The sequence below is a fragment of the Daphnia pulicaria genome, chromosome 8, assembly GCF_021234035.1.
Source record: "Daphnia pulicaria isolate SC F1-1A chromosome 8, SC_F0-13Bv2, whole genome shotgun sequence".
Lineage (NCBI taxonomy): Eukaryota > Metazoa > Arthropoda > Branchiopoda > Diplostraca > Daphniidae > Daphnia > Daphnia pulicaria.
In genome coordinates, this window is record NC_060920.1 from 3,526,107 (window position 1) to 3,661,788 (window position 135,682).

At 38.0% G+C, this 135,682-nt stretch overlaps 20 protein-coding genes and 2 long non-coding RNA genes across 40 annotated transcripts; 5 read left to right on the forward strand and 17 right to left on the reverse strand.

The window, feature by feature from the left end:
- Positions 1–2,793: 2,793 nt before the first annotated feature.
- Positions 2,794–5,210, forward strand: LOC124312386 (maternal protein exuperantia-like). Of its 5 annotated transcripts, none has more exons than XM_046776893.1 (5): positions 2,794–2,854; positions 3,388–3,939; positions 3,998–4,081; positions 4,147–4,506; positions 4,567–5,210. In XM_046776893.1, exons 2-5 carry the CDS (start codon positions 3,403–3,405, stop codon positions 4,858–4,860), a joined length of 1,275 nt encoding a protein of 424 aa, XP_046632849.1. In that variant the 5' UTR covers positions 2,794–2,854; positions 3,388–3,402; the 3' UTR covers positions 4,861–5,210. The 5 variants fall into 5 exon arrangements, with proteins under 5 accessions (XP_046632849.1, XP_046632847.1, XP_046632848.1 ...); XM_046776891.1 differs by lacking the exon at positions 2,794–2,854 and adding an exon at positions 2,873–3,031; XM_046776892.1 differs by lacking the exon at positions 2,794–2,854 and adding an exon at positions 2,881–3,031 and having other exon boundaries at positions 3,373–3,939.
- LOC124312475 (cytosolic iron-sulfur assembly component 2A-like) lies at positions 4,931–6,158 on the reverse strand. The gene is made up of 3 exons (XM_046777002.1): positions 5,741–6,158; positions 5,419–5,679; positions 4,931–5,344 (listed from the first exon to the last, which is right to left on the reverse strand). The coding sequence occupies exons 1-3, from the start codon at positions 5,949–5,951 to the stop codon at positions 5,247–5,249; spliced, it is 570 nt and encodes a 189-aa protein (XP_046632958.1). The 5' UTR covers positions 5,952–6,158; the 3' UTR covers positions 4,931–5,246.
- Positions 6,159–9,574: 3,416 nt separating this feature from the next.
- On the reverse strand, positions 9,575–16,829 carry LOC124312395 (adenylate cyclase type 2-like). Of its 5 annotated transcripts, none has more exons than XR_006910489.1 (21): positions 16,142–16,829; positions 15,998–16,070; positions 15,259–15,885; positions 14,725–15,189; positions 14,504–14,609; positions 14,003–14,438; positions 13,782–13,925; positions 13,585–13,721; positions 13,340–13,480; positions 12,722–13,125; positions 12,508–12,630; positions 12,294–12,436; positions 12,035–12,211; positions 11,687–11,970; positions 11,522–11,614; positions 11,098–11,217; positions 10,910–11,033; positions 10,663–10,835; positions 10,225–10,599; positions 9,871–10,157; positions 9,575–9,805 (listed from the first exon to the last, which is right to left on the reverse strand). XR_006910489.1 is itself a non-coding variant. In XM_046776901.1 (20 exons), the coding sequence occupies exons 14-20, from the start codon at positions 11,843–11,845 to the stop codon at positions 9,978–9,980; spliced, it is 1,224 nt and encodes a 407-aa protein (XP_046632857.1). In that variant the 5' UTR covers positions 11,846–11,970; positions 12,035–12,211; positions 12,294–12,436; positions 12,508–12,630; positions 12,722–13,125; positions 13,340–13,480; positions 13,585–13,721; positions 13,782–13,925; positions 14,003–14,438; positions 14,504–14,609; positions 14,725–15,189; positions 15,259–15,885; positions 15,998–16,070; positions 16,133–16,829; the 3' UTR covers positions 9,822–9,977. The 5 variants fall into 5 exon arrangements, 1 of the variants encoding a protein (XP_046632857.1); XR_006910487.1 differs by having other exon boundaries at positions 14,003–14,424; positions 16,133–16,829; XR_006910490.1 differs by having other exon boundaries at positions 12,035–12,214; positions 16,133–16,829.
- On the reverse strand, positions 13,366–15,295 carry LOC124311864 (adenylate cyclase type 2-like). Its single transcript, XM_046776234.1, has 8 exons — positions 15,259–15,295; positions 15,101–15,189; positions 14,725–14,861; positions 14,504–14,609; positions 14,080–14,424; positions 13,782–13,925; positions 13,585–13,721; positions 13,366–13,480 (listed from the first exon to the last, which is right to left on the reverse strand). Exons 1-8 carry the CDS (start codon positions 15,293–15,295, stop codon positions 13,366–13,368), a joined length of 1,110 nt encoding a protein of 369 aa, XP_046632190.1.
- A 476-nt stretch (positions 16,830–17,305) lies between the features above and the next one.
- Positions 17,306–17,562, forward strand: LOC124312589. The gene is made up of 2 exons (XR_006910583.1): positions 17,306–17,370; positions 17,438–17,562. It is a non-coding gene; the product is annotated as an uncharacterized LOC124312589 (long non-coding RNA).
- A 317-nt stretch (positions 17,563–17,879) lies between these two features.
- Positions 17,880–19,736, forward strand: LOC124311865 (importin-4-like). The gene is made up of 6 exons (XM_046776235.1): positions 17,880–18,011; positions 18,071–18,148; positions 18,518–18,691; positions 18,763–18,973; positions 19,028–19,480; positions 19,549–19,736. Exons 1-6 carry the CDS (start codon positions 17,880–17,882, stop codon positions 19,626–19,628), a joined length of 1,128 nt encoding a protein of 375 aa, XP_046632191.1. The 3' UTR covers positions 19,629–19,736.
- Positions 19,737–19,818: 82 nt separating this feature from the next.
- On the forward strand, positions 19,819–21,450 carry LOC124312404 (zinc finger X-linked protein ZXDB-like). The gene is made up of 6 exons (XM_046776911.1): positions 19,819–20,182; positions 20,242–20,384; positions 20,445–20,669; positions 20,729–20,912; positions 20,971–21,311; positions 21,373–21,450. The coding sequence occupies exons 1-6, from the start codon at positions 20,038–20,040 to the stop codon at positions 21,448–21,450; spliced, it is 1,116 nt and encodes a 371-aa protein (XP_046632867.1). The 5' UTR covers positions 19,819–20,037.
- On the reverse strand, positions 21,441–24,750 carry LOC124312342. Of its 3 annotated transcripts, none has more exons than XM_046776831.1 (10): positions 24,457–24,750; positions 24,343–24,400; positions 24,154–24,257; positions 23,864–24,086; positions 23,533–23,779; positions 23,339–23,477; positions 23,091–23,278; positions 22,553–23,026; positions 22,326–22,331; positions 21,441–21,642 (listed from the first exon to the last, which is right to left on the reverse strand). In XM_046776831.1, exons 1-10 carry the CDS (start codon positions 24,499–24,501, stop codon positions 21,561–21,563), a joined length of 1,566 nt encoding a protein of 521 aa, XP_046632787.1. In that variant the 5' UTR covers positions 24,502–24,750; the 3' UTR covers positions 21,441–21,560. The 3 variants fall into 3 exon arrangements, with proteins under 3 accessions (XP_046632787.1, XP_046632785.1, XP_046632786.1); XM_046776829.1 differs by lacking the exon at positions 21,441–21,642 and adding an exon at positions 22,176–22,213 and having other exon boundaries at positions 22,277–22,345; positions 22,415–23,026; XM_046776830.1 differs by lacking the exon at positions 21,441–21,642 and adding an exon at positions 22,176–22,213 and having other exon boundaries at positions 22,277–22,342; positions 22,415–23,026; positions 24,457–24,749.
- Positions 24,751–25,059: 309 nt separating this feature from the next.
- Positions 25,060–28,019, reverse strand: LOC124312343. 2 transcript variants are annotated; one of them, XM_046776832.1, is made up of 10 exons: positions 27,728–28,019; positions 27,614–27,671; positions 27,425–27,528; positions 27,135–27,357; positions 26,804–27,050; positions 26,610–26,748; positions 26,363–26,549; positions 25,686–26,298; positions 25,548–25,616; positions 25,060–25,484 (listed from the first exon to the last, which is right to left on the reverse strand). In XM_046776832.1, exons 1-9 carry the CDS (start codon positions 27,770–27,772, stop codon positions 25,568–25,570), a joined length of 1,665 nt encoding a protein of 554 aa, XP_046632788.1. In that variant the 5' UTR covers positions 27,773–28,019; the 3' UTR covers positions 25,060–25,484; positions 25,548–25,567. The 2 variants fall into 2 exon arrangements, with proteins under 2 accessions (XP_046632788.1, XP_046632789.1); XM_046776833.1 differs by having other exon boundaries at positions 25,548–25,613; positions 27,728–28,018.
- Positions 28,020–28,330: 311 nt separating this feature from the next.
- On the reverse strand, positions 28,331–31,290 carry LOC124312344. 2 transcript variants are annotated; one of them, XM_046776834.1, is made up of 10 exons: positions 30,999–31,290; positions 30,885–30,942; positions 30,696–30,799; positions 30,406–30,628; positions 30,075–30,321; positions 29,881–30,019; positions 29,634–29,820; positions 28,957–29,569; positions 28,819–28,887; positions 28,331–28,755 (listed from the first exon to the last, which is right to left on the reverse strand). In XM_046776834.1, exons 1-9 carry the CDS (start codon positions 31,041–31,043, stop codon positions 28,839–28,841), a joined length of 1,665 nt encoding a protein of 554 aa, XP_046632790.1. In that variant the 5' UTR covers positions 31,044–31,290; the 3' UTR covers positions 28,331–28,755; positions 28,819–28,838. The 2 variants fall into 2 exon arrangements, with proteins under 2 accessions (XP_046632790.1, XP_046632791.1); XM_046776835.1 differs by having other exon boundaries at positions 28,819–28,884; positions 30,999–31,289.
- Positions 31,291–31,601: 311 nt separating this feature from the next.
- On the reverse strand, positions 31,602–34,561 carry LOC124312345. Of its 2 annotated transcripts, none has more exons than XM_046776836.1 (10): positions 34,270–34,561; positions 34,156–34,213; positions 33,967–34,070; positions 33,677–33,899; positions 33,346–33,592; positions 33,152–33,290; positions 32,905–33,091; positions 32,228–32,840; positions 32,090–32,158; positions 31,602–32,026 (listed from the first exon to the last, which is right to left on the reverse strand). In XM_046776836.1, the coding sequence occupies exons 1-9, from the start codon at positions 34,312–34,314 to the stop codon at positions 32,110–32,112; spliced, it is 1,665 nt and encodes a 554-aa protein (XP_046632792.1). In that variant the 5' UTR covers positions 34,315–34,561; the 3' UTR covers positions 31,602–32,026; positions 32,090–32,109. The 2 variants fall into 2 exon arrangements, with proteins under 2 accessions (XP_046632792.1, XP_046632793.1); XM_046776837.1 differs by having other exon boundaries at positions 32,090–32,155; positions 34,270–34,560.
- Positions 34,562–34,872: 311 nt separating this feature from the next.
- On the reverse strand, positions 34,873–37,832 carry LOC124312347. 2 transcript variants are annotated; one of them, XM_046776838.1, is made up of 10 exons: positions 37,541–37,832; positions 37,427–37,484; positions 37,238–37,341; positions 36,948–37,170; positions 36,617–36,863; positions 36,423–36,561; positions 36,176–36,362; positions 35,499–36,111; positions 35,361–35,429; positions 34,873–35,297 (listed from the first exon to the last, which is right to left on the reverse strand). In XM_046776838.1, exons 1-9 carry the CDS (start codon positions 37,583–37,585, stop codon positions 35,381–35,383), a joined length of 1,665 nt encoding a protein of 554 aa, XP_046632794.1. In that variant the 5' UTR covers positions 37,586–37,832; the 3' UTR covers positions 34,873–35,297; positions 35,361–35,380. The 2 variants fall into 2 exon arrangements, with proteins under 2 accessions (XP_046632794.1, XP_046632795.1); XM_046776839.1 differs by having other exon boundaries at positions 35,361–35,426; positions 37,541–37,831.
- Positions 37,833–38,622: 790 nt separating this feature from the next.
- Positions 38,623–41,096, reverse strand: LOC124312352. Of its 2 annotated transcripts, none has more exons than XM_046776846.1 (9): positions 40,804–41,096; positions 40,690–40,747; positions 40,501–40,604; positions 40,211–40,433; positions 39,880–40,126; positions 39,686–39,824; positions 39,439–39,625; positions 38,762–39,374; positions 38,623–38,692 (listed from the first exon to the last, which is right to left on the reverse strand). In XM_046776846.1, exons 1-9 carry the CDS (start codon positions 40,846–40,848, stop codon positions 38,644–38,646), a joined length of 1,665 nt encoding a protein of 554 aa, XP_046632802.1. In that variant the 5' UTR covers positions 40,849–41,096; the 3' UTR covers positions 38,623–38,643. The 2 variants fall into 2 exon arrangements, with proteins under 2 accessions (XP_046632802.1, XP_046632803.1); XM_046776847.1 differs by having other exon boundaries at positions 38,623–38,689; positions 40,804–41,094.
- A 697-nt stretch (positions 41,097–41,793) lies between these two features.
- On the reverse strand, positions 41,794–44,366 carry LOC124312349. 2 transcript variants are annotated; one of them, XM_046776842.1, is made up of 10 exons: positions 44,075–44,366; positions 43,961–44,018; positions 43,772–43,875; positions 43,482–43,704; positions 43,151–43,397; positions 42,957–43,095; positions 42,710–42,896; positions 42,033–42,645; positions 41,895–41,963; positions 41,794–41,831 (listed from the first exon to the last, which is right to left on the reverse strand). In XM_046776842.1, the coding sequence occupies exons 1-9, from the start codon at positions 44,117–44,119 to the stop codon at positions 41,915–41,917; spliced, it is 1,665 nt and encodes a 554-aa protein (XP_046632798.1). In that variant the 5' UTR covers positions 44,120–44,366; the 3' UTR covers positions 41,794–41,831; positions 41,895–41,914. The 2 variants fall into 2 exon arrangements, with proteins under 2 accessions (XP_046632798.1, XP_046632799.1); XM_046776843.1 differs by having other exon boundaries at positions 41,895–41,960; positions 44,075–44,365.
- A 311-nt stretch (positions 44,367–44,677) lies between these two features.
- On the reverse strand, positions 44,678–47,637 carry LOC124312348. 2 transcript variants are annotated; one of them, XM_046776840.1, is made up of 10 exons: positions 47,346–47,637; positions 47,232–47,289; positions 47,043–47,146; positions 46,753–46,975; positions 46,422–46,668; positions 46,228–46,366; positions 45,981–46,167; positions 45,304–45,916; positions 45,166–45,234; positions 44,678–45,102 (listed from the first exon to the last, which is right to left on the reverse strand). In XM_046776840.1, the coding sequence occupies exons 1-9, from the start codon at positions 47,388–47,390 to the stop codon at positions 45,186–45,188; spliced, it is 1,665 nt and encodes a 554-aa protein (XP_046632796.1). In that variant the 5' UTR covers positions 47,391–47,637; the 3' UTR covers positions 44,678–45,102; positions 45,166–45,185. The 2 variants fall into 2 exon arrangements, with proteins under 2 accessions (XP_046632796.1, XP_046632797.1); XM_046776841.1 differs by having other exon boundaries at positions 45,166–45,231; positions 47,346–47,636.
- Positions 47,638–48,335: 698 nt separating this feature from the next.
- Positions 48,336–50,905, reverse strand: LOC124312350. Of its 2 annotated transcripts, none has more exons than XM_046776844.1 (10): positions 50,617–50,905; positions 50,503–50,560; positions 50,314–50,417; positions 50,024–50,246; positions 49,693–49,939; positions 49,499–49,637; positions 49,252–49,438; positions 48,575–49,187; positions 48,437–48,505; positions 48,336–48,373 (listed from the first exon to the last, which is right to left on the reverse strand). In XM_046776844.1, exons 1-9 carry the CDS (start codon positions 50,659–50,661, stop codon positions 48,457–48,459), a joined length of 1,665 nt encoding a protein of 554 aa, XP_046632800.1. In that variant the 5' UTR covers positions 50,662–50,905; the 3' UTR covers positions 48,336–48,373; positions 48,437–48,456. The 2 variants fall into 2 exon arrangements, with proteins under 2 accessions (XP_046632800.1, XP_046632801.1); XM_046776845.1 differs by having other exon boundaries at positions 48,437–48,502; positions 50,617–50,904.
- A 6,104-nt stretch (positions 50,906–57,009) lies between these two features.
- LOC124311866 lies at positions 57,010–59,534 on the reverse strand. The gene is made up of 10 exons (XM_046776237.1): positions 59,483–59,534; positions 59,050–59,403; positions 58,878–58,988; positions 58,567–58,805; positions 58,297–58,505; positions 58,139–58,235; positions 57,682–58,032; positions 57,499–57,616; positions 57,321–57,412; positions 57,010–57,261 (listed from the first exon to the last, which is right to left on the reverse strand). Exons 1-10 carry the CDS (start codon positions 59,532–59,534, stop codon positions 57,010–57,012), a joined length of 1,875 nt encoding a protein of 624 aa, XP_046632193.1.
- A 3,020-nt stretch (positions 59,535–62,554) lies between these two features.
- LOC124312538 lies at positions 62,555–63,198 on the reverse strand. Its single transcript, XR_006910529.1, has 4 exons — positions 63,186–63,198; positions 63,053–63,120; positions 62,853–62,991; positions 62,555–62,785 (listed from the first exon to the last, which is right to left on the reverse strand). It is a non-coding gene; the product is annotated as an uncharacterized LOC124312538 (long non-coding RNA).
- Positions 63,199–63,673: 475 nt separating this feature from the next.
- LOC124311867 lies at positions 63,674–64,467 on the forward strand. The gene is made up of 3 exons (XM_046776238.1): positions 63,674–63,948; positions 64,013–64,337; positions 64,391–64,467. Exons 1-3 carry the CDS (start codon positions 63,760–63,762, stop codon positions 64,465–64,467), a joined length of 591 nt encoding a protein of 196 aa, XP_046632194.1. The 5' UTR covers positions 63,674–63,759.
- A 13,739-nt stretch (positions 64,468–78,206) lies between these two features.
- LOC124311868 (ankyrin-1-like) lies at positions 78,207–79,455 on the reverse strand. Its single transcript, XM_046776239.1, has 2 exons — positions 78,303–79,455; positions 78,207–78,253 (listed from the first exon to the last, which is right to left on the reverse strand). Exons 1-2 carry the CDS (start codon positions 79,453–79,455, stop codon positions 78,207–78,209), a joined length of 1,200 nt encoding a protein of 399 aa, XP_046632195.1.
- Positions 79,456–90,269: 10,814 nt separating this feature from the next.
- On the reverse strand, positions 90,270–90,794 carry LOC124311869 (ATP-dependent DNA helicase pif1-like). Its single transcript, XM_046776240.1, has one exon. It carries the CDS (start codon positions 90,792–90,794, stop codon positions 90,270–90,272), a length of 525 nt encoding a protein of 174 aa, XP_046632196.1.
- Positions 90,795–91,491: 697 nt separating this feature from the next.
- Positions 91,492–94,089, reverse strand: LOC124311870. The gene has a single exon (XM_046776241.1). The coding sequence runs from the start codon at positions 94,087–94,089 to the stop codon at positions 91,492–91,494; it is 2,598 nt and encodes an 865-aa protein (XP_046632197.1).
- Positions 94,090–135,682: the final 41,593 nt, after the last annotated feature.

A 135,682-nucleotide genomic window follows, 5' to 3' on the forward strand; every position in this document is an offset into this window, starting at 1 on the left:
TCCGCCCAAACTCCCCACACCCAGTTCCAACTATATCCCGCACCTCTCCCATTTTAGATATATAGTGTGTGTGTCTAATACACACACACACACACATTCGGCGAATATATAAAGAAGAAGAAGCCGTTTGCGCTCGAGCTCCTGGAAAAAACAACAAAAACAACAACAAGGCAACGTCTATTTTCTTTTATCCCGAACGAAGAAAGAAGAAACCCCCAAAAAGCGCAGTGGGCCAACAGCAGCTACTACGTAAAAAAAAACCACAGAGCACCGCAACGTGTGCACAGTATAGACGCTGTCATCTATTTTCATTTAGCCGCTCCCGCCACCCACTTTCTATATAACCACCTCCCCCCACCCCACCCCACCCCCTTTTTTGGGATGTTTTTTCTTAAAGATTACACCTATAAAGTTAATTTTGATTTTTGTTTTTGTTTTATCGAATAAATTTGATTGCGATGAATTTGAAAACGCGTTGAAAAGGTGAGCGCGGCCAGACGGCTGAGACCTGGAAGGGTGGGGCTGTCGTCGTACTGTTAGTATATTGCGCATCAATAATTCAACGAGGAATCGCATTACGATTTAACATTTTGGGGGGTTGGCTGGGGGGAGCGGGAGGAGGTGAAACCCTTCACGGGTGTATTATATGACTCTTTTTTCTTTTCTTCCTTATATTTGAAAGTCAAACAAGACACGTCAGGAGAGCGGCCCCGTGCTCCTCCCATTCTACACACCCCCGGTGACATGTTGCAGGTGTGTGTGAGGATGGAATATCTCTCTCTCTGTTCTATTTATTCCGGCGGGAGTTGATAGTGGCGCACTGGATGCGTGTTGTACTGTATGTATATAGATGTGGACCGGTTTTTATTTTATTTTCCTTTTTCTTTTCTTTTTCACGATCGACTGATCTGCTGCTGCCCACCCACTGGGTTTCCTTTTGGCTGGTGGGTGAAAGGGGGGGGGGGGAGAAAGAAACGACACGGTTAGCCCATTAGAAAAAAAGGTGATACTTCATTGATACTTCATCGCTTCTTCTTCTTTCTTCTTCTATCTTGGATGTGTACAACAAGAGAAACATCTGCCAAAGGGAAGAATCAAATAACAAAAAAGGGCCTTTTTCTATTCTTCATGCCAGATTCTCCATCTCAAATAAAATAAAATAAAAGGAAAAAACCTTTTTATATTTGGGTGGGTGGGTGACGGCTCCACCCGTGGGGGTTACACTATTCCCCCCCACCCCCCTTTCAGCTTTTCGCTCTATCCGGCCCACTCATCGTTGATGATGATTAATGAATTCAAAGCGGGAGGAAAACTCAGCACAAAATCTCCCTCTCTTTCTCGTATATTCCACCTTTTATTCCATGCACTTTTATCGATTTGCATCGGCGGGGGCTACACAACACACACACACACCGGGCAGATATACAACCATGAGGTGTGTCTACGCAAATAATATCGTTCGACTTGCTGGCGATGGTTAACTCTATTTATAACACAACATTGCTGTTGTCTGGCCACTCTGGCAGATGAAGTCGCCAGCGCATCATTTTAAGCCTTTTTGATTAAACGGGAAAAAGAAAAAAAGACTTTCTAGTTCCCCCTTTACTTATTTTGATATCGGGATAGAGATAACAAAAAAGGCCGGAGAAGATTGTCCGAGAGGTGGGTGGGTGGGGTGACAGACTATATAGGCTAGTAAAAAGAGTTCATGAATGGGACACGTGTGCACACACATTCAACACACCTTCACTTTTATTTTTTTTAAGACCCTTTTAGCTCGATTTTGATGGGTTTTCCATCCATCCCTTTTTCTTTCATACCTGCCAATCCGACCGACCAACACACGCCCTTTTTTTATATCGCCCTCCAACTTAACTAGTTTCAACTTTCGATTCTTTTTTTTACTTATTTTGCGTTGCGTCATCGTTGGGGTTTTGGTTGTCTAAACTTGGGAATTTATCGGTTATTAATCTTGGAGAGTTTTAGGGGGGGGGGGGGTGTTCTATCGATTCGTTCAATTTGGTCATGAATCACAGGGGTTCATTTAATGCGTTCATTTAGTAAAGAATTTCGGCGTAGATTTATTTCGAATTCAGAGTGGAGAAAAATGGTGGTGATTGGAAAGCTACTTTAGAAAGTTGTCTAAATTGCTTTTGATAATCGAGCAGAATTGCGAAATTTAATTTTACCGCAAAATTAGCCTGTGCTGTTGTGATTCACGCCGCTAGATGGCGTCTAATTCAATTACATAATGAAAACAAACCTGTCAATCGATTAATAAAATGTTAACATCTTATTAACTAAACTGATTAAAATCGAAATAAATAATGATCCAGTTGTTCAACCTTAATTATCATGGCTAAAATACTGCTAATGATGACGTGAAAACACTACTAACGTGATTATGTCGTAGCAGTCGAAACTCGAAAACTTTCCACGTTGAAATCTTGTCATTTTTAATTGCATTTAAAGTGCAATCGTACGAAAAAGGATGATTGAAAAAGTTAGTGTGAGTCAATAAATAAATATATTATATTTACTACGACATTTTTAACAGTTTGAAAATTTGAATTCAGAGAAAGACTTGATTTGACAAATATTCAAACAAAATCTATGTAATCAGCAAAATTTATAAAAATGACGAAAAATTTAGAGAATATTTATTTCGACAATTAACCTTGATTGATTTAATCAAACGAGTTTTTCTCATTAATTGCATTGTTCTAGATCTTTTTTCTTTCTTTTTTTTCTCACCCTGCCCCAGACAGATTACGCCATCGGCTGAAAGAGCAGACGAACCTCCATTCCTCCCGTGAAAATTCCAATCATTTCATCCTGAAAGACACAGCCACAGGTAATATTTCGCCTTCGTTCAATACCTTTTATTCGTCTCATTGTTAGGCACCGTAGACATATTATACAACAGGCGCGAATGAAAGAAAAGAGGTAGGGTTGGGAATCGTTTAACTCGAGGTTGGAGAAAGTCTAGAACGGTTACTTATTCACCGGCCGCGTCCGAGACAAGAGCTCGGTAAGATTCCACACAAACCTCTTTCCTCTCTCAGTACACATGTGCTTCGTCGCCATTGAGAGCTCGCCTCAGATCTAAGCAATTTATTCGGCAATGTTCAAGAACATTTTCCCCTTCTTTAATAAGGTCTAGCACATGTTTTGCCAATTGATTCTCTCTTTGCTCTCTTTGCATTTGTTTCCATCTGTTGAGTCAGTAGCCCAGTACGATTTTTTGTTCAATACCACATTGGTTAAAGAAAAGGGGGAACTGTTCTTGAAGACTGCCTTCGTATTCTCTTTGCTCAAATTTTGTTTTAAACCATCTACACTGTTTTTGAATGCTTTTTGATTGATCGATAGTGTTTTGTGTTGCAGAATAAAATTACAGAAATGACCAACAACAGTGAAGAACAGCAGACCTCATCTTCCACCGAGGAGACCATCATAGAGGTGGTGATTCAGCCACCAACTCCAGAGGCCAAGGTGGAATGTGATGCTCTCCCCGCTGTGATCACCACTCAGCCAGCACAGCCAATGCCTGAACACGATGACAGCATTGCTGTGGTTATGTGGGAAGCCACCGTTACTGGTCGACGCCTCATCGACGAGATGGTCAACCTGGGATCGTTCTACATGGCACAGGAAGAGAAAGCAGAAGGGCATGATTTCAACGAGTACGTCATGCCGTATGGCAAGCTACCGCTGAACGTAATTCGCAACTACAATCTTCGCATCGTTGACACGGGTCGCTACCGCATGCTCAAGGAGATCCGCAACAACAGAATGCTCAAGTCCAAGAGCGAGGTGGCCGCCTGCAACGATTTCGCCTCGTGGCTCATCAAGCTCCAAAAAGATACTTTCCCCGACAAGAAAATTGTCCTAGTCTTCTTTGAACCACGTCACTCCAAGATCCTTCAGCTATTCCAGGTATGTCGCCATTTAGTTTATATTATCAGACTCGTTTCTAACTTTCACTCTGTTTTAGGCTTTGGAACGTTACCGTCTTCTTGATGATGTCAACAAGATTTTGCTTGGATGTGTCAATGGCTGGGATCTGCTCCGTCAACAGGTAACAACTGAAATATTTTTCAGACGTGAATCGGTTAGATATTCTTATCTTGCAATCGAAAACAGGTGCATGATTTGAAGGACGAACATCGCATGGTCCTTAAAGCTTTGGCTGATCACCACCTTGGAGTCGACACACCTTTGGAGAGCGCTGTTCAACGTGCTCAAGCACTTCACAAGATTCTTCGCAAGGTGCATGGCGGCCGCATCAACACTGGGGTACTTAAGGAGAACCTCATCAGTTGCGATCATTTGCTCGAACAAGTCAAGAAAATCAAAGAAGAATTGACCAAGGAGGCTCAATGGAGACCGGTATTCGCTGACATGTTTCGCCAAGGTATCAAGCCTCGTCGGCGAGCTGGATTCCTCCGCCATATGCTCGTCGAGTCGGGCATCACCTATGCAGGCCTTACGGAAACATTCAAGGTGAGTTTGTCTTCTTTTCAATTCTTAACCGGAAGAATCTAATTGAAATTTCTTTTGCAGGACAAGAAAGATGACGGTGTGGTCGAGGTCATCAAAGAGAACATCAAAGGCAAGAATGAAGCCGACGTGGAGGAAGTCATCAAGCTGCTGAATCAACACCTTGCGCAGCCAGACAAGCCCGTCCGACGCGGTAGCGGTCGTCGAGCACCCCGCACTCGTTCCCTATGCACCGCCACGGACTTGGAGAAGCAGCAGCCTGCGTCCAAGATCGAGCCCGAGGAAAACAACAACGACCCTGTCAAAGTGATTATGGATGTTATTCCCAGCACTCCTGCGGTCCTGTCCGAAGTTTAAAAAGTCCCTCGACTCGCCTGAAATTACTTACTGCCTCCCAACCCCACTTCCCTTTTGTTTTTCACTTAACTTGTCTCGTTTTTGAGAAATTTTGATCTTTTTTTAAGTTTACAAGTCTTTCACGAAACAAACTTGCTTGTCGCTTTTGGTTATGCTTTTCTTCTTACCAGAGATAACACTTGCAAAATTTATATATATACCAGGGAGCTTTTTGGTAATTGTTCTAGTCTTCTACTAAAATCAATCCAGGGTGTATATGTGCGATGAAATTGTCTCTGCAGTGCCTTTGCAGTGCCTTTCATACTTGTGAGTTGATCTCATGGAATGGAATACAAAATACTCTGAGGAAATTTATTGTCTTTTATTTTTTTTTCTTAACAAAATTCTTATTCTTCATCTCTTATGCAACTATCGACCATTTCTTTTAAGTTGGGATTCTCTAAGGCGGCGGCGACTCTTTCCTTGTCGTTGATTTGTTTATTGACTGAATGGGAATAAAGTAAAAGAATATTTTAATGAAAGCTTTTTAGAACATTTAAATATGGAATTAGGACTTACTCTCTTCTTCTGTGCTGTGTTTACCCTCTGCAATTACTATGTCCAATTTAATCCTTTCCACCACATTTTTCTGAATCTTGCCTCTCAGGCAGAGGCCAATAAGGCTGGCAAGTGAACAATGAGGAACTGTAGGATTGAAATCTATTCTGACCAAGTAACCATTTTCCTCAAATGGCTGTACTTGAACAGATTCATCTGTAATAACCAACAGGTCTTCTAACGTGTTGGGCTTTTCAGGGTCTCTAATTGTCCTCAGCAAGTCTAAAATAAAAATCAATAAATGTTTTACCCTGTGGTGAAATATGATAAAGACGAAACAGACCAGTGATGATTTCTTTGATTTCTTGACATTGATTCTGAACATTTGGTTCCTGTCTGCACGATGATGTCCAAATTGATCTGTCCTTCCAACTTGGCAAGTTCACTGGTGAACTTACGGTTACAGCCTTCTCTAATATCACATTATTAACTGTTTCGGGAGGCGGTTTGCTCTCACTGCTACTTATCTTTTTCAGAAAAGACGTGAGGAACATTTCGACACTTTGATTAAGTACAGCAACCAATTAAATCTTTATAGGACATGCAAGTTTACGCTATGCAAATGGTGGTTTGAATTATCTTTCTACAATTCCAATTAAGTACAAGAGTGAAAAAGACAAACCAAAATAGTGAAAGAAGCAGATGAACGAGTTAACTACTGCACTTTTTTTTAATCAGACGTCACTTTGTTTACATGAAAAGAGCCATCTAGTGAACTGAAGTACAACAATATAGGTAAACCTTTTGGCGGGATTTTGACTGGTGCGAGTGCAGATCATTCAAGATTTCCGGATTTTTTAACTGGACTCTTTGAGTTCGCATTTGTTACTTGAAATGAAACAAAGTAGAAATCTGTACTTTTCATGTGTGCACTAAACGAATTTATATTTTACAAAAATATAATAATCATCTGGTACACAAAAAGATTGGCATGAACTGAATAATAAAGAAATTGCGAAAATTCAGAAGTCAGCGCTTAAGCGCGCTGTGCCGAAGGATGAATGAATGCACTCTAGGCGGAAGTTGATTTCCAAGTGGAATTTTGTGTTGACGAAGGGACTGAGCGCAGTAACAAGACAGGGGCAAGACGGTATTGATCAGAGAGTTCAGATAAGAATTAAAATAATAGTCGTGAAGGGAATGCTTCTTTCGCTGAATTTCCAAAAAATCGATCACTGTATGGCCTTCTGGTGTGGCTTGGTCGAGATGACCACCTGCTTCCACTAGTGATTGAAAAACATTTGACAGAGACTCGGAAGGAAAGTCGGCCGAGTCCAAGTAAGTCGAGAATCGAGTCCAGTTCCATTTCTCGGCTAAAATATGAAGCGGAGTTTTTCCTTTTCTATCCGTGGCATTCGGATCGACCCCCATTTTCAAGAACAGTTGAATCAAACGTTGGGTATTGCTTTCGTATAACCACACGGACCGATTAATTCCAGCATGTAAAAGACTGTGCGATCCACGGTGAACGTCTAGGGGAATAAATTGAGAAAGGCATTCCTCAAGTTGCTTGTGTTTTTCCTGGTTTAACCGGGGGAAACTCTTGAACAGCAGCGAAACAAAATCGTAGGCGCATATGTTCACTCTGTGAAGTCTATTGTGATCCTTATCATTCATTAGTGGAACTGGTAGTAGATTGGCTATGACGGTGCAGCATCCAATAGCTTTCAGAAGATTAACGGGAGTCAATTCCCGTCGTTCTGGGCTCTCCGCGGTCTCTTCTCGCATCCGTTCGAAACACTTTGACATAAGATCGAGTGTTTCGACGAAAATGTGAATACATTTGGGTGAAGATGCCGTCGAGCTGAAGGATTTCGCCTGGTCGATAATGAGCAAGCAAATGTTGAACGCACGACTGGGTTCTTTTCGGTACGAGTTGCAGTCCCAGCCATACCGAATCAAATTAATTAGATGGAAGTAATAGGGCCCATTATTCACTTGGCTGACGACTCTTTGGTTCACTAAAAGAGCCTGAACTCGAAGATAACATTTCCAATGAGAACTGGCGAGTCCCCAAGCTGGCGGACAGCCGTAAATGGACGATTCTTGCTCCATTAGTTCCAGTTCTTCTAAGGTTAGCACTTCGGAATTATCGGCAAATGCCTTAGCAGCCTCATCGGTGAAAACGTTAGGTGTTTTGGGGATGGCCCGTTCGCCTGTGGAGTAACGCAGTGCCATGGCATCCTTCCAGCACTGCAGTCCGTGATGCGGTGCCCACATTACCTTGGATTGACTTTTCACTTGGATAAAGATAAAGGCGGCACCGATTAATTCCAAGGCATCGATTTTGTCTTGTCGAGGGATCGAGCTGGACTTGATACAATTCCAAAGAAATTCCAACCAAAGGGGTTCGTCCCTACGTGGTTCCAGCAGCCAAGGATCAATCAAACACTCCATAACGTCGACGATGGAAATTTGGTCGGTTTGAATTTGACAAAAGGTAGAAAGGCACAGAGATCTACACTCTTTGTCACTGACACATTCTCTCAATATTCTAACCAAAAAGTCAATCACGTTAAAACGTTTTGTCTTGATGGCCGAAATTAAAAGAGTTTCACCTTGTCCGCTACTGGGTGTCGGTGTCCATATCTTTGTCATTACTTCCAACTTGCTGCAATTTTTGAATATTTCGCTTAGTTGAGTCGTGGAGTCGTTTTCGATCGCTTGCACAATGAGATCTTGAACACTTTGCAAATAAGCCATGCTCAACACTATTTTGGAGACAAATTTAACAGCACTGAATTGTTGGAATTTTGGAGCGAATTCAAAAGAGAACGTGAGGACAACGACGATAGCTCACAACTATAGATGGACTGGATGGAGATTCTCTATAGCTTCTCTCGAATGCAATGAAGTTTCTAGAAATGAGTCGCATATATTTATAGGGTAAAATCCGGTAAAATCTTGTCTGAAAAGATAAGAAAAATTCAAGGACCTCCGCCATAAGTAGGATCTATAGTCCATCTGATTCTGTCCAAGGTGAGTTTTTTAAAAGTTGACCCTGATTTTATACACAGCTGACGCTGACCTACATTAAGCGCATGACTATATATATTTTTTTCGAATAATTCCCATGTGATATTGGGCCTAAGGATTATAGAGTTCTTTGACTTTCACATTTTTTTTTGTAAAAGGGCGAAGGTTGCGGAGGGTAACCTCATGATCTATATTTCAAAAAATTAATACCAATAATGGCATATTTAATTTGAAATTTTGTTAGAGAAAATTTTACCTGCGTATACATGCAATACTTGACCTTGACGTAGCCTTGGTCGAAAAACACAAGGTATCGTTCTTGATTTAAAAACTTCCGTTAAAAACTTGGCTTCTTCACGGGCTTCTTCAGCGACTATACCAGCGTAATACGATAAAGGTTCCAGAAATTCATTATCGTCTCCGACATACTGGGCGATCCCACGAGCTCCCACAACGAACTGCACAGGACTTGGCTCAGCGCCAAGTATTTCAAAGGGAATTTACGCGGTTGTTTATCAGCAGTATTTTCGAGACAGACTGAGTAATTTCTTAGTATCTTATTTGATCTGGCGATAATAAATTAAACATTTGAGACAAGCAAGCAATTTGTCTAGCAATTATTATAAAATGTTAGTTTTACAAGTGAGGCTTTTTTTTTTAAACTTGAAAACTTCAAATCATGTGACACAATTTTAAAAAATGTCACAAATTCAAATCGAAGGAAAAAAGCGTCTGCTAAAAAATAAACGAGACCATAAATATTGCCATCTAGTGTTAAAAAAATTGGTTTTCTAATTTTTTTTAAAGGAAAATTTATCGTCCCCAACCTGTCCCCAGCCTAGACGAAAACAAAATGACCCTTGTTATCCCACTCTCACTTGTTTGTTCTCTATGATCTCTACCATTTTGGTTTATTTTCAAATTTAGAAACAACCGGTTTCTCTCTCATCTGGGCTTAAAAATACGACCTAAGATCGTTTGCCTTTGATTGTGCCTACATAGCAAGATCGACGATCTTACTATGTAGGTGGTATTCATTTGGATTTTCCCTCACCTATATATTGGTCTCAGCCGTCAGTTATCATTCATTCAATTTTTAATTTATGTACACTTGACAGTATAATATGTCACTATAAAGAAGTTGAGTGCCTTAGAACTTTACCGGTGAGGCAGTTGAGTTAAAAAAAAGAATTAAAAAAGGGGAATTTTTTTTAGAGGTGCGTCATTTAATCTTCATCATAAATATCTAAATTAACGTCTTCATTCGACAGTGACACAATATCGACATCTTCTTACAACTCGAATTTCATGAGAAGAGGTGATGTAAGAGCTGGATTAGATTAGCTCCCACTCTAGAACAAGACGACAAAAGCTAGACATTTATCAAATATACAGAACGGTTAGAGTGATTACAGGAATATCAAGTCAATTATCTACCTTTTTGACTGGAACGTTCTCCTTTGTCTTCTTCAATCAGAACGGACAGCCGATTGGTTTGCGGCTTAGTGAACTGCGAGCCGAAGTTGATGTCAATAACATGTCGCTCAAACCGATGAGGAAGCTCTTAATCGCGCCGAGGAATTTTGAAGAGAATCGTAGGAATCTAACTCCTCCGGACGCACCCAGTACGTCATAACGAGGCCTTTGCCTTTCAAGAACGTTTCGCCTCGCTTCTCACAGTGGATGCCAACAGCTTCCAGTAATTTGGCCGTCTTTTCTGTAACCTAATCCAATCAGGTTACGGTGTAATTTTATTATATTGAAAGTATTTTAAACATCTTATTCGTTTACTTGAATTTCACCCAATTGACTAGTGTACTCCAACCGGGATGCCATGTTGACCGTATCGCCCCAAATGTCGTAAAGCGGCTTTTGCGCTCCGACAACTCCTGCAATAACCGGTCCGTATTCAATTCCGATCCGCAGTTGGAAGTTGGGCGCTTGTTGGAAGTTGTGCGCTTGCTTTCGATTCAGCTGGTCGAGTACCGTGCACATTGCCAAAGCAAACCTAATCATGGTGATCAGTGCGATAACGCGCGATTCGCTTTCCGCAACCGTCTCAGCAGTCGATCCATTGAGGACAGCCGTGAGACCTGATGCTGCCATGTAGGTGCTGCCCACAATTTTGATTTTCTCAATGCGGCAGAACGATTCCTCGAATGACAACTATTCACAATTGCCAATATTAATTACATTTTTATAATCTAAAGCTAAATGATTGAATTATACCGCATCAAACGCGCTGATGATCGAGTTAAGGACTCCTAAGCAACGATCGTCGATGTCATTTTCTGCGAAATAGTCCATAAAATTTGGAATAGAGGCAAACATGACGGCCACTCGTTTGTGTTCTTCGTGATACAGTTGTTCACTGCAGCGGGATGTATCTAGATAAACATCAGCTGGAAAAAATAATGATGTAGAAGGTGTTGTTCACACTTTTTAGAGATGGGATTCGATTAAAAATTTGCTTTACCAACGTGATGGGGCAAGATGTTTAGAAGCAACATCTTGTTGACGATTCTGGTGGTTTTATCTTCCTCCTGTTCATTGGCCAGCTGACGCTGCCACACGTAATCTAGCCGGTTGATGAATTCAATCTGTAAATCCAATATTAATAATCAAGTTAAATTTTACTATTTTTCGATAGGTTATTGTGAAAACCTGACGGTCGGCCACGTGCAAAATCATGAGGATAGTCAACAGACATAAAGCATGACTGAGTTCCGGCTGAACAGATGGACTAGCTTGGCATAAGAGGCATTCTTCTCGACCATCATATAGCTGGAGAAAGAAAAACAATCAATGATTTTTAATGGTAAAGATTGGTTATTAAGATTAGGAAAGATTAAGGTTAAGTGTCGTTTACCGGACATATTTCTATGTAGATGTTCACTGTTATTACTGTGTATATGGCTATGAAGTTGCATATAAGCTAAATTTCAATGCGAAATGGATGCGGTAGAAGCTGAAGACTACGGACTTCGTCAAGGCGCATACGTATGTAAAGTACTACCAGAAACTCGACCAGAAAATCAGATAAATGTTTAGGGAATGACGAGCAGCCCAGTAAGTGATCGGTTATTACCCAGAGGTAAATGCGAGAATCTTGGAAGTTGCACTGGCCGGTCGCATTCTCTGTCATTGCTTTTGATGTATTATTTGATTCTTTGACATGGTCCTACAGTAAACAAATACAGAAATAAATTTTAAAAAATGATTAATTATTTAAACTCAGATTAAATAAACATACCAGATCAACTAGACCACAAGCACCAACGGCCACCGTAACCACGAGAAAGATAAGGGTCCGGGTCGTTAGGGATGAACAAAAAGAATCCAGCTTGAAAAACGCTGCTGAGACGGTCGAGCTGGATCGGCTCGGGAGAAACAGAGAGGCTTTCAAATACATTTTCCGGGTCGTCGTTAATAGAGTTCCTACTGTAGTACCAAATCTGGGGCACCCACAAGCACATGCCAACTAACACCACAATAATCAAGGCTATCCCAAAGGCCAACCAGAATGTCCGGGGGCCACTAGACACAAAAAAAGATAAACCAAATGGCCAGTAGCAAGTACGTATTTCCCTTTTTTTATTACCTACTATAGAGAGTGAGCTGAATGGTCATGATCCCAATCAGAACTGGAATGGCACCCAAGACGTAAAGGTTGAACAAAGGATCCGGACGCTGCAAAAAAGGAAGTTCCCAGGATCGGTTGGAGAAGAAAAGAAAAAGGTTGACGTGCGATTCCTGGTCCGGAGTCGCCCTGGATCGTCTTCTTATAAGTATTGATATGATTATGACAACCAAGCTCCTAATCCTCCTATAAAAATACAAAGTAATCTTTTGAAACTAACCTGACTTTTGATAATAACATGGATTCGATGGATTTTTCCATCTTAGAATCGGCTTGGTCCATCATCCGCCGGAAACTGACTAAAGTGTTGTCCATCAAAACTGCACCCCGTCGTGAGGTGTTTTCACCAGTCGTCGATCGCCTCTGTTGTATATTCAACCAAAGGTAAACTATAAGTTCAACTACTAAATTTCAATTCGCTAAAGATGGCAAACCCTGGCAAAGAGTCGTCTTCCAGTTCCGCTAGCCACACTAGATTTCCTGGGATTTTTCACTAGCCGGATGTAAATTTCCTCAGAATGTTCGTCACCTGTCGCTAGTGATGACTGTCGCATTTTCTGTCAGCCAAACCGAAATGGAAAGATTTTATTAGTAATAAAGAAAAAAAAAAAAATACTTTCAAGCAAGTCGTCTAAATGCTTCGTCTACCGCATAGATGTGACGTAATGATGACGATGGCGGAATACGGTAAGCAACCGCTACTGGAAGGCTTGGCGGGAGTCAATCGTAGAGACTGTCAAGCGATGAGTTTTCAATTTTCAGCATCGTTATTGAGTTAATTGTTTGTTTCACAGTCAACCCAATGATTTTTTGTGGAAGCTACTTCATAACTCATAAGTCATAGCAACAACAGCGTTCATACGGGGAAGCGATGCGAAAGGATCGGCTTTAACTTTGATCCTTTAGACTCCAGATTCCTTCGATTGATTGGCGTTGGTTGAAACGACTAGAAAGGTCTCAATTCCCAGTTTTGCCAGGTAAGTATCACGTTTCATTCCGTTCCCGGGATTAAATTGATTAGAATCCCCCAGCAGATTCTTGGTTGCACACATCTAACAAAGAAAAAAGACAGGAAGGGAATTTAATGAGACGTGTGATAACTAACCGAATGAGGTGAGAAATAAGCAATGTCAATTGACTATAACAACTATCTCTAGAAAAATTTCACATCAAGAACTTTATACAATGATAAAACACATACACATCTCACTCTAAAATATAACATAAGCGAAGGAGTCGATGGAACATTTTATACCCAGCTATTACCGATTGTTTGATGTGATTGGCGATGATCACGTCACGGGTCCAGATATCAAACTGCCACTTGCGAAGGCAGACCACTGATAACGCTGCTCGCTGCTACTATGAATGCCGATCCGTATGTCCACATCCACTTGGCGATCCTCTCTAATCATATCGAGAATTAGTTTGTTTGTTGCTTTTCCAAAACACACAGTAGTTCTCAATAACTAATTCCGCCGTTTCTTGTTCAGTATCCCGGGTATTATTACCTAATTTGGCGATAGATTTCAATCATCTTGAATCCCATTCCGACAAAATTCTTAGCATGGGTGGTGGTCGAGTCCGGTATTCTAGACACGCAGCAATAACAGTCACCGAGGATTTTAATTCTTAAACAATCGATTTCCTATTTTAAAAATTTTTTAATTGAAGGGAAGACAAAATAATCAAATGAAAATTTGTTTACTTTGGCAGCCTCGTTGAATTTGCCAAAAAATTCGTTGAGCATGGAGATGAGGCTGGACGCCGAGAGGGCTGCAGTCAACAGAGTAAAGTTGACGATATCGGCGTAAAGAACACTGACTTCCGGATCATCTCGACGTGTAACTGTCTGGTATGAGAAACAAAATAAGCGATTGGATGATTATTCACAGAAAGGCAAAAAGTGTATCATCGCGTTCCACTCACTCGAACGGTTTCCTGGACGACGGCGACATTTTGGATCTCGTCATCAACTAGACTTCCTCCCTGATGTCGGTGCCCACGTCGTGGGCGATGTGTTTGGGCAAGATGGACAGCATCAGCTGTTCTTCTTGACTCTTCTCGTAGTCCAATTTGATGGTGGACTCGATGCACCAGCGACGGTCGAGAAAGGCCCATCTCAGCGTAGTCTCGTTCAGGCAATTGGTGAAAATGCCGACAACGTTGGCTGTCAGATAAAATCCGACATCAGCCATGATCAGAGAAATGTCAACTTCGTTGTTGACCGATTTTCTCGTCTGAAAGAGTAACGCGTTCGCTGTCAAGTGAACGATAGCGACGAAAAAGCCGATTAACATTGTCGGTAGCAAATTGTAGGCGGCCAGGATCATGTAGAGAGAAGCAGGAACCTGAAAAATGAAGACTGTAGTAGAAATATCTAAACGATGATTAACATTGATAAAAATAAACAATTCTCTTTGATTTCACCTTCGTCTGGAGTTGTGATAGGCGAACCAGAGGTCCTGCCCGAGATCCACCGCGACGAGAACGAATGTTAGGACGGCGGACCGCGACGGCGGCCAGAAGTGACAACCTAAGAAGATGTTGACATAGTTCAGAATTAAGTATCCTCAAAATCATCAGTACAGTTATGGTGGTAATAATGATACATGCAAGAAATAAAATTACAGGATGAGAATCAAACTTACAGCTGAACAAGTTTTCGTCGAACGGAAGAAAACCACAATGGCGGCCGGTTGCTATGAATAGCGACCAATGCTGCAGATGCGGACAATGGCGGCCGGTTGAGTATTTCCGATGGTAGCCAGAGCCTGTCACAGCAGGACTAACATGGAACCGGAAGATTGAGGCAACAAGCGAATGAGGCAATCAATGATGGTGGCGCTGATTTCTGGCGACACGACTCAGCTGGGCGGCTGATTTCAACGCATTCTTGAGTTTCCTCTCTTCGGTCTTTCCCAATAAGCAGAGGCCAAATATGAGCGATTCAACAGCATGGGCAGCGTCTTGGCTTTAATCGGGCGCTGAGGACGAAAAAGAATATTGTTTGCTAGATATAACTACAAGTTGAACAAGTAGCTGAACTGCTTTTGCTGCATCAGATTGGTCACAAGTGTAGCAACACTGATTCCAAATCAAGTGTAACTTTGTATCTAAAATCATGGCATAAAATAATGGGTGAAAATGTTAACAAGGTATTTTGATTTTTAAAACAGAATTACCGGCCTTGAGGAAAAAACAGTTCGAGGCTTCAGCCATGGCTAGGGTAACTAGAACGTCCAGTGTCCTTCTAATCTATGCAATTCGAGATTAGGTTGATCAAGCAGTAGGCCAAAGAGTCCATCCACGTTAGAAGTAGTCCACAGATGGGCAACTTTGACAGACAAAATTTAAGTTGGACAAAACTTGAATCGAACAAGATATTCAAGAAGCAGGAGTAGCTATTGCGGGAATTCGACTAGAGTTTCACTAGTCATCAGAGTTAGTGTGTGAAGTGTTACACAGACGAAATTTTGGGGCTGGGTAGCTGGGTGCACAAACGTCGAACTATGGCGGCCGTGTAAGCATCATGGTGCATGTACTGCAAGATGGGGATGAGCTTGAGCTTGAGCTTGGTATTTACAGGTGTGGCCAGATCCTAAATCATTTCGGCAATTTTACTGCGCATGTGGACGGAAAAGGTTCGAGACTGTGTGGCAAACTTGGATGCGGCGTAGATGGCTGCCTCTAACTCGACAGGGGAGCATTGTGTGTTGTCCAAACTGTTGTGAATGCTGTAATGCACTGATTTCTGATCAGAATTGCCATAGGCTACTCCCCAAAGTTCTCAATGCCAGAGATCTTGCAATCTAACCATAAAACAGAATTAATATTTAATTGTTAAAAAACAATGATAACTTGCAAAAGTACTGGATCATTGGAATGAATAACTGTGAATATTCTTTTGAAAAATTCACTCACATTGAGGATCTTGTCTATATGCTTTTCACTTTGCTGGCAGACTCTGAGAACACACAGTCTGAGGAAATTTCCCCTAAGAAATATAAATGGGTTAAAAATTGGAAATGGTAAACATTAATTCTCAATAATTGGTACCCCTCCTACTTAGTAACCCCTAGGCTTTATTTTGGTTGCCAGTTGCCACCGTTACGGACTTTTTATCTGCTGCGTAACGACTAACGATAGCAACCAGGGTCGTATCAAGTAACTAAGATCTCAGCTTGGATCACTGATATACAGGGAGTTTTTACTGCCAAGCAGACGAAGTCAATATAAAAGCGGAAATATGAAATGCTGCAAAATTTAAATTGTTTTCAAATAAATACATGAAATGCAAATGCAACTATAAATATAAAAGTATAAATAAAGAAGAAGTTACATTTTTTTAGAAGCATTTCATTACGGAGAATGGAAAAAATAATATATACATTGTAAGAATTTGCTTAGCTATCGATATAGTCTTCAATCCCAGTGAATTGACTTGTACCATCTCGCCCTGAATTTAAAATGTCTTGTTAAGCAATAAGAGGTTGGCTGAACTCGTGACAAATAACATCACATTCATCAGTATTCTGTTGTATCACTTCACTTATGACCGTAGCAATTGTCAATATGCGTGGCTGTTGAGAAATCGCCATGTTTCAAAAACAAAAAGAGCGTCACTATAAAAGCTGGCTGCAAGACGATATATGTATCGATTTAAATCACTGAGCAGACGAGAGAAAATGTATCAAGTTGTGATCCAAGCTGAGTTGCGCTGAGATCTTAGCTACTTGATACGACCCAGCGAAAGCCCAAATTTTCACATACTTCGCTACTCTTCCGCCTCTGGTTGCAGAAAAAGGAACGAATCCTTCCCCTGAGGCAGATATCATCATCGCCTCAAAAATTTTCCCGACTAGCTCCTCCTCCATTCCTCCTTCATGATCAAACTAAAAAAAACCTCGAAAACACAGGTTCAACTTCAACGTTCGTCTCGTCAGTTTGAAAACTTCAGTCTTTTCGCTTTTCAGTTTGTCTGTTCCGTTTTATTCTAAGGATTTTTATTGGTGAAGCAAAGTTAATTTTAATAATGGCAATCTGGGAAGAATTGTTAGTAGTTTAGAAGCTACAGCACAATGTAGATGAAGAAATTTTGAAACGGAAGGTCCACCTAAGAAAAACCAGGAATACACCATACAATGAAAGAGCGTCCTATGGATTAACCAAATATGTCAGAGAATTGATGAAGACTTTGTGGGATCCCAATTTTCTGCGAAACCACAAAATGTCATCATCTGGACCTTCATCACATAGGAAAGCAATTCCTGAAACACACAAAAACGAACTCATCAGTAAATTACAAGTTTAGTTTCCTACAATTCAAGAATAAATACTAAACTTGTAAACACGAATGAATAGGCACGGTAATGAAGGCGTGGGACGATATTTTCAAGATTAACTGGCCCAACTGCACCCCAGATGATTTGAGGAAGCAAACTAAAAAGAGCATTGGCCAAGAATTCAATAACCACCGTTAAATAATAGCATCCCAAAATGGCTTCCTCTTCTCTGACCGTCTTCTTTGTCAATGACCGAACGCTTTACTTGGCAATACGGACAATACAAAATGGAATACGGGTAGCTCTAAATTCGAAGCCTCTTCTAACTATATGTTGAAAATAAAAGAAATCTTAAAATGATCGATGTCAAAGGCAAAGCTTTTGACTTATTAAATTTTTATTAACTGTTGTTAAACATCGAAAATGAGTTCTGTTGAAACCATCAGGTGTTTTGTCAAAATCCAACAATTGAATTTAACAACCTGAGTAGAATTAACTTTAAAATTAAAAATGCAATTGAAATGTGGAACAATGAATCAACGTTTATTTATGACGATGAGAAATTAGATTACATTTTAAAACAAGCTGCTTTTGGCAAGAAAATAACAAATGATTATGCAAAATGGGCCCAACAGATACAATTAGCAGAAAATGTAAGTAATATAAACTAAAAATCACGTTAAAATACTAATAACTAAAATTTAAATTCTAGCTGGAGATTGTCGTGTTACTTGATGTCATTAAAAAAGCAAGTGATGCAAACAAGATATTCAAGGAAATTGAAGACAACGTTTATGAGTGTTCCAAAATAATTGACACCATAAAATCCAGAAATAACCAAGAGACCGGACGAAACTGACAACTGACTGTGACGACTGTCCAACACCAACTGCCGAATGCAATATCTGGAAAAGAGGGAGGGGCTTTGTTTTTTAGCTTTAAAAATGTTAAATAGATGGCGCTTCAGAAATACAATCTAATAAAATTAAGAAAAGTAAAAATTTATAGTTTATAGTTTTATAAGTTTAGTAACTACTAAAAAGTAAATATTAGTATAAGTAAATATAAGTTAAGTAAATATAAGTTAAGTAACTCTACTGATAAGTAATCGATTAGTGAAAAAAGCTAGTTCTGTTAAGTAATCGATTAGTAAAAAAAGCTAGTTCAGTTGAGGGGTCGGATCTGCAGTCGATCCGAAGTTTCTACATTAGCCCCTAATTTGAAAGCAGTCACTGAACTATGCTTGAAAATTGCTTCCAAAAAAGAGTTGCACGATGCTATTCGAACAAAAGCTTTGATTCGTATTGCCACTCTCGCGCGACTCAACGAGCAGGTAGAATTTTTCACTATTACACCTTAATTCACCTTACTGCTACTCAGTAATAAACGAGTTTTAATTTTCAGTCAATGATTGAGGATGAACTGGATGTTCCAATTCTCCAAACCATTTTCCTGGTAATGACTGAGGTGGACGGTGAAGAGGATGAATATGATCAGGTGAAATCGGACAAGCCCTGCATTGTTGCTGCCCAAACATTGCATAAGTTGGCGTTACACTTGCCGCCTGACAAGGTCATCACACCTTTGCTTCAGTGGGCTGATCTCGTCTTTAAAGGTAAATATTTTTCGATATAACCAAATAACTTGATCTTATTTGAGCTCTGTTTAGACTCTGATACTCGTGCTCAGCAAGCAGGATACACTGCCTTAGCAGTTGTGGTGGAAGGCTGTGCAGAGCATATTCGTACCGAGTACATGGCAACGTTTGTTCAGGTCATCTGCAGTGGCGTCAAACATCCGCAAGCGCACGTTCGTAATGCCGCTCTCTACGCAATCGAAAAATTTGCCCAGTATCTCCAACCCGATATTGACAAATACGCAAATGACATCTTGCCCATTCTCTTGGAATACTTGTTGGCGACAAGCAATAGCTTGGCCAATGGTAAGAAAGTGCCACGCAGTGTGGAACGCGTTTTCGACACCCTGGAGATGTTTTGTGATACTATGGGAGCGAAGCTCAATCCCTTCGTACCCGCTCTGATGGAGCATCTCTTCATCGCACTTAACCCGACCTACCCGTTTCTTATCAAAGAGTTGGCTCTTAATGCCATTGGAGCAACTGGTAACCATATATTATTTTTGCCATTTTGTTATTTCCAATTTTTTAATATTTTCATTATATTGCAATAGGGTCATTCCGCCGAGTTTCGAATTTTTTCGTCGCAAAAAAAATCGATTTGCTTCATTTTTTTATCGCGTGTTCTTCATAACATTAAGAAACATTTGACCAAAGGATTTTTTTTTATCGTGAATGGGAAGCCTTCAATTAAATGTTAAAGTTTTGCGCTTTTTCACAAATTTTATGCGCGTTTTTTCATTTAAATCACTGCGCAGGTCATTTAAGTTAATTTTGAAATTTTGAAAAAATAACGATAAAAAAGAGAATTTTTTTCTCTTTCTGATGATGTATTTGGAACTTTAAAAATTTTTTGTCTTCATTGAGCAATCTCAGTTCATAGATTTTTTTTTAATTGTCGGCTGATCAAGTCTGGTCTTTCGGATCAAACCCAAATTTGAACCAGTTATAGGTGGTAGTATGAAGAACATCTGGTAAAAGAATGAAACTTGTTCCGCAATCCGTTCAAGAGTTATGAATTTTTTAATTTCGTTTTTTTCCCTATGCCTTTAGTACGCGCGCACCCTTTGCTATGTGATTTATATATTTGCCTTTCTAGTGTGATGCTGAAGGTTGCTCTTGGTCATTCTTCCAGAATACAAGTTGAAACGTCACAAAGAATGTCATCAAGGGAAAAAAGACTTTGCTGTAATAGCTGAAGGTTTGCACAATCAATTGATAATGATTTTATTTCTCTATAATTTCAGTGTACTGTTTGCCGAAGGAAGTTGACTACGACAACTTAAATTCACACAAAAAGCTTCACGATCGACCAAATATATACTCTTGTTCAATTGAGCAGTGCAGTTCAGAATTTCAAACTCAGAGAGAGTTAGATAACCATTTAAAGGTAAAACAAACTAAAAAATACTGCTTATGTAACACAAACACAGTCTTTCTTCGAATACAGGAGCAACATCGAGAAGTTGAAGCACTGTATGCTTGTCATCACTGTAATTGCGGAAAACGATTCCATTCTTTAAACGCCCTGACCACTCACCTTCGTAGTCATACGCGTGTGGGTCCATTAATGTGCCAGTGGGAAGGTTGTTCCCGATGTTTTGACAGGCCATCTCATCTGGAATCACATATTAGAACCCATACGGGAGATCGTCCTTTTGTATGTCATTTTGAGGTGAGTTAAGAATTTGGTGATCAAAGGTTAGGAAGGATTCATTGTTTATTTCATCACAGGGCTGTGGATGGGCTTTCCGAACGCCAAGCAAGCTTAGCCGACATCAGCGGACTCATAAGAATGAACGACCATTCAAATGCCCACACCATGAACGTCATAAAGCTTACTTGAGATCAGAACATCTGAAGCAGCATCTTCTTAGTCAACACCGCGGAATGAAAATGTTTCGTTGTCCTGTTGAAAGTAAGTTCATTTTATTTTTATGATATGAAATAGCTCTATTAACATTGCGTACTTGTAGATTGTGGTGCGGAATTTACAGCGAGGAGTACCTTATATGTCCATGCCAAAAGACATAATGTTGATACTGCCAATCTTACCTTCCCTTGCGAGCACCCCGGTTGCAATAAACAGTATTCCGGCAAATCCAATCTGAGGAAACACATGGTTCGATGCTGCGGTAACCGTTCTACTCCATGCACCGCTACCGTTTCTCCAACGGAACCTCCGGAACTGATTAAAGTAATTGATCAGCCGATTCAAAATGACTACATTGCATTGCTATTGGGAGACGACGAGGAACAGATGTCTGCAGACCGCTCGGTCGTCACTTTCCTCGCTTTTCCGACAGACAGTTTACAGGTAGAAATAAAAATGTTTCTTGTTGTGAGATATGGTAATGATTATGATTAAAATTTATTAGTATGCTGGACCGGGATCAAATGGAGATTCAAATGTCTGCGTCTTACTACGATTATTTACCTACCTAGTACCTACATGACATTTGGAGTTGAAACTTGATCCGTAAAGACAAAGAAAATTAAAATAAACACAGGCAAACGTAACTTTCGACAATGACTCATGATTGAGTTGAGAAGTCAATTTATAACATCATTCGCCATCTAGTGTCTCAATGGACAATCCTTTTAATTTTGTACCGGAACAACACCGGAAAATTATCTTAGCACCTAAACTAAACTATCGAGCTGGGATAAGCAACTATGACGTAGTAGCTATCTACTCATCTGCCTTGATGGTGCTAAAAACTCTCGAGTGCGTTCGCAACTTTTATCTCGTTTCGTTGCTAATAAGTCACGAGAAATAAAATTTAAAAAAAAAAAACCTACTACGGGAATATTATTAATAAAAAAAAGTAAAATATGGGGATTACAAAACTGTTGTTCAACAATTTTATCATTTTGTTCAAATAGACAATTTTATCATATTCAATAAATCTTTAAGCCGAAATGAGATGAGTAGATATCAAATGAGAAATATACGGAGATGAAATTAATTTACGACGCAGTCAACTGTACAAAGAGTTGTTCGAAACGTAACAGTCTTACTAATGGGCAGTATGGAATTTAACTTGAATGGATGAGTTCTCCACTAATTATAAGAAGGAAGGAGTAATTTAGAACCGGAAATCTACTGGAACGCTAGAAGTGGTAGCTGATTCTACGAGAAGGAAAGCGTAGAGGAGACGATGAATTAAAACTCATTTTTGGGTTTTTTCGATGGCCCTTGGATGAGTGGATGAGCTCCTATATACAAAAAAATAATGATTAAATGGTGTCTGTTCTCTTAAGATTTAATTTTGAAAGTACCATCGATGGACATTCCCGTTTTAACTCTTTTGCCAACTTTCTTCAAAACATTCTCCTTTCCTTCGGCTACTTATTCAGAAGAGAAAAGCCATTAGTGTTTGAAAATTACACGACACAATTAATCAGATAAAAACTAACCAGGTTTTGGCGTGTTGGTGTTTTTTACGACGCTGATTTTTCCTCCTTTTGGACCTTGGCGCTGTTTTCACGACAATCAATTCTTCGATGGGCTTCTTCAGATTCGCAGTAGTAGCTCGTCGAATTTTAGCGCAAGACTTGTTTTCCGTTTTCTTTTTGATGGCTTTTGATTTTAAAAGCAGATTACTAAACTGCAGAGCTAACTGCTTCGTATCATCTGTGCTGGCTCTCCCAGAAATTGTTTGATCACCACTCACTTCCATTCGAGTTGGTTCGGAGAACAACGCAAAAGGCGGCAAGATTGGTAATGGAATTGACGTTATCAGGGCATTAATCTTCGAATCAAAATTCATCTTCACGTCGGGAAACACTGACAAACGATGCATGCTGACGACCGATTGAAATGAGGAGCATTCCGGAAGATTTATAACGCTAACTACGAAAGGGTGGTCTTGAGACTCCAAAATCAGACATACAGTAGCCATATCAGAAAGAAATTCTCCGTAACCAGATGGAAGAGGAGACGGAAATTTGGAAAAACGGAAAAATGGCCACCACCCCTTTCTGTCATGATGCCAAGCTTTAATGACAGCTTCCAGACAAACATCGGTTCTTGTAAATTGAAACAATATCGTAATATAGAAATAGGCAAAATATTAGGACATTCAACTTCAAACCTTGCAAACAAATCTTGTTCATCAGATTTGCCATTACATTCCATCCTTCTTTGACAACGTCAGACGGTGTGCGATAGGCATACGCATCTAGAAAATCAAACATGAGCTTGAGGCACTTCTTAAGACGGTCCTGACTGATGTCTCTTTCGAATTCGGACTGCAAATAAAGTTTACACAAATCCAAGACCTAAATATAAAAGGATTACATTTAGGCATTATCTTACAAGTGTAGGGAAAAATTTGAAACCTTAGGATTTGCTTGGTCGATCTCCGCTATCTTCTCAAGAAAGTGAATGTTTAATCCTTTAGTGCCGTTGGGAATATACACTTTCATTATTTCCAGAGCAAGAATAGCGCTTGCAATTCCGCCATCATTTGCAACGTATCTATAAGAATACAGATTAGAAAACGAACGTATCGGGAAAACAGAAATGAAATTACCCCCGTAAGAACAATTCAATTTCATCGTGAGCATTCAACTTAATAAGAATGGAGGTATAAGCTTCCAGAAAAGTAGGAATCATCCAGGGATGTTTAGCAAACATCAATGCCAATGTTATCTTCATCTCCTTAAGTACTTGTATGTTTTCTTCAAAACTTGGGAAATCAAGAGTTGTTTTATAGCCGGCAAGTAAGGCAGACGCAGCTGCAGCTTGAGACTCGTAACCACTAGCTCGGGGTTCATTGACTAAGAATCAGGGACACAAATGAAATTAACAATTAATTCTTTTTAACTCTGCTTAAAGTTAAAACAAAAACAAAAACAAAACACCTGTGAATTTTTGTGATTCAGCAAGAGCTGGGCCATACTTTTTCTCCTGAAGCAATAATAATACAGTGTTCACTAAAAACAACTCATTCACTGTTTGTGACTGAAGAAGAAGATCCTTCAGTTTTTGGAACAACAGATAAAAACATAGACTATCCTTATGTTTAGTGAGCAGGGTGGGTAACATGTTCCAGGTAAACTGCCGGCTTACTTGATTATTTTCCATCTGGGAAAGCGACATCCATCTGGGAATTAACATGTGCTATATAAATACAAAATGTTTATTTACATACCAAGTATTTTAAGCTCTTCAAACTTAGACCATCATTCCTCTCTTGTTGGGATGTTCTCAGACCAGCGAACAAATGTGTGGGCATATTCAATGTGGCTTCACACTCTGAACACAAAAGACATTTGATATTAGGAAATGCAACATATTGATAACTATATTCAGTTCATTCAACTGCCAATTAACTTATTACCATCTTTGTTTGAATTGTAACTGAACTTCCCCTCAGTGAACTCCTTTAAAAATGTTTTCTGAGACAAAAGATTTTTAGATAATGGGTGATTTGGAATGAAAATAACAAACTTACTATTAATTCTACGAAAGTATCTTCTTCAGTTCTATTTGTTGCCATTATTATGACCCATAAACTTCCCAAAATATAATCACAGAACACTAGAAATTAGTCAAATTCAGAATTTAAATGCGCCACAAAAAGTTCTCGATACTCCAAAGGCTGATACCGAACTGAAAGTCTGATATATGTTGCACTGTTGCGCAATAGACTACATTATTTTGTGGGGCGTCTACTAGCGGCATCTGGAAACTGGAATGGATCCATTGTCAGGTTAAATTCCTTAAAAGTAATTAAGAAAATGGAAGGATCCTTTACGCTCATTTTTTAATCTACTACACTTGCATTGATTTTTTTTTACTCATAAAATGTAAACCGGAGCGAAAAAAAAACGAACAATAATATCATCTCAAGAGAAAAATCGATTTGTTCAACCTGGCAACGCTATTTAGTTTGTCATTCCTACAATTTTTTTTTTTTTTCGTGGCGAAGTTGAAATTTCTGTCTAAATTTGTTGTTGAATTTTCATTATTTCTTATTTGATCGATGCGCATAGTTTGAAAATGGAAAGGTGGTTTAAAACAGAATAAGTCACGAGAAATAAAATTTAAAAAAAAAAAACCTACTACGGGAATATTATTAATAAAAAAAAGTAAAATATGGGGATTACAAAACTGTTGTTCAACAATTTTATCATATTGTTCAAATAGACAATTTTATCATATTCAATAAATCTTTAAGCCGAAATGAGATGAGTAGATATCAAATGAGAAATATACGGAGATGAAATTAATTTACGACGCAGTCAACTGTACAAAGAGTTGTTCGAAACGTAACAGTCTTACTAATGGGCAGTATGGAATTTAACTTGAATGGATGAGTTCTCCACTAATTATAAGAAGGAAGGAGTAATTTAGAACCGGAAATCTACTGGAACGCTAGAAGTGGTAGCTGATTCTACGAGAAGGAAAGCGTAGAGGAGACGATGAATTAAAACTCATTTTTGGGTTTTTTCGATGGCCCTTGGATGAGTGGATGAGCTCCTATATACAAAAAAATAATGATTAAATGGTGTCTGTTCTCTTAAGATTTAATTTTGAAAGTACCATCGATGGACATTCCCGTTTTAACTCTTTTGCCAACTTTCTTCAAAACATTCTCCTTTCCTTCGGCTACTTATTCAGAAGAGAAAAGCCATTAGTGTTTGAAAATTACACGACACAATTAATCAGATAAAAACTAACCAGGTTTTGGCGTGTTGGTGTTTTTTACGACGCTGATTTTTCCTCCTTTTGGACCTTGGCGCTGTTTTCACGACAATCAATTCTTCGATGGGCTTCTTCAGATTCGCAGTAGTAGCTCGTCGAATTTTAGCGCAAGACTTGTTTTCCGTTTTCTTTTTGATGGCTTTTGATTTTAAAAGCAGATTACTAAACTGCAGAGCTAACTGCTTCGTATCATCTGTGCTGGCTCTCCCAGAAATTGTTTGATCACCACTCACTTCCATTCGAGTTGGTTCGGAGAACAACGCAAAAGGCGGCAAGATTGGTAATGGAATTGACGTTATCAGGGCATTAATCTTCGAATCAAAATTCATCTTCACGTCGGGAAACACTGACAAACGATGCATGCTGACGACCGATTGAAATGAGGAGCATTCCGGAAGATTTATAACGCTAACTACGAAAGGGTGGTCTTGAGACTCCAAAATCAGACATACAGTAGCCATATCAGAAAGAAATTCTCCGTAACCAGATGGAAGAGGAGACGGAAATTTGGAAAAACGGAAAAATGGCCACCACCCCTTTCTGTCATGATGCCAAGCTTTAATGACAGCTTCCAGACAAACATCGGTTCCTGTAAATTGAAACAATATCGTAATATAGAAATAGGCAAAATATTAGGACATTCAACTTCAAACCTTGCAAACAAATCTTGTTCATCAGATTTGCCATTACATTCCATCCTTCTTTGACAACGTCAGACGGTGTGCGATAGGCATACGCATCTAGAAAATCAAACATGAGCTTGAGGCACTTCTTAAGACGGTCCTGACTGATGTCTCTTTCGAATTCGGACTGCAAATAAAGTTTACACAAATCCAAGACCTAAATATAAAAGGATTACATTTAGGCATTATCTTACAAGTGTAGGGAAAAATTTGAAACCTTAGGATTTGCTTGGTCGATCTCCGCTATCTTCTCAAGAAAGTGAATGTTTAATCCTTTAGTGCCGTTGGGAATATACACTTTCATTATTTCCAGAGCAAGAATAGCGCTTGCAATTCCGCCATCATTTGCAACGTATCTATAAGAATACAGATTAGAAAACGAACGTATCGGGAAAACAGAAATGAAATTACCCCCGTAAGAACAATTCAATTTCATCGTGAGCATTCAACTTAATAAGAATGGAGGTATAAGCTTCCAGAAAAGTAGGAATCATCCAGGGATGTTTAGCAAACATCAATGCCAATGTTATCTTCATCTCCTTAAGTACTTGTATGTTTTCTTCAAAACTTGGGAAATCAAGAGTTGTTTTATAGCCGGCAAGTAAGGCAGACGCAGCTGCAGCTTGAGACTCGTAACCACTAGCTCGGGGTTCATTGACTAAGAATCAGGGACACAAATGAAATTAACAATTAATTCTTTTTAACTCTGCTTAAAGTTAAAACAAAAACAAAAACAAAACACCTGTGAATTTTTGTGATTCAGCAAGAGCTGGGCCATACTTTTTCTCCTGAAGCAATAATAATACAGTGTTCACTAAAAACAACTCATTCACTGTTTGTGACTGAAGAAGAAGATCCTTCAGTTTTTGGAACAACAGATAAAAACATAGACTATCCTTATGTTTAGTGAGCAGGGTGGGTAACATGTTCCAGGTAAACTGCCGGCTTACTTGATTATTTTCCATCTGGGAAAGCGACATCCATCTGGGAATTAACATGTGCTATATAAATACAAAATGTTTATTTACATACCAAGTATTTTAAGCTCTTCAAACTTAGACCATCATTCCTCTCTTGTTGGGATGTTCTCAGACCAGCGAACAAATGTGTGGGCATATTCAATGTGGCTTCACACTCTGAACACAAAAGACATTTGATATTAGGAAATGCAACATATTGATAACTATATTCAGTTCATTCAACTGCCAATTAACTTATTACCATCTTTGTTTGAATTGTAACTGAACTTCCCCTCAGTGAACTCCTTTAAAAATGTTTTCTGAGACAAAAGATTTTTAGATAATGGGTGATTTGGAATGAAAATAACAAACTTACTATTAATTCTACGAAAGTATCTTCTTCAGTTCTATTTGTTGCCATTATTATGACCCATAAACTTCCCAAAATATAATCACAGAACACTAGAAATTAGTCAAATTCAGAATTTAAATGCGCCACAAAAAGTTCTCGATACTCCAAAGGCTGATACCGAACTGAAAGTCTGATATATGTTGCACTGTTGCGCAATAGACTACATTATTTTGTGGGGCGTCTACTAGCGGCATCTGGAAACTGGAATGGATCCATTGTCAGGTTAAATTCCTTAAAAGTAATTAAGAAAATGGAAGGATCCTTTACGCTCATTTTTTAATCTACTACACTTGCATTGATTTTTTTTTACTCATAAAATGTAAACCGGAGCGAAAAAAAAACGAACAATAATATCATCTCAAGAGAAAAATCGATTTGTTCAACCTGGCAACGCTATTTAGTTTGTCATTCCTACAATTTTTTTTTTTTTTCGTGGCGAAGTTGAAATTTCTGTCTAAATTTGTTGTTGAATTTTCATTATTTCTTATTTGATCGATGCGCATAGTTTGAAAATGGAAAGGTGGTTTAAAACAGAATAAGTCACGAGAAATAAAATTTAAAAAAAAAAAACCTACTACGGGAATATTATTAATAAAAAAAAGTAAAATATGGGGATTACAAAACTGTTGTTCAACAATTTTATCATATTGTTCAAATAGACAATTTTATCATATTCAATAAATCTTTAAGCCGAAATGAGATGAGTAGATATCAAATGAGAAATATACGGAGATGAAATTAATTTACGACGCAGTCAACTGTACAAAGAGTTGTTCGAAACGTAACAGTCTTACTAATGGGCAGTATGGAATTTAACTTGAATGGATGAGTTCTCCACTAATTATAAGAAGGAAGGAGTAATTTAGAACCGGAAATCTACTGGAACGCTAGAAGTGGTAGCTGATTCTACGAGAAGGAAAGCGTAGAGGAGACGATGAATTAAAACTCATTTTTGGGTTTTTTCGATGGCCCTTGGATGAGTGGATGAGCTCCTATATACAAAAAAATAATGATTAAATGGTGTCTGTTCTCTTAAGATTTAATTTTGAAAGTACCATCGATGGACATTCCCGTTTTAACTCTTTTGCCAACTTTCTTCAAAACATTCTCCTTTCCTTCGGCTACTTATTCAGAAGAGAAAAGCCATTAGTGTTTGAAAATTACACGACACAATTAATCAGATAAAAACTAACCAGGTTTTGGCGTGTTGGTGTTTTTTACGACGCTGATTTTTCCTCCTTTTGGACCTTGGCGCTGTTTTCACGACAATCAATTCTTCGATGGGCTTCTTCAGATTCGCAGTAGTAGCTCGTCGAATTTTAGCGCAAGACTTGTTTTCCGTTTTCTTTTTGATGGCTTTTGATTTTAAAAGCAGATTACTAAACTGCAGAGCTAACTGCTTCGTATCATCTGTGCTGGCTCTCCCAGAAATTGTTTGATCACCACTCACTTCCATTCGAGTTGGTTCGGAGAACAACGCAAAAGGCGGCAAGATTGGTAATGGAATTGACGTTATCAGGGCATTAATCTTCGAATCAAAATTCATCTTCACGTCGGGAAACACTGACAAACGATGCATGCTGACGACCGATTGAAATGAGGAGCATTCCGGAAGATTTATAACGCTAACTACGAAAGGGTGGTCTTGAGACTCCAAAATCAGACATACAGTAGCCATATCAGAAAGAAATTCTCCGTAACCAGATGGAAGAGGAGACGGAAATTTGGAAAAACGGAAAAATGGCCACCACCCCTTTCTGTCATGATGCCAAGCTTTAATGACAGCTTCCAGACAAACATCGGTTCCTGTAAATTGAAACAATATCGTAATATAGAAATAGGCAAAATATTAGGACATTCAACTTCAAACCTTGCAAACAAATCTTGTTCATCAGATTTGCCATTACATTCCATCCTTCTTTGACAACGTCAGACGGTGTGCGATAGGCATACGCATCTAGAAAATCAAACATGAGCTTGAGGCACTTCTTAAGACGGTCCTGACTGATGTCTCTTTCGAATTCGGACTGCAAATAAAGTTTACACAAATCCAAGACCTAAATATAAAAGGATTACATTTAGGCATTATCTTACAAGTGTAGGGAAAAATTTGAAACCTTAGGATTTGCTTGGTCGATCTCCGCTATCTTCTCAAGAAAGTGAATGTTTAATCCTTTAGTGCCGTTGGGAATATACACTTTCATTATTTCCAGAGCAAGAATAGCGCTTGCAATTCCGCCATCATTTGCAACGTATCTATAAGAATACAGATTAGAAAACGAACGTATCGGGAAAACAGAAATGAAATTACCCCCGTAAGAACAATTCAATTTCATCGTGAGCATTCAACTTAATAAGAATGGAGGTATAAGCTTCCAGAAAAGTAGGAATCATCCAGGGATGTTTAGCAAACATCAATGCCAATGTTATCTTCATCTCCTTAAGTACTTGTATGTTTTCTTCAAAACTTGGGAAATCAAGAGTTGTTTTATAGCCGGCAAGTAAGGCAGACGCAGCTGCAGCTTGAGACTCGTAACCACTAGCTCGGGGTTCATTGACTAAGAATCAGGGACACAAATGAAATTAACAATTAATTCTTTTTAACTCTGCTTAAAGTTAAAACAAAAACAAAAACAAAACACCTGTGAATTTTTGTGATTCAGCAAGAGCTGGGCCATACTTTTTCTCCTGAAGCAATAATAATACAGTGTTCACTAAAAACAACTCATTCACTGTTTGTGACTGAAGAAGAAGATCCTTCAGTTTTTGGAACAACAGATAAAAACATAGACTATCCTTATGTTTAGTGAGCAGGGTGGGTAACATGTTCCAGGTAAACTGCCGGCTTACTTGATTATTTTCCATCTGGGAAAGCGACATCCATCTGGGAATTAACATGTGCTATATAAATACAAAATGTTTATTTACATACCAAGTATTTTAAGCTCTTCAAACTTAGACCATCATTCCTCTCTTGTTGGGATGTTCTCAGACCAGCGAACAAATGTGTGGGCATATTCAATGTGGCTTCACACTCTGAACACAAAAGACATTTGATATTAGGAAATGCAACATATTGATAACTATATTCAGTTCATTCAACTGCCAATTAACTTATTACCATCTTTGTTTGAATTGTAACTGAACTTCCCCTCAGTGAACTCCTTTAAAAATGTTTTCTGAGACAAAAGATTTTTAGATAATGGGTGATTTGGAATGAAAATAACAAACTTACTATTAATTCTACGAAAGTATCTTCTTCAGTTCTATTTGTTGCCATTATTATGACCCATAAACTTCCCAAAATATAATCACAGAACACTAGAAATTAGTCAAATTCAGAATTTAAATGCGCCACAAAAAGTTCTCGATACTCCAAAGGCTGATACCGAACTGAAAGTCTGATATATGTTGCACTGTTGCGCAATAGACTACATTATTTTGTGGGGCGTCTACTAGCGGCATCTGGAAACTGGAATGGATCCATTGTCAGGTTAAATTCCTTAAAAGTAATTAAGAAAATGGAAGGATCCTTTACGCTCATTTTTTAATCTACTACACTTGCATTGATTTTTTTTTACTCATAAAATGTAAACCGGAGCGAAAAAAAAACGAACAATAATATCATCTCAAGAGAAAAATCGATTTGTTCAACCTGGCAACGCTATTTAGTTTGTCATTCCTACAATTTTTTTTTTTTTTCGTGGCGAAGTTGAAATTTCTGTCTAAATTTGTTGTTGAATTTTCATTATTTCTTATTTGATCGATGCGCATAGTTTGAAAATGGAAAGGTGGTTTAAAACAGAATAAGTCACGAGAAATAAAATTTAAAAAAAAAAAACCTACTACGGGAATATTATTAATAAAAAAAAGTAAAATATGGGGATTACAAAACTGTTGTTCAACAATTTTATCATATTGTTCAAATAGACAATTTTATCATATTCAATAAATCTTTAAGCCGAAATGAGATGAGTAGATATCAAATGAGAAATATACGGAGATGAAATTAATTTACGACGCAGTCAACTGTACAAAGAGTTGTTCGAAACGTAACAGTCTTACTAATGGGCAGTATGGAATTTAACTTGAATGGATGAGTTCTCCACTAATTATAAGAAGGAAGGAGTAATTTAGAACCGGAAATCTACTGGAACGCTAGAAGTGGTAGCTGATTCTACGAGAAGGAAAGCGTAGAGGAGACGATGAATTAAAACTCATTTTTGGGTTTTTTCGATGGCCCTTGGATGAGTGGATGAGCTCCTATATACAAAAAAATAATGATTAAATGGTGTCTGTTCTCTTAAGATTTAATTTTGAAAGTACCATCGATGGACATTCCCGTTTTAACTCTTTTGCCAACTTTCTTCAAAACATTCTCCTTTCCTTCGGCTACTTATTCAGAAGAGAAAAGCCATTAGTGTTTGAAAATTACACGACACAATTAATCAGATAAAAACTAACCAGGTTTTGGCGTGTTGGTGTTTTTTACGACGCTGATTTTTCCTCCTTTTGGACCTTGGCGCTGTTTTCACGACAATCAATTCTTCGATGGGCTTCTTCAGATTCGCAGTAGTAGCTCGTCGAATTTTAGCGCAAGACTTGTTTTCCGTTTTCTTTTTGATGGCTTTTGATTTTAAAAGCAGATTACTAAACTGCAGAGCTAACTGCTTCGTATCATCTGTGCTGGCTCTCCCAGAAATTGTTTGATCACCACTCACTTCCATTCGAGTTGGTTCGGAGAACAACGCAAAAGGCGGCAAGATTGGTAATGGAATTGACGTTATCAGGGCATTAATCTTCGAATCAAAATTCATCTTCACGTCGGGAAACACTGACAAACGATGCATGCTGACGACCGATTGAAATGAGGAGCATTCCGGAAGATTTATAACGCTAACTACGAAAGGGTGGTCTTGAGACTCCAAAATCAGACATACAGTAGCCATATCAGAAAGAAATTCTCCGTAACCAGATGGAAGAGGAGACGGAAATTTGGAAAAACGGAAAAATGGCCACCACCCCTTTCTGTCATGATGCCAAGCTTTAATGACAGCTTCCAGACAAACATCGGTTCCTGTAAATTGAAACAATATCGTAATATAGAAATAGGCAAAATATTAGGACATTCAACTTCAAACCTTGCAAACAAATCTTGTTCATCAGATTTGCCATTACATTCCATCCTTCTTTGACAACGTCAGACGGTGTGCGATAGGCATACGCATCTAGAAAATCAAACATGAGCTTGAGGCACTTCTTAAGACGGTCCTGACTGATGTCTCTTTCGAATTCGGACTGCAAATAAAGTTTACACAAATCCAAGACCTAAATATAAAAGGATTACATTTAGGCATTATCTTACAAGTGTAGGGAAAAATTTGAAACCTTAGGATTTGCTTGGTCGATCTCCGCTATCTTCTCAAGAAAGTGAATGTTTAATCCTTTAGTGCCGTTGGGAATATACACTTTCATTATTTCCAGAGCAAGAATAGCGCTTGCAATTCCGCCATCATTTGCAACGTATCTATAAGAATACAGATTAGAAAACGAACGTATCGGGAAAACAGAAATGAAATTACCCCCGTAAGAACAATTCAATTTCATCGTGAGCATTCAACTTAATAAGAATGGAGGTATAAGCTTCCAGAAAAGTAGGAATCATCCAGGGATGTTTAGCAAACATCAATGCCAATGTTATCTTCATCTCCTTAAGTACTTGTATGTTTTCTTCAAAACTTGGGAAATCAAGAGTTGTTTTATAGCCGGCAAGTAAGGCAGACGCAGCTGCAGCTTGAGACTCGTAACCACTAGCTCGGGGTTCATTGACTAAGAATCAGGGACACAAATGAAATTAACAATTAATTCTTTTTAACTCTGCTTAAAGTTAAAACAAAAACAAAAACAAAACACCTGTGAATTTTTGTGATTCAGCAAGAGCTGGGCCATACTTTTTCTCCTGAAGCAATAATAATACAGTGTTCACTAAAAACAACTCATTCACTGTTTGTGACTGAAGAAGAAGATCCTTCAGTTTTTGGAACAACAGATAAAAACATAGACTATCCTTATGTTTAGTGAGCAGGGTGGGTAACATGTTCCAGGTAAACTGCCGGCTTACTTGATTATTTTCCATCTGGGAAAGCGACATCCATCTGGGAATTAACATGTGCTATATAAATACAAAATGTTTATTTACATACCAAGTATTTTAAGCTCTTCAAACTTAGACCATCATTCCTCTCTTGTTGGGATGTTCTCAGACCAGCGAACAAATGTGTGGGCATATTCAATGTGGCTTCACACTCTGAACACAAAAGACATTTGATATTAGGAAATGCAACATATTGATAACTATATTCAGTTCATTCAACTGCCAATTAACTTATTACCATCTTTGTTTGAATTGTAACTGAACTTCCCCTCAGTGAACTCCTTTAAAAATGTTTTCTGAGACAAAAGATTTTTAGATAATGGGTGATTTGGAATGAAAATAACAAACTTACTATTAATTCTACGAAAGTATCTTCTTCAGTTCTATTTGTTGCCATTATTATGACCCATAAACTTCCCAAAATATAATCACAGAACACTAGAAATTAGTCAAATTCAGAATTTAAATGCGCCACAAAAAGTTCTCGATACTCCAAAGGCTGATACCGAACTGAAAGTCTGATATATGTTGCACTGTTGCGCAATAGACTACATTATTTTGTGGGGCGTCTACTAGCGGCATCTGGAAACTGGAATGGATCCATTGTCAGGTTAAATTCCTTAAAAGTAATTAAGAAAATGGAAGGATCCTTTACGCTCATTTTTTAATCTACTACACTTGCATTGATTTTTTTTTACTCATAAAATGTAAACCGGAGCGAAAAAAAAACGAACAATAATATCATCTCAAGAGAAAAATCGATTTGTTCAACCTGGCAACGCTATTTAGTTTGTCATTCCTACAATTTTTTTTTTTTTTCGTGGCGAAGTTGAAATTTCTGTCTAAATTTGTTGTTGAATTTTCATTATTTCTTATTTGATCGATGCGCATAGTTTGAAAATGGAAAGGTGGTTTAAAACAGAATAAGTCACGAGAAATAAAATTTAAAAAAAAAAAACCTACTACGGGAATATTATTAATAAAAAAAAGTAAAATATGGGGATTACAAAACTGTTGTTCAACAATTTTATCATATTGTTCAAATAGACAATTTTATCATATTCAATAAATCTTTAAGCCGAAATGAGATGAGTAGATATCAAATGAGAAATATACGGAGATGAAATTAATTTACGACGCAGTCAACTGTACAAAGAGTTGTTCGAAACGTAACAGTCTTACTAATGGGCAGTATGGAATTTAACTTGAATGGATGAGTTCTCCACTAATTATAAGAAGGAAGGAGTAATTTAGAACCGGAAATCTACTGGAACGCTAGAAGTGGTAGCTGATTCTACGAGAAGGAAAGCGTAGAGGAGACGATGAATTAAAACTCATTTTTGGGTTTTTTCGATGGCCCTTGGATGAGTGGATGAGCTCCTATATACAAAAAAATAATGATTAAATGGTGTCTGTTCTCTTAAGATTTAATTTTGAAAGTACCATCGATGGACATTCCCGTTTTAACTCTTTTGCCAACTTTCTTCAAAACATTCTCCTTTCCTTCGGCTACTTATTCAGAAGAGAAAAGCCATTAGTGTTTGAAAATTACACGACACAATTAATCAGATAAAAACTAACCAGGTTTTGGCGTGTTGGTGTTTTTTACGACGCTGATTTTTCCTCCTTTTGGACCTTGGCGCTGTTTTCACGACAATCAATTCTTCGATGGGCTTCTTCAGATTCGCAGTAGTAGCTCGTCGAATTTTAGCGCAAGACTTGTTTTCCGTTTTCTTTTTGATGGCTTTTGATTTTAAAAGCAGATTACTAAACTGCAGAGCTAACTGCTTCGTATCATCTGTGCTGGCTCTCCCAGAAATTGTTTGATCACCACTCACTTCCATTCGAGTTGGTTCGGAGAACAACGCAAAAGGCGGCAAGATTGGTAATGGAATTGACGTTATCAGGGCATTAATCTTCGAATCAAAATTCATCTTCACGTCGGGAAACACTGACAAACGATGCATGCTGACGACCGATTGAAATGAGGAGCATTCCGGAAGATTTATAACGCTAACTACGAAAGGGTGGTCTTGAGACTCCAAAATCAGACATACAGTAGCCATATCAGAAAGAAATTCTCCGTAACCAGATGGAAGAGGAGACGGAAATTTGGAAAAACGGAAAAATGGCCACCACCCCTTTCTGTCATGATGCCAAGCTTTAATGACAGCTTCCAGACAAACATCGGTTCCTGTAAATTGAAACAATATCGTAATATAGAAATAGGCAAAATATTAGGACATTCAACTTCAAACCTTGCAAACAAATCTTGTTCATCAGATTTGCCATTACATTCCATCCTTCTTTGACAACGTCAGACGGTGTGCGATAGGCATACGCATCTAGAAAATCAAACATGAGCTTGAGGCACTTCTTAAGACGGTCCTGACTGATGTCTCTTTCGAATTCGGACTGCAAATAAAGTTTACACAAATCCAAGACCTAAATATAAAAGGATTACATTTAGGCATTATCTTACAAGTGTAGGGAAAAATTTGAAACCTTAGGATTTGCTTGGTCGATCTCCGCTATCTTCTCAAGAAAGTGAATGTTTAATCCTTTAGTGCCGTTGGGAATATACACTTTCATTATTTCCAGAGCAAGAATAGCGCTTGCAATTCCGCCATCATTTGCAACGTATCTATAAGAATACAGATTAGAAAACGAACGTATCGGGAAAACAGAAATGAAATTACCCCCGTAAGAACAATTCAATTTCATCGTGAGCATTCAACTTAATAAGAATGGAGGTATAAGCTTCCAGAAAAGTAGGAATCATCCAGGGATGTTTAGCAAACATCAATGCCAATGTTATCTTCATCTCCTTAAGTACTTGTATGTTTTCTTCAAAACTTGGGAAATCAAGAGTTGTTTTATAGCCGGCAAGTAAGGCAGACGCAGCTGCAGCTTGAGACTCGTAACCACTAGCTCGGGGTTCATTGACTAAGAATCAGGGACACAAATGAAATTAACAATTAATTCTTTTTAACTCTGCTTAAAGTTAAAACAAAAACAAAAACAAAACACCTGTGAATTTTTGTGATTCAGCAAGAGCTGGGCCATACTTTTTCTCCTGAAGCAATAATAATACAGTGTTCACTAAAAACAACTCATTCACTGTTTGTGACTGAAGAAGAAGATCCTTCAGTTTTTGGAACAACAGATAAAAACATAGACTATCCTTATGTTTAGTGAGCAGGGTGGGTAACATGTTCCAGGTAAACTGCCGGCTTACTTGATTATTTTCCATCTGGGAAAGCGACATCCATCTGGGAATTAACATGTGCTATATAAATACAAAATGTTTATTTACATACCAAGTATTTTAAGCTCTTCAAACTTAGACCATCATTCCTCTCTTGTTGGGATGTTCTCAGACCAGCGAACAAATGTGTGGGCATATTCAATGTGGCTTCACACTCTGAACACAAAAGACATTTGATATTAGGAAATGCAACATATTGATAACTATATTCAGTTCATTCAACTGCCAATTAACTTATTACCATCTTTGTTTGAATTGTAACTGAACTTCCCCTCAGTGAACTCCTTTAAAAATGTTTTCTGAGACAAAAGATTTTTAGATAATGGGTGATTTGGAATGAAAATAACAAACTTACTATTAATTCTACGAAAGTATCTTCTTCAGTTCTATTTGTTGCCATTATTATGACCCATAAACTTCCCAAAATATAATCACAGAACACTAGAAATTAGTCAAATTCAGAATTTAAATGCGCCACAAAAAGTTCTCGATACTCCAAAGGCTGATACCGAACTGAAAGTCTGATATATGTTGCACTGTTGCGCAATAGACTACATTATTTTGTGGGGCGTCTACTAGCGGCATCTGGAAACTGGAATGGATCCATTGTCAGGTTAAATTCCTTAAAAGTAATTAAGAAAATGGAAGGATCCTTTACGCTCATTTTTTAATCTACTACACTTGCATTGATTTTTTTTTACTCATAAAATGTAAACCGGAGCGAAAAAAAAACGAACAATAATATCATCTCAAGAGAAAAATCGATTTGTTCAACCTGGCAACGCTATTTAGTTTGTCATTCCTACAATTTTTTTTTTTTTTCGTGGCGAAGTTGAAATTTCTGTCTAAATTTGTTGTTGAATTTTCATTATTTCTTATTTGATCGATGCGCATAGTTTGAAAATGGAAAGGTGGTTTAAAACAGAATAAGTCACGAGAAATAAAATTTAAAAAAAAAAAACCTACTACGGGAATATTATTAATAAAAAAAAGTAAAATATGGGGATTACAAAACTGTTGTTCAACAATTTTATCATATTGTTCAAATAGACAATTTTATCATATTCAATAAATCTTTAAGCCGAAATGAGATGAGTAGATATCAAATGAGAAATATACGGAGATGAAATTAATTTACGACGCAGTCAACTGTACAAAGAGTTGTTCGAAACGTAACAGTCTTACTAATGGGCAGTATGGAATTTAACTTGAATGGATGAGTTCTCCACTAATTATAAGAAGGAAGGAGTAATTTAGAACCGGAAATCTACTGGAACGCTAGAAGTGGTAGCTGATTCTACGAGAAGGAAAGCGTAGAGGAGACGATGAATTAAAACTCATTTTTGGGTTTTTTCGATGGCCCTTGGATGAGTTCCTATATACAAAAAAATAATGATTAAATGGTGTCTGTTCTCTTAAGATTTAATTTTGAAAGTACCATCGATGGACATTCCCGTTTTAACTCTTTTGCCAACTTTCTTCAAAACATTCTCCTTTCCTTCGGCTACTTATTCAGAAGAGAAAAGCCATTAGTGTTTGAAAATTACACGACACAATTAATCAGATAAAAACTAACCAGGTTTTGGCGTGTTGGTGTTTTTTACGACGCTGATTTTTCCTCCTTTTGGACCTTGGCGCTGTTTTCACGACAATCAATTCTTCGATGGGCTTCTTCAGATTCGCAGTAGTAGCTCGTCGAATTTTAGCGCAAGACTTGTTTTCCGTTTTCTTTTTGATGGCTTTTGATTTTAAAAGCAGATTACTAAACTGCAGAGCTAACTGCTTCGTATCATCTGTGCTGGCTCTCCCAGAAATTGTTTGATCACCACTCACTTCCATTCGAGTTGGTTCGGAGAACAACGCAAAAGGCGGCAAGATTGGTAATGGAATTGACGTTATCAGGGCATTAATCTTCGAATCAAAATTCATCTTCACGTCGGGAAACACTGACAAACGATGCATGCTGACGACCGATTGAAATGAGGAGCATTCCGGAAGATTTATAACGCTAACTACGAAAGGGTGGTCTTGAGACTCCAAAATCAGACATACAGTAGCCATATCAGAAAGAAATTCTCCGTAACCAGATGGAAGAGGAGACGGAAATTTGGAAAAACGGAAAAATGGCCACCACCCCTTTCTGTCATGATGCCAAGCTTTAATGACAGCTTCCAGACAAACATCGGTTCCTGTAAATTGAAACAATATCGTAATATAGAAATAGGCAAAATATTAGGACATTCAACTTCAAACCTTGCAAACAAATCTTGTTCATCAGATTTGCCATTACATTCCATCCTTCTTTGACAACGTCAGACGGTGTGCGATAGGCATACGCATCTAGAAAATCAAACATGAGCTTGAGGCACTTCTTAAGACGGTCCTGACTGATGTCTCTTTCGAATTCGGACTGCAAATAAAGTTTACACAAATCCAAGACCTAAATATAAAAGGATTACATTTAGGCATTATCTTACAAGTGTAGGGAAAAATTTGAAACCTTAGGATTTGCTTGGTCGATCTCCGCTATCTTCTCAAGAAAGTGAATGTTTAATCCTTTAGTGCCGTTGGGAATATACACTTTCATTATTTCCAGAGCAAGAATAGCGCTTGCAATTCCGCCATCATTTGCAACGTATCTATAAGAATACAGATTAGAAAACGAACGTATCGGGAAAACAGAAATGAAATTACCCCCGTAAGAACAATTCAATTTCATCGTGAGCATTCAACTTAATAAGAATGGAGGTATAAGCTTCCAGAAAAGTAGGAATCATCCAGGGATGTTTAGCAAACATCAATGCCAATGTTATCTTCATCTCCTTAAGTACTTGTATGTTTTCTTCAAAACTTGGGAAATCAAGAGTTGTTTTATAGCCGGCAAGTAAGGCAGACGCAGCTGCAGCTTGAGACTCGTAACCACTAGCTCGGGGTTCATTGACTAAGAATCAGGGACACAAATGAAATTAACAATTAATTCTTTTTAACTCTGCTTAAAGTTAAAACAAAAACAAAAACAAAACACCTGTGAATTTTTGTGATTCAGCAAGAGCTGGGCCATACTTTTTCTCCTGAAGCAATAATAATACAGTGTTCACTAAAAACAACTCATTCACTGTTTGTGACTGAAGAAGAAGATCCTTCAGTTTTTGGAACAACAGATAAAAACATAGACTATCCTTATGTTTAGTGAGCAGGGTGGGTAACATGTTCCAGGTAAACTGCCGGCTTACTTGATTATTTTCCATCTGGGAAAGCGACATCCATCTGGGAATTAACATGTGCTATATAAATACAAAATGTTTATTTACATACCAAGTATTTTAAGCTCTTCAAACTTAGACCATCATTCCTCTCTTGTTGGGATGTTCTCAGACCAGCGAACAAATGTGTGGGCATATTCAATGTGGCTTCACACTCTGAACACAAAAGACATTTGATATTAGGAAATGCAACATATTGATAACTATATTCAGTTCATTCAACTGCCAATTAACTTATTACCATCTTTGTTTGAATTGTAACTGAACTTCCCCTCAGTGAACTCCTTTAAAAATGTTTTCTGAGACAAAAGATTTTTAGATAATGGGTGATTTGGAATGAAAATAACAAACTTACTATTAATTCTACGAAAGTATCTTCTTCAGTTCTATTTGTTGCCATTATTATGACCCATAAACTTCCCAAAATATAATCACAGAACACTAGAAATTAGTCAAATTCAGAATTTAAATGCGCCACAAAAAGTTCTCGATACTCCAAAGGCTGATACCGAACTGAAAGTCTGATATATGTTGCACTGTTGCGCAATAGACTACATTATTTTGTGGGGCGTCTACTAGCGGCATCTGGAAACTGGAATGGATCCATTGTCAGGTTAAATTCCTTAAAAGTAATTAAGAAAATGGAAGGATCCTTTACGCTCATTTTTTAATCTACTACACTTGCATTGATTTTTTTTTACTCATAAAATGTAAACCGGAGCGAAAAAAAAACGAACAATAATATCATCTCAAGAGAAAAATCGATTTGTTCAACCTGGCAACGCTATTTAGTTTGTCATTCCTACAATTTTTTTTTTTTTTCGTGGCGAAGTTGAAATTTCTGTCTAAATTTGTTGTTGAATTTTCATTATTTCTTATTTGATCGATGCGCATAGTTTGAAAATGGAAAGGTGGTTTAAAACAGAATAAGTCACGAGAAATAAAATTTAAAAAAAAAAAACCTACTACGGGAATATTATTAATAAAAAAAAGTAAAATATGGGGATTACAAAACTGTTGTTCAACAATTTTATCATTTTGTTCAAATAGACAATTTTATCATATTCAATAAATCTTTAAGCCGAAATGAGATGAGTAGATATCAAATGAGAAATATACGGAGATGAAATTAATTTACGACGCAGTCAACTGTACAAAGAGTTGTTCGAAACGTAACAGTCTTACTAATGGGCAGTATGGAATTTAACTTGAATGGATGAGTTCTCCACTAATTATAAGAAGGAAGGAGTAATTTAGAACCGGAAATCTACTGGAACGCTAGAAGTGGTAGCTGATTCTACGAGAAGGAAAGCGTAGAGGAGACGATGAATTAAAACTCATTTTTGGGTTTTTTCGATGGCCCTTGGATGAGTGGATGAGCTCCTATATACAAAAAAATAATGATTAAATGGTGTCTGTTCTCTTAAGATTTAATTTTGAAAGTACCATCGATGGACATTCCCGTTTTAACTCTTTTGCCAACTTTCTTCAAAACATTCTCCTTTCCTTCGGCTACTTATTCAGAAGAGAAAAGCCATTAGTGTTTGAAAATTACACGACACAATTAATCAGATAAAAACTAACCAGGTTTTGGCGTGTTGGTGTTTTTTACGACGCTGATTTTTCCTCCTTTTGGACCTTGGCGCTGTTTTCACGACAATCAATTCTTCGATGGGCTTCTTCAGATTCGCAGTAGTAGCTCGTCGAATTTTAGCGCAAGACTTGTTTTCCGTTTTCTTTTTGATGGCTTTTGATTTTAAAAGCAGATTACTAAACTGCAGAGCTAACTGCTTCGTATCATCTGTGCTGGCTCTCCCAGAAATTGTTTGATCACCACTCACTTCCATTCGAGTTGGTTCGGAGAACAACGCAAAAGGCGGCAAGATTGGTAATGGAATTGACGTTATCAGGGCATTAATCTTCGAATCAAAATTCATCTTCACGTCGGGAAACACTGACAAACGATGCATGCTGACGACCGATTGAAATGAGGAGCATTCCGGAAGATTTATAACGCTAACTACGAAAGGGTGGTCTTGAGACTCCAAAATCAGACATACAGTAGCCATATCAGAAAGAAATTCTCCGTAACCAGATGGAAGAGGAGACGGAAATTTGGAAAAACGGAAAAATGGCCACCACCCCTTTCTGTCATGATGCCAAGCTTTAATGACAGCTTCCAGACAAACATCGGTTCCTGTAAATTGAAACAATATCGTAATATAGAAATAGGCAAAATATTAGGACATTCAACTTCAAACCTTGCAAACAAATCTTGTTCATCAGATTTGCCATTACATTCCATCCTTCTTTGACAACGTCAGACGGTGTGCGATAGGCATACGCATCTAGAAAATCAAACATGAGCTTGAGGCACTTCTTAAGACGGTCCTGACTGATGTCTCTTTCGAATTCGGACTGCAAATAAAGTTTACACAAATCCAAGACCTAAATATAAAAGGATTACATTTAGGCATTATCTTACAAGTGTAGGGAAAAATTTGAAACCTTAGGATTTGCTTGGTCGATCTCCGCTATCTTCTCAAGAAAGTGAATGTTTAATCCTTTAGTGCCGTTGGGAATATACACTTTCATTATTTCCAGAGCAAGAATAGCGCTTGCAATTCCGCCATCATTTGCAACGTATCTATAAGAATACAGATTAGAAAACGAACGTATCGGGAAAACAGAAATGAAATTACCCCCGTAAGAACAATTCAATTTCATCGTGAGCATTCAACTTAATAAGAATGGAGGTATAAGCTTCCAGAAAAGTAGGAATCATCCAGGGATGTTTAGCAAACATCAATGCCAATGTTATCTTCATCTCCTTAAGTACTTGTATGTTTTCTTCAAAACTTGGGAAATCAAGAGTTGTTTTATAGCCGGCAAGTAAGGCAGACGCAGCTGCAGCTTGAGACTCGTAACCACTAGCTCGGGGTTCATTGACTAAGAATCAGGGACACAAATGAAATTAACAATTAATTCTTTTTAACTCTGCTTAAAGTTAAAACAAAAACAAAAACAAAACACCTGTGAATTTTTGTGATTCAGCAAGAGCTGGGCCATACTTTTTCTCCTGAAGCAATAATAATACAGTGTTCACTAAAAACAACTCATTCACTGTTTGTGACTGAAGAAGAAGATCCTTCAGTTTTTGGAACAACAGATAAAAACATAGACTATCCTTATGTTTAGTGAGCAGGGTGGGTAACATGTTCCAGGTAAACTGCCGGCTTACTTGATTATTTTCCATCTGGGAAAGCGACATCCATCTGGGAATTAACATGTGCTATATAAATACAAAATGTTTATTTACATACCAAGTATTTTAAGCTCTTCAAACTTAGACCATCATTCCTCTCTTGTTGGGATGTTCTCAGACCAGCGAACAAATGTGTGGGCATATTCAATGTGGCTTCACACTCTGAACACAAAAGACATTTGATATTAGGAAATGCAACATATTGATAACTATATTCAGTTCATTCAACTGCCAATTAACTTATTACCATCTTTGTTTGAATTGTAACTGAACTTCCCCTCAGTGAACTCCTTTAAAAATGTTTTCTGAGACAAAAGATTTTTAGATAATGGGTGATTTGGAATGAAAATAACAAACTTACTATTAATTCTACGAAAGTATCTTCTTCAGTTCTATTTGTTGCCATTATTATGACCCATAAACTTCCCAAAATATAATCACAGAACACTAGAAATTAGTCAAATTCAGAATTTAAATGCGCCACAAAAAGTTCTCGATACTCCAAAGGCTGATACCGAACTGAAAGTCTGATATATGTTGCACTGTTGCGCAATAGACTACATTATTTTGTGGGGCGTCTACTAGCGGCATCTGGAAACTGGAATGGATCCATTGTCAGGTTAAATTCCTTAAAAGTAATTAAGAAAATGGAAGGATCCTTTACGCTCATTTTTTAATCTACTACACTTGCATTGATTTTTTTTTACTCATAAAATGTAAACCGGAGCGAAAAAAAAACGAACAATAATATCATCTCAAGAGAAAAATCGATTTGTTCAACCTGGCAACGCTATTTAGTTTGTCATTCCTACAATTTTTTTTTTTTTCGTGGCGAAGTTGAAATTTCTGTCTAAATTTGTTGTTGAATTTTCATTATTTCTTATTTGATCGATGCGCATAGTTTGAAAATGGAAAGGTGGTTTAAAACAGAATAAGTCACGAGAAATAAAATTTTAAAAAAAAAAAACCTACTACGGGAATATTATTAATAAAAAAAAGTAAAATATGGGGATTACAAAACTGTTGTTCAACAATTTTATCATATTGTTCAAATAGACAATTTTATCATATTCAATAAATCTTTAAGCCGAAATGAGATGAGTAGATATCAAATGAGAAATATACGGAGATGAAATTAATTTACGACGCAGTCAACTGTACAAAGAGTTGTTCGAAACGTAACAGTCTTACTAATGGGCAGTATGGAATTTAACTTGAATGGATGAGTTCTCCACTAATTATAAGAAGGAAGGAGTAATTTAGAACCGGAAATCTACTGGAACGCTAGAAGTGGTAGCTGATTCTACGAGAAGGAAAGCGTAGAGGAGACGATGAATTAAAACTCATTTTTGGGTTTTTTCGATGGCCCTTGGATGAGTGGATGAGCTCCTATATACAAAAAAATAATGATTAAATGGTGTCTGTTCTCTTAAGATTTAATTTTGAAAGTACCATCGATGGACATTCCCGTTTTAACTCTTTTGCCAACTTTCTTCAAAACATTCTCCTTTCCTTCGGCTACTTATTCAGAAGAGAAAAGCCATTAGTGTTTGAAAATTACACGACACAATTAATCAGATAAAAACTAACCAGGTTTTGGCGTGTTGGTGTTTTTTACGACGCTGATTTTTCCTCCTTTTGGACCTTGGCGCTGTTTTCACGACAATCAATTCTTCGATGGGCTTCTTCAGATTCGCAGTAGTAGCTCGTCGAATTTTAGCGCAAGACTTGTTTTCCGTTTTCTTTTTGATGGCTTTTGATTTTAAAAGCAGATTACTAAACTGCAGAGCTAACTGCTTCGTATCATCTGTGCTGGCTCTCCCAGAAATTGTTTGATCACCACTCACTTCCATTCGAGTTGGTTCGGAGAACAACGCAAAAGGCGGCAAGATTGGTAATGGAATTGACGTTATCAGGGCATTAATCTTCGAATCAAAATTCATCTTCACGTCGGGAAACACTGACAAACGATGCATGCTGACGACCGATTGAAATGAGGAGCATTCCGGAAGATTTATAACGCTAACTACGAAAGGGTGGTCTTGAGACTCCAAAATCAGACATACAGTAGCCATATCAGAAAGAAATTCTCCGTAACCAGATGGAAGAGGAGACGGAAATTTGGAAAAACGGAAAAATGGCCACCACCCCTTTCTGTCATGATGCCAAGCTTTAATGACAGCTTCCAGACAAACATCGGTTCCTGTAAATTGAAACAATATCGTAATATAGAAATAGGCAAAATATTAGGACATTCAACTTCAAACCTTGCAAACAAATCTTGTTCATCAGATTTGCCATTACATTCCATCCTTCTTTGACAACGTCAGACGGTGTGCGATAGGCATACGCATCTAGAAAATCAAACATGAGCTTGAGGCACTTCTTAAGACGGTCCTGACTGATGTCTCTTTCGAATTCGGACTGCAAATAAAGTTTACACAAATCCAAGACCTAAATATAAAAGGATTACATTTAGGCATTATCTTACAAGTGTAGGGAAAAATTTGAAACCTTAGGATTTGCTTGGTCGATCTCCGCTATCTTCTCAAGAAAGTGAATGTTTAATCCTTTAGTGCCGTTGGGAATATACACTTTCATTATTTCCAGAGCAAGAATAGCGCTTGCAATTCCGCCATCATTTGCAACGTATCTATAAGAATACAGATTAGAAAACGAACGTATCGGGAAAACAGAAATGAAATTACCCCCGTAAGAACAATTCAATTTCATCGTGAGCATTCAACTTAATAAGAATGGAGGTATAAGCTTCCAGAAAAGTAGGAATCATCCAGGGATGTTTAGCAAACATCAATGCCAATGTTATCTTCATCTCCTTAAGTACTTGTATGTTTTCTTCAAAACTTGGGAAATCAAGAGTTGTTTTATAGCCGGCAAGTAAGGCAGACGCAGCTGCAGCTTGAGACTCGTAACCACTAGCTCGGGGTTCATTGACTAAGAATCAGGGACACAAATGAAATTAACAATTAATTCTTTTTAACTCTGCTTAAAGTTAAAACAAAAACAAAAACAAAACACCTGTGAATTTTTGTGATTCAGCAAGAGCTGGGCCATACTTTTTCTCCTGAAGCAATAATAATACAGTGTTCACTAAAAACAACTCATTCACTGTTTGTGACTGAAGAAGAAGATCCTTCAGTTTTTGGAACAACAGATAAAAACATAGACTATCCTTATGTTTAGTGAGCAGGGTGGGTAACATGTTCCAGGTAAACTGCCGGCTTACTTGATTATTTTCCATCTGGGAAAGCGACATCCATCTGGGAATTAACATGTGCTATATAAATACAAAATGTTTATTTACATACCAAGTATTTTAAGCTCTTCAAACTTAGACCATCATTCCTCTCTTGTTGGGATGTTCTCAGACCAGCGAACAAATGTGTGGGCATATTCAATGTGGCTTCACACTCTGAACACAAAAGACATTTGATATTAGGAAATGCAACATATTGATAACTATATTCAGTTCATTCAACTGCCAATTAACTTATTACCATCTTTGTTTGAATTGTAACTGAACTTCCCCTCAGTGAACTCCTTTAAAAATGTTTTCTGAGACAAAAGATTTTTAGATAATGGGTGATTTGGAATGAAAATAACAAACTTACTATTAATTCTACGAAAGTATCTTCTTCAGTTCTATTTGTTGCCATTATTATGACCCATAAACTTCCCAAAATATAATCACAGAACACTAGAAATTAGTCAAATTCAGAATTTAAATGCGCCACAAAAAGTTCTCGATACTCCAAAGGCTGATACCGAACTGAAAGTCTGATATATGTTGCACTGTTGCGCAATAGACTACATTATTTTGTGGGGCGTCTACTAGCGGCATCTGGAAACTGGAATGGATCCATTGTCAGGTTAAATTCCTTAAAAGTAATTAAGAAAATGGAAGGATCCTTTACGCTCATTTTTTAATCTACTACACTTGCATTGATTTTTTTTTACTCATAAAATGTAAACCGGAGCGAAAAAAAAACGAACAATAATATCATCTCAAGAGAAAAATCGATTTGTTCAACCTGGCAACGCTATTTAGTTTGTCATTCCTACAATTTTTTTTTTTTTTCGTGGCGAAGTTGAAATTTCTGTCTAAATTTGTTGTTGAATTTTCATTATTTCTTATTTGATCGATGCGCATAGTTTGAAAATGGAAAGGTGGTTTAAAACAGAATAAGTCACGAGAAATAAAATTTAAAAAAAAAAAACCTACTACGGGAATATTATTAATAAAAAAAAGTAAAATATGGGGATTACAAAACTGTTGTTCAACAATTTTATCATTTTGTTCAAATAGACAATTTTATCATATTCAATAAATCTTTAAGCCGAAATGAGATGAGTAGATATCAAATGAGAAATATACGGAGATGAAATTAATTTACGACGCAGTCAACTGTACAAAGAGTTGTTCGAAACGTAACAGTCTTACTAATGGGCAGTATGGAATTTAACTTGAATGGATGAGTTCTCCACTAATTATAAGAAGGAAGGAGTAATTTAGAACCGGAAATCTACTGGAACGCTAGAAGTGGTAGCTGATTCTACGAGAAGGAAAGCGTAGAGGAGACGATGAATTAAAACTCATTTTTGGGTTTTTTCGATGGCCCTTGGATGAGTGGATGAGCTCCTATATACAAAAAAATAATGATTAAATGGTGTCTGTTCTCTTAAGATTTAATTTTGAAAGTACCATCGATGGACATTCCCGTTTTAACTCTTTTGCCAACTTTCTTCAAAACATTCTCCTTTCCTTCGGCTACTTATTCAGAAGAGAAAAGCCATTAGTGTTTGAAAATTACACGACACAATTAATCAGATAAAAACTAACCAGGTTTTGGCGTGTTGGTGTTTTTTACGACGCTGATTTTTCCTCCTTTTGGACCTTGGCGCTGTTTTCACGACAATCAATTCTTCGATGGGCTTCTTCAGATTCGCAGTAGTAGCTCGTCGAATTTTAGCGCAAGACTTGTTTTCCGTTTTCTTTTTGATGGCTTTTGATTTTAAAAGCAGATTACTAAACTGCAGAGCTAACTGCTTCGTATCATCTGTGCTGGCTCTCCCAGAAATTGTTTGATCACCACTCACTTCCATTCGAGTTGGTTCGGAGAACAACGCAAAAGGCGGCAAGATTGGTAATGGAATTGACGTTATCAGGGCATTAATCTTCGAATCAAAATTCATCTTCACGTCGGGAAACACTGACAAACGATGCATGCTGACGACCGATTGAAATGAGGAGCATTCCGGAAGATTTATAACGCTAACTACGAAAGGGTGGTCTTGAGACTCCAAAATCAGACATACAGTAGCCATATCAGAAAGAAATTCTCCGTAACCAGATGGAAGAGGAGACGGAAATTTGGAAAAACGGAAAAATGGCCACCACCCCTTTCTGTCATGATGCCAAGCTTTAATGACAGCTTCCAGACAAACATCGGTTCCTGTAAATTGAAACAATATCGTAATATAGAAATAGGCAAAATATTAGGACATTCAACTTCAAACCTTGCAAACAAATCTTGTTCATCAGATTTGCCATTACATTCCATCCTTCTTTGACAACGTCAGACGGTGTGCGATAGGCATACGCATCTAGAAAATCAAACATGAGCTTGAGGCACTTCTTAAGACGGTCCTGACTGATGTCTCTTTCGAATTCGGACTGCAAATAAAGTTTACACAAATCCAAGACCTAAATATAAAAGGATTACATTTAGGCATTATCTTACAAGTGTAGGGAAAAATTTGAAACCTTAGGATTTGCTTGGTCGATCTCCGCTATCTTCTCAAGAAAGTGAATGTTTAATCCTTTAGTGCCGTTGGGAATATACACTTTCATTATTTCCAGAGCAAGAATAGCGCTTGCAATTCCGCCATCATTTGCAACGTATCTATAAGAATACAGATTAGAAAACGAACGTATCGGGAAAACAGAAATGAAATTACCCCCGTAAGAACAATTCAATTTCATCGTGAGCATTCAACTTAATAAGAATGGAGGTATAAGCTTCCAGAAAAGTAGGAATCATCCAGGGATGTTTAGCAAACATCAATGCCAATGTTATCTTCATCTCCTTAAGTACTTGTATGTTTTCTTCAAAACTTGGGAAATCAAGAGTTGTTTTATAGCCGGCAAGTAAGGCAGACGCAGCTGCAGCTTGAGACTCGTAACCACTAGCTCGGGGTTCATTGACTAAGAATCAGGGACACAAATGAAATTAACAATTAATTCTTTTTAACTCTGCTTAAAGTTAAAACAAAAACAAAAACAAAACACCTGTGAATTTTTGTGATTCAGCAAGAGCTGGGCCATACTTTTTCTCCTGAAGCAATAATAATACAGTGTTCACTAAAAACAACTCATTCACTGTTTGTGACTGAAGAAGAAGATCCTTCAGTTTTTGGAACAACAGATAAAAACATAGACTATCCTTATGTTTAGTGAGCAGGGTGGGTAACATGTTCCAGGTAAACTGCCGGCTTACTTGATTATTTTCCATCTGGGAAAGCGACATCCATCTGGGAATTAACATGTGCTATATAAATACAAAATGTTTATTTACATACCAAGTATTTTAAGCTCTTCAAACTTAGACCATCATTCCTCTCTTGTTGGGATGTTCTCAGACCAGCGAACAAATGTGTGGGCATATTCAATGTGGCTTCACACTCTGAACACAAAAGACATTTGATATTAGGAAATGCAACATATTGATAACTATATTCAGTTCATTCAACTGCCAATTAACTTATTACCATCTTTGTTTGAATTGTAACTGAACTTCCCCTCAGTGAACTCCTTTAAAAATGTTTTCTGAGACAAAAGATTTTTAGATAATGGGTGATTTGGAATGAAAATAACAAACTTACTATTAATTCTACGAAAGTATCTTCTTCAGTTCTATTTGTTGCCATTATTATGACCCATAAACTTCCCAAAATATAATCACAGAACACTAGAAATTAGTCAAATTCAGAATTTAAATGCGCCACAAAAAGTTCTCGATACTCCAAAGGCTGATACCGAACTGAAAGTCTGATATATGTTGCACTGTTGCGCAATAGACTACATTATTTTGTGGGGCGTCTACTAGCGGCATCTGGAAACTGGAATGGATCCATTGTCAGGTTAAATTCCTTAAAAGTAATTAAGAAAATGGAAGGATCCTTTACGCTCATTTTTTAATCTACTACACTTGCATTGATTTTTTTTACTCATCAAAGGGAAACCAGAGCCATTTATTATGGTTACGGCTCTCAACGTTAATGGCTTCCATAAGCTTTTGGCGTCGTCTTGATTCTGTCCATGGACTACTCAATATTAAGGACGGGATTCTTTGCTATGTCGTTAAAGCTAGTCGGGTGGGGCATTTTCATGAAAACATTAATAAAAAACATAAATAAATTCAGTTTTTTTCGCTGATTCCAATTATGGATATAAATCTTAGTGCAATAAACTAATCATTAAGATATTATAAATTTACTTTCAGAAGTAGGAATAAAAGGACAAAACACCGGTGCCATCTAGCAACCAAACACCCTAAGCTCTTAAGAATATACGCTACACGGTAAAAGATAGTTATGCAGCTATGTCAGAGGACTAGAGATAAGAGAGTGGTATCTCTTTCTCTCGGTATGCATACATGGGCATCTGCTTGCAAACTAACTAGAGCTTAGGAGGTTCGGTTCCTAGATGGCACCGGTGTTTTGCCTTATTTCAAATTTTCCGTTAAGGAATTGGAAATATCTCTTTAAAAATAAATGTTAGGTATAGGAACATATGGTAATTCTATGGTTATTTTTAAATTCTGATTCTGATCCTCCCACAAAAAAATTTACATGGCCGACATAGGAAACGCCGAAAAGTCCCGTCCTTAATATTGAGTAGTCCATGTTCTGTCTTCTTCCAAAAAATCCTGCTACCTGGTGGGTGCTGTGTGCCAACACCACGTGTCACCCTCCACCGTTTACCAGACATAAGGAGATGGGACATCTGATAGGGAATGCCACCATGACACTTTTTGTCGCGCCATCCAGCGGCTAATGCCCTCCCTTCATCATTAGCAGCCAAATTCCCAGCAATTCTGGCCCCAGCTGATTTGAAGTTTCAAGGGAAACCCAGTGGAGGACTTGAATAGAGCAAATTGCCAATCCCCCTCCAGCATAAAAAATATAGCCCGTCACCATAAAAAATATTAATTACTACTTTTTGCTCATAGATATTGATATTTTTGTAGAGTAATAATGATCAAGAAGAAAAATGTGTATGTTATAGCTGATCAATGGGAACGGTCCAACTCAAACCTTTTTCATCAAATCAAATTGAAAAGACTCAGAAGAAGGGAACGGTCCAACTAAAGTTCTCATTGTTGAATTTAACTTTAGTATTAAGCTAACAGAAATAAGATACCAATTATTGAATAGCACTTGCTGTATTAATACCCGAGTAATTTAACAAAGTGGATACAGTTTAAATTGCTTTTTACAAAACTCTATTTCACCTTTTCGGACAGAGACAGGTACACACCAGTTCAGAACACGTGAAGTAAGCAAGTCAGAACAGACGACGGTTGTGCAAGACCGCCAAACCTTGGGAAGGGAGGTGTTGTGGGTTTCCGCAACACAAATAGGTTTAGGCAACAGTGTGAGAATAATATTTGAAATCAACACTTCCCCTCAAATATTAAGCTCTAAATTTTGATTGGAACAATTCCTAGGGCATCTCGTAATTTTTTAAATCTTGGGACTGCCAATGGCTTTGTGAGTATACCAGCAAGTTGTTGCTCCGTGTTGATGTAAACAACACTGATTGTTTTCTTCTCTTGCAGCTCTCTGATGTAAAAGAGTCGCACATCGATATATGTTTTGTGCGTTGATGGAAGGTAGGGTTATTCACTAAAGCAATAGCACTTTGATTATCACAATAAAGAGTTGTTGAGCGATCATCTATTCCTAGTTCGGATAGTAATTGTTGAAACCACACAGCTTCTTTAGTGGCTTCTGCAGCTGCAACAAATTCGGCTTTTTTTGTGGTGCAAAGTGCTACACACGGTTGGCGCCGGCTGGCCCATGAAACTGGTTCTCCAAGATAAAGAAAAAGGAAACCAGATGTAGAGCGGCGAGTTTGTAAATCTCCGGCATAATCTGCATCACAAAATCCGATTAGTTGGTCGCTGGATCTTCCAAAGCACAAACCATAGTTTTTGGTTTTGATGAGGTAGGCTAGAATCCTTTTGACTGCACGCCAGTGTTGTTTTCCTGGTTTCTGAGCGTAATGTGCCACTTGTCCTACAGCATAGGCGATATCTGGTCTAGTCATGACCATGACATGCATAAGGGATCCTACAGCTTCTCTAAAGGGGATAGTTTTCATTTCCGCTTCTTCTTCTTCATTCTGGGGTGACATGTCAGGAGATAGTCGACAGCAAGGATCAGCCGGGACAGGAAGGGGTGTACACGTGGTCATGTTGAATCTTCTAGCTATCTTCGTGATGTAGTCCGGCTGTGAGATGTACATCATGAGTTTGGGGCGATCTCGATTGATGTCAACGCCGACAAACCGCGCGGTGCGCAGGAAGAGAGCGGATCTCAACTTTTAGGCTGTTTCCAGATTTTTCAGGATATCCGTAAAAGTTTGTTTTCTACTGCTGAAAATGATTCCGTCATCGACATAAATGATGAGCACAGTGAATTCCTCTACTTCCCCTTCACGTTGATGTCGGAAATATACGCACGGGCCAGTTTTACTTTGGGTTAGGCCAAACTTGACAATGAATGCGTGAAATGTTTGATTCCATGCCCGTGATGCTTGCTTCAGGCCGTATAAGCTCTTCAACAATTTGCATACTTGAGTTTCCTTGCCTGGAATGATGAAACCTTCTGGCTGCTTCATATAAATTTCCTCTTGAAGGTCACCATTGAGAACGCCGTCTTGATGTCGAGTTGTATCATTTCTAGATCCTTGGCTGCAGCAATAGCAAGTACGGTGCGTAGTGAATAATGTTTCACTACTGTCGAAAAAGTGTCGACATAGTCAAGGCCATAGACTTGAGAGTAGCCTTTGGCTACAAAACGGGCTTTGTATCGTGGAGCGATTTGCTTGTATCCAGGTTTGAACGTAAAAACCCATTTGCCTTCAATTGCTGACCTGTCTGGTGGAAGTGGGCAGAGAGTCCATGTATGGTTTTGAATAAGGGATTCGTGTTCGTCAAAGATGGCCGGAATCCACTGATTTGCATCTGGACACGTTGTTGCTTCAGTATAGCTGGATGGTTAAACAGGTACTGCATTGGTGTCTTCAGTACTAGCAGGCATTGCGAAGCAAACAGCTTGACGTCCTAGTGATTTCCTATAAGCTAGGTAGCGTTCACTGTAGTGGGGAAGACGTGATGATCTGCGGATGCTAGTCGTCTCATTGCGGTCATCGGTATTCGGAACATCAGCAACGTTGTTGTTGTTTTCTAAGTTGATGGGATCTTGTACTGCCTCTTCTTGAATGATGTCATGGGTATAGGTTCATCTCGATGCGGAACTGCTTCGGACATGATTTCAAGGTGATTCATTTCTTCAGGGAAGACTTGATCAACTTGAATTGCTTTATTAACTGGATCATAGTTGCTTGGCTGTGCTGTGGTAGTAAGTTTTTGGTCAGCTTCAACTGCATTATCAGTGGGATCACAAATAATGGGTTCTGTTCTGCGAGTAGGTTCCGTCCATTGAGGTCCATTATGCTTTTTCGTCGTTGAGTACATGACCGTTTCATCAATTTTGACATCGTAGCTCACGATTATTCTTGGTGATGGAGAGGTTACGTAGATGCGGGAGGCTTTTTGAGTGTTGCTAACTCCGTAAAATGCTCCTTCTAAACACCTTGCGTCCAGCTTTTTGACATTTGGGCATCTTACAAATGCTCTAGATCCAAAGATGCGGATGTTGGAGGTATCCGGTTTTCTTCCGCTCCACGTTTCAAATGGTGTGGGATGGTACACGGTTGCGGATGTAGACAAGGTAACCAACAGCTTCCGCCCAGAGTGTAGGTGGTAGGTTCCTGGCGAGAAGCATGCTACGAGCACCATCTAGGAGCGTCCTGTTTCCTCTCTCAGCAACACCGTTTTGAACTGGTGTATACGCAGCACTGGTTTCGTGGTAGATGCCCTTCTCTGCAAGGTATTTGTTGAACTCAGTTCCAGTGTATTCGCCTCCATTATCCGAACGTAGAGTGCGAACAGTATTGCCCGTCTCATTTAGAAGGGAAGCGAAAAAGATCGAAACAATGCGGGAACTTCAGATTTACATTTCATGAAGTAAATAACTCTCCAGCCTGAAAAGTCATCTGTAAATAATACATAATAACGTGCGTTACCAACGCTGGGGGATGGCATTGGACCTTCAACATCCGAATGGATTAATTCTCCAACACGCGTAGCTCTCTTTCTTCCAGATTTTAGTGGTTGTCGATGAAATTTTCCTAATTCACACGCAGTACAAAGTGTTTTAGGAATTTTTTCATTTGTTAGGTGAAGTCCGGATATAAGATCTTGGGAAACCATCTTCAGTATGGTTTGATGATTCATATGGCCCAGCGCCCAGCCATTGACAACATGTCCTCTCCGACTTAAGACAAGCCTTTGTCCGAATCTTTTCATGTAACAGACAAAGACATGTCTTAAGTTTTCCTTATTTTTATTACATTGCCTCCTTATATTTGTGATACATTAATTTTATCCCTTTTCAATTCACAGCATAAACGTCCAAACGTCTATATTCCCTTTCATAATTTTCTTAAAAAAAATTCTGTTTTAATGGTATGGGTGACATAAAAAATTTCAGACAAAGACATGTCTTAAGTTTCCCTTATTTTTATTACATTGCCTCCTTATATTTGTTATACATTTATTTTATCCCTTTTCAATTCACAGCATAAACGTCCAAACGTTTATATTCCCTTTCATAATTTTCTAAAAAAATTTTGGTTTTAATGGTATGGGTGACATTAAAAAATTTCAGACAAAGACATGTCTTAAGTTTTTCTTATTTTTATTACATTGCCTCCTTATATTTGTTATACATTTATTTTATCCCTTTTCAATTCACAGCATAAAATTTTCCAAACGTTTATATTCCCTTTCATAATTTTCTAAAAAAAATTCGGTTTTAATGGTATGGGTTACATAAAAAATTTCAGACAAAGCCATGTCTTAAGTCGCAGAGCATATGTTGAGGGTTGCACATTTTGAGAATTTTTTTTCTTTTTAACTTAGCATTTCTTTAAAAAACTTAAACCTTAGCGTAAAGCAATTATCAAGTTTACTTCAAATCCAAGAATCTTTCATTTAAAAAATACTTCAGACAAAGCAACGTCTTAAGATTTTATCTATTTTTACGAAAGCGCTATTACCATGTAATTTTGGGGATTATTCAAATTTTTACTAACTAAGAATTTTTTTAATTAACTAAGCCAATACAATATTGCTTTAAAAGAGTCATACATTTATTTTTCATAACTTTTAGTAAGAATTATGCAATTTGTATTCTAAATTATATTGAAGATTCATCATCTTCCGAATAGCTAGATGAGCTTTCTGTTTCTTCATCAGAATATTCGGATTCTGAGAGAGAATCGTAATTGTCTTCATCAGATGTGTCAAACTCAAATTCTGGTTCAGAAAAATTTGTTTGTGTTTCACATATGAAATCTGAAAAATCCTGGTTGCACTTTAAATTAAATGTTGTTAGAGCCATTTGAATTTTTAAATTAAGATGATGAACTTCAGAAACTTTCATGACGGATTTCCCTTTCGCAAATTTCTCCTCGTCTTCTCCGGTATGTTTTTGACTTGGTTGTTGTAGTGATGACCGTTTATCAATGAGGAATCGCATGTAGTTTATCATTTCATTCTTACTCAATGTAATTTCCTCCCTTGCTCTTTTCAATAGCATCCAACAATCAACAATATTATATTTGTCGGCAAGAGAAACTGCAAAAACGACGAAATTAAGTTTTTACTTAAAAAAGTACAATTTTGTTTTATTTTTACGTGTAGGAAAGTGCGTGTCATCCCGATCCAGAACTGTTTCCCAAGGAAAGACACCTTCATTGAAATCCTCGTAAGAAATTGGAAGCGTTGTATCCTTAGAATTAATTAATTCAATCGTTTCCAAAGCCTTTCGTTTAGTTTCAGTCAAAACCCGCCTTAATTTTGTCCGAGTCTTCGAATTTTCTGTTTTAGTACAAGTTCGATACTCTGAGTAAGTAATGCGGTCTCAATTTAGTTTTTGTAAAATAGCTGCTTCTTTAGAGATAGAAATGGAAGTAGTCTTTAAATGAGCATGTAAGCCCTCCAGCATTCTTCTCAGTGTATCAACTGTAGTCTTTTTGGTTTTTCTTTGGTCAAGAATTGCCTTAGCTTTTGTCTCCAGCTCCTTGTGAATCAGTGGAAGATCATTATTTACGAGGTTATGGGTTTCCAACAATTTCTCGAGTTTTGGAGTGCCTTGTTTGATTTCCTTTCTTGCCTAAGAAAATTTTCGTTATTTTAAAATAATTATTCAACCTGTATTGGAAAGTTGTTTACTTTTTCAAGCTTTTTGCGTAGAAGGAAATGCATATTTTGAATTTTACCCCAGTTCCAATAAAGAATAGCTAATGTTAAAAAATCGTTTCTGTCTAAATGAAGTAAGAGTAAAATCGTTGAATTAATAGTTAACAATGCAACAATGTTTGCTAATAAATACAGTAAGAAGCTCTATTACTATGTTTGGCCATATGCTTTAGCACATAAGCATATAGATACAATTTGGAGAAAACTTGCTCGTGCTCTTCTCCTCCAGTTAAGCCTATTCCAGTTGTCCAGCGGGGATTCCATAAAATCTGTTTTGTACATATATATTAAAGCTTGAGAGAAGACTTTGCTTCATAATTTATTGATATAATACCTTGCATGGCAATTGATGTGCATTCTTATGCATGATAGGCAAGATTCCTGTCATTTCACTTGTTAGATTACGGTTTTCAGGAAAATGACGAGCCACTTTTGTTTTCATCCATTTCCAGTATTGGCATACCACGTCGTAGCAGAAGAATTTGGCGTTACTTTTCATGGCTTCATTGTGCATAAATGCAGTATGGGTCCACGATTCACCTTTAAACATGTTGATTGCGTATGGTACAACGCAGTGCTTGCAAGAGCTAACGACGAGCCCAGTCTCGTCATACTTCTTTTGTTCATTGGAGTCTTCTCTTGCGGCCTTAAAAGCCGATCCCCCACACATCTGTTTCTTTTTTGTCTACAAAATAAGATAAGGGAATTAAAAATACTATAAAATCATGATTAATCATATCGAAGTCCAGCATGTCAAATCTAGTAGTTTCAAATGAAATGTAATTGCGTACAGTAGAAACTTTGTTGTAAATCCTTTGACGGAAATTTTCAACTTCTGTATCGGATTTGATAACTAAGTTTCCAAACCTCGCCTGTGGCTGTTCCATTCTATTGAAATAATAAAACTTAAGACCAGTCTTTGTCGTGTTTTCTTGTACACGCATCTTACGTTCTTTCGTTTTCTGGATTGTGCACTTTTCCAGCCGAGCTTAAGCGCCTCAATTTTACGATAGCGTCAGAAGATCTGACTAAAGGTTCTTTCCCACAACTGGGGCAATCAATTTTGTTCCTTTGAAGCACTTGGTCGTCAATATTATGTCGACAGGTTTCCCATTCTCTTTCAGCAGTAGTAAATAATGTTACATTTATTGGTCCATTCTGTAAGAACCAAATTTTTAGAATCACGTGCATACAAAACAGGACCTTTTATGTCACATACCCGGCCATATTCTGTTGATACTTCTTCAAGAGAATGTGCATACATTTTTTTTGAAGACCCAGGAGACTTATGAGTAATGTGATGTCCTAGAAGAAGTGCCTCTTCTGCAAAAAGATAGGTGACTTTTGGCGATAAACTTCCAGGGAAAAATCCAGAAAATACATAGTCATCGATTGTGGCTCTTGTACGAGAGTTGCAACTATCACAAACGAAAGCTGCAGCTTTAACGAGAAATCGACCTTTGAAGTGTTTTAGAGGATTCAAATATTTTATTGTACAAGATGTATAAGTATAATATGTATAAGTATCACCACTCTCATTGACCACCACGATTGATTCTTGAAGATTTGGAATGAGTAACATGGATCCTTCGCATTCGACATTGTAACACATATGCGGTACGAAGCATGGAACACATACATCTTCAAAATATAAAAAACTTGAAACAAAGCTGTCTGAACAATTCGATTCTTACTTCCATACCTTTTATTATAATGTTGCCCTTGGGATCGATGAAATGTTCTGGTAGCAAAATTTGCAATGTGTCGGAAGAACACAAGAGTCGTCGGTGAAATGGCATAGTTAAATGAGAGCCTGTATCGCACTTGTGACAGAGATGTTTCTTGCAAGTCATGCATCTTACAGCAGCAGCATTCAGGTGAAGATGACACTGATCACATTTGGAATGATAAAGTGGCTGCCTGGAAACTAGTTCCTTGAAAATTCGTGTTCTGTCAGTGGATCCCCATGCTCGAATTGCTTCCCTTTCTTGCCATGTTGGCTGTTGTCTGGTTTGAATGTCAGATAAGTCATTTATAACATCTCTTCTTAGGTTCTCTGGAAGCCACACAGTTTTTATATAATAAATGAATGGTGAAAATAATGTTAAACTTGAGTATTGCAAAATAGTACTCACCAAGAGCTTCAGGGCTCATTAAGTCATACTCAGTCAAGACATTTTCACTCATCGATAAATTGTTTCTTGGACTTGAATTCAAAGATAGTTGCTCACGTGATGAGTTCAAATGTGCAACATCACGAAAAAACACTTTTTTATTTGGTTCACGTTTCTTCCCTCTATAAATAAAGGTCTTTCCAGCCGTCGACTTTTTTTCTGTTTTCTGTTTGCGAGACCTAGTATAAGAAAACTTGCGCTTCTTATTCTGAGCAACGTCACACTGTTCTTCTGTTGACGAGCTATCTAAATCACTTGTTGAGCTAACTGAGTCACTTGTTAATCCATATGAATCACTTGACGTTGGACTTTGGTTTCCCATTTTAAATTCAAACCCAAAGTAAATTAAATAAACTCTTTCTGCTTGAAAGAATAGTCGAAGGGATTAATGACACAAACCCAAGATCAGTAGCCACCGATATTTGACTTTGTCTGCTGTCCTGTTTATTGCTTGGTAGTAATAGAGGTCAGTAAAAGATGGCGATTCGATCGATAAATTTGTTTTACGATACAGGGAGACAAAGGCAAAGACCAAATAAATATGATGGCTCCCCGTTCCGGTGTGCGAGGTTCCCGTAGGAAATATGAAGTAAAATATAAAAAATATCAAGAAGGAAAAGATGAAATAGAATTAAAATATATGAATCTGATACATGCTGAAATTATTAAGAATAAATAAGTAAAGCATCGTGCTAACGATAGTGCTTATAGCTGGTCCGTCCGCAATTTTAGCGCTAAGCGTCGCCGCGCCCGACCGTCCGTTTCAGGCGGATCAATGCGCGAAAAACAATCACGCCCAACATAGATCTAGCACTATCTATGCGCGCAAGGCGCTAATGATTAATGTTTGATAACATTGCACGCGATGCGCTAAATTTATTAAGTTTATTGTATTATTTACAAAACACGCATAACCCGTTTAGCGTGATAAATAATGAAGTGAAATATTTCCCGCTAGATTTAGCGCTACATAAACGCGCATGGCGCTGATGATTTACTTATTTTTTACTTGCACGTGATGCGCTAAATGTAGCTCAATTTGTTTCATTTATTATTTACGAAAAGCGTAAGCGGTAAAATAAAAATTGCTACTTAACGCGCACCACATGAAATTAAATGAAATGGGCGAAATTCTCGAAAATATTTTATTTAAAATTATTGGCTAATATTCCGGACTTGCCAGACTGTCCCTTGTCGACGACACCTAGAGTAGACTGATGCATGCGTTTGTCGTCAGTCAATTTTTCCAGCTGATCAGCGACCATTCGTTGACGGCTTTCCTACCGCGACCATTTTAACGGAACAAGTTAAATAACGATTGCGGCGACTGGTCGAACGAGTTGCGTTTACCCGCTCATAATTTAAGCGCTTATCGCAGGTCCGTCTGCTATTTTTGCGCTGTTTTTGGCAGCTCACTACTTGAAAAAATCCTCGAAAAAATCAATTGAATATTTTGAGCTAGATCTTGCGCGCTTGGCACTAATGATTAACTGTAGCGCGATGCGCTAAATTTTACGTAATTTAGTTTATTGTACAAAATTTACAAAGTAAGTTTAATCCGCTAAAGTAAATAATTAGTACGAGAAATATTAAGTAAAAAATTTTGTGATAGATCTCAAGGCTAATAGCCAAAAATGAGCATCATAAGCGGGCGCGCTTCTCGCACATTTTTTACTTAAAATTATTGCGCTCATATTTCTCCGTTTAATTCCGAGCTGGCTGAACTACCCCCGGTCGACGACACCCAGAGTAACCTATAGCTAATCAACGGCCGTCGTTTCTTTTTAGCCGCATTCCCTCGCTGCTCAATATATTTAAGATGCATAACCCACCTTGCGTTCCAAGGCCAAAAGTTTTTAAAATGTTTCACCTTGGTGACGCTGGCCATCAGCGGCTACTCCAGCTCGGCCCGCTGCCGGTGTTGAAAGTGGGCCACCTTCAATTTATTTACTGAGCAGCGAAGGCAGCCGCAAATATGAAAAGCCGCCAATGACGGGCCGCTGATCAGACGGGACACGTCTGACCGTCCGACCGTCGACAAATCAGACTACATTCAGGGTGTCGTCGAAAAGGGGCAGTCTGCCCAGTCCGTAACTTAACGGTGAAATATTAGTGATATTTCTTTCAGCCGAAAATTGGCCCTAAATTGCCCTTAATTACATTTAAGTTTTAAAAAAATTTATAAAATCACCGCTGAGTTCATATAATAAAAAGAAAAGAAATTAGTTTTGTCGAGCATTTTTTAGACACAAAATATGTGAAAATGAAAACAATCCGTTCAAAACCGCATTTGCAAACCCACAAAGATAAATTATTTCTCAATAGTTTTTCCGTCTAGTCCATGTATGATATGAGTCGAGTCTATTCCCGAAAAAGAGTTTTTCATTCCGTTTTTCGAAACGCTAAAATCAATGTATAACTTTAACTTTCACGTATTTTGTGTAGAATTATATTATCTACAAAACTGGCCTCTTTTCTTTTTATTTAAACTCATCATCAGCGATTTTATAAGATTTGTATTAATTTAATTCGTATTATGTGCTAATATAGTCCCTAGAAGTGGCTCTACGGTGGTTTTCCTCAATTATTCATTTTGTATCTGGATTTTTATTAAATTCATCTTAACTTTAAAACTGTTCTGAAAAGTGAAAAGTTATATCATAGTCCTTCCAAAGAAAGTTCATTGATTACATTCTTTGTAATCTGCGTTTTCGTTTTATTTTCTTCTCATAATAAAGGATGGCACTCGCTCTCCCTGGAGTCGTTAAAAATTCAAACTGCAATTTAAACTTTCGCATCGTAAAGTCACAGCAGCACTAATGCAATTAAAAATACTAGACCCGTTAAACTTACACTTATTTTCAGTACTAATAGAACCGTTTTCGATTCCAATGGAAAACCCAAAGTTCTAATATTTGAACCGGTTTTAGTACACCCCAATTTTAGTGGCTCTTGACTATTTATTGTAGCCCATCTCCAGCTTCATTCGGCTGCTACCAATGAATTAGAAAAAAATCCAGTATACGAAAAATGTTCCGTGAAATTAATGAGAGTAGTGACCCACACAACATTTATTGAATTTCGGCATTTGTTCACAGCCAGTGGAAACAGACAGACAGGCGGTTAAATGCACATAAGGTACGATATATATGAAATGATGTCGGTTTTCTCGTCCGTCTTGTTAAGTCCTCTTTTAAACTGACAATGATCAGGACTGCTGCTTCGCAGTCCTATATGCTGCTATCACCAAATACTATAGACTGTCTATAAGTAAAACACAAGTTTATGTTAAATGGATTAATTAATTCAATGCTCAAAAATACTTTATTACCATCAAGATGTTTTAGAAAGCTTCTTGCAGATACTGTTAAAGTACGGGAACTATCAGAGGTGCCCAGATAAAGGTGAGTTTTGCATTTTCCTCGCATCAACATTTCACCGCAAGCACCTGATGTTTTTCAGCCAAAACCCTGTATCATAAAATAGGTAAGAGTATTGTAACTTAAAACACATGTCAACGGGACACACAACCTCAAATAGAGATGATCAGAACAATCCTACATCTATCCAGATGCAAGTATTGGCCAGTAAAGTACAACCTAAGAGTGAAATGAAACAATTTTTTGTAATAACTTTAGGTAAATTGAAATATATCTTTTTTTACCTGATTTGTGGGCTAAAAGAGGAAACAGAAAGATTGAGGTGGCAATATCCTGAATCTGTTAACAGAGAAAAGAGAATCTATAAAATCATAACAGTAAAAGGGTGAAATATTTGAAAAGAAGCAGACCAAAACCTCACCTTTATGATTGTGGCACCAAAATATGGTTCACAATGAAATCTCACTAGCTTTGAAATAGAGTAATAAAGGGAAACACTTCACACTGACAAGGCCAGTCGGCCAATAGGCCATGTAGGGTTATGAGTAGGGAAGGTGTTGCCGTTATTCTTGGCGAATATAAAAAAGAGGGGAAAAACTTTATAAATATTGACTTTAAATTCTAAAAATAACGTAGAATAAGGATAATTATTTTGAAATACTAAAATAAATCAATATTATCCAATTTTTTATTGTGATTTGCAACTGCGTTAAGATGCCACCAGGTGTCAGCTAACTCAGCTGTTGATCATTCGCTGTTCCGTCACATTTTGCTTTTCAACTGATACGATACCAGACATACCAGATACGATATTTCATTTATACGATTTCATTTATACGACCACAAACTGATACTTGGATGAAAATGTCTTCTGAATCTGATTTTAATTCTGATTTCAATGAGAGCGTAGAAAATGACGTTGCAGGCAAAAGATTGAAAAAAGCCAAGGCACAAAGGAAGAAAGAGATTCAGAAACTTAAAAATTTGCTAGGAAGAACAATTAAGAAAAAAAAGGAAGAAACTAAAAAGAGATTAACAGCTTTCAAAGTAAGTCTAAAGTCAATAATATTAGGGTTTTACACAACCTTCTTAACACATTTTTCTGTCGCAGGAAGTTTTCAAAGGTGCCAAGGAGAAGGAAACCAGGAACGAGCCATGGGATGTTCTAGAGTACCAAAACTACTGGAATGGTCTAACGGAGAGGGAACAAAATAACATGGACAGAGCTAAATCCCACTTGATTGAGAGCATTAATAGCAAGATAACCGAAGCAGCAACAAAGTACAATGCTTCAATGCTCCTTTTGGCCAGACTTCCTAATGGAACACAGCACACCAAATTTATTTTGGCAAGCGGAGGTGGTATTGACTACTGCAAAGAGGAAGATGGTACGCTCACTCAACATTTATGGGAACGTCACTGGGACAAGGTTCAAGGTACATCTATAAAATTAAATGTACTTCATCTATTTGACATTTATTTTTAACAGGAAAAAGGATCAAACTTTGTCAAAAAGAGGAAGTGTGGCTCTCAAGAAAAAGTAAAAAGAACAAAATAGGTACATGACAATTATTTATTTCTTTTGATTCTGTCATCGGTTCCAACACTAAATATTTCAACCATTTTGTTTAGGAAATATGAGAAAGGGAAACACGGACAAAGTTTTGAATAAAAAGAACCCTACAAGTGACACAGAAGAAGACTGTAATCTAGGAGAGGATGGCGGGTGATCAGACGAAAGCGATGTTGATAAAAGTATTCAAAATTTTTTTCTCTCGCCGAGGATGATACCGAAACTAATGTTTGGTTTTAATTCAATAGAAAACAAGAGGAAGAAGGAAAAAAAAGGTTGTCTCGAGAAAGAAAAGGAAAGGGAAAGAAAAAAGGTGAAATAAAAGGGACAGGAAATGGAGAGGCAAGAGTGGAAGACTTCTTAGAACAGCGTCCAGGATCCCCTCCTGCTCGTTCTCCGTCAATGTCTCCTACCCCATCCAATCATCCCTTTCCTCTCATGGCCACACCTACTTCATCATCACCTCCAGTGACGACAAATTTTCAGCTTGTCCTTTCAGATGACAACGAATCATCTGGGTATTTTACATTGAAACCTGCATCACCATCCATTGACAAAAAATTGTCAATGGAATGTCAAGTGATTGTTGAAAAATTGCCACCATGCCTTGCCACAGGCAAAGGTACAAGAACCGGAACAAAAACTGATAAATTGCCACCATCATCCACAGGCAAAGGTAGAAGAACCGGAACAAAAACTGAAGACAAAGCTAGTTCTCAAATTTCTCCTATAACAAAAAAGAACAAACTTAAAACTTCTGACGTGTATTCTAGCAGCGATTAAGGAATACAGCTGAACAAATGAAAATGATTCTAGTCGTATTCAATTTTATTTCACATAAAAATAGTACATATTCAATGAAAACAAATCCCAACAGTTTCGTTTCTTTAATATGTTTTATGGAGCTATCCCTTAAAGTTTTTTTTCAGTTTGTGACTAGCTATGTCTTAAGTACAAATATTTTTAATTTTATCTTTAGATGTGCTTGAGAAGGAGGCAATGTAATAAAATTAAGGAAAACTTAAGACATGTCTTTGTCTGAAATTTTTTAATGTCAAACCATACCATTAAAACCGAAATTTTTTTAGAAAATTATGAAAGGGAATATAAACGTTTGGACGTTTATGCTGTGAATTGAAAAGGGATAAAATAAATGTATAACAAATATAAGGAGGCAATGTAATAAAAATAAGGAAAACTTAAGACATGTCTTTGTCTGAAATTTTTTAATGTCACCCATACCATTAAAACCGAAATTTTTTTAGAAAATTATGAAAGGGAATATAAACGTTTGGACGTTTATGCTGTGAATTGAAAAGGGATAAAATAAATGTATAACAAATATAAGGAGGCAATGTAATATAAATAAGGAAAACTTAAGACATGCCTTTGTCTGAAATTTTTTAATGTCACCCATACCATTAAAACCGAAATTTTTTTAGAAAATTATGAAAGGGAATATAAACGTTTGGACGGTTATGCTGTGAATTGAAAAGGGATAAAATAAATGTATAACAAATATAAGGAGGCAATGTAATAAAAATAAGAAAAACTTAAGACATGTCTTTGTCTGAAATTTTTTAATGTCACCCATACCATTAAAACCAAAATTTTTTTAGAAAATTATGAAAGGGAATATAAACGTTTGGACGTTTATGCTGTGAATTGAAAAGGGATAAAATAAATGTATAACAAATATAAGGAGGCAATGTAATAAAAATAAGGGAAACTTAAGACATGTCTTTGTCTGAAATTTTTTATGTCACCCATACCATTAAAACAGAATTTTTTTTAAGAAAATTATGAAAGGGAATATAGACGTTTGGACGTTTATGCTGTGAATTGAAAAGGGATAAAATTAATGTATCACAAATATAAGGAGGCAATGTAATAAAAATAAGGAAAACTTAAGACATGTCTTTGTCTGTTACATGAAAAGATTCGGACAAAGGCTTGTCTTAAGTCGGAGAGGACATGTTGGCCATTGATGCCAGACGATAAGGGAAGCTCGTAGACCGGCCTGTTGAGCTAAGTCGATGTGGAATGTTGTTTTGTTGCAGGTTGTCTGAGGTTGTAGGTCTAGAAGATAGAGGGTGTTCCCAGTGCGTTTTCCTGTTAGTACGAGTTGGTTTCCACGATATAAGAATACTTGATCATCAGAAAATCTTGCTTCTAGTCCGGAACTTGTAGCTGCACCAATTGAGAATAGGTTGGTACCAAGACCTGGTACATAGAGGACATCTTCGATGAGTCTGGTTGATGTTTCGCCATTGACATTGATAGTAGCTCTGATGTGGCCTTTTCCTAGTACCTGGAGATGGGTGTCTCCTATTCCAGCAATTGACCAGGATCCAGGTTGAATTGGTATGGAATTTTCGAATAGATTCTTCTTGTCTGACATATGTTGAGTTGCTCCAGAGTCTGCGAAGAAGGCGAGAACACTCTTCGGGTTGAAAGAAGTTGATGACAATAGTGCCTGGTCTTTGTTGGCTTGCTCCTCTCTTTCAACCCTCTTCTTCCTTCTGCAATCTTTTGTCTCATTACCAGATATGAAGCAATAACCACATCGGACGTCCAGTCGTGGTGATTGTCGATTGACTCCATGCAAACATCTGCCACCTCTTCTGTTGCCACGGTTTCCTCGTCCTCTTGTCTGACCGTATGCTGCAAAAGCTTGATTAGAGCCATCAGTTCTTTCGTTGGATCTAAGAACATTTTCTTCTGAACGGAGGCGTTGTAGTAGATTGTCAATCGTTCTTTCATTCAGAGGGACATTTGCCCAGACAGATCTTACAACTCTGAACTGTTCAGGAAGTGTGGCAAGAGCCTTGGTTACAAGCTGCATCTCATCAAGAGGTTGTCCAAGTTCTCTAAGTTTGTCAACAATCGATGAGAGTTTTCGAATGTGGGTAGTCATATCATCATCTATATAAATAAATTTGATGATTAGTGGTATGTTTAAGCAGTGTGTGATTATGTTGAGTATACCAGGGTGATGAGTGAATTCATAGAATGATTGCCACAACAGATGAGGATTCTCAGCTGCTCTAAGCCGGTACTGTGTGTCCAATCTTGTCCACATGATTGCAGCTGTTTCACAGGAGTACAAACTCTCTTTCATTGGCTTAGTTAGTGTCGCAAAGATGTAGTTTCTGGATGTTACATCTCTGAGAATCCAAGCATCAATCGCAGCAACATTTGTAATACGTTGTGGATTATCAGGATCATCCCTTATCTGTAAAAGATAGATTTGGATTTTAGTAAGCATGTGTATATTGTTATACATGGAAGCTTGATTAGACATGTGTAAGTTTAAATAGTGCTACATGTGTTAAATCTATACACGTGTGTGAACATGAGAGTGAGTTACACATGTGACCATGTCTACGAGTCATACATGTGAACATGTGTATAGTTACATGTGAACATGTGTGGGAATTATACATGAGAAATGTTGTGTATCACAGGGTCATATGTGCTTAACGTATATGAGTGTGACGAAGACATGCGTAAAAAATTTCAGAATGCTTTGGTTACCTCTTCGGGCAATGTGTGCCCTTCTCTTCCTTCGACAAGTCCAAGTAGCCCAAGTTGTTGGAAAATCATTCGCAATTCAAAATTCCACTCACGGAAATTGGTACCGTCGAACTTAGGTACATGGTTAACATCTCTAAGATGATTTTCAATAATCTGATTGGCCATCTTATTTCGTTAAAGGGAACAAAATACTGGGCCCATAACCTGTTGAATTTAACTTTAGTATTAAGCTAACAGAAATAAGATACCAATTATTGAATAGCACTTGCTGTATTAATACCTGAGTAATTTAACAAAGTGGATACAGTTTAAATTGCTTTTTATAAAACTCTAAGTCACCTTTTCGGACAGAGAAGGTACACACCAGTTCAGAACACGTGAAGTAAGCAAGTCAGAACAGACGACGGTTGTGCAAGACCGTCAAACCTTGGGAAGGGAGGTGTTTTGGGTTTCAGCAACACAAATAGGTTTAGGCAACAGTGTGAGAATAATATTTGAAATCATCTCATTCCAGTCCCTTTACAAATGCGAAGTCAGGCTGTTTAGGAGAATTTCAGTTGGACCATTCCCTAATAATAATTTTGTTTAAGTAATAATATCTTCTTTTTGAAGAAGACATTGACTGTATCATGGGAACAGTCCCACTCCAACCCTTTACATCAGGAATATGTTTGAAGTGACTCAATATTGTCACGTCCCGTCCTGTTCGCCTTACTTTGTGAGCGCTAGATGGCCTTGTGTCGCTTGGCGTTCTAGTTAAACCAGATTTGTCCCTCTATTCTTTTTCAGAGTTCGCCTGCTGTTGTTTCGGTCCGGTCGCAAGCTTGTTTGCTCTGTTCCTTTGTGTGTGTCTTCTCTTCTCTGCGTGTGTGTGTTTAGCTTTACTGAAGTGTGTGTTACTCGTGTTAGTTTAGACCCACTAGGGGCACCATCGGAGTAGTTAAGTAGTTTAGTGTAGACCGATGGTGCGATTCACTGTCCCGTACTGTGCCAGTGTTGTCGGCCAGCGTCTCAGTGATTTACATTGTAGTGTCGCATTCAACGAGTGTACTGAACTTATTGCCCGTGACAATATAAGGGAACAGTCCAAATAAATTTCTCATTCGCAGTATACTTTTATAGTAATGAAGTCATGGACCACGAATGAAGAATTTAGTTGGACCGTTCCCTTCTTCTGAGTCTTTTCAATTTGATTTGATGAAAAAGGTTTGAGTTGGACTGTTCCCATTGATCAGCTATAAAACACAAATTTTTCTCCTTGAACCTTATTACCTAACAAAAATATCAATATCTATGAACAAAAAACAGTAGTTAATATTTGTTATGGTTACAGGCTATATTTTTTATGCTGGAGGGGGATTGGCAACTTGCTCTATTCAAGTACTCCACTGGTTTCCCTTGAAACTTCAAATCAGCCGGGGCCAGCATTGCTGGGAATTTGGCTGCTAATGATGAAGGGAGAGAATTAGTCGCTAGATGGCGCGACAAAAGTGTCATGGCCGCTTTAACACGGCAGTGTCCCATCTCCTTATCTCTGCCGTTTACTGCCCATTTTAATTTCTAAGTTCTAACAGCATTGATACGTTATTACAATACTTAGTCGTTATAGGTTTGGTTGGCTATCTTAAATCTTAATTGGTTTCCACTTAAAGTGTTATAAAATACTTAAATTTAAGCAAAACAAAAAAAAAAGAAATGTTTCCCTGTGGGCCCGAAACCAAGTTCCTTTGGGTGGTTCTACAGTGCTATACCCACTACACCACTTGCTATTGCTTTTCACTTGTATTTGGTTCAACGGCTTTGTAGTATTTTTGTACAACGGCTTATCTTTCGTCGTTTTTCATTAAGTTGAGTTTATCACCGCTAGATGCGCTCAGACTTGGAAGAAGTTCGAGGGGGCGGAACTGAGTTTGAAGGAGGCATGTCCGTAGAGGACCCATAAAGACGAAGCCATCTCCGAGAGAATCTTCCGCCATAAGTGACGCGTAACCATAAGTATGGCTCTGCTTCTACTTTGAAAAAAGTTCTACTTTGAAAGAAATTCTACTTTGGCAAAGTTTCTATTTTGACAAAAGTTCTACTGTGGCAAAACTTCTACTTTGACAAAAGTTCTACTGTAGCAAAACTTCTACTTTGAAAGAAGTTCTACTTTGGCAAAGCTTCTAATTTGACAAAATTTCTACTTGGCAAAACTTCTACTTTGACAAAAGTTCTACTTTGGCAAAGCTTCAAACTTGAAAAAAGTTCTACTGTGGCAAAACTTTTACTTTGACAAAAGTACTATTTTGAAAGAATTTCTACTTTGGCAAAGTTTCTCCTTTGACAAAAGTTCTACTGTGGAAAAACTTCTACTTTGACAAAAGTTCTACTGTGGCAAAACTTCTACTTTGATAAAACTTTTACTTTGAAAGAAGTTCTACTTTGGCAAAGATTTCTACTTTGACAAAAGTTCTACTGTGGCAAAACTTCGATTTTAACAAAAATCGACTTTTGAAAGAATTTCTACTTTGGTAAAGCTTCTTCTTTGACAAAAGTTCTACTGTGACAAAACTTCTACTTTAACAAAAGTTGTACTTTGAAAGAAGTTCTACTTTGGCAAAGCTTCTACTTTGACAAAAGCTCTAAATACTTTGACAAAAGTTGTACTTTGAAAGAAGTTCTACTTTGGCAAAGCTTCTACTTTATCAAAAGTTCTATAGTGGCAAAACTTATACTTTTCCAAAAGTTCTACTTTTCCAAAAGTTCTACTTTGACAAAAGTTCTACTTTAAAAGAATTTCTACTTTGGTAAAACTTCTACTTTGCCAAAAGTTCTACTTTGAAAGAAGTTCTACTTTGGCAAAGCTTCTACTTTGACAAAAGTTCTACTTTGACAAAAGCTCTACTTTGACAAAAGTTGTACTTTGAAAGAAGTTCTACTTTGGCAAAGCTTTCACTTTGACAAAAGTTCTACTGTGGAAAAAACTTCTATTGACAATTGTTCTACTTTAAAAGAAGTTTGACTTTGGCAAAGCTACTACTTTATCAAAAGTTCTATAGTGGCAAAACTTACAGTACCCACCAAACTATTAGGTACACCCCCCTATTTTCAGTGCATTCTTATGGCACTACGTGTCCTAGTAAAAATGCAATAACTCTTGAACCGCTTGGGCTAGATTTTTTTCCTTTTGGCCCTGAGTAGATCTAATGATGATCTACATTTTTTCTACACATGAAGTTGTCGTAGGATTAACCCCCACGGCGCTACGGTATCGTTCAGATAATTAGGTACACCCGTTTTCCCCCATATACGCCGTGTTAAATACGGCGTTTTCAAAAATTTACAAAAAATACTTAAAGTAAAGCTAAAATTTTTTTCTTTGTGCCAAAAGAAGCACAATTCCTCACTCTATACGAATGTAAAGAATGATTTACAAAAAAATCAACTCAGAGAACCCTTCCCTATACCCTAAAGTTTTCCATTTCAAAATTTGTACTTTTTACTACACACTTGCACTGTCGCCCCCATAGGCATTAGAAATTTCGACAAATTTTGAAGTGGAAAACTTTAGGGTATAGGGAAGATAATTAAGTTACAGAAAAACGAATAGCAAAACAGTCCGACTTTACGCTAGACCAAAGTTCCCCGGATTTGACCGGGGCTCAGGTTACTCGTCATAGAAATAAAATTAACTTTGTTGATATTTTTACTAGCTATCCAGTGAGATCAAAAATGAAAAAAAAAAATACAATACTGTTCATGTTTGGGAATGAGTTCCATGGAATAATGGGAAGAAAGTGTCAACACTCAGTAAGTTGCAAATAGTCAGAAATGTTTCTGGTAATTTCCAGAATAAAAACATAGTGCTAAATTGTAGTGAGAAAAATCCATAAAATAAGATCATTTCTACACTTCTTTGGTGTAATGGTTAGCGCGTCGAGTGTATCAGTAAGTTGTACGACGGCTTGAACGAGCGTTCATGGTACCGCATACATGAGTCAATCAGTAAGTTGTGCGACGGCTTGAACTAACGTTCATGGTACCGTATACATGATCCTATCGATTTGTGCAAACTTTTATACCGAATATTGTATTTTGATTTTTTATCATTTGTAATTACCAAATTAGATATTAAAGAAATATTGACAATAGTAAGTTCGGTACTTTGACGGTAAATCTATGTTAGAGGTTCGAACCTTGGCAAGAGCCATCCTTTTTATTATTTGATTCTTCAAATACATTTGCATTTACTTGTATGCATGTAAAAAAATTAGCATAAAATAAAAAAATTATGTTTTTTAGTGTGTTGTTAGGTAAAATATCTAACGAAAAGAGATTCGAGAAGACTTGAAAGAAATCAACATTCTGTGTTTGACGTTTTTGATTATCGATTTAAGTTGCAAATAGTCAAAAAGAGTTATTTTAATTTGAATAACTTTTGAATAGAACATGAAGATCATAGAAATAAAATTAACTTTGTTGATATTTTTACTAGCTATCCAGTGAGATCAAAAATGGAAAAAAAATACAATACTGTTCATGTTTGGGAATGAGTTCCATGGAATAATCGGAAGAAAGTGTCAACACTCAGTAAGTTGAAAATAAACAGAAATTTTTCTGGTAATTTCCAGAATAAAAACAAAGTGCTAAATTGTAGTGAGAAAAATCCATAAAATAAGATCACTTATACACTTCTTTGGTGTAATGGTTAGCGCGTCGAGTGTATCAGTAAGTTGTACGACGGCTTGAACGAGCGTTCATGGTACCGCATACATGAGTCAATCAGTAAGTTGTGCGACGGCTTGAACTAACGTTCATGGTACCGTATACATGATCCTATCGATTTGTGCAAACTTTTATACCGAGTATTGTATTTTGATTTTTTATCATTTATAATTACCAAATTAGATATTAAAGAAATATTGACAATAGTAAGTTCGGTACTTTGACGGTAAATCTATGTTAGAGGTTCGAACCTTGGCAAGAGCCATCCTTTTTATTATTTGATTCTTCAAATACATTTTCATTTACTTATATGCATATAAAAAATTAGCATAAAATAAAAAATTATGTTTTTTTGTGGTTTGTTAGGTAAAAAATCTAACGAAAGAGATTCGAGAAGACTTGAAAGAAATCAACATTCTGTGTTTGACGTTTTTCACTATCGATTTAAGTTGCAAATAGTCAGAAAGAGTTATTTTAATCTGAATAACTTTTGAATAGAACATGAAGATCATAGAAATAAAATTAACTTTGTTGATATTTTTACTAGCTATCCAGTGAGATCAAAAATGGAAAAAAAAATACAATACTGTTCATGTTTGGGAATGAGTTCCATGGAATAATGGGAAGAAAGTGTCAACACTCAGTAAGTTGCAAATAGTCAGTTATTTTTCTGGTAATTTCCAGAATAAAAACATAGTGCTAAATTGTAGTGAGAAAAATTCATAAAATAAGATCACTTATAAACTTCTTTGGTGTAATGGTTAGCGCGTCGAGTGTATCAGTAAGTTGTACGACGGCTTGAACGAGCGTCCATGGTACCGCATACATGAGTCAATCAGAAAGTTGTGCGACGGCTTGAACTAACGTTCATGGTACCGTATACATGATCCTATCGATTTGTGCAAACTTTTATACCGAGTATTGTATTTTGATTTTTTATCATTTATAATTACCAAATTCGATATTAAAGAAATATTGACAGTAGTAAGTTCGGTACTTTGACGGTAAATCTATGTTAGAGGTTCGAACCTTGGCAAGAGCCATCCTTTTTATTATTTGATTCTTCAAATACATTTTCATTTACTTATATGCATGTAAAAAAATTAGCATAAAATAAAAAATAATTTTTTTTTGTGGGTTGTTAGGTAAAAGATCTAACGAAAGAGATTCGAGAAGACTTGAAAGAAATCAACATTCTGTGTTTGACGTTTTTGACTATCGATTTAAGTTGCAAATAGTCAGAAAGAGTTATTTTAATCTGAATAACTTTTGAATAGAACATGAAGATCATAGAAATAAAATTAACTTTGTTGATATTTTTACTAGCTATCCAGTGAGATCAAAAATGGAAAAAAAAAATACAATACTGTTCATGTTTGGGAATGAGTTCCATGGAATAATCGGAAGAAAGTGTCAACACTCAGTAAGTTGCAAATAGTCAGTTATTTTTCTGGTAATTTCCAGAATAAAAACATAGTGCTAAATTGTAGTGAGAAAAATTCATAAAATAAGATCACTTATAAACTTCTTTGGTGTAATGGTTAGCGCGTCGAGTGTATCAGTAAGTTGTACGACGGCTTGAACGAGCGTCCATGGTACCGCATACATGAGTCAATCAGTAAGTTGTGCGACGGCTTGAACTAACGTTCATGGTACCGTATACATGATCCTATCGATTTGTGCAAACTTTTATACCGAGTATTGTATTTTGATTTTTTATCATTTATAATTACCAAATTCGATATTAAAGAAATATTGACAGTAGTAAGTTCGGTACTTTGACGGTAAATCTATGTTAGAGGTTCGAACCTTGGCAAGAGCCATCCTTTTTATTATTTGATTCTTCAAATACATTTTCATTTACTTATATGCATGTAAAAAAATTAGCATAAAATAAAAAATTATGTTTTTTTGTGGGTTGTTAGGTAAAAGATCTAACGAAAGAGATTCGAGAAGACTTGAAAGAAATCAACATTCTGTGTTTGACGTTTTTGACTATCGATTTAAGTTGCAAATAGTCAGAAAGAGTTATTTTAATCTGAATAACTTTTGAATAGAACATGAAGATCATAGAAATAAAATTAACTTTGTTGATATTTTTACTAGCTATCCAGTGAGATCAAAAATGGAAAAAAAAAATACAATACTGTTCATGTTTGGGAATGAGTTCCATGGAATAATCGGAAGAAAGTGTCAACACTCAGTAAGTTGCAAATAGTCATAAATGTTTCTGGTAATTTCCAGAATAAAAACATAGTGCTAAATTGTAGTGAGAAAAATACATAAAATAAGATCACTTATACACTTCTTTGGTGTAATGGTTAGCGCGTCGAGTGTATATGCGTATGTGCGTAAGTTGTACGACGGCTTGAACGAGCGTTCATGGTACCGCATACATGAGTCAATCAGTAAGTTGTGCGACGGCTTGAACTAACGTTCATGGTACCGTATACATGATCCTATCGAATTGTGCAAACTTTTATACCGAGTATTGTATTTTGATTTTTTATCATTTATAATTACCAAATTAGATATTGAAGAAATATTGACAAAAGTAAGTTCGGTACTTTGACGGTAAATCTATGTTAGAGGATCGAACCTTGGCAGAGCCATCCTTTTTATTATTTGATTCTTCAAATACATTTTCATTTACTTATAAGAAAATAAAAAATTAGCATAAAATAAAAAATTATGTTTTTTAGTGGGTTGTTAGGTAAATGTAATGTACGTATTTATATGGCGCCTTTCCATTATCTGCTCAAAGCGCCTTCAGTTTCCAATTTAGATGCGATTGAACACACCACAGTATATTTAACGTCATATCCTTGAAAGCAATCAAGAATCCTGTGTTATGCATGCTGCCTCAAGGGCGCTACTTACAGTGCGTAAAAGATCTAACGAAAGAGATTCGAGAAGACTTGAAAGAAATCAACATTCTGTGTTTGACGTTTTTGACTATCGATTTAAGTTGCAAATAGTCAGAAAGAGTTATTTTAATCTGAATAACTTTTGAATAGAACATGAAGATCATAGAAATAAAATTAACTTTGTTGATATTTTTACTAGCTATCCAGTGAGATCAAAAATGGAAAAAAAAAATACAATACTGTTCATGTTTGGGAATGAGTTCCATGGAATAATCGGAAGAAAGTGTCAACACTCAGTAAGTTGTGTGATGATGAGTCACAGGAGTCAAACACGAGAGGTGCGGTTAAAGGTGTATTGAGAACAACCAAGACAACTGTAACACGATTACAAGCACAAGCGAGTGACCGTACAAGCGAGACCTCAAATGGGTCGAATGTCCGGTTTACATACGGGACGACGGGCGATGGCTTGTCTGATGGTAGCCATGCCTGTTAAAGTAATTAAGGAGATGCGTATGGTAAACGCATCAACAAGTGTGAGAACTTGTCAATGGCTTTGCCATATGCTGTGAATTAACATTACACTCCTCCCCCGCTTGGAGATGTTCCAAACTGGGAAGGGGCGTGATCTTTAAACATTGGCAAAGCACAGCATCACTACATGTAAGATTAAAAGCACAACATTGCTACATATAAGGTCACTGAACAAGCAAGATTGGTAAAAATCACTAAACAGGCAAGAATGGCAAACATCTGCATAAAGGCAACTGTCAAAGACATTGATAATATTTTTTTTTTAAGTAGCTAAGATGAATAAATTCTTTTTCGCGCTCGCTTCAGTTGCTGGGCCTGGGAGTAAAAACGTCGATATAGTTCACGGCTGTCGCGGTTGTATTGGTTGATGAGATCCTTCCTGTTTTGCTGATACTCCTCCTCGCTTCGGAGAAGAATTTGGGGAGCGTAAATCTGCTCAGCTTCCCCGCTGCATTCGTTGTTGGGGAGTCCTGGTTGAAGGGGAAACTGCTTTTTCGTCCGAGGCGAAGTTTAGTTGTAGATCAGGGTTCGGCTCCGTCGATCCGCTATCGATTGAACTTACGTCATCGTAGTAAAGGTCGTCGCTGTGTAGTGGACCTTCATCTTCCGGATCCGCTTCGTGAAGTGTTATTAGTGAATCTGCTTCAAGGTCGATTTGTTATTTGTTGTTAATAAATCTCCTTTCTGTTTGAAACACTACTGTTTCGCTGCTGCTGATCATCACTTTCGCTGGTATTTTCCTTACTCTTGCTTCTACGTCCAGGAGTACCACGGTGTTTTCTTTTCTATCAGCTACTAACGCGAACGTTCTCTTTAGCGCTTTTGCGTTGGCGTCCATGTTAGCTGCTTGGGTAAAATCGATTCATTAGTGATGCTATGTCAAGGCAATGACTAAAAAGTCGGTAACTACGATGTATTGGCTAATTAGCATCTTTCTTTCTTTCTTTTTTTTTAGCATTAAATGTTATTGGCTTTTTTTTTTAGGTTTTTCTTTTTGTTATTTGTAAATAACTATTAGCTGCTACTGGTGATTACTACAACGCTCTGCTACCATTGTCTCTTTTTATTCTTGTTATTATTATTATTTTTTTTAAATTCCTTTATTCGAATTCGTTTAGATCGTCGTCATCTTCATTCTCGGAAGGCGTTATTTTGTTGTCGGCAATAATGTTTTTCTCGATGTCGCTATCTGATTCGCTTGTTATCAAAGAATAGTCCCGTCGGTATCCAGGTGGTGGGGGTAGTTTCGATTTGGCTTTTTCTATTAGGCGTTTAAAATTCCGTAATTTGAGACTTGGTGCACCGTCGTCTAGGCGTGACATTTCGGTTCTTGTAGGGTAGATGTTCTCGTTGACCTTTCGTGGCGGAATAGGGATGTGCTTAATTGGCGGTATTTCTTCCAAGTCTGGCATATCCTCGTAGTTTCCTTTTTGGGAGGTCTCGTCCCAGATAGGAATTTGTGTCCCAAGGCGGGACCAAAGCCGTGCGGCTGGTGCGGTGGGCACAGGGGAATCTCTAAGATGTCCCATTGCGAGCCCTTATTTGAATGCGTTACTCATTTTTCATCTTGTCGGATACGTCATTTTTTACTCCCTCTCGTAGAAGTCTCTGATGCGTCCCGTTTTTATTTTTTGGCTCCTTCTTGACACTTAGAAAATTTCGGAGAAACTGTCTTTGTGTTTTCGCGGCAAATTTTGATTCTCAAATCTTATTATAACCTTTATCTTCATAACTGAAAACATGAATTCGTGGCCCATCTGGATAGTACTGGCTTCTCACCACGACGATCCGGGTTCGACCCCCGGTTCAGGTTCCATATTTCTTCAACAGCGCTGTTAGTGTGCAGTCGATTTATGTAGTGTGTCCGGTAACCCTTTGCATACTTTGACAAATAAACTTGTCGTCCGGATATCCGGATCAGCGTTCGTGAAAAAATGTCGGCACAGCAAACACTCATAAGAAAAAGAAGAGTAAAGAAAAAGGAACGAAATTCAGAGTCCAGAAAAAGATTTATTATTAATGACTTCTTGAGATCCTTTTTCCGTCCCAAGTACGTCTAATGTTCATCCCATGGGACGGGATAAGGACCGCTATGAGATCTCGGCGAAGCGGACATTGGCCATACGTAAAAGACGTCCTAAGAATGTAAACTTGGGAATCTGCTATGTGCCAAGTACATCTCAGACGTCTCAAAGTGACGTGTTTTGTGCGTCTATGGGACTGCAGTGTGCTATCTGGGACGTCCGACATTATGTTCATGGCTGCTATCGCTTTCTCGATTCTGTCAGAATTATTGTAATAAAATCTACTGTCGAGTGTTTTATAGACCTTTTTCCTATTTTCATGATTGTAGAGGCGTAAATATTGATAGACGGCATTCCTGCCATCTTTTTCTGCGGCCATGATTGGAGTTTCGTTGTTACGATTTCCAAGTTCCAGGCGGGCTCCGTGAGAAATCAATACCCTTAACGTAGGTATATCGTTCACGAAGTGTGCGGGCGTGTTTCCATTATTGTCCTGTAGATTTACGTGTGCTCCGTGGTATAGTAGAATGTCGGCAATTTCATGTCGGTTTTTTTCCACTGCTAGATGGATATAAGAAAGAGATTTATGCACTTTTGTGTTGAAAATGTGCTGGAATCTGTCTAGCTCTACTAGAGCCCTTATGGTTTCGATGTCGTTTCTTCTTATAGCCACTGAAATGGGGCAGCTGAATTTTCTGTTGATTAGAAATGACTCGACTTTTGGGTTTTGGCTGAGGATGTAATCGATACAATTCCTAGCCTGATGGCTTATTGCCAAAGTCAAAGGAAATTCCTGATTAACCAGATCGTGCTCTAGAAGGTTTTTCTTGTAAATATGGACGAACCGTATACTATTTACGTCATCCCGTGAGATGAGTATTTCCGTGATTGTTCTAGCCAATCGATCTCCGCTGTAGATTGTGGCGCCCTTGTTGATCAAGTCTTCGATCATGTTAATTCGGTGTAATCGTACCGCGGTCACTAGCGCCGTTTCGTTCTTCGAGTTACTTTTTTCGACGTCTGCATCGTGCTCTAGGAGAATCTTGAAACATTTATACGAATTATGTTTGATAGCTACCAGAAGAGGCGTTTTTTGTCGATAGCTGTTCTCAATGTCCTCTGGGTGTCGCGTAAGCCAATACTTCAGCTCGGTGTGACTGTCCATCAAAACCAATTCGTGAATCTTCGGGGTAGTTTTTTCAATTCCATGTTTCCGGTTGGGAGGAAAAGCATTTCTCCTACTCATGTGGGTAGTGCTAAAGGTCCAAATCCGTTGACGTTCCGAAGGGGTCGTTGCAAAATCCTCTTGGTTCATTTTTTCTTTTCTTTTCTATGATGATATGGTGTTTTGGATATTAGAAGGTGTTTTTTTTTTTTAACATATTTTTGTATATAGTTATTCAAAGCATTTCTACTCTACTCCATGCGGCGATAAGTATGTTGTCAATTGTCAGCAGTTACAGATGAATTTGATTAAGGAAACTATTTGCTCGGCTTATTGATTCGACAGGCGCACTTGGTGGCATAACATATGGATACATATTTCCTGGCATTATAACTGGATGGTTTGTGGCATATGCCATGTGATGACTCTGCTCTATTGGTATTTCTACTGCTGCACGGCGATTTCGGCGTTGTTGAAACGAATCTATCATGGCTGGTACAGGGTTGACTCGTGCAAAAATATACGCGACTAGGATAAACATTATAAATCCTATCGTAGTAAAGACGATAATTTTTAGATAATCTGTCCAAGAGTACATGTCTTCAATTTTCGTATCCTGTTTCTCTGACATTATCATTCCAGCTAACGAATTGTCGTGCGTTTCCTCTATCCTACCTATTAATTCGTTTAAAACGTTGAGTCGTTCTAAGTCTGTTACTGAATGAGCTGGGTGTCCTTTTAAAGCGTAGTTAAAATCGTTAAGAGAGAGTTCTTCAAACTGCGATACAAGATTTAAATTTGGTGTGTGTATATTCGGCGTTTGCTCTGTCCAATCTGCGTGGGTTGTGTTGTGTTCCCAGTGAAATGTTTTTCCGTTTAGATTGACAAGGTTTGTTTTCCAAAAACAATTGGAAAATGGGTGGATTGACCATCCATCTGTTCCAATTGTATAGTTGTTATTTTTGTAAACCGTGTATGGCTGGAATCCACATTTCGTTTCTATTGCTCCGACTGTAACTTGCTTCTTCTCGCATTCCTGTAGAAGTAGAGATTGTCCAAGTCCTTGAAGTCGTGAACAAGTTGGTAGCTCCAATGCTGCTGCGGCTAGAATTCCATTTGTCTGAGACAGTGTCATGGCTTGCAATCTTCTCAACACAGACACCTGGCAGTATATTTGTCGTATCTCTCTTGCCAGCTCATTTTCGTGTTGAATCTCGATGTTCTGCTTATATTGCTCGTGGAAGGATTGGATGATGGGCTTGATGATCTCGCTGATTTCTTCTTTGTTTGCTGTCGTTGGTTTATTTTGTGTGGTGTTTTTGCTTTTGTCGGTTGAGTCGTTAAGGTAAGGTAATGTGGCTTTTGTGGGTATAGGTATAGTTTTGGAATCGTTTTGGTGAGGTATGATGGTTCTGGTAGGATGAGGTAAGGGTAAGGGTTGTTTTGTAACTTTTTGGTTGGGACTTGTTGTTTTTGTTTGGGGTGGAGTGTTGCTTTGTGTAGAATTACGTGGGCGTGGTACAGGTGGTTTTGTTGGTTCGGTTAAAGGTATGGGTTTTGAAGTTGAAGTTGTTGTCGATGTCGTTGTTGTTGTGGTTGTTGTTGTGGTTGTTGTTGTTGATGTCACTTTTGGTGCAGGTTTTGTCGGTGCAGGTACTGGAGGATCTGTAGGTCTTGTTGGGTTCATTGTTGGCGGGTTGCTTGAATTATTATTGATTCCTGCATCTGGCCTCACTATTTCGCCTGCGAAGACTGTTGTTAGGTTTTTCTGTTGATTATTCCCTAGATTTTGTTGTTTGATTTGTTACGCTGCTGCAACTTTAGTTTCATTTATGATCGGTGTTTCTACGGCTTTTATCTCCAATATTTCAGGGTACTCTTCTTTGTTGGTTTCTGTTGTTGTATCTGGAACTGGCGTTGTTTCTTCTTTGTTGGTCTCTGTTGTTTTGTCTGGAACTGGCGTTATTTCTGGTATCGTTTCATTTTCAATGAGGCTCATGTTATTTTGATTCTGGAAGATTGGCGGCATCGTCGGGAATGGCATATCATGAATGGAAAAGTTTTTATGCCACTCGAGAATCCTGGAAGGTATTAAGCTGGGATGCTCTACGGAATTTATTAGATTAGGGTTGTATGCTTCGAATTTCCATTTTTGATGTCTGGGTTTCTGGTCTTCGTTGCATAATCCTAATCTTAACTTTCCTTGGTGAAATTCAATGCATTTGATTGAGTTCACATCCATTAATTGTCCAGTTATCTCGTTGGCTCCCCATCTCATACTATCTGGGTTGCATTGCTCGAGAACTGCGTTCTTTTCGTTTATTCTTAAACAATGATTGGTGTCGAACTTCCTGATGGTATAGTCGATGTCGTATTCAAACAGTTGATCTGGAAACTGCATCGGGTCTCCTGGTGATTGACATGGCTCCATAGAGATGTTTAATTTTCCGTGTATATTGTTCATACACATCGGCGTTTTTCCATTTTTGTTTTTGTTCATAAGTTGTCCCCAATTAAATATATGGTCTATATTTAATAGGTTTTCTGCAGTTCTGCTTCTGAATTCTTCGTGGACGAATTCCCATTCTTCTATTGTGATGTTTGGATATGCTTGACGTAGGTTGTAGTCCGTATTACGTTGATCAAATCTCCACATCTGCTTGATTGAGTGGGGCTCCATTTCACAAGGTTCAAGTGACACCTGGTCCTTGACTGCTGTAAGACATCCTTTCGACTGTGTTTCCATAATGTACATTCGGTAGTCATCATAGATCCAAGTCGAGTGGGGTATCGAACAATCTTTGAAGAGCAGGTGGTTTGGGTTGTTTACTGTCAAACAGTAACTGGTTCCATTTGTTGTAAAACGAATTGAATAGTCCGTGGAAAATTCGAAGAGCTGCTGCGTTTTCGGCCAAATTCCTAGCTCGCTCCATGTAGTTTTGTTGATTGGAACTCAAGGCATCAGGAACAGATGATTTTCGATGTCGGAAGTTGTTATCACGTAATTTTTGTCTTCATATTTCTCGTCGAACTCGGTGGGTGGAAATGATGCAAGGGGATTGAGGTGTCCCCATGCAAACACGTGGCTATTTCCGTTGTTAATTTGTTTAAGCTGTCTTGTGTGTCGAGTTTTTGACATTGGGTTTGTTAAGAAGAATTTTTCGATCTCGTCTTCAAAAACTATGTGGGTATCCGGTATGCCAATTATTTTGTAAGAATTAGACATACCGGCGCAAAGGTTGAATTTTTCGGGACCAAATAAAATTTCAACTTGTTTTTCGGTATCTAATATTCTACCTGTCTTTATCTGTTTTAATCTTGGGTTTCTGTCTATTTTAATGAGAGATATTTTGCCTGTTCCTTTAAATTGTTTCTTTTCTTGACATTTTACCTCCTCTGTAGGAACGTTTGGTATGCGCCACACAATAGTATTGTAGTTAACGATAAGGTGTTCGTTTTTCAACGATACGTTATGCGATCCAAATGGTGATAGAAGTGGTCCATCGGTGGACTCTTGTCTAATCTCAATGTCTTGGGCTAAACAATTCACTACTGAATATTCTTTTATTGATATCCATTTTCCTTCACCTACTGGTTTTTGTCTATAACTATATGTTTTACCGTTAACTATATTCTTATTTCCTGCGCAGTTTAATAGCGATTTCATTTCCCAACATTCTTGGGGACTGACTTCTTTCGTCGTGTGAAAATGCTCCGTGTCATATGATCCTACCCAAAATGATCCTGTGATCTTTTTCGTTTCTATCCATTGCGAGCATACGAGTCCTTCTACTCGCAGGTCTGTTTGTATTTTAGTAGCCACATAATAGGTTACTAATTTGCTCATAACTTTTTGTTCATCCTCTTTATCAGTGTGATTTTTGAAACAATAATCTGGGTCTGTAAGGTCAAGCAGACCTCTCGTGACTGGTTTCGAGCAGTCGCAAATTTGTATATTAAGCGTCAAAATAGGCGTAAAGACAATCGACAAATAGCATGCTGTGATAAGAACAGCGTTGTTTCCCATCTAATTTGGAAAAACAAAATACGATTACTGTTTGTTAAGCTTTAATTTCTATTTCTAAGTGGATATCTATGTGACACACGTATTTGTGTCGGTGGAATTACGGGGTTGTTATTAGGTAATTCCTGATCTGTAACTTTTGGTTGTTTTGGGGGACTACCTCCACGTTTTGGTTGTGGGGGAATTACAACCCCTGTTATCTTCGGAGGTCTACCTCTTCTTTTTGTCGCTGTTACGACTTCTTTTACTTTTGGAGGCCTACCTCTTTTCTTTCCTACTTTAGTTTGTATCTTCTTAATGGTTTTACGTCTTTTCTTAATAATTATTGGGTTAGGGCTAGTTATACTATTGGGAGTGCTGGTTACTAATTTTAACCTATTTACATGTACTATATATTTCCCTTCGTCCTCAGTGTTATTTATTTCGTCTGTTATTTTGATAATTTCATAGTTAAGGTCCGATATTTTTCTATTTATTTTATACGGTCCTAACAATCTATTATTAAATTTTCCTGGGGTAGAATGGGCTTTTAAGAGTACGTGATCGTTTACGTTATACTTAACTAATTTACTACCTTTGTCATGTAGCCGTTTTTGCTTTGATTGAACTTTCTCTAATCGTTCTTTCGAACGTTTTAGAGCTCTTTTCCATTGTTTATCGTATTCATCTGCGTCATCTTCAAAAACGTCTATGTCATCATTGATAGAAATATCGCTTGGCACTACTGCTTCGCGTTTAAAAAATAGATAGAAAGGGCAACAGTCTGTACTAGTTTGCTTTGCAGTGTTACATGCGAAAGTTACAAAGTCGAGATATTTATCCCATGACTCTGGTTCATCGTTCACATAACATGCGAGCATATCGCACAGAGTCCTGTTGAATCTTTCCACTAGTCCATCCGTCTGCGGGTGGTAACTTGTAGTTTTAATTTGCTTAATTTTAAAAAGAATGCATATTTTTGAAATGAGTTTTGAAAGAAAATTAGTTCCCTTATCTGTCAATACTCTTGCTGGAGGACCGAATTTTGTATAGACTTTTTTTACTAAATGTTCTGCTATCGTATGCGCTTTCTGGTCTTTCATTGGTATGGTCATTACATATCTACTTGCGTAATCAGACAAAACTAAAATATATTTGTTTCCTTCACTACTTTCCGTAACCGGCCCTACTATGTCCATTGCGACTTGTTCCCAAATGTTTGCTACTAAAGGCAATGGCTTAAGTGGGGCTTTAGTCGACCCATAGGCCTTACGTTTTGCACATGCAATACAATTGTTTACATATTCAGTAACGTCTTTGCCTAGCCGGGCCAAACGAATTGGCGTTTTACTCTCGCTAGCGTTTTTGCTATCCCTAAATGCCCTGCTAAAATATGATCATGATTCAATTCTAAAATTTCATTAATTTTCTCTTTAGGCACAACTATTTTTCCTTCATTTGTTACTAAAATACCTTCATTATTGAAACGGAATTCATTACATTCTTTCTTATTGCTTTCTTCTAGTCTCTGTATTATTTCTTTACAATAATTATCTTTTCTCTGTGCTAATATTATATCATTTTGTACCTTTTCTTCTTTTACTAATATTAACGATCCTATTGATGGTAATGGAGTCCTACTTAATGCATCGGCATTTTGATTTTTCTGGCCAGGACGATGTAGGACTATCATATCGTATGATTGCATTTCATACGACCAACGAGCTAATCTGCCATGCGGATCTTTTTTCTTCATTAATGTCTCCAATGGTTTGTGATCTGTGTATACTTTAAAACTTCTTCCGTATAAGTATGGTCTAAACTGCTCTAATGCATAAACAATCGCTAAACATTCTTTTTCTGATACATTCCAATTTCGTTCTCTTTCGTTTAAGTGTCTTGACGCATAAGCTATAACTACTTCCTGTTCTCCGTGGGCCTGTGTTGGATCTGATTCTGAGGGGGGTATGTTCTGTATCTGTGCTAACACAGCTCCAATCCCGTATCCTGAGGCATCTGTGTATACTAAAAATTCTCTGGTGAAATCTGGATACCTTAAGAGTGGATTGTTGGTTAGCGAATTCTTGATACGTCGAAAGGCGTCCCTTTCGTTTTCTTCCCAAATCCAAGTCGATGACTTCTTTGTCAGTTCTGTTAAATAATGCGCTATCTCTGCGAAACTTCGAACGAATTTTCGATAATAATTAACTAATCCTAAAAACGAGAGTAGTTGCTTTACGTTTTGTGGTTCGGGGTAGTTTAGAATTGAAGTAATCTTCTTATTGTCTGGATGAAAACCATTTACTGTAATCACGTGACCTAAGTATTTAATTTTTGTTTTGAAAAAATCGCACTTACTTAATTTTAATTTTAATCCTTCATTTGCCAGAAGCTTAAAAATAATTTTCAAATGTTTTATGTGGTCATCAAGCGTTTTACTGAAAACGATGATGTCGTCAAGGTAAACAAGTGTAAATTCGTACAGCACGTCCTTTAATACATTGTTCATCTCCCTTTGGAATGTGCCTGGTGCATTGCACAAACCAAATGGCATACAGTTAAATTCATACAAGCCATACTCACAAATAAAAGCTGTTTTATATTTATGTTTTTCTTCGATCTCGATTTGCCAGTATCCACTGAGCAAATCCAGAGTCGAGAAATAACTGGCACCGTGTAGACTATCAATAATTAGCTGAATGTTTGGTATGGGGTACCTGTCTTTTATGGTTACACTGTTTAACTCACGATAATCCACGCAAAATCTCATCTGTCCTTCTTCTTTTTTAGCTACTAAAAGAATAGGTGATGCAAAAGGGCTTGTACTGGGCCTAATTATATTATGTTTTAACATGTCTTCTATTTGTTTTTTTACAACAAGTCGTAGCCTTTCAGGCGTTCTTCTCATAGGCATAACGTTCGGAAGCTTGGTTGTACGTATAAGGTGCTTGACTGATTTTGCTTTTCCTAGCTCATTTAAATTCTCAGTAAAAAGTGAAAAATTTGAAATTAAAAGGTTCTTTAAATTTTCTCTGTGTGTTGTTGGTATGCCTTCTAAATTAAATTGGGGTGGATCAACTATGGCAATTGAGTTAATCTGTAATGGCGGTATTATAAGTTTCTTTAACTCATTGTCTTGTTTATAGCTAATCGATCGTTCGCTAGGGTTTATTATTATTTCGTTAGCTGCTAAAAAATCGTAACCTAAAATACATCCTTCTTCTAACTCTGACATTATATAAAATGGATGTTTAAACGAGTGTCTATGAGCTAGTTTAATATTTAGCTCGTAGCATCCTCGTGGTTTGACTAACTCTCCTGATACTGTTCTAAAAAGCTGTGTGCTATTGTTGGCGGTATTTATTTCTTTAACTTCTCCATAGGGTACATTTATAAGTAGTCGATGTGCAAGGAAACTAGCTGAGGCACCTGTATCTACTAAAGCTTGTGTCTTTAGACCAGAAAAACTCACTGGTATACGCATTAACTGCGTAACGCTACATATTACGGGTATATTTATATTTACAACACTGTTACTCGATAAACCTACTGCTGTTCTGTTGACGGGGGCGGGGGCACGCTGCGACATTCTCGCGCGTAGTGGCCTCGCTTTCCAAAAGCATAAGACTCTATATGTCTCTATTTCTAAATCCTTGGGCTGGGTTATACCAAGCGTTATGCTGTGGCCTAGCTCCAGGGGGACCTGAGGTAACGAAGTTATTCTGGCGCGGTACCTGATGGGCACGAAACGTTTGGTTTCGAAAATGCTGGGGATATTCACTTAAATTCTGAAATCTACGACGAGGATTAAACATAGGATTAAAATTTTGGGGACGCTGAAATTGTCCTTGTGACCTGTTTGAATAATTTTGTAGTGGTGGAGTTGGCTATCTTCTCGGACGGTTATCTAGTGTATCATTATATCTGTTACCACTAGAACTACGTGATCTATGGTGTTGATTATTCGTACCTCTAGATCGAGGAATATTTCTATCCGCGCTGTGTTGGCGGCTTGGGGGGTGCTGAAAACGGATCCGATTTTCCGAATTGGACCGTCTACGATCGCTGGAAGGTGATCTGTGTCTGTTAAAGGCGTCGGCAACTGCTATTGAGGGAAAATCAATCTCGTTGTTTTCCTGTGGAGCATTTTTTCCGATAGTTAGACCGGCTAACTGTTTCTCTAAATGAACAATCTTTGTTTTCTGCCGCAAGATCTCTATATCTTGCTCGTTATCGTGTGCAGAGATACCTGCTATAGTGGCCTTTAAACTCTTATCTTCATTCTGTTCCATTCTATTAACTAAAGTTTCTGCGGCGTAGGCGATTTCGCATACGTCTTCGTAAGCACTATCAACGTCCATGCGGCTCCAAACTACTTTCAATATTTTAGGCAAGAGACCCTTTAAAAGAATTTTTTGTTTAGCTTCGCCTCTCATTTGGCTCAGAGATATTGCTAATGCCCTAGCTTCGTTCGTCGCTTTGTCACCTAATGTAATTTCTTTTCCGTGAATGATGTCATATAACTGATTAATTCTACTAACGAAAGTTTGTGTGCTTTGATCGGGGGTCTGCCGAAGCTCGTTTAATTGTTTTCTTAAATTTTCTAACTCTGTTTCTGTAAGAAATCTATTTATTAAAGCTTTTTTCCATGCATCGTAATCTTCCTCATCTTGTGCTCTTTCCATATAATCACTATGCCAATCCGCAGCATCTCCTCTTAGTCTATCTGAAAAATATTTAATTTTATCTTTCTTCTCCCACCCTGCGCTTTGTGCGACTCTTTCCGCATCTTTTAACCAATTATTAACTAACTGCTCTCCTCTTTTGCCTTTAAAAATCGGGATAGATTTACGTTCGTCCTGTGAATATAATTCACGTAAATGACTCTTTGTTATTGGTGCATCTTCGTTTCCATTGCCTAATGTCATGGTTATAATATTAGTTGTTTGCGTTGGCTTTGAATGGGTTTGCGTATCTGCTACTAAAGTTGATTTCAAATGTTTTTGAATGTATAAATCTTTAGCTTTAAGTTCTTGTTCGAGGTCAGAGACTTTATTGGACAAGTCTCGTTTGGTTGTCTTCAAAAGTTTTATGCTTGCTTCTTTGGAGTTGGTTTCAATTTGCAATGTGTCTAGCTTCTGAGATAGTTCTTGGTTTTTATTTGTAAGTGTTGTTACGTCGTCTTCTGTTAATTTACTTGCGTTCTTCAAAAATAATAAATAAAATATAAAAAAATTAGCATAAAATAAAAAATTATGTTTTTTTGTGGGTTGTTAGGTAAAAGATCTAACGAAAGTAAATCTTTATAATCTATATCTAACGTAACTAAATCTTTTACCTAACAACCCACTAAAAAACATAATTTTTAATTTTTTTGCTAAATTTTTTTTACATGCATATAAGTAAATGAAAATGTATTTGAAGAATCAAATAATAAAAAGGATGGCTCTTGCCAAGGTTCGAACCTCTAACATAGATTTACCGTCAAAGTACCGAACTTACTATTGTCAATATTTCTTTAATATCTAATTTGGTAATTATAAATGATAAAAAATCAAAATACAATACTCGGTATAAAAGTTTGCACAAATCGATAGGATCATGTATACGGTACCATGAACGTTAGTTCAAGCCGTCGCACAACTTACTGATTGACTCATGTATGCGGTACCATGAACGCTCGTGCAAGCCGTCGTACAACTTACTGATACACTCGACGCGCTAACCATTACACCAAAGAAGTGTATAAGTGATCTTATTTTATGGATTTTTCTCACTACAATTTAGCACTATGTTTTTATTCTGGAAACTAGAGGATTTAGCCCGGTCAAGACCGGGGAACTTGGGTCTAGCTTAAAGTTTGAATCATCGCTTTCACTTTCAAGCAAATAAACGTAAGTGAAAGTGAGTGTCGAACAAAAATGATGGACGCAAATGTTACGTAAATGTATGGTAAGCGTTAGCTATTTTAATAATTTTCTTTGATAGATTTCTTTAAGTTGATGAAAGAACTTCTTCATACACAATTTTATGTGTGAACACCTTTTCACGGTCTTGTACTGTTGTAGATTTGTTCAGCATTTTACCTCGTTTTGCACCTTCTATGTAAACGACTTTGACTCCTTCTCTTGAAGTCGCTCTGGAAAAGGCGACGTACAATTGTCCATGGCTGAAAACAGGTTCTTCAAGAAGAATCCCAACCCGATCGAATGTCTGGCCTTGTGATTTGTTTATGGTTACGGCAAAGGCGAGAAGCACTGGAAATTGCATTCTGTTTAGGGTGAACGGCAGATCTGAATCTGTTGGGGACAAGTTCATTCTTGGAATGAACACACTTTGTCCTTTATTTTTTTCCAGAAGAAATTACTGCAACGATAACGTTTTGACGGAGCTGTTTGATAACTAATCTTGTTCCGTTGCATAGTCCTCGTCTTGAGTCTATATTCTTCAGAAGCATTATTATGGCTCCAACTTTGAGTTTTAAGGTATGAGGTGGAATTCCAGAAATTTTCAGCGTGTTGAGGAACTCTGTTGGAAAATTAGGAACTTCTTCTTCATCACCTGTGATTGTGTCTATGCTCTTATAAACAAACTCCTCGCCAGGCATGTTTTTTATTATTGCGTTGTTTATCTTCAAACATTCATCATTCTTGGGGCATAAAATCGCACGGGAATTTACTTCTTCAGAGACATCTTGATCTAATAGATGCTTCGGATCCCCGAACACGTGATGAATTAAAGCACTGATTCTTGGATCTTGGTCATCTCCGGTGAAAGACTCAGCGTTTTCTTCGGTAATCAGGAAGTCAGGAGGGATTTCAATTACATTTGAACTTAAATTTCCTGTTGTTGGTAACGTCCCATTTCCCAGTTCAATCAGCCAATTTGCGTACTCTTGGCTTCCCGCCGTGGTGCGCATGTTTTCTGTTAATCGAATTTGACGAAAGGTGGACCAACTCTTTCAGTTTTTAATGGTAGCTTCGACTACCTTAACTCGATTTCCATGTTTGACTACTAGCAAACATTGTCTAAAGTCTCCCCCGAGAAGAAGGACTTTATTTCCAAAAGGCTTGTTATTCTTAGTCACTTTTTCAGTGACGTGCTTAATCGCATTGAGAGCGTGGTTGGTCATCACAGTAGCTTCGTCCTCGATTATGAGTGCGGCATCCCTTATCAATTTCGCCAAGAAGTCGTGTTCTTCTATTTTTGATCTTGTGGTTTCTGTGATGGGAGGGTAAATTTTAAATTGAGAGTGATATGTGGCTCCATCGATTAACAATGTTGAAGCGATTCCAGTTGAAGCGACAGCAATAACCTTTTTTCCTTCACCCTGTAGAACGTTGATAAGAGTATTGTAGAGAAAGGTTTTCCCCGTTCCACCAGGACCATCTAAGAAGAATTGACGCGATTGAAGACAGTTTTCATCATTGATTGCGGCCATTATTTGATCGAATGCCGCTCGTTGACCAACATTCAATTTAGCCATCATCATTTCCCCTCTCAATTTCTTTTGTCTTTGGACATTCTCATCATTTTCTTCAATTTCAGCGGAAATAAGTCTATCAATCAGTTGGAAATCAGGTATGGGTAGTTCAAAATCTTCATATTTTTCTCCATTCTGCACTATCTTATCTTGAATCCATTTGAACGCTAGATTTTTGGCCACTTCTTCTCGATGCCCGTTTCTTGTATAGTCTTCAGTGAGATGTTCGAGGTTGTTATTAAAAAGAAGTTGCGCGTTCGTCGGACGACAGTGGCAACATATGTCAACGAAAAGTTGTCTTAACTGAATTGGCATTTCAAAGGCAGCGGCTTCTTCCATAACTTTTTCCCAAGCACTGTCATCAGCGAGAAGATTTCTTGCTATGGCCGCTTCCTTGAATGTGGGATACAAAATGTTGTCGACTGTTCGAAGATATTCAAAACTTGTTGCTCCTTTTACCTCGAGCAAAAGCAAGCGAAGACTGTGTCTTTCTACTTGTTTCACCCCAACAGAATAAATTCTGCCGATAACATTTATTCTCTTCTTTCTTGGCTTCCATCTACGTTGGTTTTTATCGAAGAAGAAATGATTCGGAATTTCGCGAAAGTAGTACTGTCTTGCCGATTCGTGATCCTGGTTTAATTTAAACCAAGCTGTCAAAGTAGTTAATTTTGAAGCTGCATTTAACACTGCTCGATCTTCAAATCCTGGTTGGAAGTAAACAGGCTTGTTCTTGAGGAAGATGAACAGCCAATCGACTTACGGCGTGAGATCGGAAACAAAGTGGGTACTTAAAAATTCGCCAACATGCTTCTGGAGCACTCACGTATCTTGTGTACAAAAACTGCTTGGTTTCATCCCACACTATTTCCTGTTGACCTTGTTGATTTTCAGCTCTACTAATTTGAATATTTGCGCAATCATGTCCTTTGTATATATATTTAAATATATACTTGACGCTTGTAACAGAGGCGCAAAACTCTAAATTGATGTGAGAATTGTATTTCAGAGAGAGATAAGCATTAAAAGGAACAACCCAGCTGTTATCAACTCGAGGAGAGTTGGGCTTGTCGTTTAGAGGATACGAAATACCGGTGTCTCGTCTTCTGTAGGTTGGATACCCATTGGAATTAATGACTGTAGATGGTGAAAAAGGTTTTGGAAACGATTTCGTGCATTTACTACCGTCCATGCAGGGTGAGTTTGGATTAATGGTACCACACGGACCATGAATCATGTTGCTCATGATTATTTTGTGAAGTTCTGGGTGCGTTTCTGGATCCGGAATTTCAGCTGAAATTGTCTTGTCGATTTCAGATTCAGTTGTAGGAACGTCATGTTGATCAATCCATATCAACACATGGCAATGGAGTAGGCCTCGCTTTTGAAATTCAATTACGTGAATTCTTGCAACAACAACCCCTAAAATTTGTTTTTCTTGAATATATTTGATGAGTTCTTTTAATTTCAGTTGATATACTCTTGCAACAACGTCAGGTCTGTTGGCTGCTACTTGATAGCTCTCGATGCTCTCCGTAATCTCTTGCCACTTTGGATTACAGGTAAATGTGAGGAAATAAGTCGGCTTTCCAAATCTACTGCAAATAGCCATTGCATCTTGATATCCTTGTTTCATCGCTCTTGGACTACCTATGAAAGACGAAGGTAAAATCACAGGTGTCCCTACAGTAATGTTGTCTCTTTCAGCTCGCGTCGTAATATAGTCCATAAGACCATTATACTGTGCAACGTGCAGATCCTTTTGATGCGTTTGAATATAATGGATCCTGTTCGCCTCAACTTTCACGTACGCATCAACAACATATTGTTGAAACAGCGGTCCTCCGTATAAAACCGCATTAAAAATCCCTTTACGTATCGAAAGTTGACTACTATAAAACTCACACTGAGTTATTCTGGAACGCGGTCCTCTTCGGTTGACGTCATAGATTGGTACTGGAACATCAGAATCAATGTCGACTTCTGTTTCAAATTCTGGTTCCGGTACAATTTCAGATTGCATTTGGACTTCTTCATCGTGTAAGTCTGCGATTCTAGATTCTCCATCCAATAATTCTTGCTCTTCATTGTGATTATGTGAAACATTATCTTGGTCTTCATTTAAATTTCTTCGTTTTAAATTTTGATCCCATCCATTGTCACCATTCGGAAAAAGCAATGGGTACGTTATGGGATCGCACATGGGTTTTTGATTATCAATCCTAATGAAAACTTTTCCTCTCCGTGGAATCAATAGATGCCCTCGGATATCCCTGTTTTCAGGAGGTGCACCATCAATGCTTTTAAAGACAACCGCAATTTCTTCTCCTGCGGGGCTATTGTATCTTCTTTCATCCTGTGTTCTTCGATCGTTATGAATAACCATCGAAACCACTAACGGAGCCCTACCTTCAACTGCTGCTTGACGGTCCTCTTCCATAGCCACTTGACGCATGTTTTTGTACATGACAGCATATGGATTAACACGACGAATGAGAGCATCTAGCTGTTCCATGAGAACGCTATCACAGCTTCTGTTTGCTGGATTATTTAATCGTAGTTCGTTCGCTTGATTAGAATCCAGGAAGTAAAGTTGCGCGTACTTGAGAGCGGGAGGAACGGATATTTCTTCATCATAGTATTGAACGGCAGTTGTATTGTGGTACAGTTGCCCATGAATCTTGAAACAATATGGTCCTCTTCCACGTAGATTATCAATGGATGCTCCAAGTGATGCAAATGCGAGAGCATTGTTGTACTGTCGGGCATCTTTGATGAAATTCGCAGATTGAGGATGGCAGTTGGTAAATAACATTTGCAGCAATTCTGGGCATTCCTTAGGAGGAGGGAGAATCACCTTTCCTTTGGAACAACAAAGATTAAATTTCTTGCCACTTGCCAATTCGCCTTTGAAATGAATTGCTCCGCAGAATTCGCAAATCACATCCATTTTCCCACATGAATAAATCTTAATTTTGCTTTCATCTATGATTGGCTTCTGAGCTAATTGATGAGTCTTCATCACCTTTGTTAGCCGATTTTGCTCCAAAAATTCTTGTCGGTGGCGTTGCTCTTCTTCTGTTTCTACTGGAACAATATCTGCATGATCTTGAGCATACTTTGCTCGTCGTAAATCTTCAGTTTCTTTTTCAAATTGCGTCCAATCAACGCTTTCCAACCCATCCGAAAAAATTTCTGGTCCATCCTTTTCAGGTTCTATAGATTGCTCTGCAAACGCTTCACTCGTTAATTCCGCCACCTCCTGTGTTTCTTCAATAAAGCGAATTCCGTCATCCATTTCTTCTACGCATCTTCTCGCATGATCAGCTTCGACTTCTTCTGTTGCACGTTGAATCTGGTGGTGTTCTTTGTCAATTCTGCGTCTTTTTTCTCTCCTTTCCGGCGTTTCCTGTTGACGTAATTTACGTTGTCGTTAAGCCTGTTCAGACTGATCATGGATATTTTCTTCTTGGGTTTTTTTACGTTTCCTTTCGGCGTAACGTTCCCTAACAGCACTCAATCTCAATTCCCTCGCTTCCGGTGTTTCTTCATTTTTTTTCCCTCTTAGTTCTGCAGTTTTGTTTGATGAAATTATGAATGAGTTCATTCTGTCTATTTGTCTTTTCAACTTGGAGGTCTATTGCATCAATGATATTGACTTCGGGTTCAACGGGAATATAGTTCTCGTTATTCAGTTTCGGGTTGGGAGTTTATAGACTCCGGTTGGGAAAAGGTTTCAGAAATTGTTATCAAAGTTGTTGCGTCTTCAATACAAACAACAAAATTATTTTCTGAAAAGTCAGGTAAGTTAACTCTTGGGGCTGTTATTGCAATGTTCTTTCTTGTTTATTTGTGTGGTATAAACAATCAGACAGAACCGGTGTGTGTTTGGCACCCTTAAAAATCACCTTGTGTCGAAGCGCCCTTATATAGCCTCGAATCCACACTTCCCTTTCGCAACTGCAATCCCGTGGGATTTTTCATTCACAGTTCGTTTAGCCTTGCAAGTTAATTACGTTTAGTTTGCTCAACTCATATTTTCCTATTTTTACACATAAATTTCAATGAATGAAATTTAAAAATAACCACCCTTTAGTTTAATAACGGCAAAACTTAAATGCAATTCTGGTTGTTGCGTCATGGTTGGGGCATGGTTGCATCACGGCGATGCTATAGACATCTGGTGGTGATGCTGGTTGTTGCGTCATAAAAGATTGCGTCATCACGGCGACGACATCTGGTGGTGATGGGCATGTTTGGGCATGTTCCATTTTGGGGGAGGAGCTTGTGTTGACACAGACACAGGCTCCTCCCCCAAAATGTCCGTGACAGACACAGGCTCCTCCCCAAAAATGTCCGTGACAGACACAGGCTCCTCCCCCAAAAATGTCCGTGACAGACACAGACTCCTCCCCCAAAAGCTTGTTGTTTTATTATATATAGACGAGTAACCTGAGCCCCGTTCAAATCCGGGGAACTTTTGTCTAGCGTAAAGTCGGACTGTTTTGCTATTCGCTTTTCTGTAGCTTAATCATCTGCCCGTTAAAGATTTTATCGTGGGAAATCTGCCCAGTACCTTACTTGAATATTTCGTCATCACGGCTATAGACATCTGGTGGTGATGCTGGTTTTTGCGTCATCTAAGATTGCGTCATCATGGCAACGACATCTGGTGGTGATTCGTTTGGACATGTTTGGGCATGTTCCATTTTGGGGGAGGAGCCTGTGTTGACACAGACACAGGCTCCTCCCCCAAAAATGTCCGTGACAGACACAGGCTCCTCCCCCAAAAGCTTGTTGTTTTATTATATATGGACGAGTAACCTGAGCCCCGGTCAAATCCGGGGAACTTTTGTCTAGCGTAAAGTCGGACTATTTTGCTATTCGCTTTTCTGTAGCTTAATCATCTGCCCGTAATAGATTGTAACGTGAGAAATCTGCCCAGTACCTTACTTGAAAATTTCGTCATCACGGCGAGACATCTGGTGGTGATGCTGGTTGTTGCGTCATCAAAGATTGCGTCATCACGGCGACGACATCTGGTGGTGATTTGTTTTGGCATGTTGGGGCATGTTCCATTTTGGGGGAGGAGCCTGTGTTGACACAGACACAGGCTCCTCCCCCAAAAATGTCCGTGACAGACACAGGCTCCTCCCACAAAAGCTTGTTGTTTTATTATATATAGATTACCAGAAAAATTTCTGACTATTTGCAACTTACTGAGTGTTGACACTTTCTTCCCATTATTCCATGGAACTCATTCCCAAACATGAACAGTATTGTATTTTTTTTTTTCCATTTTTGATCTCACTGGATAGCTAGTAAAAATATCAACAAAGTTAATTTTATTTCTATGATCTTCATGTTCTATTCAAAAGTTATTCAGATTAAAATAACTCTTTCTGACTATTTGCAACTTAAATCGATAGTCAAAAACGTCAAACACAGAATGTTGATTTCTTTCAAGTCTTCTCGAATCTCTTTCGTTAGATCTTTTACCTAACAACCCACAAAAAAACATAATTTTTTATTTTATGCTAATTTTTTATATGCATATAAGTAAATGAAAATGTATTTGAAGAATCAAATAATAAAAAGGATGGCTCTTGCCAAGGTTCGAACCTCTAACATAGATTTACCTTCAAAGTACCGAACTTACTATTGTCAATATTTCTTTAATATCTAATTTGGTAATTATATATGATAAAAAATCAAAATACAATACTCGGTATAAAAGTTTGCACAAATCGATAGGATCATGTATACGGTACCATGAACGTTAGTTCAAGCCGTCGCACAACTTACTGATTGACTCATGTATGCGGTACCATGAACGCTCGTTCAAGCCGTCGTACAACTTACTGATACACTCGACGCGCTAACCATTACACCAAAGAAGTGTATAAGTGATCTTATTTTATGGATTTTTCTCACTACAATTTAGCACTATGTTTTTATTCTGGAAATTACCAGAAAAATTTCTGACTATTTGCAACTTACTGAGTGATGACACTTTCTTCCCATTATTCCATGGAACTCATTCCCAAACATGAACAGTATTGTATTTTTTTTCCATTTTTGATCTCACTGGTTAGCTAGTAAAAATAGCAACAAAGTTAATTTTATTTCTATGATCTTCATGTTCTATTCAAAAGTTATTCAGATTAAAATAACTCTTTCTGACTATTTGCAACTTAAATCGATAGTCAAAAACGTCAAACACAGAATGCTGATTTCTTTCAAGACTTCTCGAATCTCTTTCGTTAAATCTTTTACCTAACAACCTACAAAAAAACATAATTTTTTATTTTATGCTAATTTTTTATATGCATATAAGTAAATGAATTGTATTTGAAGAATCAAATCATAAAAAGGATGGCTCTTGCCAAGGTTCGAACCTCTAACATAGATTTACCGTCAAAGTACCGAACTTACTATTGTCAATATTTCTTTAATATCTAATTTGGTTGCGAGCCCGAAGGGCGAAGCTAATAATCGTATACGCAGAAAAAAAAAAGCCATGTCACTTTGTCTGTATGTATGTATGTATGTAACGCTCCATAGCTCGGGCTTTTTACGACACTTTTCAGACTTTTTGGTCTTAAAAATTAGACAAAAAATATGCGGTGCGACCAGAACAAAAATAATTTCATTTACTTAATTAGTTCTCCTGTAATTAATGAAAAACTGTTAAAATAATTGGTTAACGACTAGTGACATCTGGCGGTGGCGACTACAACTTTTTCAATTTGGGTCAAAATTAATCACCACCAGATGTCCATAGCATCGCCGTGATGACGCAATCTGTAATGTCCCAACCATGACGCAACAAGCAGATTTGCATTTATGTTTTGCAGTAATTAAACTAAAAGATGGTTATTTTTAAAATTCAATCATTGAACTTTATGTGTAAAAATAGGAAAATATGACTTATGCAAACTAAACGTAAATAACTTGCAAGGAAATCCCGTTTTAAGACAAAAAGTCTGTGAAGAAAAGTGTGTATAACAGATTCACAACAGATTTCGGACTTTTTGGTCTTAAAAATTACACAAAAAATATGCGGTGCTGCCAGAACAAAAATAATTTTATTTACTTTGATAATGGATCGAATTAAAAGACGAAAAATAGATTTTTGGTTATAGCGCTGGATTGATAATGAAGAGGGTCATGGTTCAAGTCGCATTATAGATTTACTTTTTTTTTAAATAAAAATATTGTTTTGACCCATGCCGTTTGTTAACCATGACTCAAACAAATCAAAATTTCACGATAGAATTTTTTTCCAGAAAAGTTCAGAGAAAAAACATAAAATATACAGAAAAATTCTGAAAAATTAGGAAGGCATTTAGCAAAAAGTCCGACTTCACAATAGGCCCTGAATTTTTCATTTAAGACAGTTTTCAACTGGCTTACGACTATCCCTTCGCGGCGAGCTGATAAGCTTGCTTTTCTATCTTAAATGATAAAAAATCAAAATAAAATACTCGGTATAAAAGTTTGCACAAATCGATAGGATCATGTATACGGTACAATGAACGTTAGTTCAAGCCGTCGCACAACTTACTGATTGACTCATGTATGCGGTACCATGAACGCTCGTTCAAGCCGTCGTACAACTTACTGATACACTCGATGCGCTAACCATTACACCAAAGAAGTGTATAAGTGATCTTATTTTATGGATTTTTCTCACTACAATTTAGCACTATGTTTTTATTCTGGAAATTACCAGAAAAATTTCTGACTATTTGCAACTTACTGAGTGTTGACACTTTCTTCCCATTATTCCATGGAACTCATTCCCAAACATGAACAGTATTGTATTTTTTTTTCCATTTTTGATCTCACTGGATAGCTAGTAAAAATATCAACAAAGTTAATTTTATTTCTATGATCTTCATGTTCTATTCAAAAGTTATTCAGATTAAAATAACTCTTTCTGACTATTTGCAACTTAAATCGATAGTCAAAAACGTCAAACACAGAATGTTGATTTCTTTCAAGTCTTCTCGAATCTCTTTCGTTAGATCTTTTACCTAACAACCCACAAAAAAACATAATTTTTTATTTTATGCTAATTTTTTATATGCATATAAGTAAATGAAAATGTATTTGAAGAATCAAATAATAAAAAGGATGGCTTTTTCCAAGGTTCGAACCTCTAACATAGATTTACCGTCAAAGTACCGAACTTACTATTGTCAATATTTCTTTAATATCTAATTTGGTAATTAAGATAGAAAAGCAAGCTTATCAGCTCGCCGCGAAGGGATAGTCGTAAGCCAGTTGAATACTGTCTTAAATGAAAAATTCAGGGCCTATTGTTAAGTCGGACTTTTTGTTAAATGCCTTCCTAATTTTTCAGAACTTTTCTGTAAATTCTTATTTTTTCTCTGAAATTTTCTGAAAAAAAATTCTATCGCGAAATTTTGATTTTTCTGAGTCGTATTCACACTTCCCTTTCGCAACTGCATTCCTTTGGAATTTTTCATTCACAGTTCAATATCCTTGCAAGTTATTTACGTTTAGTTTGACTCATATTTTCTAATTTTTACACATAAAGTTCAACGATTTAATTTAAAAAAAACCCATCTTTTGGTATGCAAAACTTAAATGCAAATATGGTTGTTGCGTCATCATTGGGTCATCAAAGATTGCGTTATCACGGCGATGCTATGGACATCTGGTGGTGATTAGATTAGATGTATATCAACATCTCACCATCACCATGGCGTGGCAAGTGCCGCCAGATGTCACTAGCCGTTAAACAATTATTTTAGCAGTTTTCCATTAATTACGGGAAAACTAATTAAGTAAATGGAATTATTTTTATTCGGGTCGCACCGCATATTTTTTGTGTAATTTTTAAGACCAAAAAGTACGAAATCTGTCGTGAAACACCCGAGTTATGGAGCGTTACATACAGACATACAAAGTGACATGGCTTTTTTTTTCAGCGTATGCGATTAAGATAGAAAAGCAAGCTTATCAGCTCGCCGAATGGATAGTCGTAAGCCAGTTAAAAACTGTCTTAAATGACAAATTCAGGACCTATTTTGTATTCAAAAGTGACGTTACGTTGTTGAGTGACAAAGGCACACGAAAAGCAAATTTGTGAGACAGCAAAACAGTAAGAAAATAAAACAAATTTATTCTGGGTTATTTTCAAACCATTGATCTTGTGTAGCCTGACACAACATATTTAGCCGTCTCTCTTCCATCTTTCTAGCAAATAACCCATCACCAGTCGATATTTTCAATGCTCTTTGATAGTCAAATGGCAAGACGGCCAAATCACTAATATGTCTTACCCTTGAAAGAGCCACGAAAGTCAGGCCGGCGGTTTCTTTGGGACCGATGTCTACAACAGTTTTGCCTAGAGTTTCTCCTTGAGATTTCCATACGGTCATCGCATAAGCCAGGCGAAGGGGAAACTGAATCCTGACGGCTCTGGTGTCATCAGACCGTATGGATATGGCCGGGATTGGTATACAGTTGTGAGTTGAAATGCCGTTATTCATGGTTGTAGAGAAGAATTGAGGGCCGGTATAATCAGGCCATCTAACAACGATGAAATCAGGCAGATCAACATTGGGCTGTTTGGAATAGACGATATCAACCACGGTACCTCTGGCACCATTAGTGAGACCCACAGCCGTGTTGATGTTGGATGTTAACGTTACTTGTGCTCCGATCGCAAGGTACAGTTCAACTTCAAGCCCTCGAAACTGATCAGATGGCTTTGACTTGCCACTTGAAGGCAGATTTACCGACCGTAGTAGGGTGATTGGCATTTGAAGTTGTGGTAATTTAAAGTAATTTCTGCGATTTACAGCTTCGTTGGTGGCAAACAAGTAGGTCGCATCTTCAAAATCAGTGCCAAAGTTGGCAATGGCTTCCGGATTCCTTGCTTGAAGGAATTTCCACTGGTCTATGGAACAGTTTCCATCTCTCAAAGAGTTGAGTGTGTCCAGGAATGTTTGCTGGTCAATGTCGCCATCTTCTACTTGTTGTCGTCGAACTTCTGTCAACTTGATGACGGATTGGAAAGCCAAGTAAGCGGCCCGACCCTCGTTGGCAAACGGTGCTGTTGATTGGGAATAGAGGGAAGGAGCAGCCACAGGAGGAAGTTGAGCTGGATCTCCAACCAAAATAACAGTCAGCCCACCACAAAAAAGGTTGTTGCCTTTGGCTTCACGAAGACGAGCGTCAATTTTTCCAAGCATGGTCAAACTCAACATTGAATATTCGTCAATTATGATAATTTTAACATGACGAAATTTCTCTTGAAGAGCTGCCAGTTTCGCTCCATTAAGTGGGACGAACTTTGTACCTTGGCCTTTTTCTACTGGAATTTGAAATATCTTATGCAAAGTTTCACCGCGGATGAGATGGGCCGCTTTCGCTGTGTAGGCCGAACGGACGATATGTTCTTTAGGGACAGCACTGGAAATTGCTGAAATAGTGAAGGTTTTGCCGGTACCAGCTGTGCCATTGACGATCAATAACAACTGTTTCTGAGATTGCAGAGCCTCAACAACCATATCGAACCACATTCGTTGTGAAGGATTCAGTTGACTGGGACTGACAAAGGGTAAATCTGTAGAATCAGTGCCGAGATCTCTTCCATTGGTTAGATGATTAACCACCCAAGTGCTTCCACAGGCCAATTCATGTGGAGTGTAATGAAGCTGAAGACTAGTCAGCCAAGGGAAAGAACGGTCAATCACAGGTAGATCAGAACGAACTTCTTGTTCGCCAGCAGGTCGCATACCGACCGCTTGCTGCCATTCAAGTTGATTAAAGTTGTCGTTTTCAATGTTGTCTTCTTCCTGGAGGTCATCAGCTGCCTGATCTAATCGACTTTGTAATTCTTCATCTAAGTTGAAATATTGACGCAGTTCCTGAGCTGCAGTCAATCGAAAGTCTTGCCATTGGCGTACGACAAGGTTGTCATCCAAAAGCATTGGAATAGATGATTCCGTCCATGGGAAAAACTTGATAAGCGAATATCGGCAGAACAGATGGTAGGTAGCTGACGTAGGAGAATTTCGATGCACCGGAAATGTCAAAACTATGGTCTTGTCCGGATTGGGATTATTTCTAAGATTCCCTTTGACGACAGTGAAGTGACGACAAAACTCGATAAAATTGGGTTGATCAAGATTCCAATTGGGGTAGGTGTTTTGTTCAATGTAGACATGACGTTTAGCAAAGTATGTAAGCAGAGTTGGTCGAGTTTCCAACTCACCAGTCGTTGGATTTCTTAAGACTTCGTTTACAGTCAGGTCCAAAGAAACGTTGACGTAATTGAAGGATGATTCACAGTGGTGGCCGGAAGACAAAATGCGCGACGCTTCACCTTTCCCGATGTCACGATGGCCAATGGAACGAATAATTGAGGAGCGAAATGCGGAGCCAGCATTGTCGGTGACATCAGCCTTGTTGATAATCGTTTTGATCACTTGCTGTAAAGTGTTTCCAGATCGCTCTTGTTTGCTGGCATATTTGACCATGTAGTTCATTGCAGCGTGATGATCAAGAATGAGCTGAAGATCTACATTGGCACACCAATGTTCCAACATTGATCTGTTGTGGACATTCATGAACTTGTCGTTTCTTTTGAGAACAATTTTAGCACGAACAGAGTCTGTGTTTCCGATTTTTTCAAAAACTATTCTCGATTCACTAACTAGATCAAAAGGAAAGTGAAAACGACATTTGCCATCCTTAGATTTACAGTAACCATCTGGTCGACAGACGTGACGTTGAACACAGTTTGCCAATCTTTCGTAAAAGTCGTCCATGGCTGCTACATCGTTCAGAATTGACGAGACATTGCTTGAACACGGATGGGGAACTGGTACTTCAGCATTGAACGGGTTGACTGGATCAGACCGAGTATTACAGGCACACAACAGAGTATCGGCATACTTTAGAACCTTGAGTTCTGCAAGAATGCCGGTTTCAACAAGATCTTGCTTTTCTAGGACGTCTTGTTCGCTAAGGTTTGCTGTGTACTGTGGATCAGCTAGTTTTTGCGCCATAAGTCGGCCAGCATAGACTTTAATCACTAGGTCGGCAATCCCCGGGTCGTTTTTGAGCTTTACAACACCGTGGGCATGAATGGCTGTTCTTGATTGCCACTCGAAACGATACCAAAACCATTCGTGATCCAAGACACCACCGAAAAAATGCTTCATAAAAAGACGTAATTTTTCGGAAAAGTACCAGTCTGCTAGATGTAAATTTGCATTTGTACTCTGGTAGCGAAGTTTTGGTTCAGCTGCACCGTTGGGCATGAGACGATGGAGGTCGTACCAGTGATTGTCAGCAAAGCTAACAGTAAAAAAAGCCGTGCCAAGACCTTTCTGTTGCATTATAGCCTCTAATTCTCTCCGACGCTTGCTCCAGTAGGCGTCACTGCCAGTGACATTGGCTGTATAGGAGTACATTTTGCTGATGACCGAGTCAAGTTGACCGTTGGCAGCCATAGCCTTAAGTTCCTCCATAGACAATGCAGCTTCTTCGGGATTTTGTCTCAGAAAAACGGAACACTGCCCAAGGGCTCGATGGCGTCGTATGCGATCAACCGACCAAAAACAGAAGCGCTCATGTTCAGCAAACGGAAAATACAAATACCCGTTTGGATGAGATTCGTCGGGTTCCTTTGTACAATCAATCTCGGCATATTTCATTAAGTGGTTAGAAGCAACGAGTTCGGATAGGTCTTGTCTGCGACCTTTCTTTGTTGGGTCAGCTTGCCCAAGAGGAAACAACTTGATGAAAGCCAGAGATGCAAGACCAGACATGACCTCAAATTCGTTGATAGGCTCAGTTGAAATTGTTGGCCAATTAACCGGATCGAGCGCATTTAATATTTCATTTTGTTGAGGAGGCCTGATGTTGTTTGAAATGACGAAAGCGACATCAGGAGGTTGTGGCTGATCAAGACTGTCTTCTGATGGAACATCCCTTGTCATGGCTCCTTCGTCAGTGACATTCAATTCATCGTTGTCGCTGTCCATCGTCGGAATATTTAACAAAGGTCCATCTTCGGGCAGCAAATCACAGTTGGTCTGGCTAAAAGTGATGCGATGTGAAGCAAAGCCTGGATGGTTCTGAATGAGAAATCGGCCAACTGCTTCAACTCGTTTACGGCAAACTTTGAATTCGGCACAGGTGTTGTCCACACCTCTCCTTCTTATGACGAGGCACGGAAGTTGCTCTGCTGTGAGAGGAATCTCTCTGATGAATCCGGCTACGTCTTGTTTGAAATTTGCCACGTAGCCACGAGAAACATGTCCACCAGAAGGTAGCCGGAAGACAGACATGATGGAAATTACTGGCGAGAGAAGCATTTCTTCAAGAGGAGTAAGTTCCCGAAAGTGCTTCTGAATTGCTAGTGGAATAGATGAAAAATCACGCACCATATCATTTTGAATGCCAAAAGGGTTGAATTCCGTAAGTTTCTTGCAACGGCAGCAAATGTAGGGATCGACAATTGCATCTCTTGTAGGCCACAATTCTCGACAGTGGAGGCAATGCTGCTGATTTAATTGATGCAATTCAGAATGGAATTTTTTCATATGCTTGTCTACGAAAGGTTGCTTATGAAGCGGTCCATTGACGGAAGCATCAAAAGCATCTAGATATTCTTCTTTGGAGATTTGACGGGTTTCCCTAGATCGTCGCTGAACACTTGCATTACTTTGTCGCCTATCAGTAGCTTCATCTTGGGTTTCGTTGGATATAGTGGCGGCAAAGCGAGCAGCGGAAGCAGCAAGTCTAGCAGCAGTTTGTTGAGGACATTCGGCTTCTCTGGCGACTGTATGCATTGTCGCATCAGCAGCACGTCTAGCGAAAGCTTGAATTTCCGATTCGGCTTCTCTGGCGACTGTATGCCTTGTCGCATCAGCAGCACGTCTAGCGAAAGCTTCAATTTCCGATTCGGCTTCTCTGGCGAATGTGTGCCTTGTCGCATCAGCAGCACGTCTAGCGGAAGCTTGAAGTTTTGATTCGGCTTCTCTGGCGATTGTATGCCTTGTCGCATCAGCAGCACGTCTAGCGGTAGTTTGAATTTCTACTTCGACTTCTCTGGCGGATGCATGTCTCAGAGCATCTTGAGCACGGCGATAACTAGTCTGTTGTTCAGACTCGGCTGATCGTGCTGCAGCATTCCTGGCAGCATTTGCTTCAAGTCGAGCACAAAGCTGTACTTCAGACTCGGCTGATCGTGCTGCAGCATTCCTAACAGCATTTGCTTCAAGTCGAGCACAAAGCTGTACTTCAGACTCGGCTGATCGTGCTGAAGCATTCCTGACAGCATTTGCTTCAAGTCGAGCACACCGCTGTACTTCAGACTCGGCTGATCTCGCTGCAGCATTCCTGACAGCATTTGCTTCAAGTCGAGCAAACCGCTGTTCTTCAGATTCCGTTGCTCTACGTTTGGCTTGCCTAGCTGCAAGTTCATCCTTTCGTTTTCTCTTAGAAGACATTTTGACGTTCGATAATCTGGGAATAGGTTTGACTATTGCTTTTGGTGTGGTAAAAAAACAATCAGTCAGAAACGGTATTTTTGTGGGGTAAAAACAGTCTGACAGAAACGGTGTGTGTTTGGCACCCTTTAAAATCAATTTGTTTTTTTGTATGGTAAAAACAATCGATATTCTGGGAATAGAAATCATCAAAGTGATGGAGCAATGTGATTTCTTGTTTTCTTTGTGTGGTAAAAAAAACAATCAGGCAGAAACGGTGTTTTTGTGTGGTAAAAACAGTCTGACAGAAACGGTGTATGTTTGGCACCCTTTAAAATCATCTCGAGTCGAATCACCCTTATATAACCTCGTATCAACACTTTCTTTCGCAATTGCAATCCTGTGGGATTTTTCTGTCACAGTTCAATATCCTTGCAAGTTATTTTCGTTTAGTTTGCTCAACTCAAATGTTCCTATTTTTACACATAAAGTTCAATCATTGAATTAAAAAAATAACCATTGTTTAGTCAAATAACTGCAAAACATAAATGCAAATCTGGTTGTTGCGTCATGGTTGGGGCATGGTTGCGTCACGGCGAAGCTATAGACATCTGGTGGTGATTTTTATTCACAGTTCAATATCCTTGCAAGTTAATTACGTTTAGTTTGCTCAACTCATATTTTCCTATTTTTACACATAAAGTTCAATGATTGAAAATTTAAATAACCACTCTTTAGTTTAATAACTGCAAACTTAAATGCAATTCTGGTTGTTGCGTCATGGTTGGGGCATGGTTGCGTCACGGCGATGCTATCGACATCTGGTGGTGATTTTTCATTCACAGTTCAATATCCTTGCAAGTTAATTACGTTTAGTTTGCTCAACTCATATTTTACTATTTTTACACATAAAGTTCAATGAAAATTTAAGAATAACCACCCTTTAGTTTAATAACTGCAAACTTAAATGCAATTCTGGTTGTTGCGTCATGGTTGGGGCATGGTTGCGTCACGGCGATGCTATCGACATCTGGTGGTGATTTTTCATTCACAGTTCAATATCCTTGCAAGTTAATTACGTTTAGTTTGCTCAACTCATATTTAACCTATTTTTACACATAAAGTTCAATGATTGAAAATTTAAAAATAACCACCCTTTAGTTTAATAACTGCAAACTTAAATGCAATTCTGGTTGTTGCGTCATGGTTGGGGCATGGTTGCGTCACGGCAATGCTATCGACATCTGGTGGTGATTTTTCATTCACAGTTCAATATCCTTGCAAGTTAATTACGTTTAGTTTGCTCAACTCAAATGTTCCTATTTTTACACATAAAGTTCAATGATTGAAAATTAAAAAATAACCACCCTTTAGTTTAATAACTGCAAACTTAAATGCAATTCTGGTTGTTGCGTCATGGTTGGGGCATGGTTGCGTCACGGCGATGCTATCGACATCTGGTGGTGATTTTTCATTCACAGTTCAATATCCTTGCAAGTTAATTACGTTTAGTTTGCTCAACTCAAATGTTCCTATTTTTACACATAAAGTTCAATGATTGAAAATTTAAAAATAACCACCCTTTAGTTTAATAACTGCAAACTTAAATGCAATTCTGGTTGTTGCGTCATGGTTGGGGCATGGTTGCGTCACGGCGATGCTATCGACATCTGGTGGTGATTTTTCGACAAGAAAGAATTAATTTTAAACTTAACACGTTATTTTAAACTTAACACGTTAAGTAAATGACAAGCACGTTAAGAATGGAAAGTGGAATTTAAAAGAAAATTAGAAAGAAAAAGTTGTAGTCGCCACCGCAAGATGTCACCAGTCATTAAGTGAAAAAGTTGTAGTTGCCACCGCAAGATGTCACTCATCAATTATTTAAACAGTTTTTCATTAATTACAGGAGAACTAATCAAGTAAATGAAATAACTTTTGTTCTGGTCACACCGCATATTTTTTGTCTAATTTTTAAGACCAAAAAGTCCGAAATCTGTCATGAAACACCCGAGCTATGGAGCGTTACATACATACATACAGACAGACAGACAGACAGACAGACAAAGTGACATGGGTTTTTTTTTCCTGCGTATGCGATTATTAGCTTCGCCCTTCGGGCTCGCAATTAGCTTCGCCCTTTGGGCTCGCAACAATACTCGGTATAAAAGTTTGCACAAATCGATAGGATCATGTATACGGTACTGTAAAGATCCATCCTCTCGGACGGAATAACTTTACAAAGAGAAGACTAAAAATAATTGCGAGCCCGAAGGGCGAAGCTAATAATCGCATACGCAGAAAAAAAAAAGCCATGTCACTTTGTCTGTATGTATGTATGTAACGCTCCATAGCTCGGGCTTTTTACGACACATTTCAGACTTTTTGGTCTTAAAAATTACACAAAAAATATGCGGTGCGACCAGAACAAAAATAATTTTATTTACTTAATTACTTCTCCCGTAATTTATGAAAAATTGTTAAAATAATTGCTTAACGACTAGTAGCATCTGGCGGTTGCGACTACAACTTTTTCACTTTAGGTAAACATAAATCACCACCAGATGTCCATAGCATCGCCGTGATGACGCAATCTGTAATGTCCCAACCATGACGCAACAAGCAGATTTGCATTTATGTTTTGCAGTAATTAAACTAAAAGATGGCTATTTTTAAAATTCAATCATTGAACTTTATGTGTAAAAATAGGAAAATATGACTTATGCAAACTAAACGTAAATAACTTGCAAGGAAATCCCGTTTTAAGACAAAAAGTCTGTGAAGAAAAGTGTGTATAACAGATTCACAACAGATTTCGGACTTTTTGGTCTTAAAAATTACACAAAAAATATGCGGTGCTGCCAGAACAAAAATAATTTTATTTACTTTGATAATGGATCGAATTAAAAGACGAAAAATAGATTTTTGGTTATAGCGCTGGATTGATAATGAAGAGGGTCATGGTTCAAGTCGCATTATAGATTTACTTTTTTTTAAAATAAAAATATTGTTTTGACCCATGCCCTTTGTTAACCATGACTCAAACAAATCAAAATTTCACGATAGAATTTTTTTCCAGAAAATTTCAGAGAAAAAACATAAAATATACAGAAAAATTCTGAAAAATTAGGGAGGCATTTAGCAAAAAGTCCGACTTAACAATAGGCCCTGAATTTTTCATTTAAGACAGTTTTCAACTGGCTTACGACTATCCCTTCGCGGCGAGCTGATAAGCTTGCTTTTCTATCTTAAAGAATAAACAACCAGAGGCGTTTTACCCACAAGCCGATGTATTGGACTAACACTAATAACTAGTAGCACAAATAATAATTAAGAATAACATACCGTTACTGAGATGAAAAATAGAAGAAACAGGAGACAGGATAAGACACTTGTTGACACAGCACTAGAACTCAACACATCGCTCAACACTAATAACTCTCGGTACACAAGAAGGGACCGGTAACTGTTAGAAACGATTGAAGAAGGGAACTAAGATGAATCAAGACTAGAACAGGAACACAAGACGGAAGTAAATCTAGAACTAAAGACTGGAAGAAAACTGACGTAAATCAAGAGCTGAAAGAGACTGAACTGAAGCTGGCGGATCGAGAGTTCCTTATAAACCCTCGTACAAAATGCTAAATATAAATGTTTGCAAATCGAGAACAAAGGTAAGAACATTCCAGATTGGCAGCTGCAAACAAACGTGTTTGTAGCTGCAAATCTAGCTTCATAATTCTAATTAATATGGTTTAAGCATAATTGCGAGCCCGAAGGGCGAAGCTAATAATCGCATACGCAGAAAAAAAAAGCCATGTCACTTTGTCTGTCTGTATGTAACGCTCCATAGCTCGGGCGTTTCACGACAGATTTCGGACTTTTTGGTCTTAAAAATTACACAAAAAATATGCGATGCGACCAGAACAAAAATAATTCCATTAACTTAATTAGTTTTCCCGTAATTAACGAAAAACTGTTAAAATAATTGTTTTACGACTAGTGGCATCTGGCGGTGGCGACTACAACTTTTTCACCTTAGGTTTAAGTTCCAGTTTCCACTACATGTGTAAGCTTGTCATTTACTAAACGTGTTAAGTTTAAAATTAATCCTTTTCGTCGAATATTTTTTATTGAAATAGATTCGTAATGTATGGTTAAACATGAGTAAAATAATATTACGAATATATGCCGCCCAAATAAATCACCACCAGATGTCCATAGCATCGCCGTGATGACGCAATCTTTGATGACCCAACCATGACGCAATAACCAGATTTGTATTTAAGTTTTGCAGTAATTAAAATAAATGATGGTCATGTTTAAAATTCAATCATTGAACTTTATGTGTAAAAATAGGAACATATGAGTTGAGCAAACTAAACGTAAATAACTTGCAAGGATATTGGACTGTAACAGAAAAATCCCGTTTTAAAACCAAAAAGTCTGTGAAGAAAAGTGTGAATTGTGGATAATTCCGACTTAACAATAGGCCCTGAATTTGTCATTTAAGACAGTTTTCAACTGACTTACGACTATCCCTTCGCGGCGAGCTGATAAGCTTGCTTTTCTATCTTAATAATGGAAGAAGCAGTACATGAAGCGTATACAATAAAAGCTTGGCCAAAATAACTATAGCGCTTGTTTCGCACATGACTATATATGGTATGTGTAACTAATATTCAAATAAAATAGTATAAGAATTCAGCGCGCGCTATCTAAGCGGACGCTTCATTACATCACTCCCACCTCCGTTGAATTACGCCCCGTAATTCAATTCAAAGGACGGCGCGCGCGTGGATTGACGGCGGTGGTAGCTTTAGGTTTGCATAGAAAACAGCAAAAACTTTTAAGCAGATTGCAACAGCCACAAGCTATGAAAATGCGAATCAGGATAATAGCAATGATGATGACTACGGCAAGAAGAAAATATTTCTTTATTTTTTCAATCCAATCCGGGTAGACAGACAATTCTTCGGCGTTGACTAAGATATTAGTGGTCCTTGGAACGTGAGATGGCGTGAAATTTCCGGCGGAGTGATCGTTAATTGTTGTAACGATATCTGCTAGCACGTTCATGCTGTCCAATAGGGCGTCGTTATATGCTGGATTAGATTGGTGCACATAATCAAAATATTTCACTTCATTATAGCGAAATGAATGCGCCAATGTTTGTGTTGGGACCACAATCTGTGCGACGATTGGCCGCCAAGTCCCATTGCTGTAAGCATACCGCTTATCATTAAAGTTTATAAAGCCTACAGACCAATAACACGGTGAAAACGGAACTAATTCCCAACCGTCACGATTTATGGTATATTTTTCAAATTTTTGCTGAGGTCCACAGTTTGTCACTTCTGCAGCGAACGACACGTTGCGCACTTTGCAAGTAATAGCTAGCACTGTTTTTCCGAACGCGCTCAGTTTAGTACACCTCGGAAGGTTGACCATGGATGCTGCCAGCCATCCGTTAAACTGGGCTGTAGAAACAACACGTTCATGGGTAGCTTTCCTTTTCTCGCACTGTAAGTTCTCTATTTCACGAGTCAAGTCGTTTTCGTTGTCGAGGAGCTGGTCACGCAAGTATTGAAAGTTGGCGACGACATCAATACTTGCATCTTCTTTCAACACCGGGCGTTTTCTTGACCCTTCCTCTAGCGAAGAATTTTTCGGAATAATTGGTGTTGTGAAAATGTATAGTTTAGGTTGGCCTATCACGTCAAAAGCATCTGCTTTAACGTCGCAAGTTGTCAGTGGTGGGAGGCACCTCTTGTTCGTTATTTGTATGTGAAATTCTAGTTCTTTTTCTTCATCGTGCATTCGGAATTTATTCGGTGTGCCGGTTGTTATTATTATTGCGACACCAGATTCAACCAGACGTGCTTTAGGCTCTGATTTTACGGTAAATGTTTTATCCCAAATTAAAGTAAGGTGATTGTGGGATATGCTGCCTGCTTTTGCTGGCGCTATTCCAAGGGGAGTTGAAAAACTTTCCCCTTCTGTTTCTTGGTACAGTTGGATTTTTTCGACGGCACAGTTGATAGTTTTGACTGTGACTGTTTCCAACCACCATCCATCTTCCACTGGTTCTTGATCGTAGAAAAATTTATTGTCGTTGATCGTCATTGGTTGTTCATTGCACCGACGGCTTTCGTACATTGTTAGGCACTCGAGAGGTGAAGTTTCCAAGGCAATTTTGTCAGGCACAACCACTTTTTGACCGAAGAAGCTTGTAGTAATGTGTTTGATTTGCTTCCATCTTGCACAAATATAGCCGGGGAATTTTAATTCTTCCCGTTTTTCAGTATATACTGAATAATTAACCGCATTTGTGCGATTTTCATTTTTTTCTGGCTGACATTCTTCATCGGAGAATTGCAGGATTCCTTTTTGAGACGCTTGCTCGCAATCACAGACGGTGACCTCGAGAGCGTTTAGGCCTAGAGCGTATAGGCCTAGCAGCAGTAGCATACGGAAAACAAACATTCTCGTGCTACTGGTGACAAAAATTTATAGAGTAATACAAAATTCACACATAATATAACAATACAGTAAGAAAAGATTCAATATATATAAAAAAAAACAATTAAGAATAGAAAATTATCATTTAAAGCATTTATCAATCATCGGTTGTGGGTTTTTTTTCTGTTAAGATTTTCTCGTAGCGAAAGCGATTTTTGTTTTTTATGGGTTACAAACAAATTTAAGACAAAATATAATCAATTATAAAAAGAAACACGATGAATGGAACAATATTAAGATATCGGATAATAGTGTGGGAGGGTAAAGATTTTTTTTGATGGTGAATATATATACTGGACGCGCAAGCAATGGAAAAAATAGGGAAAAAACGGCGTCTAGAAAGAAAATAAATTCGTTTTTTGTTCTAATAACTAGGCCTACTGTCATTAACTTGACCTAAAAGTAAATTTATTTTTTGAAAATTTCAATCGTTTGCACTATTGACGCGGGATAGGCTACTATTGAAATCAAAATGCAAATATCAAAATGGTTTTTCTTTTTCTCTTGTTTTCTACTTCTTATTCTTTCACGGTATGCTTCCTCTCATGCCCTCCCTCATTCTTCCTTCAGTCTCCGTCTCTCATAGTATGCTCCCTCTTATTCTCCCTCCCATTCTCCCTCTTATTCTCCCTCTTATTCTCCCTCTTATTCTCCCTCTTCCTCTCCCTCTCCGTCTCTCATAGTCTGCTCCCTCTTGCTCTTTCTCTCGCTCTTTTCTACTCCTTTTTTCATTCTTTGTTATGTTTTAAAATCTTCTTTTTCCTTCTCACTATTCCTGTTTTTCCTACTGCTCTTTTTTCGCATATTTACTGAACAATTTATTTATTTTTTATTTGATGCATTAAGGTAAAGTATATTTTTGTTGGGGATAAGCATATAAGAGAATGAATGTTTAAAAGCATGTAAAGGCGTACATAGCCTCAAATGGCAAAAAAAAAAAAAAAAAAAACAGAACATCCAAGCCAAACAACAAAAATTTTTTTAAATTAATTTTCGGGGCTTCCTTCCTCTTCCCGCTCCTAGTCCTCTTCCGGCAACCCGCTCCGATTAGAACGGCCCACATTCCTTTGTTGAATCCAATTCGGTTGTGGATTTTCGATTAAATGGGGCGCTGCCGGTTGGTCCCAGTACATATCCCACTCTTCTGGGCGTGGGTCTACTGGGCTGATTCTTGGAGATGGTATGGCCCACGCATCCGGTTCTTCTCCCCACGGGTCTCCATTGTTGATGCCTTGCAGCTGCTCGCGTCTCCATCTCACGAATGGGGATTCGCGGCCATCATTTTCTTCTCTTTCGTTTACATCTTGAACGGGTCTTACGAACGGGACTCCGAACCCTTCGTATTCCTCTTCTCGTTCTTCCCTTTCTCTTGCGTCAACGGGCTCGTAGTTGAAGTGATGTCTTTGTTGATCCGGAACGTTCCAATTTAGTGGTGAACGTCTTTTTGCCGGATCCACATCGAGTATCGCCCTCATGTTCTCCCTCACTTGATCCCAATTGTTAGTATTGACTGACTCCGATAGCCTGTTCATATATACCGCTGTAATAAAATTTTTTGAGAGTTCACTTCGACGGCCTAGAGCCTCCCAGTGGTCCTCACCTGGACAGAAGCAAACGTCACCCGCGTTGTAACGGTGATAAAATTGTAAGTCCTGTTGACCACTACGCACGTCCATAACTCTCTCCTCGGGCATTCTGTTTGGAAGGTGCACTACCCGCCCGTCTTCAAACTCGACCCTACGGATATCAGCACTGTCGGTAGAACTTTCACTGCGTGATGGTGATTCCATTTTTTTTTTTTTTTTTTTTTTTTGAAGAGAACTTTTAACTTTAGGAGAACACACAAACAAATATTGCACACTGTACGAATGTAAATGTTGGAGTGGGTGAACAAGGATCGATCTCTTGGCTAATAACCCTCTTCCCTCCTATTGAATCCGTCGTGGGCGTTTCTATGTTTTATTAGATTTTTAATTTGGTCAAGATTTTTCTTTTTTCTTTTTTTTAAACATCTGTTCTATAACGGGCGGGTTCGCGGCGAATTCTTTTGGGTCTTTCATTCAAATATTTGGGATCGGCCACTTTTCTTGTTTCTTTTTTCTTTATTTCTTTCTTTTTCTCTGCTGTTGCTACTGGGTGTAGATTTGCTTGAAGGGGCTGAGTTGGTGTGGATAGCGCGTTAAATATGATATCAGCTAACACAGGGGAGGGTGGACAGGGGGAAACGCGCTCGCGATAAGAACGCGAGTTTCTATTTTTAGCTTTTTGAATATTGCTCCCCTTTTTCTCTTTACTTGTGCTTTTTCTCCCCGTATGCAATCCTTTTTCCTTTTCGTTTGCATTGACTTTCGTTGTTTCTTTTTCGGCGTTATTCTTATCTATGCTAGAATTTTCCTCGTCTGTTTGGCCTACGTCGTTCACATTTTCTTCGTTTTCTGTTTTAATTGAATCGCTTTCATTACTAAAAGTTTCCCAGCCATCCTCATTACTATCACTAGAAATACTTGATTCTTCGCTATTTATTTCGTCATCTTCGTCCTCATTACTGTTACTAGAAATATTTGATTCTTCGCTATTTATTTCGTCTTTTTCATCCTCTGCTCCTTCTGTTACTTGCGTACTTATTGACTTAAAGCGCGGGTCTTTTATTTCGGCTGGTTGCTCTATTTCTGGGCACGCTTCGTATTTCCACAGCATCGTTTCAAATAGCGGTTTTAGCCTATTCACATGCACGCGTTGGATATTATAAGAATTGTCGGCGATGTCTACTGTCTTGTTATTATAAGTTTTAATTACTCGAAAGGGTCCTTTATATTTTGAAGTAAATTTCTTACTGTCTCCGGTTTGTACTACCACTATATCTAATAGAACTCTATCCCCTACTACATATTTATTTTCCTTTGCTCTTTTGTTATATTGTTCTCGTTGCCGCTCCCTCGCTTTTTCACTTTCTTCCCGTACCCGTTGAAAAGTGTAGCGTAAACGATTGACCAGATTTCCTACATAGTCGGAGGGTGAAATATTTGTTTTAGGGATTGCTCCCAGAAATTCATTTATAGGTATGTTGGCATCTCTACCGTGGATGATATAATACGGGGTCTCGTTTGAAGAAGAATGAATTGAATTTCTATAGGCAAAGAGTAAAGGGTCGATTAAATCTTCCCAATCTTCATGATTACCGTCTTTTAATTGTTTTCTTAACATAGTCGTTATCGTTCTATTAAATCTTTCTGTCTCTCCATTACTAGCCGGGTGATAAGAAGTCGTTAATCTATGTTTTATTTTCAATTTTTCGCAAAAATATTTAAATAATTTTGAAGTGAAATTTGTTCCTCTGTCTGAAACGATAGCATTAGGCATTCCGTGCCGGGTCACTACTGTGTCAAATAAACATTTGGCCGTTGTTAAAGCTTTCTGATTCTTTAGCGCGAATGCTTCTGGCCAACGGGAAAAATAGTCCGTGACTACCAAGATATATTTATTTCCGTTTGTTGATGCCGGTGTTATTGGCCCCAGGAAATCAATTCCTATGACTTGAAAGGGTGCTTGTGCAAGGTCATGTGGATGTAAATAGGCCTTTAATGTACACTTGGAATTTTCTGTACATTCTTTACAAGCTTTACAATATTCTTCGATTTCCTTTCTCATTTTTGGCCAACAAGATTCCTTCGGTAATGTCCTTCGGGAATGTTTTTAAACGTTAAGGAGACAGAAAATCAAGGTTAAATAGTAGATAAATACATACTATTATGTTTGGAAAATTTTGTTTCCCTTTATTCTCTTAAATTAATTGATTCTTATTAACTAATTGACTAATAATCTGTCAATATTATCATAATATTCGTAATATTCGAAGTCGCACCACTCATAATATTATGAGTGGTGCGACTTAGGTGTGGCGGACGCTTCGCCCCGCCACCCCACGTCGCACTTCATGTTTAGATTAAGTTAAAGTAACACTTATTACTATAGTAACAATACAATTATATCATGCGGTCACATGTTGCATTACATGAGTCTTGGCTAATAGATAGCGAACTACCATCATACCCATTTTTTCCCTTCTATTTATGTAACAATGATGGTCTAATGGTCATCAACCGAGGCTCCCATTCGCATGGTTCGGGGTTCGAATCTCGATCAATACGGAAAAGAAAACTAAATTTTTGAAAAATTCCTCTTAATAAGCTTTCGGAGGTAAATGGAAGTGGAAGATCGGTGGTAACTCTTCACGACCGCAAGAAGATCTTGATGACCGAGGAGAGGACAGAGGAAGAAGGGAGAGATGACCCAGAGCTTCAAAATGAATATAATCTAACATTTTAAAAATGTTCCTCAACTTCTTGGTTGATGACTAACTGTTAAAAAAGGAGGCATAGACATTTTACTGACAACCAAATTTATTAAAATCAAGATAAAAAATAGTAAACAAAAAGAGTTAATTATGAAACTAAAAGGGTTAAAAAAATAAAAGTGGGAAAATACAAAGTAAAAAGAAGAAAAAGACGAAATCGAAATCGAACATAAAAACCAAATCAAATAATTAATACTCTCCACTCCCATAGCAGAAAACTTGTCTTGCTAGGGAAGATCCAAACTTTTTTTTTCTTTTTGTTTACACTGCTGAGCATGCACTGACAGTTGGAAGGTTACGCAAAAAAGCGAATTCACTGCCTAGGATTCGGCAACCAGCTAGGTAACAAGTACGCAAATTAAATTTTTAAAACAGTAATGAAAACAAATGAAACCCCGTTAGGACATGTATCAAATTTTGACAGAATTATGTACAAAATTTGGTGACGATTGGTCATTCAGGGAAGAAACGTATAAAGGATAACTAAATGGACATTAAACCCTCTGAATTTCACTACTAGCTACTACTACCCTACCCCCTATACCCCACACCCTATATTGTTAAGGACCTTCGTATATAAATATACCTCAGGGATAATAGTTATTTTTAACTTTCAAGTATGTGCGAAGAAATGCTAAATGACCTCCCATTGGTCCGTCATGAAGCTCTTTTAATACTAGCAAACGAAGCGAAAGGGGGAGAACTAGCTGATGGTTTATTTCGTTTCTCTTGCTCTTTTTTGTTAAAATTTCCCGTCGGTAAAGCACTCCGTTGACTACTTCAAAATATTCTATTTCTTTTGCCCATTCTGGTTTCTTGTTTTCATATTTTTGATCTAATTCGCCGGTTTCTAAATAAACTTTAATCTCTTTACATAGTTCGTCTTCCCTCTGCTTTTCACATACATATTGAAATTTATCCGTCGATTGGATTGTTACTAGGCTCGCTATTTTCATACGTGAAAGAGCATCTGCGTTTTGGTGAACTCTCCCAGGCCTATACTTTATTTCGTAATTTACTCCTGCTAATTCTATAGCCCATCTACCAAGTCTACCGTTACTATCCTTCTGATTTTTTAACCACTGAAGAGCTGCGTGATCAGTAATTATCTCAAAAGGCCTATCTAGTAAATAATGTTTAAAATATTTTATTGCATATACTATCGCCAATGCCTCTTTCTCAGTTGTACAGTATTTCATTTCTGGCTTCGTCAGCTGTCTACTTCCATAGGCTATCGGGTGTTCTTCTCCGTTTTGCACTTGCGACAGTACGGCTCCAATTCCGTAGTCACAGGCATAGGTGAAAAGTAAAAACTTTTCGTTGAAGTTGGGATATGCCAGTATGGGCGGCGTCACAAGACGGTCGCGTAACGTTTCAAACGCCTTCTGATCTTCTTCCGTCTAAGTGAACGGCTGTTTTAACATATCCTTATGCGTCTTTCTAGTTAGTGGTTTTGCTATCGCGCCAAAATCTGGTGAAAATTTTCTATAATATCCAACTAATCCTAGAAAGGAACGAACTTCATCTGCTGATGCCGGTATTTTGTAGTTCTTTATTTGTTCGATTTTAGCTGGGTCTGGTTTGATACCCTCCGCTGTTATCACATGGCCCAGATAATTAACTGATCTTTGCAAAAATTGACATTTTTTGAATTTTAACGTTAATTTTGCTTCCCTTATCAACTCGAATACTTCACGGAGGTCTTTCAAATGTTGTTCAAATGTGTCTGAAAAAATTATAACGTCATCCAAATAGACCAATGCCTTCTTCCCTAAGACGTCTCTCAAGGCATAATTCATTAGCCGTTGGAAAGTTGGTGGCCCGTTACATAATCCGAATGGCATTCTTGTAAACTGATAAAGGTGATCTTCTATTACAAATGCTGTTTTTTCTTTGGCCGATTCTTCCAATTCAATTTGATAATAGCCTGAGGCCAAGTCCAAAGTGGAGAAAAACTTTTTTCCGTATAACTTATCTAAAGTGTCGTCAATACGAGGCATCGGAAAAGAATATTTCTTTGTTATACTATTTAATTTACGGTAATCAACACAAACTCTTATTTCTCCATTCCTTTTTATAACTATAACTACTGGTGCTGCCCAAGCTGAAATTGATTCCTCTATAATCCCAGCTTTTTTCAAGTCAGCCAACAACTTAAGAACTATATCTTTATATTTTACATGTAAGCGATATGGGCGTAGTCTGATAGGGCCTCTCCCTTGTGTGTCTATCGTATGTTTTATTAAGTCGGTACTACCCAACTCTGAAGTTTCAGAAGCGAAAATTTTTACAAATCAAAGATTAAGTCCGAAAGGGGTTCTCGAAATTCTAAATCAACGTCTGGGAATTCAAATGAATCAACTTCTGGATTTTTGCCTTTTCTCTCCTTTTCTTCGTTCGCGATCACGTGTTCAGTCTCTATCTTTTTACTCTGCTTTAAATAATCGTTTGACCTTAAATCTAAGCTTAAATCACTATTAAAATCCTTTGGAACCTCATTATAAAATGTCGGCTCTTTAAGATCTTCTGCTACCTCCATAGGCTTGCAAAAAAAATCTGTTGCCTCAAAGCTCCGTCGTAAATCAACTTTAGGCTCTTTTAAGCTTTCTGACGCCACCAGGCTCCTTCTTGGATAAACCTCTGGCTCATTTATATTTTCTGACACCGTAAGAATCCGACGGGAAAAATCCTTAGGTTCGCAAAAAAAATCTGCTGCCACAATGTTCCGTCGTGAATAACCTTGCGGCTCTTTAAAGCTTTCTGGGTCCTCATAGTATTGTCTTAAACAATCATGAGTTTTATCCCCTAAACTACTATCATTATCTATTTCAACTTTATCTGGGTCCTCACAGTTTAACCAAACTTGAGTATTATCCCTTAATTTATTATCATTATCCATATTTCCTTTTTCTGGGTCCTCACAGTTTAACCAAACTTGAGTTTTATCCCCTAAACTACTATCATAATCTATTTTTACTTTTCCAATGATTGAACTCGCAATTTCAATCGTTCCTAATTGAGAAGATCTTGGTAAACAAACAGAATGCATTGAATGATTTTCTACTAATAAACTATATTTTCCATCGTTCGAAACGGTGCTAACAAAATCTCTTATTTCTAGACCACCTGGTAGTGTTTTATTAGACGTAAAAACCACTGTCGCTTTAGGAGAGACGTAAGGAAATGATCTCTTCATCTTCGCCTCAATTACCATTACTGATTGCTGGGGTATTTTTACTCGTTGACTTGCTGTAATCGTCATTTCGGGCGCTGGTCCTGATGTGCCTTTTTGTTGGTCTGGCCCCTCTCTAGCTAGATAAATGCTCTGATTTTCCCCATTAATTGTAAAGCCATGTTTCCTAATAGCATCCCATCCTAAAATACAATCTTCTGAAATACCATCACTAATCACAAAATTTTGGAAAAGTCTAACATCTCCATAATATATAGGCAAAATCACTTGTCCAAACGTATTTAATTTTTTGTCATGTACATCATATAAATCAAAATCGAGTTTGCTGCAGGTCCCTCGACTTCGCTGTGGAAGAGATTGAAAAAGATTGTAATGCATGACACTTCTAGCTGCTCCTGTATCAAATAAAGCCTGAAAAGAACGCTGAAAACTTGAAAGAGGAATTCGAGGAGTTGATTCATTTGTTAATGTAGTTAACTTAGCAATATTTCGGGATTGAAGAAGAGGCTCACTATCAACTGACCCGAAGCCACAGTTGATACTTATTGGTTTCCCTGTTTCCTTGGAGGGGGTCCTGGTAAATTAGGATGACCTGGGCCCATTGGTTTCATTTGACACTCAAATGATTTGTGTCCAATACCTCTGCAATTGTAACAAATCGGCGGTTTTGCTGACTCTAAAGCTTCAACTTGTTGATTCTGGGAAAAGCTTTGTTGAAAATTTTGTTGATTATTTGGCTGAAAATTTGGTTGATAATTGGACTGAAAATTTGATGAAAAATTTGGTTGAAAATTCTGTTGCCTTGGAACAGGGCAATTATTCTTTACATGGCCTTCTACACCGCACGAAAAACAAATGAGTGGAAATCTAGTAAACTGCTGGGTCGGAGTGGATGGTTGATTGGGTATTTGAAAAGGTGTTGGGAAATTTGGTCTAAACCCTGGCTGCTGAAAAGCATTTTGATTCGGTTGCCACTGCTGTGATCTGGGTGGTCGAGGCTGCCAACTTGGTCTATTATAAGAAGGCTGATTCGGTTGCGTATTATTACTGATAAATGGTTTATAAGGCAATCTGAGACTATTTCCATTATTGGGGTAAGTTGGCTGAAAATTTGGCATTTGATTTTGAAAGGTTACTTGTTTCTGAACGTGTTGTTGTTTTCCGTCTTTTGTCAACAGAAAGCTAACAGCTTTTGAAAGTTCTTGTATACAATTAGCAATTTCACTTTGGTCAGTAGCTGTTTCTTCTGCCTTCTGTTTATTCCCCTGTTTTAATGCAGACGCTATTGCATTGACCGTTTCGTGTTGTTCCCTTACTATTTGTTTGATTTCTTGCATCTCTGAATTATTCGGGTGGCTAGTCTGATTGATAGCATTGACAAATTCGTGTCTCTCCTTATTGGATTCAATAGCTTCCATACGAACTGAATATTTCCTTGTTGCGGCAACAAGTTCGTCAAAGGTTCTGAATTCTTTATATTTAACTTTCATTTGTAATTTTTCATCAATTCCGTCTATGAATTTTTCTTTTAAAATAATTTGAAAGGAGTCTTCTTCATAATTCTTGGGATAAGCGTATCTGAATAGCTCCTTAAGACGAATAGCGAAATCATAAATCTTTTCCCCTGGTTTTCTATTTGCTTTTTTAAACTTTTTTAAAGACTTCTCTGTCGTTTCATCTCCGTGAAAGTGGTCCAATAATTTTTCCTTAATTTCCTCAAATTTGTCATTCCCACTGTGTAAAATATATTTCATAGTTCGATGTGCCTTATCTGTCATTTTCTTATATAATTCTAGAATAGTGTCTTTTTCCGTCATATCAGAGTCACACATGATGGCTTCAAATGTTTCTAGCCAAGTGTCAAATCGCTGGAGAGCACCTCCAGAAAAAGATGGTAAAGATTGTAGGCTTGAGCGGACATATTGATCTTTTTGAAAAGCGGATAGATCTGAAGCTGCCGCAAATCTAGGTGTGGTATTAGTATTCATTTTGGTAATTAAATTTGTGTTTGATAATAAACAAAAACCCTCTATTCTGGCACTACGCTTAGGACTAGTCTGAGGCGTGCTTGGAATCTTTCTATGTTGTTTCTGATTTCTGTCTCTATAATCGATTGACTCGATGGGCTCAGTTCCCTTGTTTGTAATGGTGCTGTTACGCGATTCTCCAAAATCTGCGAAGATCCCGTCGAGCGTTGCTCCTTTGTGATCGTCTTCTCTGACTGGGTACTGCGTAACACTCCAAATCTCTGTGATTGTTCTGAAGGCTCTGTCTGTCCACCTGGACTGGTTCGACGCAAGCTAGAGTTCTGTTCCCTCGCGATCGTCTTCTCTGGTTCGGGACTGATTGATTCTCTGATTGTCTTTGATTGACCTGAAGGCTCTGCCTGTTCACTTTCTGGACTTGTTCCTCGGAAGCTGAAACTGCTAATAAAATTAATTTCTTCAGATTCTTGTTCGTTTTCTTGATCAATAATTCTAACTCCTGGATAGATATTTTGCGTGAGAACCTCTTGACTTGGGGAAGCTGACTTAATTTGTTCGATAGACTGATCAGCTCCGGCCTGAGTGTTTCCAATGGCCCCGGATTGAGTGATTGTACTTGTCCCAATTTGTAAACTAAGTTCAGAAACGTGTAGAGGGCTTGAATATTTCTCAGAAAATTGGCGTGTGAATTTATAAAACTTTCTAGCACGAAGTAAGACGCTTCTCCAATTTCTTGAACTACCGAGTGATAATATCCGTCCTCGTCTACCCTTTGTATTTCCTGGCTTGGAAAATAATTTAGGAAATGTTCTTCTCTTTTTGGTACGAACGGAAGAAGTTCGTGAAGACACAGAATTTCCCCCAGAAGGAATGTCAATGTTTTCCTCCCGCAATTTATCAATACTTCCGTCAACAGCTTGATTCCCCGGACTGGTCCGCTTGCTTCCCTCAGCTCTGGCTGGGTTAGCTCTAGTTGGGATTTCGATAATTCGGTTGTTATCTCTGCTAACTTCGTCGCCGCTGATAGATCTATCAGCTCCGACTCTGTGTCCAATTCCTGAATATTCTGGAATAACCGAAGTAATTGCGTCCAGACTGCTTGACTTGTTTTTTGAAAATCTGTCTTTCTTTCCTCTAAGTTCTTCAAAGCTAGGATTAATGATGGAAGTAGATGAACTACTTTCGGATAAACTGCATTCGGCCCTAGTATTACTCCTTCTACTGTTCTTCGAATCCGAATTTCTATTTGTTCCGCTACTAATCTGTTCGATTGAATTTCGAAATGGTCTGCCATTCGTTGTTTTCTCTTTGAAATAATTTGAGAGACGACGTGTCCAATCTATTATTGGTGTAATTCGACGAGAAGATTTGGGCGTGGAAGAATCAGTGAGATAAGGCAACAAAGGGGAGGAAACGTCGTCACTACTTTTAAAAACTGTTTCTTCTTCGCGAATCCACTGTCTACGTGGGGGTGTTTTTAATAACGGATCTACTTGCTGATAACCGGAGTATGATCTAAGTTTTTTCTGGATTTCACTGTACACCCTGGTTCTTAATTCTTTATCGGTAGATCCCTGAATTTTCCGAACAGGATCCTGGATGAGCTTCGCACTTCCAGTATCGACAATATTTGCAAAACTTTCTTGACAATCAGAAACTACAGAATTCAACGGAATCGGGGAAACAGGTGGGGCATGGATCTCGACTTCAACAACGTTGTACAAGGGATTCAATACACTTATAATAGGCGTGCGTACAAGTTTAGGTCTAGCACCAAATACATCATTATTCAACATTGTGGGTGAGTTCTAAAATCGCTGCCACCATTATGTAAAGATCCATCCTCTCGGACGGAATAACTTTACAAAGAGAAGACTAAAAATAATAAAGAATAAACAACCAGAGGCGTTTTACCCACAAGCCGATGTATTGGACTAACACTAATAACTAGTAGCACAAATAATAATTAAGAATAACATACCGATACTGAGATGAAAAATAGAAGAAACAGGAGACAGGATAAGACACTTGTTGACACAGCACTAGAACTCAACACAGCGCTCAACACTAATAACTCTCGGTACACAAGAAGGGACCGGTAACTGTTAGAAACGATTGAAGAAGGGAACTAAGATGAATCAAGACTAGAACAGGAACACAAGACGGAAGTAAATCAAGAACTAAAGACTGGAAGAGAACTGACGTAAATCAAGAGCTGAAAGAGACTGAACTGAAGCTGGCGGATCGAGAGTTCCTTATAAACCCTCGTACAAAATGCTAAATATAAATGTTTGCAAATCGAGAACAAAGGTAAGAACATTCCAGATTGGCAGCTGCAAACAAACGTGTTTGTAGCTGCAAATCTAGCTTCATAATTCTAATTAAGCTGGTTTAAGCATAATAAAATTATAATAATGGAAGAAGCAGTACATGAAGCGTATACAATAAAAGCTTGGCCAAAATAACTATAGCGCTTGTTTCGCGAATGACTATATATGGTATGTGTAACTAATATTCAAATAAAATAGTATAATAATTCAGCGCGCGCTATCTAAGCGGACGCTTCATTACAGTACCATGAACGTTAGTTCAAGCCGTCGCACAACTTACTGATTGACTCATGTATGCGGTATCATGAACGCTCGTTCAAGCCGTCGTACAACTTACTGATACACTCGACGCGCTAACCATTACACCAAAGAAGTGTATAAGTGATCTTATTTTATGGATTTTTCTCACTACAATTTAGCACTATGTTTTTATTCTGGAAATTACCAGAAAAATTTCTGACTATTTGCAACTTACTGAGTGATGACACTTTCTTCCCATTATTCCATGGAACTCATTCCCAAACATGAACAGTATTGTATTTTTTTTTCCATTTTTGATCTCACTGGATAGCTAGTAAAAATATCAACAAAGTTAATTTTATTTCTATGATCTTCATGTTCTATTCAAAAGTTATTCAGATTAAAATAACTCTTTCTGACTATTTGCAACTTAAATCGATAGTCAAAAACGTCAAACACAGAATGCTGATTTCTTTCAAGACTTCTCGAATCTCTTTCGTTAAATCTTTTACCTAACAACCCACTAAAAAACATAATTTTTTATTTTATGCTAATTTTTTTTACATGCATATAAGTAAATGAAAATGTATTTGAAGAATCAAATAATAAAAAGGATGGCTCTTGCCAAGGTTCGAACCTCTAACATAGATTTACCGTCAAAGTACCGAACTTACTATTGTCAATATTTCTTTAATATCTAATTTGGTAATTATAAATGATAAAAAATCAAAATACAATACTCGGTATAAAAGTTTGCACAAATCGATAGGATCATGTATACGGTACCATGAACGTTAGTTCAAGCCGTCGCACAACTTACTGATTGACTCATGTATGCGGTACCATGAACGCTCGTTCAAGCCGTCGTACAACTTACTGATACACTCGACGCGCTAACCATTACACCAAAGAAATGTATAAGTGATCTTATTTTATGGATTTTTCCCACTACAATTTAGCACTATGTTTTTATTCTGGAAATTACCAGAAAAATTTCTGACTATTTGCAACTTACTGAGTGTTGACACTTTCTTCCGATTATTCCATGGAACTCATTCCCAAACATGAACAGTATTGTATTTTTTTTTCCATTTTTGATCTCACTGGATAGCTAGTAAAAATATCAACAAAGTTAATTTTATTTCTATGATCTTCATGTTCTATTCAAAAGTTATTCAGATTAAAATAACTCTTTCTGACTATTTGCATTTTAAATCGATAGTCAAAAACGTCAAACACAGAATGTTGATTTCTTTCAAGTCTTCTCGAATCTCTTTCGTTAGATCTTTTACCTAACAACCCACTAAAAAACATAATTTTTTATTTATGCTAATTTTTTTTTATGCATACAAGATTCCTTCGGTAATATCCTTCGGTAATTTTTTTAAACGTTAAAGAGACAGAAAATAAAGGTTATGGTAGATTAATACAAACTATAACGTTTGGAAAATTCTTTTTCCCTTTATTCTCTTTCATAATTGATTCTTTATAACTAATTGACTAATAATCTGTTAATATTATGAGTGGTGCGACTTAGGTGTTGTGGAGGCTTCGCCCCGCCACCCCACGTCGCACTTCATGTTTAGATTAAGTTTTAGCAACATTTATTACTATAGTAACATGGAATTGGAAAAATTATTAGTTACATATAAACTATAATAAAGAAATGGATGTGGTCTTATAGCAGTTAGATTAAACCACCGCTGAAAAATCTGAATTCAGGCATTAACCTAAGTGATTTATGATCGGTTCCAAAATCGATACCGATGGTAGCGTCGCTAGCGATATTACCAAAGCTTTACTTCGTCTTTCGTTACATTGTTTGGTGTACACACCAACCAGACCACGCTTTCCTAAGACCTTATGTCAATGTTGGTCTAATGGTTAGTAACCCGAGCTGCCTCTCGTATGGTTCGGTGATCGAATCTCGATCAAGTCATTTAGGAAATTCAAGTTTGTAACTTTTGAAAAATTAGCTTATAAAACTTTCGGAGGTAAATGGAAGTGGAAGATCGGTGGTAACTCTTCACGGCCGCCAAAAGATCTTGATGACCGTAGAGAGGACAAGGGAAGAAGAGAGAGATGACCCAGAGCTTCAAAATGAGTATGATCAAACATTTTTAAAATGTTCCTCAACTTCTTGGTTGATGACTAACTGTTAAAAAAAGGGGAATAGAAATTTTACTTGATCAAAAAATTTATTAAAATAAAGATCATGATTAATTAAAAACAGTAAACAAAATGAGGATATAATAAGAACAATAAAGACGAAATCGAACAAAAACAATAAAAATCAAATCAAATATCATCAAAATATCAATATCATATCATGAAAACTTGTCTTGCTAAGGAAGATTCAAACTTTTTTTCTTTTTGTTTACACTGCTGAGTACTCACTGCACTGACAGTTAGAAGGTTAAGCAAACAAAGCGAATTCACTAACTAGGATTCGGCAACCAGCTAGGTAACAAATACGCAAATTAAATTTTTAAAACAGTAATTAAAACAAATGAAAAAATCGTTCCGCAATGTATCAAATTTCGACAGAATTATGTACAAAATTTGGTGACGATTGGTCATTCAGGGAAGAAACGTAAAAAGGAACACTAAATGGACATTAAACCCTCTGAATTTCACTACTAGCTACTACTACCCTACCCCCTATACCCCACACCCCATATTGTTAAGGAAATTCGTATATAAATATACCTCAGGGATAAGTAAATGAAAATGTATTTGAAGAATCAAATAATAAAAAGGATGGCTCTTGCCAAGGTTCGAACCTCTAACATAGATTTACCGTCAAAGTACCGAACTTACTATTGTCAATATTTCTTTAATATCGAATTTGGTAATTATAAATGATAAAAAATCAAAATACAATACTCGGTATAAAAGTTTGCACAAATCGATAGGATCATGTATACGGTACCATGAACGTTAGTTCAAGCCGTCGCACAACTTAATGATTGACTCATGTATGCGGTACCATGAACGCTCGTTCAAGCCGTCGTACAACTTACTGATACACTCGACGCGTTAACCATTACACCAAAGAAGTGTATAAGTGATCTTATTTTATGGATTTTTCTCACTACAATTTAGCACTATGTTTTTATTCTGGAAATTACCAGAAAAATTTCTGACTATTTGCAACTTACTGAGTGTTGACACTTTCTTCCGATTATTCCATGGAACTCATTCCCAAACATGAACAGTATTGTATTTTTTTCCATTTTTGATCTCACTGGATAACTAGTAAAAATATCAACAAAGTTAATTTTATTTCTATGATCTTCATGTTCTATTCAAAAGTTATTCAGATTAAAATAACTCTTTCTGACTATTTGCAACTTAAATCGATAGTGAAAAACGTCAAACACAGAATGTTGATTTCTTTCAAGTCTTCTCGAATCTCTTTCGTTAGATTTTTTACCTAACAACCCACAAAAAAACATAATTTTTTATTTTATGCTAATTTTTTATATGCATACGAGTAACCTGAGCCCCGTTCAAATCCGGGGAACTTTAGTCTAGCGTAAAGTCGGAATGTTTTGTCTATTCGCTTTTCTTTAGCTTAATCATCTGCCCGTAATAGATTTTTTTCGTGGGAAATCTGCCCAGTATACCTTACTTGAAGATTTCGTCATCACTGCGATGCTATAGACATCTGGTGGTGATGCTGGTGGTTGCGTCATCACGGCGACGACATCTGGTGTTGGGCATGTTTGGGCATGTTCCATTTTGGGGGAGGAGCCTGTGTTGACACATTGTTGACACAGACACAGGCTCCTCCCCCAAAAGCTTGCTGTTTTATTATATATGGATTGCGAGCCCGAAGGGTGAAGCTAATAATCGCATACGCAGAAAAAAAAAAGCCATGTCACTTTGTCTGTATGTATGTATGTGTGTATGTAACGCTCCATAGCTCGGGCCTTTTACGACACATTTCAGACTTTTTGGTCTTAAAAATCATACAAAAAATATGCGGTGCGACCAGAACAAAAATAATTTCATTTACTTGATTAGTTCTCCCGTAATTAATGAAAAACTGTAAAAATAATTTATTAACGACTAGTGACATCTTGCGGTGGCGACTACAACTTTTTCAATTTGGGTCAAAATAAATCACCACCAGATGTCCATAGCATCGCTGTGATGACGCAATCTTTGATGTCCCAACCATGACGCAACAACCAGATTTGCAATTATGTTTTGCAGTTATTTGACTAAAATATGGTTATTTTTAAAATTCAATCATTGAACTTTATGTGTAAAAATAGGAAAATATGACTTGAGCAAACTTAACATAAAAAACTTGCAAGGATATTGAACAGTGACGGAAAAATCCCGTTTTAAGACAAAAAAGTCTGTGAAGAAAAGTGTGAATTGCGGATAAGTCCGACTTAACAATAGGCCCTGAATTTGTCATTTAAGACAGTTTCAACTGGCTTACAACTATCCCTTCGCGGCGAGCTGATAAGCTTGCTTTTCTATCTTATCTAATTTGGTAATTATTGCGAGCCCGAAGGGCGAAGCTAATAATCGCATACGCAGGAAAAAAAAACCCATGTCACTTTGTCTGTCTGTCTGTCTGTCTGTCTGTATGTATGTATGTAACGCTCCATAGCTCGGGTGTTTCATGACAGATTTCGGACTTTTTGGTCTTAAAAATTAGACAAAAAATATGCGGTGTGACCAGAACAAAAGTTATTTCATTTACTTGATTAGTTCTCCTGTAATTAATGAAAAACTGTTTAAATAATTGATGAGTGACATCTTGCGGTGGCAACTACAACTTTTTCACTTAATGACTGGTGACATCTTGCGGTGGCGACTACAACTTTTTCTTTCTAATTTTCTTTTAAATTCCACTTTCCATTCTTAACGTGCTTGTCATTTACTTAACGTGTTAAGTTTAAAATAACGTGTTAAGTTTAAAATTAATTCTTTCTTGTCGAAAAATCACCACCAGATGTCGATAGCATCGCCGTGACGCAACCATGCCCCAACCATGACGCAACAACCAGAATTGCATTTAAGTTTGCAGTTATTAAACTAAAGGGTGGTTATTTTTAAATTTTCAATCATTGAACTTTATGTGTAAAAATAGGAACATTTGAGTTGAGCAAACTAAACGTAATTAACTTGCAAGGATATTGAACTGTGAATGAAAAATCACCACCAGATGTCGATAGCATCGCCGTGACGCAACCATGCCCCAACCATGACGCAACAACCAGAATTGCATTTAAGTTTGCAGTTATTAAACTAAAGGGTGGTTATTTTTTAATTTTCAATCATTGAACTTTATGTGTAAAAATAGGAACATTTGAGTTGAGCAAACTAAACGTAATTAACTTGCAAGGATATTGAACTGTGAATGAAAAATCACCACCAGATGTCGATAGCATTGCCGTGACGCAACCATGCCCCAACCATGACGCAACAACCAGAATTGCATTTAAGTTTGCAGTTATTAAACTAAAGGGTGGTTATTTTTAAATTTTCAATCATTGAACTTTATGTGTAAAAATAGGTTAAATATGAGTTGAGCAAACTAAACGTAATTAACTTGCAAGGATATTGAACTGTGAATGAAAAATCACCACCAGATGTCGATAGCATCGCCGTGACGCAACCATGCCCCAACCATGACGCAACAACCAGAATTGCATTTAAGTTTGCAGTTATTAAACTAAAGGGTGGTTATTCTTAAATTTTCATTGAACTTTATGTGTAAAAATAGTAAAATATGAGTTGAGCAAACTAAACGTAATTAACTTGCAAGGATATTGAACTGTGAATGAAAAATCACCACCAGATGTCGATAGCATCGCCGTGACGCAACCATGCCCCAACCATGACGCAACAACCAGAATTGCATTTAAGTTTGCAGTTATTAAACTAAAGAGTGGTTATTTAAATTTTCAATCATTGAACTTTATGTGTAAAAATAGGAAAATATGAGTTGAGCAAACTAAACGTAATTAACTTGCAAGGATATTGAACTGTGAATAAAAATCACCACCAGATGTCTATAGCTTCGCCGTGACGCAACCATGCCCCAACCATGACGCAACAACCAGATTTGCATTTATGTTTTGCAGTTATTTGACTAAACAATGGTTATTTTTTTAATTCAATGATTGAACTTTATGTGTAAAAATAGGAACATTTGAGTTGAGCAAACTAAACGAAAATAACTTGCAAGGATATTGAACTGTGACAGAAAAATCCCACAGGATTGCAATTGCGAAAGAAAGTGTTGATACGAGGTTATATAAGGGTGATTCGACTCGAGATGATTTTAAAGGGTGCCAAACATACACCGTTTCTGTCAGACTGTTTTTACCACACAAAAACACCGTTTCTGCCTGATTGTTTTTTTTACCACACAAAGAAAACAAGAAATCACATTGCTCCATCACTTTGATGATTTCTATTCCCAGAATATCGATTGTTTTTACCATACAAAAAAACAAATTGATTTTAAAGGGTGCCAAACACACACCGTTTCTGTCAGACTGTTTTTACCCCACAAAAATACCGTTTCTGACTGATTGTTTTTTTACCACACCAAAAGCAATAGTCAAACCTATTCCCAGATTATCGAACGTCAAAATGTCTTCTAAGAGAAAACGAAAGGATGAACTTGCAGCTAGGCAAGCCAAACGTAGAGCAACGGAATCTGAAGAACAGCGGTTTGCTCGACTTGAAGCAAATGCTGTCAGGAATGCTGCAGCGAGATCAGCCGAGTCTGAAGTACAGCGGTGTGCTCGACTTGAAGCAAATGCTGTCAGGAATGCTTCAGCACGATCAGCCGAGTCTGAAGTACAGCTTTGTGCTCGACTTGAAGCAAATGCTGTTAGGAATGCTGCAGCACGATCAGCCGAGTCTGAAGTACAGCTTTGTGCTCGACTTGAAGCAAATGCTGCCAGGAATGCTGCAGCACGATCAGCCGAGTCTGAACAACAGACTAGTTATCGCCGTGCTCAAGATGCTCTGAGACATGCATCCGCCAGAGAAGTCGAAGTAGAAATTCAAACTACCGCTAGACGTGCTGCTGATGCGACAAGGCATACAATCGCCAGAGAAGCCGAATCAAAACTTCAAGCTTCCGCTAGACGTGCTGCTGATGCGACAAGGCACACATTCGCCAGAGAAGCCGAATCGGAAATTGAAGCTTTCGCTAGACGTGCTGCTGATGCGACAAGGCATACAGTCGCCAGAGAAGCCGAATCGGAAATTCAAGCTTTCGCTAGACGTGCTGCTGATGCGACAATGCATACAGTCGCCAGAGAAGCCGAATGTCCTCAACAAACTGCTGCTAGACTTGCTGCTTCCGCTGCTCGCTTTGCCGCCACTATATCCAACGAAACCCAAGATGAAGCTACTGATAGGCGACAAAGTAATGCAAGTGTTCAGCGACGATCTAGGGAAACCCGTCAAATCTCCAAAGAAGAATATCTAGATGCTTTTGATGCTTCCGTCAATGGACCGCTTCATAAGCAACCTTTCGTAGACAAGCATATGAAAAAATTCCATTCTGAATTGCATCAATTAAATCAGCAGCATTGCCTCCACTGTCGAGAATTGTGGCCTACAAGAGATGCAATTGTCGATCCCTACATTTGCTGCCGTTGCAAGAAACTTACGGAATTCAACCCTTTTGGCATTCAAAATGATATGGTGCGTGATTTTTCATCTATTCCACTAGCAATTCAGAAGCACTTTCGGGAACTTACTCCTCTTGAAGAAATGCTTCTCTCGCCAGTAATTTCCATCATGTCTGTCTTCCGGCTACCTTCTGGTGGACATGTTTCTCGTGGCTACGTGGCAAATTTCAAACAAGACGTAGCCGGATTCATCAGAGAGATTCCTCTCACAGCAGAGCAACTTCCGTGCCTCGTCATAAGAAGGAGAGGTGTGGACAACACCTGTGCCGAATTCAAAGTTTGCCGTAAACGAGTTGAAGCAGTTGGCCGATTTCTCATTCAGAACCATCCAGGCTTTGCTTCACATCGCATCACTTTTAGCCAGACCAACTGTGATTTGCTGCCCGAAGATGGACCTTTGTTAAATATTCCGACGATGGACAGCGACAACGATGAATTGAATGTCACTGACGAAGGAGCCATGACAAGGGATGTTCCATCAGAAGACAGTCTTGATCAGCCACAACCTCCTGATGTCGCTTTCGTCATTTCAAACAACATCAGGCCTCCTCAACAAAATGAAATATTAAATGCGCTCGATCCGGTTAATTGGCCAACAATTTCAACTGAGCCTATCAACGAATTTGAGGTCATGTCTGGTCTTGCATCTCTGGCTTTCATCAAGTTGTTTCCTCTTGGGCAAGCTGACCCAACAAAGAAAGGTCGCAGACAAGACCTATCCGAACTCGTTGCTTCTAACCACTTAATGAAATATGCCGAGATTGATTGTACAAAGGAACCCGACGAATCTCATCCAAACGGGTATTTGTATTTTCCGTTTGCTGAACATGAGCGCTTCTGTTTTTGGTCGGTTGATCGCATACGACGCCATCGAGCCCTTGGGCAGTGTTCCGTTTTTCTGAGACAAAATCCCGAAGAAGCTGCATTGTCTATGGAGGAACTTAAGGCTATGGCTGCCAACGGTCAACTTGACTCGGTCATCAGCAAAATGTACTCCTATACAGCCAATGTCACTGGCAGTGACGCCTACTGGAGCAAGCGTCGGAGAGAATTAGAGGCTATAATGCAACAGAAAGGTCTTGGCACGGCTTTTTTTACTGTTAGCTTTGCTGACAATCACTGGTACGACCTCCATCGTCTCATGCCCAACGGTGCAGCTGAACCAAAACTTCGCTACCAGAGTACAAATGCAAATTTACATCTAGCAGACTGGTACTTTTCCGAAAAATTACGTCTTTTTATGAAGCATTTTTTCGGTGGTGTCTTGGATCACGAATGGTTTTGGTATCGTTTCGAGTGGCAATCAAGAACAGCCATTCATGCCCACGGTGTTGTAAAGCTCAAAAACGACCCGGGGATTGCCGACCTAGTGATTAAAGTCTATGCTGGCCGACTTATGGCGCAAAAACTAGCTGATCCACAGTACACAGCAAACCTTAGCGAACAAGACGTCCTAGAAAAGCAAGATCTTGTTGAAACCGGCATTCTTGCAGAACTCAAGGTTCTAAAGTATGCCGATACTCTGTTGTGTGCCTGTAATACTCGGTCTGATCCAGTCAACCCGTTCAATGCTGAAGTACCAGTTCCCCATCCGTGTTCAAGCAATGTCTCGTCAATTCTGAACGATGTAGCAGCCATGGACGACTTTTACGAAAGATTGGCAAACTGTGTTCAACGTCACGTCTGTCGACCAGATGGTTACTGTAAATCTAAGGATGGCAAATGTCGTTTTCACTTTCCTTTTGATCTAGTTAGTGAATCGAGAATAGTTTTTGAAAAAATCGGAAACACAGACTCTGTTCGTGCTAAAATTGTTCTCAAAAGAAACGACAAGTTCATGAATGTCCACAACAGATCAATGTTGGAACATTGGTGTGCCAATGTAGATCTTCAGCTCATTCTTGATCATCACGCTGCAATGAACTACATGGTCAAATATGCCAGCAAACAAGAGCGATCTGGAAACACTTTACAGCAAGTGATCAAAACGATTATCAACAAGGCTGATGTCACCGACAATGCTGGCTCCGCATTTCGCTCCTCAATTATTCGTTCCATTGGCCATCGTGACATCGGGAAAGGTGAAGCGTCGCGCATTTTGTCTTCCGGCCACCACTGTGAATCATCCTTCAATTACGTCAACGTTTCTTTGGACCTGACTGTAAACGAAGTCTTAAGAAATCCAACGACTGGTGAGTTGGAAACTCGACCAACTCTGCTTACATACTTTGCTAAACGTCATGTCTACATTGAACAAAACACCTACCCCAATTGGAATCTTGATCAACCCAATTTTATCGAGTTTTGTCGTCACTTCACTGTCGTCAAAGGGAATCTTAGAAATAATCCCAATCCGGACAAGACCATAGTTTTGACATTTCCGGTGCATCGAAATTCTCCTACGTCAGCTACCTACCATCTGTTCTGCCGATATTCGCTTATCAAGTTTTTCCCATGGACGGAATCATCTATTCCAATGCTTTTGGATGACAACCTTGTCGTACGCCAATGGCAAGACTTTCGATTGACTGCAGCTCAGGAACTGCGTCAATATTTCAACTTAGATGAAGAATTACAAAGTCGATTAGATCAGGCAGCTGATGACCTCCAGGAAGAAGACAACATTGAAAACGACAACTTTAATCAACTTGAATGGCAGCAAGCGGTCGGTATGCGACCTGCTGGCGAACAAGAAGTTCGTTCTGATCTACCTGTGATTGACCGTTCTTTCCCTTGGCTGACTAGTCTTCAGCTTCATTACACTCCACATGAATTGGCCTGTGGAAGCACTTGGGTGGTTAATCATCTAACCAATGGAAGAGATCTCGGCACTGATTCTACAGATTTACCCTTTGTCAGTCCCAGTCAACTGAATCCTTCACAACGAATGTGGTTCGATATGGTTGTTGAGGCTCTGCAATCTCAGAAACAGTTGTTATTGATCGTCAATGGCACAGCTGGTACCGGCAAAACCTTCACTATTTCAGCAATTTCCAGTGCTGTCCCTAAAGAACATATCGTCCGTTCGGCCTACACAGCGAAAGCGGCCCATCTCATCCGCGGTGAAACTTTGCATAAGATATTTCAAATTCCAGTAGAAAAAGGCCAAGGTACAAAGTTCGTCCCACTTAATGGAGCGAAACTGGCAGCTCTTCAAGAGAAATTTCGTCATGTTAAAATTATCATAATTGACGAATATTCAATGTTGAGTTTGACCATGCTTGGAAAAATTGACGCTCGTCTTCGTGAAGCCAAAGGCAACAACCTTTTTTGTGGTGGGCTGACTGTTATTTTGGTTGGAGATCCAGCTCAACTTCCTCCTGTGGCTGCTCCTTCCCTCTATTCCCAATCAACAGCACCGTTTGCCAACGAGGGTCGGGCCGCTTACTTGGCTTTCCAATCCGTCATCAAGTTGACAGAAGTTCGACGACAACAAGTAGAAGATGGCGACATTGACCAGCAAACATTCCTGGACACACTCAACTCTTTGAGAGATGGAAACTGTTCCATAGACCAGTGGAAATTCCTTCAAGCAAGGAATCCGGAAGCCATTGCCAACTTTGGCACTGATTTTGAAGATGCGACCTACTTGTTTGCCACCAACGAAGCTGTAAATCGCAGAAATTACTTTAAATTACCACAACTTCAAATGCCAATCACCCTACTACGGTCGGTAAATCTGCCTTCAAGTGGCAAGTCAAAGCCATCTGATCAGTTTCGAGGGCTTGAAGTTGAACTGTACCTTGCGATCGGAGCACAAGTAACGTTAACATCCAACATCAACACGGCTGTGGGTCTCACTAATGGTGCCAGAGGTACCGTGGTTGATATCGTCTATTCCAAACAGCCCAATGTTGATCTGCCTGATTTCATCGTTGTTAGATGGCCTGATTATACCGGCCCTCAATTCTTCTCTACAACCATGAATAACGGCATTTCAACTCACAACTGTATACCAATCCCGGCCATATCCATACGGTCTGATGACACCAGAGCCGTCAGGATTCAGTTTCCCCTTCGCCTGGCTTATGCGATGACCGTATGGAAATCTCAAGGAGAAACTCTAGGCAAAACTGTTGTAGACATCGGTCCCAAAGAAACCGCCGGC

Coding starts and splice junctions, on each gene's coding strand:
- LOC124312386 (XM_046776889.1), top strand. CDS start 3,125: ATGTTCAAGAACATTTTCCCCTTCTTTAATAAG. Junction 4,082..4,146: donor GGGATCTGCTCCGTCAACAG/GTAACAACTGAA, acceptor AATCGAAAACAG/GTGCATGATTTGAAGGACGA. Junction 4,507..4,566: donor GCCTTACGGAAACATTCAAG/GTGAGTTTGTCT, acceptor TTTCTTTTGCAG/GACAAGAAAGATGACGGTGT.
- LOC124312475 (XM_046777002.1), bottom strand. CDS start 5,951: ATGTTCCTCACGTCTTTTCTGAAAAAGATAAGTAGCAGTGAGAGCAAA. Junction 5,680..5,740: donor AATCAAAGAAATCATCACTG/GTCTGTTTCGTC, acceptor TTTTTATTTTAG/ACTTGCTGAGGACAATTAGA. Junction 5,345..5,418: donor ACACAGCACAGAAGAAGAGA/GTAAGTCCTAAT, acceptor ATTCCCATTCAG/TCAATAAACAAATCAACGAC.
- LOC124312395 (XM_046776901.1), bottom strand. CDS start 11,845: ATGTATTTGAAAGCCTCTCTGTTTCTCCCGAGCCGATCCAGCTCGACC. Junction 11,615..11,686: donor CTTGTGGTCTAGTTGATCTG/GTATGTTTATTT, acceptor TGTTTACTGTAG/GACCATGTCAAAGAATCAAA. Junction 11,218..11,521: donor ATTCTCGCATTTACCTCTGG/GTAATAACCGAT, acceptor TTCTTTCTCCAG/CTATATGATGGTCGAGAAGA.
- LOC124311864 (XM_046776234.1), bottom strand. CDS start 15,295: ATGGCTGAAGCCTCGAACTGTTTTTTCCTCAAGGCCG. Junction 13,926..14,079: donor CCAAACACATCGCCCACGAC/GTGGGCACCGAC, acceptor TTCTCATACCAG/ACAGTTACACGTCGAGATGA. Junction 13,481..13,584: donor GAAATCTATCGCCAAATTAG/GTAATAATACCC, acceptor CGATATGATTAG/AGAGGATCGCCAAGTGGATG.
- LOC124311865 (XM_046776235.1), top strand. CDS start 17,880: ATGTGGAACAATGAATCAACGTTTATTTATGACGATGAGAAATTAGAT. Junction 18,012..18,070: donor AGATACAATTAGCAGAAAAT/GTAAGTAATATA, acceptor TTTAAATTCTAG/CTGGAGATTGTCGTGTTACT. Junction 19,481..19,548: donor TAATGCCATTGGAGCAACTG/GTAACCATATAT, acceptor ATATTGCAATAG/GGTCATTCCGCCGAGTTTCG.
- LOC124312404 (XM_046776911.1), top strand. CDS start 20,038: ATGCCTTTAGTACGCGCGCACCCTTTGCTATGTGATTTATATATTTGC. Junction 20,183..20,241: donor AAGGGAAAAAAGACTTTGCT/GTAATAGCTGAA, acceptor CTATAATTTCAG/TGTACTGTTTGCCGAAGGAA. Junction 20,385..20,444: donor AGTTAGATAACCATTTAAAG/GTAAAACAAACT, acceptor CTTCGAATACAG/GAGCAACATCGAGAAGTTGA.
- LOC124312342 (XM_046776829.1), bottom strand. CDS start 24,501: ATGGCAACAAATAGAACTGAAGAAGATACTTTCGTAGAATTAATA. Junction 24,258..24,342: donor TTACAATTCAAACAAAGATG/GTAATAAGTTAA, acceptor TTTTGTGTTCAG/AGTGTGAAGCCACATTGAAT. Junction 23,478..23,532: donor ATTGAATTGTTCTTACGGGG/GTAATTTCATTT, acceptor GTATTCTTATAG/ATACGTTGCAAATGATGGCG.
- LOC124312343 (XM_046776832.1), bottom strand. CDS start 27,772: ATGGCAACAAATAGAACTGAAGAAGATACTTTCGTAGAATTAATA. Junction 26,749..26,803: donor ATTGAATTGTTCTTACGGGG/GTAATTTCATTT, acceptor GTATTCTTATAG/ATACGTTGCAAATGATGGCG. Junction 26,299..26,362: donor GAACAAGATTTGTTTGCAAG/GTTTGAAGTTGA, acceptor TTCAATTTACAG/GAACCGATGTTTGTCTGGAA.
- LOC124312344 (XM_046776834.1), bottom strand. CDS start 31,043: ATGGCAACAAATAGAACTGAAGAAGATACTTTCGTAGAATTAATA. Junction 30,800..30,884: donor TTACAATTCAAACAAAGATG/GTAATAAGTTAA, acceptor TTTTGTGTTCAG/AGTGTGAAGCCACATTGAAT. Junction 28,888..28,956: donor CACCAACACGCCAAAACCTG/GTTAGTTTTTAT, acceptor CTTCTGAATAAG/TAGCCGAAGGAAAGGAGAAT.
- LOC124312345 (XM_046776836.1), bottom strand. CDS start 34,314: ATGGCAACAAATAGAACTGAAGAAGATACTTTCGTAGAATTAATA. Junction 33,900..33,966: donor TGAAGAGCTTAAAATACTTG/GTATGTAAATAA, acceptor TCGCTTTCCCAG/ATGGAAAATAATCAAGTAAG. Junction 32,159..32,227: donor CACCAACACGCCAAAACCTG/GTTAGTTTTTAT, acceptor CTTCTGAATAAG/TAGCCGAAGGAAAGGAGAAT.
- LOC124312347 (XM_046776838.1), bottom strand. CDS start 37,585: ATGGCAACAAATAGAACTGAAGAAGATACTTTCGTAGAATTAATA. Junction 37,485..37,540: donor ATACTTTCGTAGAATTAATA/GTAAGTTTGTTA, acceptor CTTTTGTCTCAG/AAAACATTTTTAAAGGAGTT. Junction 36,112..36,175: donor GAACAAGATTTGTTTGCAAG/GTTTGAAGTTGA, acceptor TTCAATTTACAG/GAACCGATGTTTGTCTGGAA.
- LOC124312352 (XM_046776846.1), bottom strand. CDS start 40,848: ATGGCAACAAATAGAACTGAAGAAGATACTTTCGTAGAATTAATA. Junction 40,434..40,500: donor TGAAGAGCTTAAAATACTTG/GTATGTAAATAA, acceptor TCGCTTTCCCAG/ATGGAAAATAATCAAGTAAG. Junction 39,626..39,685: donor TCGACCAAGCAAATCCTAAG/GTTTCAAATTTT, acceptor TTTTATATTTAG/GTCTTGGATTTGTGTAAACT.
- LOC124312349 (XM_046776842.1), bottom strand. CDS start 44,119: ATGGCAACAAATAGAACTGAAGAAGATACTTTCGTAGAATTAATA. Junction 44,019..44,074: donor ATACTTTCGTAGAATTAATA/GTAAGTTTGTTA, acceptor CTTTTGTCTCAG/AAAACATTTTTAAAGGAGTT. Junction 43,096..43,150: donor ATTGAATTGTTCTTACGGGG/GTAATTTCATTT, acceptor GTATTCTTATAG/ATACGTTGCAAATGATGGCG.
- LOC124312348 (XM_046776840.1), bottom strand. CDS start 47,390: ATGGCAACAAATAGAACTGAAGAAGATACTTTCGTAGAATTAATA. Junction 46,669..46,752: donor TGAATCACAAAAATTCACAG/GTGTTTTGTTTT, acceptor CCTGATTCTTAG/TCAATGAACCCCGAGCTAGT. Junction 46,367..46,421: donor ATTGAATTGTTCTTACGGGG/GTAATTTCATTT, acceptor GTATTCTTATAG/ATACGTTGCAAATGATGGCG.
- LOC124312350 (XM_046776844.1), bottom strand. CDS start 50,661: ATGGCAACAAATAGAACTGAAGAAGATACTTTCGTAGAATTAATA. Junction 50,418..50,502: donor TTACAATTCAAACAAAGATG/GTAATAAGTTAA, acceptor TTTTGTGTTCAG/AGTGTGAAGCCACATTGAAT. Junction 49,638..49,692: donor ATTGAATTGTTCTTACGGGG/GTAATTTCATTT, acceptor GTATTCTTATAG/ATACGTTGCAAATGATGGCG.
- LOC124311866 (XM_046776237.1), bottom strand. CDS start 59,534: ATGAGTGAAAATGTCTTGACTGAGTATGACTTAATGAGCCCTGAAGCT. Junction 58,236..58,296: donor AATCCAGAAAACGAAAGAAC/GTAAGATGCGTG, acceptor TTATTTCAATAG/AATGGAACAGCCACAGGCGA. Junction 57,617..57,681: donor CACATCAATTGCCATGCAAG/GTATTATATCAA, acceptor TGTACAAAACAG/ATTTTATGGAATCCCCGCTG.
- LOC124311867 (XM_046776238.1), top strand. CDS start 63,760: ATGAAAATGTCTTCTGAATCTGATTTTAATTCTGATTTCAATGAGAGC. Junction 63,949..64,012: donor AGAGATTAACAGCTTTCAAA/GTAAGTCTAAAG, acceptor TTTCTGTCGCAG/GAAGTTTTCAAAGGTGCCAA. Junction 64,338..64,390: donor TCACTGGGACAAGGTTCAAG/GTACATCTATAA, acceptor TATTTTTAACAG/GAAAAAGGATCAAACTTTGT.
- LOC124311868 (XM_046776239.1), bottom strand. CDS start 79,455: ATGAACCAAGAGGATTTTGCAACGACCCCTTCGGAACGTCAACGGATT. Junction 78,254..78,302: donor AAAACACGTCACTTTGAGAC/GTCTGAGATGTA, acceptor TTACATTCTTAG/GACGTCTTTTACGTATGGCC.
- LOC124311869 (XM_046776240.1), bottom strand. CDS start 90,794: ATGGCTAAATTGAATGTTGGTCAACGAGCGGCATTCGATCAAATAATG.
- LOC124311870 (XM_046776241.1), bottom strand. CDS start 94,089: ATGGATGACGGAATTCGCTTTATTGAAGAAACACAGGAGGTGGCGGAA.